The sequence below is a fragment of the Lupinus angustifolius genome, chromosome LG06, assembly GCF_001865875.1.
Source record: "Lupinus angustifolius cultivar Tanjil chromosome LG06, LupAngTanjil_v1.0, whole genome shotgun sequence".
Taxonomy (NCBI): domain Eukaryota; kingdom Viridiplantae; phylum Streptophyta; class Magnoliopsida; order Fabales; family Fabaceae; genus Lupinus; species Lupinus angustifolius.
The window spans coordinates 9639716-9760860 of NC_032014.1; the positions used below are offsets into that span (position 1 = coordinate 9639716).

Genomic DNA, 121145 nt, shown 5'->3' on the forward strand with positions numbered 1-121145 from the left:
AATGGAATTAGAACATCTTTCTAATAAGATTAGAGGCTAAACATCTTTCTATATCACTTAGTCTAGTGATGACGATAACCTAAAATGATATACTTGATCTAATTTTAAAAATATTTAGAGAATCTACTAACTTGGGTAATATAACATGTTCATCTTGGGAAACATACAACTTTTTTTAGCCATATAATCAATCATCTCATATGCTAGTAGTAATACTATTTTCATATAAGATAATTGTACCTATAAATAAGTAAAAGCTCGTGTAAATTTCTCTATATGGCACTGATAATAATATAATATCTTGGAGCAACTTCTTGATTTGATGAACTGGAAATCTTTCACAATTTGTGCCTTGAGTAATAACATAAAATCAGCTCTTGTAGAATCTCATGCTGAAAAATAATTAAAGTGAATACAAGATATGGTTAAGTTTCTCAAAATAGCAAATATGCATATTATAATACTATTAATCAAAGGTAGAACATATGCAAACATAGTATACCTCATCCTATGATGATATCTTACATGCAGCCTTCACTTAAAAGTGAGTGTGATGCTGAAATGAATATAATGTGAGACTAACAATATTTTTTTTATGAATGCCTAGTAACCATAAACTTATAGATCCAAGAAAACTTACTCTATATTAATTCAAATAGTGTAATTGATAGATATGACTAAGATGTATAATAGTTCAAATAATTCAGAAGTTGTACGCAAAATTATTGAAAAATTGCTTAATTTATCCAATAAGCTTGATGAGATAATGACATACTAAACATGCATGGAAAAATAAGTTTCATTGAGTAAACTACACATTATAAGGGCTCATAGAAATGCAGTAAATAAAGTGCAATGGCTTAGAGAGTGAAAATATATGCTTAACTAAAATTATATACTTTTCATGTTAGGTTTAAGTTAGGCATACATTGTTGAATCATCCAATTTATTTGTCCTAGTTAAATCAGTAACTTTAGTTTGATAATTTGCAAGAGCATATTAGCATGTGTCTTTCTTGGTGAATGAGGATCTTCCTCGAGTCCCATTGTTCCCCCCAAATTAACCTTCTCATGCACTTTCTTATCATGCTTTGACCAAATCTAGCTAGTTGTTGTATGCTTGGATTGTGATGAGGTTATTCAGCCATAACTATTGCTCCTCCAAAATTTGCTTCATGCCTCCCTAAATTTTTAATTTGCCCAAAAAAATGTGAACTTTTTCCATGAAAATGTTACCTTTTAAGTAAACATTGAACTTAAAAAGCAACAAATAAGTTTTATCGACTAAGACTGTTATCAATAACACCAAAATAGATGCATACCTAAGATAACACCAAAAATGTTATCTTGAACTAAAAAACAGTAAATAAGCTTCATGGAGTAAAAACACCCAAAAAATGTTAACTTTTTTCATAAAAATATTATCTTTTTTGTAAATAGTAAACTAAAAAAGAATAAATAAATTTGATCCACTAAAAATGTTATCAATAACACCAAAATTGTTATCTTCAACTAAAAAAGAGTAAATAAACTTCATAAAAACAACTTTACCAAGTCACTTTCAAATTTTGAATTTGAAAATGAATGAAACTACTTTATTTTGTAGGAGGACAACTTTACCCCCTCAAAAAATAAAAAACCAACTATATGCTCAAACTCATTAACGTAATAACGTAGAGGTATAATAAATGACAAAAAAAAGAGTGTAATGACAAATTTAACCCTTAAAAAATCAAATGTCAATTATATAAAATGTCTATTTTGGTAATACTATAAGCCCATTACATTCTTATATAGATAGTAGACTTGCCAGTAGAACAAAACATTTTTATTTATAATACAACCTTGAAGGTTATAAATCCATGGAGTTCAATCATATTTCTCTCATAATAATTATATAAAATCATTTTAAAGTTTTTAGCCGCAAGAGTGAAAGTGATCGTGTAATGAATTATATTATACTTAATATGTTTTGCGTAGTTATTTTGTTGAGCTGATTTTGCCTTACTTCCACTTGCATGATATGCTATTTTGGCAACTAGAAAGATGTTATAGCTCTCAATGTGATTCTGATTTTTTTAAAAAGATTTCGTAAGAAATGCTTTACTTTAAAAGTGGATTTTGAAGAAAAAAACTATGACCATGTTAATCGCATCTTCATGCATTACACATGCTACAAAGATTTGTATTTTCTAAAAAGGGAGAAAGCTAGATTGCTGTGTCTTAAAGGTAGCTTGCCTATATTGGTTAGTGGAAGCCCAACAAATAAGGTTGATATTTAGAGAGGTCTTAATTATCTAGATCTCCTCAAAACATGCTTATTTCTTATAGATGTGAAAGACCTTAATGGTTTGTTATAAATGACTGTATAATTGGAAATATTTAAACTTTAATGGACAAATTTCAAAGCTACAATTTTAACAAAAGTTAGATTTTCTTTCTTAAATTTTATATTGCCCTTCCATACGTATAGTATTAGGCTAGTAGCCTTGGTACAATAGTTCAATGTTAGCTAGTAGTTATTAGTTTTATGTGTTCTTAGGTTGGTTATTAATAAGATATATATATATTTATATAAGCTTAGGTTATGAGACTCACTAGGTTTAAGGCAAACTTCAAAATTTTATTAGCATTTATAAGGATATTTACATATTATCTATCAATAAAATTCTCACATCGAGAACTACATTTGATTTGACTAAATTAAACTCTATTAATTCAACTAATCATAGTCTTTTCTAATGTGTTGCAACTCAATGTTATATATGTTCAAATTTGTATATACTAGAAATTATTTTGAAATTGATTAACTATACTGCATATATATACTAATTAGAATACAATAGTTATGCAACTTTGTATTAAAAAGACATCAAAAGGTAATTTAATATAATATAAAATATAGAACAAAAGGGGATATGAAGATATGTCTGTTATAGAATTGCATCAATTTCAATGATCTACTATTCATGTTCTTCATATTTGTTATAGCATGACCATCCATAACTTGATAAGTGATTTGAAGTTTTATGGGAAAATATGCCTTGAATCAGATTCCGTAAACAACATAGAGGAAGGATGAAAGAAATATCCTATCGAGGTAATCATATTTGCTTTGGACAATATGCTCTTCAGGCACTTGAGCCCGCGTGGATCACATCTAGACAAATAGAAGCGGGTCGTCGAGCAATGTCACGAAATGTCCGCCGTGGTGGACAAATATGGGTTCGCATATTTCCAGACAAACCGCTTACAGTAAGACTTACCGAAATGCGTATGGGTTCGGGAAAATGATCGACCTAGAATAAATTATGTTTTGGATTTAATGTCAAGGAATAGAATTAGATTTGATAGTCAACTAATCATCTTCATTTAACTCAAACTTTTTTGTGATTCATCATATGAATGACTAGAGTTTAAGAGAGATATAATTTACATCTCATTTCATTAAGGAATTAATGATGTATCATCATCTAACCATGATGATATTGATGTATAAATAAATATGTATGTTTGATCAATTGGGAGTGACAAACGATGGAGTCTAATCCCAATATTTATACCTCACTACAAATTCCCTGATGTCTTGTTTAACATCAATATAATAATCTCATTTTACGAACTTTTCAACTTCATACTATAAACCTTGTTGAAAGACATAATATCACTCAACCTAAAACTAAAGATCGGATGAATATGCTGATACTTTAATCTACTAGTTTGGGACAAATGAATTGGTATTTCATTACTAATTTAACAAATACAACTTATCTATAATTATGCTTCACATGAAAACTCTTGCTTATTTTTCATATCTAGAGAGCTATATTAGCAACTCTAGCTTTTAACATTGCGCTTTAGCCTTTCACTACCACAAAACGATAGCACTACCACTAAGACATCATTAACTCAGATGATATAGATTTAACAACAATTTATGTTAGATATTTACTGTCTAAGAGAACCTTACTGAGTCTGTGTGTCTTTCCACAAAAAATATGATTAATTTTGTAATAGGCTGTAGGGGTAGCTAGAAACAAAAAACTAGATATGACATGTAACATACGAACACAATTTCATGCATGATGGCCATGGGAGCATTTTGTTTTTACTTAGATTTGTATCAAGAAAAAAAGTCACCCTACTTCTCTAGTTCTCTATAATCTATATTCATATATATTCATCACCTAACCATGGAATCTTGACCGATTCATTGTTCTATTTTTCAAATTAAACAACAAGGTGCATTTCAAAAGAAAATTTTCATAGATGAAACACCAAAGTATAAAAATGAAAAATAAAAACTATAATTAAAAAAGCTTGGCACAAAACTCCTTTTATAATGGATCATAATACTTTATGTGTATAATCATATATGAGAATTTCGTTTGATCCTAGGTTCTCTCAAACCTATCCAACAGGTTAAGTTGCAAGCAGAAAAAACTGAGAAAGTAAAGAAAGGAAACCCTAAATACTAATACACTTCACACAAGCACGTAGTCACATGAAATAGTAGCACAGAAAAAAACTACTAGATAGAAATAAAACAAAATGGAAGAGGCATAGGGTATATTGAATAAAAGTTTTGAAAGGCACCAACATAAACATTAATAATGTATCTTAAGTAATTAAGCTTCAAAAGGTCAAATAAATAAACCAGAATAAAAAGGTAAAATAATTAAGCTTTTGTGATAGGATTATGCATGTGGCACGAAAATGCTCTGCATCTGTGTAGGGAATCGTAGCAGCTGAGGACGATACGGTTCTTCATAGGTAATTTCCTCTAGTGGCAAATCGATGTTCAAATTTGCAAGATTTTCAAGGTCACGAAGTGCTGCACGTGCTGTTATAGGACTCTCCCCGTTAAAATAAGTACCTAATACTGAAACAGATTCTCCAACTTTTGATTGCTGCAAATTACAAAATGGAGAGATATTATAACATATTTGAAATACTCATAAACACTTTAACATTCAAATCAAATATTGCTTCTACTTACAAAATATTGAATCCTCCTTTTTAGAATGTCATTTTCGGCCTTTTTCGCCACTTCAACATCAGCAGTTGATCCCTGCTGTCCCATAAAAAGTATGCAAAGGAATATATATGCAAATATTCAAATAAGAACAATAAAAAAGTATATATCGAGTATGTTCGGATGAACAAAAAAATGCAAATAGAACGAAAACATTGATATAGAACTTGTACATATGTTCTATAATCCATAAATTTTCTTAATCAAACTGCATATTCCTTTCATCTTAAATCATAGGGTATATTTCTCTGGTGCAAACAATTGAAACTTTAGCACCAATAGTATGTTATAAGCCACGCATAAAATTCAGAAGTTTTCAACCGACATTATCCTAAAATATTTTCATTTACTATCACCTCCACACAAAACCCCATCCAAGAAAAATGAATATTAATGTACAATGTTTTCTTCAAATTATCACAGCTAGTAATGTTTTATTCAAATGTAAACAAAGAAGTACAAGAATTCCAAAATAAAAACAGGTTATTATTATTTTCCATCTGCTTATAGTTAATACTATAAAACAGATGACTTTTTTCCCTCTCTCTTTGCTTGCTTAGTACAAAAACCATGTAAACCAAAAAAACTTATCACAAAAAGAGTATAATGTTTAGTATATTTAACTTTGGCAATAAAATCTAGCGCGAACTTTCCCGAATCCACCAAAAAAAAACATTAAAACCAATAGTTTACAACAAATGAGCACATCAATGATGAATCTAATAGAAAATAAATGCAACAATGCTGCTTATCTGATTAAGAGAAGCAAAACAAAAAGCAATAAAAGAAGTTAGGAAGTATCACCTCTGGACGGCCCACGGGCTTTCCACTAGATTTCTTCTTTGACTTCTTCCCCGCCACAGCAAGCTTCTTATCAGCACCACCACCTGCTGCAGCAGTAGCAGCACCAGCAGACGAGGCTATAACAGCATTCTTCCTGGGCCTCCCTCTGGGCTTGGGTTTCACTGCAGGCACAAGTGCTAGGGCATCAGCGGGCTTCGCTTGGGCCTTGAGACTGCTTGCCCTAGGTGGACGACCACGGCCCCTTTTCTTCACTTCAGTCACACCACCACCACCACCACTGGTGTTAGCATTCTGGGCTGGTTCAGGCTTAGCAATTTGCGCTGGTTGAGCAACTTGCTGAGCCTGTTCTGGCTCAGAATGCGGTTGGATAGATCCAGATGGGAGGTGGTAGGATCTTTTGACTAAGACTAGATGGCCGTTCTTCTTCAATGTCTTCAGGTTCTTAGTCAATAAGGCATCGTGATTGGCTGGAAGCTGGTCCTTATACACTTGTTCCATGTACTTGCATATCGCTCTCCTGCTCGAACCGTTCTTCTCTTTCAATGCCCCAATTGCTGTATAAATCATCTGAGCCACACAAACAAACAAATTCAAATTAGGTCATAGAAAACACTAGTAACTAACGGAAGAGATAGGTTTCAAAGCCATAAAATACATATATAACTCTAAAACCTTTCACATCGGTTCAAAACTCAACTCGTAAACAGAACTCGATAAAATTACCTCAGCATAAGAAGGGTTGTTGGCATTGCGTGGTTGAGAAGGAATAGCAGGAGGGTTGTTGGGTAATGGGTTATCGTTGAAGTTGGCAGAGGCAGGGTCATATATGTAATTATTGGCGTCGAAGGGAAAAGCAACGTTGGTGGGAGGAGGAGGAGGAGGAGAAGCCATGATAGGTTAAAGAGAGAAAAAGAGAATGAGAATGAATAAAACAAAGGAATGAGAAAAGGGTAGATTGGATAAATTGTATATATAGCGAAGAAAACTGAAGTGAAGTGTGCAATGCGTGATTCTAAAACACTGTGTGCTGCAGCTGGAAAATGGTAAGCAGGGCAAAAATAAGTCAAGGAAAAGAGTAAAGTGGTTTTAAATGATTTTGTTTATTACTTAAAAATATATTTATTTAATTAATTAAAAATAATTTTTATATTCCTACTTTTATTTCCTTACCTTATAAATTTAAATACATCATATTATCTATACTACTTATAAAGGGAAATCCAAAATAACCACCATCGTGTAATTTGTGGTTCTTTCTATTTCGTCCTCATTATATTTTAATTTTTACAAAAAAATTATATATAACTTAATGTTCCTCTCCACCTGATATATGCTCATATTATTTGGTTAATTATTTTTTATTCTTACATTATGACTATTAGTCTTTAATGTAGAATATTACACCAATCAAATAAATTCAACTGTATATTACAAATATTTAACACAAAATATTATGTTTGAAATTTATGACATACAAAATATACATTATAAATGATAAGAAAGCGGGTTAACAGACACGATACAAGCTAGTCTAGATAATTTATTTTTCTTAAATTGAAATGGACCTTTCCTTATTTAAATGATATGAAAAAATTAAAATATAATTTTATTCTAAAGTAAATTAAATAATATTAATTTTCATACTTCTTTGTTTCTTCAGTGGACAATATTTACTTTATTACTTTGAAGTGAAATTTTTACTTAAAATAATAAATATTTTATTCCTTAATTAATCATTAATAATAAAGAATTTTAACTTACTTACCTTAACGTTAATATATATTTCGTTAATAAGTGAATTTTTATTTTAAAACTTCAATTTAGTTTTTTGAGTAACAAAATAATATATATCTCCATTATAAATATTGTCAAATGAATTTTTTTATTTTCTTACCTTGAAATAAATACAAAATTATTTAATGACTAAATTTTTATTTCATCACATTTAAATTAATTTTGACTGAAAAATATCTATATATCACATTAATAAATGATTTATAATATTTTGATTTCCTTACCTTCAAACAAAATACACAATTATATAATAACTTAATTGTTATTTGATCACATTCAAATTACATTTTGACTAGCAAAATAAATATATATCACCTCAATAAATAACTTAAAATATTTTTTATTTCCTTAATATCAGCATAAAATTATTTAGTGACTAAATGGTACCTTATCATCTTGAAATAATTTTTTGATTAGAAAAATAAATAATTTATTTTTTATTTTCTATTTTTAAAAAGAAATATACAACTTTTTAACGATAAATTGTTTTAAAACATTTTTAGCCGAATTACACGTACCAATCAAAAAGATTTAATTTTCTTGATTTTTTTTAAATTAGTTCACATCAATATGATAAAACTTTTAATTTATCCTATTGCATACTGATTAATCGGTATCAGACTAATTTTTCGTGAGAAAAAAGTCTTATAACCTTTGCATACTCTTAAATATACTAAAGGTCATTTAATTAGGGTAAACACTAAACAGGAGAAACAAGTAAATATTTTATAGAATTTATAAGGTAGCTTATAAGAAAACTATCGAAACTTTCTAAATGATAATTTATATAAAGAAAAGTGAGATTGATAAATTTAAGAATACAATGTCTTTATTTATTAAAATTTAATAATAAAATTTATATATTCCAAATGTTCTTTGTGTTTTTTTGGAAAATATTTCTATTTATTAATTTTGAAATTCAAGAAAATATTAGCAACTAATATTTAATCATGCTCTTATTAATTAATTACTTTATGGGTGAAGAATATATAATTAAGTTATTAATCATGGTTAATAAGAAGATAAGAAGTAAATATGAAAAACAAAAAGAAACATTTAATTACATCAATCATGTTAGTAACATGAGAGAAACAACTCTGAAAGTGAATAATTATATATTCATAATAAGGTGGGAGATCCATTTTGTTATAAAAAATACTCCTCAATTACAGTATAAATGTCCATCTTATAAAAAAAATAGAAGTAATAATAGGGAACGGAGGAGTATCTATAATATAAAGTGATATTATTGTTAAAACTTAATACTAATAGTCATTAATAAGTAAATAGTTTAACGCTTATGATACCAATTCAAAATAATTTCATATTGCCTTTAATAGTTTAACATTAAAATTTGAAATTCAATACTTCTTTCATTAACATGCTAAAACTTTAAAAAGTAAAAAAGAGTTAATAGCAAATAATTCACTTATTGATGCCAGCTGAATATTACACATATTTTTTTATGATTCTTATCATTCATAGATCAAATATTATTGTTCTTACTAATTTAACGGTCTTTCTTTAATTAAATAATACAAATTTTAATTTATGACATACAAAATATACATTATAAATGATAAGAAAGCGGGTTAACAGACACGATACAAGCTAGTCTAGATAATTTATTTTTCTTAAATTGAAATGGACCTTTCCTTATTTAAATGATATGAAAAAATTAAAATATAATTTTATTCTAAAGTAAATTAAATAATATTAATTTTCATACTTCTTTGTTTCTTCAGTGGACAATATTTACTTTATTACTTTGAAGTGAAATTTTTACTTAAAATAATAAATATTTTATTCCTTAATTAATCATTAATAATAAAGAATTTTAACTTACTTACCTTAACGTTAATATATATTTCGTTAATAAGTGAATTTTTATTTTAAAACTTCAATTTAGTTTTTTGAGTAACAAAATAATATATATCTCCATTATAAATATTGTCAAATGAATTTTTTTATTTTCTTACCTTGAAATAAATACAAAATTATTTAATGACTAAATTTTTATTTCATCACATTTAAATTAATTTTGACTGAAAAATATCTATATATCACATTAATAAATGATTTATAATATTTTGATTTCCTTACCTTCAAACAAAATACACAATTATATAATAACTTAATTGTTATTTGATCACATTCAAATTACATTTTGACTAGCAAAATAAATATATATCACCTCAATAAATAACTTAAAATATTTTTTATTTCCTTAATATCAGCATAAAATTATTTAGTGACTAAATGGTACCTTATCATCTTGAAATAATTTTTTGATTAGAAAAATAAATAATTTATTTTTTATTTTCTATTTTTAAAAAGAAATATACAACTTTTTAACGATAAATTGTTTTAAAACATTTTTAGCCGAATTACACGTACCAATCAAAAAGATTTAATTTTCTTGATTTTTTTTAAATTAGTTCACATCAATATGATAAAACTTTTAATTTATCCTATTGCATACTGATTAATCGGTATCAGACTAATTTTTCGTGAGAAAAAAGTCTTATAACCTTTGCATACTCTTAAATATACTAAAGGTCATTTAATTAGGGTAAACACTAAACAGGAGAAACAAGTAAATATTTTATAGAATTTATAAGGTAGCTTATAAGAAAACTATCGAAACTTTCTAAATGATAATTTATATAAAGAAAAGTGAGATTGATAAATTTAAGAATACAATGTCTTTATTTATTAAAATTTAATAATAAAATTTATATATTCCAAATGTTCTTTGTGTTTTTTTGGAAAATATTTCTATTTATTAATTTTGAAATTCAAGAAAATATTAGCAACTAATATTTAATCATGCTCTTATTAATTAATTACTTTATGGGTGAAGAATATATAATTAAGTTATTAATCATGGTTAATAAGAAGATAAGAAGTAAATATGAAAAACAAAAAGAAACATTTAATTACATCAATCATGTTAGTAACATGAGAGAAACAACTCTGAAAGTGAATAATTATATATTCATAATAAGGTGGGAGATCCATTTTGTTATAAAAAATACTCCTCAATTACAGTATAAATGTCCATCTTATAAAAAAAATAGAAGTAATAATAGGGAACGGAGGAGTATCTATAATATAAAGTGATATTATTGTTAAAACTTAATACTAATAGTCATTAATAAGTAAATAGTTTAACGCTTATGATACCAATTCAAAATAATTTCATATTGCCTTTAATAGTTTAACATTAAAATTTGAAATTCAATACTTCTTTCATTAACATGCTAAAACTTTAAAAAGTAAAAAAGAGTTAATAGCAAATAATTCACTTATTGATGCCAGCTGAATATTACACATATTTTTTTATGATTCTTATCATTCATAGATCAAATATTATTGTTCTTACTAATTTAACGGTCTTTCTTTAATTAAATAATACAAATTTTCAACATATTTAATTTATTGTTTTAACTTACATTTGGACAAGATTTTTTATTTTTGTATCATTCCTATGTAGTCGTATTATATTATTATTAATAATTTAATTTACTCTATCGTCACACTTTAATTATCTCTTTACTAACCTTATTTTTCATATTATTTGTTACTCTAGGAAATAAAAAATTCATATTTTTCTTTGTTCATTATTTTGTCTTATATTATCCTATATTAATGGCTCAACATTTTATTTGAAATTTAAAATAATTTGGATAATCTTAATGTATATTATAAGGGATATTTTAGTTAAAACTGCATTATTTTGTATTGCAGTTAACATGTTATGATTATCTTATTTTGTGTGTATTACATTATTGTTACAATTAAATGGAAAGGAGAGGATAATTAACTATATGCAAAATCAAATTGAATAAGATTTAATATTAATTTCTATGATAATAGTTTATTATATAAGACCACTAATAGCTGGAATTGAGTAATAATGTTACAATATCTGATGATATGAAAATTCATTAATTTCACTAATAATTTGAATTAAGTTTTTATATCAATAAATATGTGTTCACCAATTCTCAATACAAAGATATTATTTCTTTTGTAAAAGTTAAAATTCATCATCAAATATACAAAAAAAAACATTAACTTTGTCTAGTATATTGTCACTAATTTTCCTTCAGTAATTTTAAAAGGAAATTCATTTTATAAGTAATTATAATTCATTATTAAGGATATTTATATGTGTGATACTAATATAAACTCTTATTAATTCTTGAAATTTAATAATAGAATGTCATCAGTATGTGTAATCTAGTGATGATATTTTAAAGAAAATTAATAATATTTTTAATTTGATATTTTAAAAATCGACTACGAATAAAAGTTTATTTGAAGAACTCATTCCATTACATCTAAATTAATCATATAGATGATTTGAGATCATGTTTCACTAGTTGTGAACAAAAGGCATAATATCATAAAGAAGAATCTCAATAAGTGTCTATGGGATATTATTTAAGAAAGTTAATACAGTGGCTTTGTATTTAAAAGAAATACATAAACTATTTTAAGAAGTATTGGACTTGGATTTCCAATATTAATTTACTCAATTTATACATTTTAAATAATGTTTTTATAACACTTATCAACATAGTTCTGATTAATTGGTTGTTGATATTAATAATTCTAGTTGAATATAATGATATTTATATGCGTGATACTAATATAACTTGTTATTATTTTTGAAATTTAATAATATAATGTCATTAGGATGCGTAATCTAGCAATAATATTTTAAAGAAAAATAATCTTTAAATAACTTATTTGATATTTTAAATATTGACTACAAAGAAAAGTTTATTTGAAGAACTCGTTGCATAGAATCTAAATTGACCATATACATAATTTGACATCATGTTAACATTTGATATGTAAAGCATCATAATAAAGAAAAATGATAAGTATTATACTTATATAAATTACACAATTTATATGTTTCAAAAACAATGTCCTTTATGACCATAGTTATTAAAACTATATCATCCAGTTGAAGAAGAGGAAAATCTGCGAATGAGTCCTCATAACACTATTGTATGATAATTATAATGGATATACAATTAAATTGATCAAATCATATCATATCTCTCAAAATTAGTTTAAGTTGATTTCTTATTGTATTATCTTCTTTTTTTATTATTCACGAAAAATAGTATAATATTAATGAAATTACGGTACAAAGTTAAAAAATGGAATTTGATTAGGATTCCTTGTCCGTCTTATCCATATGGTTTTCCACAAAGTGGTGATGAAGGGTATAACTTATATAAATCTTTCTATTTTTCAATTTGATCCAACCCATTCATTCATAGAGTTATTTACTCTATCGTCGACATTTATATAACATCTCAAACATAGGGACAAGTTGTCAATTTTAACAGAAAATCTATAACAATTTTCGCATTCAACACAGAAATGCTTGTATTTTTTAGTTGATTGAGATCATTAGAACTTTCTCTTATACTTAAATCACTATCATTTGTATCATTTATGCTAGTTATTATTGTTAGGTATTAGTAGCCTATGAACACCTAGAAGGGGGGTTGAATAGGTATGGCAGTTAAAGTTTACCGCTTTTTATCAACAACCCAATTGCTGGAAAAATGGTTCAGTTAATCGATTAACAGAACTGTTTAATCATTAACCTGATGCACATAACAGATTCAGTTTAAACAGGCAAATTGCACAACAATTAAGATACACTTGAACATATATATTTCAGATATTTTTGCGCACAAGTATTGTCTATATAGCAGTAAACAAATATCCAATTTCTTAAGTATAGATTCAATGTATTATGGCAAGAAAACAGTTAAAGAACAATGAAAGAAAGAACAGTGCAAAAAGGATGGATTTTTATCCTGGTTCGTTTGCGGTCCACTGCAAACTACATCCAGGCCTCCCTTTCTGGATCAGGGAGATTTTCTTTCTTCACAATATTAAATTAAGAATACAATTACCAATTCAATTTACAAGCACAATAGATACTCCCTTCTTGATATCTAGGATATCTAAAACCTGGTTTGACTCTACCCTTTTGCCTCTTGAGAAAACCTTTCTCGCGAACTAGCCCTAACCAAGAATCTTATCCTCAAATCAAGACCTCCCTACATTGGTGGAGAACTTCAATCTCTATGGTGATCTTACACCACGAGACAGATCCAGACTACACAAAACACACGTTAAATTCAAGGTACACTAAGCACAAAATGCTTAAGATATTACAATATAAAGGCTCTAAGATTAACCCTTATTCTAATCAGTTAAGTCATCAATGTAAGAATGACTTAATCAATTATCATTATACAAATGGTTTCTTTCTATCAAAATCTAATGCATGATCATGTGAACAATATTAAAATGAACATGAAACTATGTAGAAACAGAAAGCATCTTAATGCAGAAACAGCATAATCTCTCTTCTCACACATGCAACTCTCGTGCAGAAAAATAGATAAAAACACGTATGCAAATGCTCTCTAAAACATCCATAAACAAATAGAATGAATGCTTATGAGTTCTAAGTGAAGCCTCGTATTTATAGCATGAAGAATAAGTGGTTTAAGCCGTTGCAAAATCAGTTAACAGTTAAGCAGTTACAACAGCAGAAACATATTTCAGTTATAACATAAAACAGACTCGTTAATCGACTAAGACTACATATTTAATCGATTAACGAACTTATAGAATGACACACAAGTCAGTTAAAACAGAAAACACATATTCAACAGAAAATCAGTTATGTTTATCGATTAAGCTACCACTTTAATCGATTAACTGGAGCAATTATGCATATTTTTCAAAAGGCAAATTTCTCATATGTTATGTACAATATATATACATGCTCTACCAATTATATTATGCCTGATATGCATATATGACATGTATGGTATATGCATAAACATACGATTAACTAGATGATGTTTCTCATGAATATGATAGTTCAATTAAGATGGCTTAAGAGACTAGCATCTAGGTTCACCTAACCTATCCTCACTTACTACGGCACACATCCCAGACTACTTAGATTATAGACTCAATTTATATCCTAGTCTAGATATGACCAAATGAGCATACATGTTGATTGTTGAGTCATCTTCAAGCTTTGTCAGAACCTTGTCTTCATCAAAACATAGGCTAAGATATGCTAGTGTTATTCTTGACACTTTGCACTTTCAATTATAGTAGAACTATGGTTTTCACTCCAACTTATACCCTTACCACAAATGCAACTATAAAGGGAATTGTCATTGTTTTTATCATTATCACCTAAAACTCAACTATCAGTACATATTCGAAAATGAAGATAACCTTAATGCACAAATGATACAAATTCTTGATTTATCTTAATATATCTCTTTGTTCGAAAATCTATATCTTGAATTGATGTCCTTTCATCAAATCCTCCTAAATTGCGTTGATTTAGCGGAAAGATTTCACTTCATAACCATGTCACATCCTGAATTTGATAAAATATGATGGATTAATACGATATTTTTAAATACATAATTATCTTGAATATTATAATTAACTATTTCTTTATTTTTCTATCGCAAAAGAACAAAAGAAACATCTTATTCTTTCTTCAACAATTTCTAATCCCTAGTGGACATCTCACTAGGATTTGAATCCATATGAAGTTTTATAAGCCCAAAAGTTATTTCACAAAATAATCCATTTTTTCAGGCTTATTGGTTTTGTAATGAAAAGTATAGGGTTTTGTTACCTCCCCAACTATCTTTCCATTAGATACAATCTTTTTGCCTAATAACTTATTTGTTATGGAGAAACTAATCCAATTTGGAGTTATCAATGTTGTTTTTTATACGATATCTGCGATTTCTCGCGATTTGTAATCCAATACACAAATTAATAGGTTCTGTTAATTAGTTATATATTTTGTATTATCAACGATTTCCACGGAAGGTGGAAAAAAATGTCTTAGGCAATTACAAATCCAAGACCTTTGACAAAAATAGATGGGTCCTGAGTTCCATACAAATTATTTTTTATACAATTTCTTTCAAATTCGTTAAAATTTTATGGACTGATTCTTGAATACCTACTAATATCGAATATTCATATGGTATTTTCTCATATTTTACACGTATGATACATGTTCGCTTAACAAACAAATATTTTTTTATTCACCACTCTATTAGTATAACTTGTTGTTTTGTCTACTCGTTCCATTCTAGATCAGTTGTGGTCTTACAAACTCTACTCATGGCATAGACGAACCAATTGCTTCGTAAAAAATTGTAAAAAAAATATGTTCATTCACTAATAATTGTTACCTTGTTAAATAAAAAGTATTTTTTGAAATTTTATATTACCTTTACGAACTTAATTTCAATTTCAATAAGCAAATATATTATGGTTACAAAAGTTCTATCTATCACATATAGGCTTAAGGACATCATGGCATAACTAGAGGTAAAGTTATCTACAAAGGAACATCTTATCATCGAGCAATGAGTAAACAAGCCTCATATTAATGATTAATAATATATAATGATTACTACTGGGAAAAAACAAAATTAAATTTAAAAATACAAAAGTATTTTTTATTTAGTTGACATAGACTCATTGATATATATATTTAAGTAATCTCTACATTATTTCACCAATTAATAATCCAAGATTCCAAAATTTTATTAAATAGTAAAAAATGCATGAAGGTAAAAAATGATAGATGTAAGATACAGAAGGGGAATGAATGCTTTCTTTCTTTTTGCCAATTTTTGTTTTATTTATTGAACTCAGCATCACCTCGTCCATCAAACTCTATATGATAATAATATTTCTATCAAGCGAAAGTTTTATTACAATGGACAATAGAGATGACATAGTCGTTAGTTGGTAGATGAAGATGAAATTATTAGAGCTGATGTTCCTTTTTGAAGGGCATAATCGAAGTATAGTGTCGAACAAGTAGGTGAAATTATTGAGTTCTTTGGTCGCGAACTCAAAGAATTTAGTTATAATGATCTTGCTACTATATTAAAATATGCTAGACATGCTCAATTGGGTAAAACATTTGAATTAAATTGCGCTACTTAGAAATGGGGTAACATTTTTCATAGCGGTCAAGCTCCCTTCTATCCTTGCAATCGAGGGTCAATTTTCGTCTGGATCAAAGAAACCTTTGCACGTCTCTGTTGTCTTTTGGGAGGCCTATGCCCAATAAAAACTGTCTACCTAGAATTGTACCTCAACGCATAGGTCCTAACACAAGGTTAGAATCTAGCTCTTCCATAGTGGTATATACATAGAAGTACATTTTAAGAAACAACTCTTTCTATCTAATAGAAAAGGATCCCATGATCCTGAGCTGTTCTTAACTGAGATCTAAATCTCAAGTTTGTCTATAAAGAGCATATCTAATTATATTAACGTCTATAATAGATTTTTTTTTTTTTGGATAATACTAATCAATAAGGCCACAAAATAGAAGTTTGATTAAATATGAATAAAGATATACAAACAAGAACCATCCTCAACGAAAAAGTAGAAAAAATGGGGTTGCTAAGTAATACGACTCCTTGAATCTAATCTTCTGCAAAAAGTAAGAAATTCTGCATATTTTGGCGAGTTCAATATGAAGAAAGGGTTGCTGCCTCGGGGAATTTGGGATAAATTCATGAGGTAACAAGAGGATTCAGTGCAAAGACAAGTTTAGCTTAGTGTTTCTAGGATAATGGTCTAATTCTTCATATCTATCGTGTAGTACATGTAATTATCAATAGACATTAATTGTTACTCGAATCGCAAACAACCAATTAGAGATGGTCATAATAAGGTTTACAAATTATTTTCAAGTTTAATTGAAGGCAAAACAGACGATTTTTCAGAATCTACTTGGCAACCAATTGCAGTACAATAAAGTTAGAATTCACTAGTTATTGCATATGCTTGCCAAATCTAAAAAACCATAGGTTATTTGTATTATTCTAAAACACCCACCTACAATACCATTCAATATTTCTTGGCCCATTATTGGCTAAACCACCTAGGCATTAGAAAATAAAAGAATTAATGTTTTTTCCAAATGACACAAACCCAAACATTATATTTAATAGTTATTTATAATATAGTTAGTCATTGAATCATTTTAATGATTGAGTTATATATTAAAAATAATATTTGAGTTAAATTTTAATAAATACATTTTAATAAATGCAATAGAAATATAATGAGAAAATTCATTTCTCATATTGTTCTGGTCAGTAGTAATATGATACCTGAAGTTCGTCCCTCTCTCACCACTTTAGTTTCATGTTTTTATTACCTAGAAACTAGAATCATACAAACATATTCATAAACGATTCACATACATATAAACATATAGATAGATGTGTGCATGAAATATATTTTGTAAAACGTTCTTTTATAAAAAATAATATATCTTATTGTGTAAAATTCATGTAAAAGAAGCAAAAGTATATAGAAAAGTATGTAGATAGTAGTAATATGAAGGGAGTGGTGATATGGATGTCAATGAAGACTTTGTGCATGTTTGGGATGTCAGTGGAGTTTCTTTATTTTCTCTATTTTTATCTTAAATTATCAATGTTTAGATCTTTAAGCTATGTTTGGTTGGGATGAAAAAAGAAAGAAAGTGAGATAAATGAAAAATGAAGGAAAATAACATTTTCCACTATTTGGTTGCATTGAAAAGAAGGGATGAAAGAAATAAAATGGTGGAACTCATGCCATTATCTTCTTCTCTCCAATATTGGGAGAAAAAAAGTAGAGAAAATTGGACCAATATTGACTATCCCAAAGTATGTCACAAACTAATGACAATTAAGAAAAAATAGAAAAAATAATGAATATTTAATTTCTTTAATTAACATGATATGTTTTCATTGGTTTATGACATAGTTTGATGCATAGTTTGGGATATTAGATCCTTGTATGCGAAAATTAGTGATAGATTTTCTCGTCGCTAACTCCCTATACATTTAAAAAATTTGTATTTTGTGTTAATCACATTTATAAATATCGATAATTTCTTAAAATTCTAGATAAAACAAACTAACACATGCATATCAATATCGTTATTAATAAACAATAAAACATTAGTTTAGTGATAGTCCCAGTAGATCCACAGAAAGATCAAAATCTCAAGGATTTGATTTATGAGATAAACATTTATTGAAAGGGATAATCGCACACCATGTAAATGTTTAATTCATTACTCATACGGTGATATAATATTCTTAGTAATACAAAAGAATGTCATTATTTATAATAATTATATTATTTTCTCTTCAATTTTTTCATTTTCTATCCTACCAAACAATTAAAAAATCACATTATTTTCAACTACTTTCCTTTCCTTAACTTTTCCTTCTATAAACCAAAGACTCTTTTGATTCTCAAATGTTCTATAGTAGGTATTAAAGTAAAACCCTTCCCCACTATTAGTTGATGTTTAAAATTTTTATGTATAATGTCACATCGTCTAGTTGAGAGGGACAACCTGTATTGCCCCATCCTAGTTTTTATGCCTTGGGACGAGTGTGTCGAGTAGATGATAAGGCTACACATGAATTGGTTTAGGTAGGTATTCGTGTAAAATTAGAAAAAGAGAAACAAAAAAAATTATATACTAATAGTGTATGAATTTGATAGATTATTACTATATTATTTATCATTCAAATTTCTATTAATATAATAAATAGTAATAATGTATTAGTTGTATATAAATTTTTCTTCTACTTTCCTTTCACTCAAAAACACCCATTAAAATTGGTCGGGTGGGATAAATGTCATTCTGATATTAAGAATTTAGTTTGGACATTTCTATTGGTTTTAACTTTTAACACGCAAATATATATGAAAAAACTATAAAAGTAATAGACAATAAAAATCAATGTTAGTGTTCCAAAATCAAATCCAGAAGTTCCTATTATTCTAACATTATCAAAATGAATAATATACTATTATGATTTGAATGAAGTACAACCTTAATCTTTACAACATTTTAGTATTGAATTTCTTTTGTTTGTTATGAGATGATTTTTTTGTTGGTGCAGCGGAAGCGAATCAAATAAAGTACATAAGAGTAAATAGAAGAGAAGAAACAAGAGAATTTGTTAACGAGGTTCAGTCACTTGTGCCTACATCCCGGGAGCGCTGAGCGGCTACCAATATATTATTAGAAAATATGAATTACAAACCCTAACACATCCATGGGCCCACCTGCCCATGAGGTGTTTCTATTGTGTCTATTGCACATTATAACAAGGAATCTAAGTCCAATATATAACATTAATTACTATATTCTAGTCTAATGCTAGACAATATAAAACTAATACAATAACATATTTCAAGCATTCTCAACAGTTTGCTTATAAGTGAAACATATAGCAACTTAGTATTTGTAAACTAAGGGAGGTATTTGTATTCTTTTGGTTAATTCTTTTGGTTCAATGGATTGATTTGGTTTCAACTTTCAAAACCAAACCAAACCAATTTCTAAAAAAACATATGTTTCCACGTGTAATGGGTTATGTGACCAGCCATCTGGGCCTATTCCTTAACATTCTTAAAAATACATTTCTATTAAAAATATATATAGCCAAAACAAGAAATAACTTCCTCTTATTATTTTCATTGCTTTCATTTTTATATTAATATATTATTATCTTCCACACATTCTTTTATTTATATTTTTACTCTCTATTGAGCTCGTATATTTCCCTTTTTATATTTAAATAGTTTTTTCTTAAATAGTATAACATAGAGATGATACATTCTATATCAGAAAAAAATAAAAATGCGAGTCAATCGGCATGGAATATTGGTCGACACACTAATTATATATAAATAAGCTTCCACGTTAGGATATCTTGCCCATATTTCCCATTTTTGTATTTTTGTGATACGTTTCCAAAATTATTTTGGAGCCATAGAAAGAGACCCCAATGATTGTATGCTATAGATGGCAAAAATATCTTTAATTCTTGATCACATCATACAAGCAATTTGAAAGCATACTCATACATACTTGTCATCCATGTTAGATGAAACTTAGAATATAAACAAATTCTAAATCTCACAGGTTTCAAACTAAAAAAGCAATCATTATGGTTAAAAAAAGCGGCCTACATACTTGTACCAATATTCTCTCATATAATTGTTTTATAATGTTATTTTTTTAAAATTAAAGTTGAATCAATTGAATTTCTTAAATTATAGTTCTGATTAAATTTAGGACTCTGTTCGTTACTTGTTCGAGCATCATTGAATTTAGGAATTTTGTAATATGTGATTTGATTCTTGTGGTTTCTTAATCTTTAGAATAGTTAAGTGATTCAAAAGTAATATTTTTCCAATCATGAAATTGAATGTATCACATTTTTTTCATTTCAATTTTACCAGTTTAGTAGAACGCATCCAATATGTGTTGGTTCAAATAGTACATGTTTAATTCCCTTAAGCAAGTTCTTGGGTTCGAGTCTTGTGGATGAAAAAATAATTATTGGGAAAGTTAGCTCAATACATCTGTAGATATTCCGACTCAGATATGATTACCTACGGTATGAGGATACTGAAGCAAAAAAGTTAGTTAAGATAAAATGATACATATTATCTTAGCATCCCAATTATATTTTTTAATTTCCCACATGATCTGAACCGGGAACATCCACATATATGTGAGACTAATTCTCCCAACAGACATTTTTCATCCACAAAACTCGAACTCAAGACCTTGTTTAAAAGAAATTAAGCATATACCACTTGAACCAAGTCCTTAGTAGCATTCCAATTATATATTAATAACTTATGCCACCTTTGTTACTTAAATATTCAGGACTTACTCATTCTCTCTCTCTATAACATTCTGCCTCTATACTCCCAACCGTCCGGGCTAAGACACATTGATTGAAACAAACAATTCTTAAAACATGCCCCATTTCATTAATGTATATTTAACTAATGTTCTACTTTAAAAAATAATTGGTACATGGTATCATAGTATCATACACATTCTCAAAAACAACATTTTACTAAAAAATATTTAGATAATAAAAACAACATTTTATTTATAAATATATATTTATATATTTAATTATATTGAAGTAATACTTTTCTATTTTTTAACGAGGTTAAAACAAACTATTAGAATAGTGTTTTGAACTTTTAAATTTGAAGTAAATCATCCCATTTACTTCCCAAATTATTATGGTTTAATCGAGTTTAATAGAATCATATTAGAATTTCATCAGTACAAAGCAGATCAACTCTCATTCAATTAAGACTACAAGCCATAACCATTTTTCAGTTTGGTAATCGATCAGATTGGCCATGCCACTCCATCATTTTCGAATATATTTTAACTTATCATTCTTTTGGTACTACTAAGGATTTTCCCTCACTTTTTTAGATAAAGAATACATCTCTTTTAAAATTTGTATATATCTCTTCCAACCAATTTACTTCTAAAAGTCAAACCCTTTACTATAGGAATCGTTAACTTATCATTTATTATTGTATAAAATATAAATTAATTAAATATATATTAACACTATGTATAATGGAAAATGGTGCATTGGAGTGGCGTAGAGTCAAAGGCGAAGAAAGTGGTGTTGTGTTCGCATAACTGAACTACATTTTTCATCTAAATACTTATATGGGCGGTGGGGGAACACTCGTTGAATGGATTCGTCGCTTCTTTAATCGACAACAACGTTCTTCTTCTTCTTCTTCTTCGGCTACTACTACTACTAACTCTCGTTCCGATGAATACGTTTCCAACAAAAACAACAATGCCATTTTAGTCAAAGATTTGCGTTCTCAATTAGCCTCTATTCCTAATCACGATACTGATCTTACCCCTGAGGAAGACTCTGATCACTCTGCTTTGAAACATATCAAAGTACCTACGGCTACCCTCTTTGTTCCTCATGCTTCTTCCATGGATTCTCACAAAAAGGTTCCTTTTTTCTTAATTCTGAATATCGAGATCAAGCTTTTTGATTGTGGGGTTATCTGGTTTTTGTGTTTTAATGTGATCTGGTTCTGTTTTCTTGTGTATTTTATTGTTTAGCTTTCTGGGTACTGCTCAAGTTTTTTCTTCTCTTGTTTTTTATGCTCGTTTGATGTTGTTTTGTTTAATTGTATAATGAATTAATTGACTCATATCGTTGTTTTTGCTTAAGAAACGATGTTGAATAGAGTGATTAGGATTAGTTCACTCATGAGGTTTCAGGATTGAGTTTTGTTAATGGAAAAATATGCGCTGACAAAGCTTTCTCGACTCAGATTAATCAGAGTCCAAACTAATTTTTGAACATCGAGAGTTTCAGACAAAAATATTGTTGTTTTTGTGTGTCTGCATCTAAAAATAATGGTTAAGCTATATTGGTGTTGTGCCCCATGAAGGATGGAGTTTTGTTTGGGAATATGTGAAAGGATAGGGATAGGATGTAAAGTGTTGTTTGATGCTGATGGTGGAGATTGTAATTGCTTTCGTTACTGGTAAGAGGTAGCAATGACGAAAAGAGTAACGATATTGATGTTGATTAATTACCGTGTAGTTATCTTAAACAATAGTTTGATGGTGTGTTCTATAGAGTTAGGTAATGTTTGACCTGCTATCATACATGGCCTTTTGTTTAACCTCAATTTCATGGCATTGTCAGTATTTGTGGATTTGGTAGAATGTCTCTTCTCCTAGTGGATTTTCTGTGGCTTCCTGCATCTCTGTGCTTACATGTTACCATAGATTTTGCATTTGGCCATAAGAAGAGAGCCCATACTTTTGATGTCTTCGCTCTTCAGATTATGTTTCCAGCACATATGCTTCACCAATATTACATAATGGTTTTCGGTTATCAAACAGGGTGCACCAGAAGCAGAGTTTTTTACTGAGTATGGAGAGGCAAGTCAATATGAGATCCTAGAAGTCGTTGGAAAAGGAAGTTATGGTGTTGTGGGTTCTGCCGTTGACATTCATACTGGTGAAAAGGTTGCAATCAAGAAAATTAATGATGTTTTTGAACATGTATCAGATGCCACACGGATCCTAAGAGAAATTAAACTCCTTCGGTTGCTCAGACATCCGGATATTGTAGAAATTAAGCATATCATGCTTCCTCCTTCACGGAGAGAGTTCAGGGATATCTATGTTGTGTTTGAGTTGATGGAATCTGACCTTCATCAAGTAATTAAGGCAAATGATGATCTTACTCCTGAGCACCACCAATTTTTCTTGTACCAACTTCTTCGGGGCTTGAAATATATACATACAGGTATCCTTCTAATTAGGTCCTTCACCTTTCAAATACATATACTAAACTAACATATTATTACCAACAAGACGATAGTCTAGTGGTGTAAGGTCTCACTGGATCCTCAAATAGATCAAAAAGGTCAAAGTTCGACTCCTAGGAGCAACACTTGTTGGGAGGGACATCCACGTATCCCAAAAGGGATTAGTTCATTACCCATAGAGTGAGAGAATGCCCTTGATTATACCTAAAAAACTAACATAGTTTTTATCTTGCAGCAAATGTGTTTCATCGTGATTTGAAGCCAAAAAATATTCTTGTTAATGCTGATTGCAAACTAAAGATATGTGATTTTGGGCTTGCTCGGGTTTCATTTAATGATGCTCCGTCAGCTATATTCTGGACTGTAAGCACTCTTATTGCGCATATCATGTCAATTATGTTTGGCCTTTTAAGATGTTAGGTAGGGAATTCATATTGCAATCTTGATATCTCTAACTGACTAAACTTGTGTACTTTTACAAAGGACTATGTCGCAACTCGGTGGTACCGTGCGCCCGAACTATGTGGTTCTTTTTTCTCAAAAGTAAGATTCTTTTCTTCTTTGACAATACCTTTATTTGGGTTGTGTATGATATCGTATAAGGAGTTAAATACACTTAAAGCTGTGTATGATATAAGAAGTTAAATACATTTGAAGTTGATTGTTATAAGAAGTTAAATACACTTCAAGTTGTCTGCAATATAAGAAGGTAAATTCGCTTAAAAGTACTGAAATATGTACTATTTCAAAATCCTTGTCTTTTGCAGTATACCCCCGCAGTTGATATTTGGAGCATTGGATGCATATTTGCAGAAATGCTCATTGGAAAGCCATTGTTTCGTGGGAAAAATGTGGTGCATCAGTTGGATCTCATGACTGATTTGCTTGGCACTCCTCCTGCTGAGTCCATTGCAAGGGTTAGTTTATCAAAATCTGCTTTCCAGTTTTCTAAATCTATAGGCAAGTTTGTGACATGGTGGAATGATATTAATTTTCAACTTCTACTAGTCCTTCTTCATAATTCTTCCTGTAGTATGTTTTAAATATATACCTTCTTATGGTTTGTTTAAATAAATACCTTTCAGGCTTAATTTTACTTCCTCATCCCAGTTTTCTACTCTTGCATATAATTCTTCTTCTTAATTTTTACAGATTCGAAATGAGAAAGCTAAAAGGTATCTTAGTAACATGCGAAAAAAGCAACCAGTTCCATTATCTCAAAAATTTCCAAAAGCAGATCCGCTGGCTCTTTCTTTGCTGGAGCGCCTACTTGCGTTTAATCCCAAAGATCGTCCAACAGCTGAGGAGGTTGATCTTCTATCACCCTAATAATTACCGAGAGGGATATTTCTTTGATAGTTACCAAGGTGGAAATTTCATTATTTTATGTTATGCTTGTCATTGCAGGCATTAGCTGATCCTTACTTCAATGGTCTATCGAACATTGATTGTGAACCATCCACTCAACCAATTTCAAAACTTGAGTTTGAGTTTGAGAGAAGGAGATTGACCAAAGATGATGTTAGAGAGTTGATTTATCGAGAGGTATGACCATACATTTTGGTCACTCCTGCTTCAAACTATTGTCTTCTCTTTGCTATGGTAATAATAATTTGTTATACATTTGGAGCAAACAGATTTTGGAGTACCATCCCCAGATGCTTCAGGAATATCTTAATGGTGGAGATTTAACCAGCTTTATGTATCCAAGGTAGATGTGCTAATATATGCTTGACATTTTATCTGTCCCGTCACAAGGTGTGGTCTTTCATTATTGAAATTAGATATTAAACCAATTTATACTAAATGATTTTCACTGTACGTATTTTTTTTAATCTATTATAATTATTATTAGAGCCCCTGTGTAATTCTTGTTGTTGTACTAAAATTCTGTTGGAGAAACCCCCAACCCACACACACAACTTTCTGTGCAGAACTAGTGCTTCGTTAGCAAGACTCTGACATGCTTGTTTAATTTGGCATACTATTAGAACTTTAATTCCTCCTGAATATCAATTTTTGTTAATGCTCATCCTTTGCAGATGGTTAATTTCCTGTGTTTTGCATGTCATCTAAGAATTATTATACCGCGTTCTTTGAAATTGAAGTTTTGGATGTTTTAGTTATCACTTATCAGTTGGTAATTATATATTATCTTATTGCATAGTGGGGTTGATCTGTTCAAGCGACAGTTTGCACATCTTGAAGAGCATTATGGCAAAGGTCAGCGAAGCTCCCCGTTGCAGAGACAGCATGCCTCCTTACCTAGGTAAGTGTTGGTCAAAGACATCTTGGTCTCTTGGCAGTTCTAGCCTTGGATCTGTAGTATTTTCTAGGTCTAGGCTAGGTGAACTTTTTCAAATGCTGGATTGCCGACTTGCACAATCAAAAAATTAACAAGAGTCTTTGTCTTTTTCTTTTAGAGATTTAATTTGTTTTATTATTCTCATGCTTTATTGCATTAAAATGTTCGGGAGTTAAGTGTCAATATGAGCATAAGAAAAGTGTGGCAGGGATGAGAATGCTGTGTTAAATTAGTGGACCCAAGAAAAGATAAGATCGTTAATGAATGTATTAGAGGGGAAGTCATAGTGGCCCCTATTGAGAAAAAAGTTGAATCATGCATGATATGGTTTGAACTTTGAAGACATATGAGAAGACCAATAGAAGCCGAGGTAGGAGAGGTAGATCAATGAAAACTCGAGGTGAAACCATTAGACCTAAATGGTCATTCGACAGTTTTGGTTTTTAGTGGAACATTGTCATGACTTATGATCCATGTAGCCAATCCCAGCAAGAAGGCTTTTATGGTTCTTGTTGTTGCTATTACCTCTTGTGTTTTAAATCGTAGTCCTTTATGTCTGTTCAAACGAGGTTGTTGGATAAGCCTATGAACCTTTTCTCTGGTTTTCTTCATATGCATTGATTATTTTAATTTCACTTATCCCAGAGAGCGAGTTGTTTCTTCCAAAGTTGAAAATAATCAGAACAATTGTGAAAAGCCAAGTGGATCAAATCTTCAGAGTTCCCCAGAGTCTGATGTGACGGATTCTGGAAATGCACAAAATGGATCCTCCAAGACAAACAACAGCACACATAGCCTGTTGAAGAGTTCCAGCATTAGTGGTTCAAAGTGTATAGATGTAAAGCAAAGTAAAGATTCGAAGGTAGGTAACTATATCTTTATATCTTTTCAAATGCATGGCTCTTTGATTATTTTTTCAATTGTTATGTTGGATTGAAAAGGAAATAGCTAATGTTTTGAAAATGAGATCTGGCAGTATGTTCTTGAGATTTTCAACATCCATCTTACATACCTTGATATTGGAGTTTGTGTATATAGCAACAGCCAAACATTCAAATTTACACTTTCCATCTTATGTTTTTTTTGCTTTGTTTTTGTTTTTAAAACTGATAGGTAAGATTGCAATTCAATCATTAAACTACATTTCTGTCATTTATTTTCATCGTATTCTTTTTGCATTAGACGGCGCCAATTACGGAGGTCAACGAAGCAGTACATGAATTGACAAAGAATCTTGCTTCTCTTCATGCTTAGTTCGAGCCTTATTAGTAATTTTGATCTAATTTTCCATACTCTGGTCCTCTCCACAAAGAGAAAAAAAAGGTGGCAAGGTCATGGTGTTTTGAAGCACAGCATAGAAACCCTCCTAGTTGTTTCTGCTAGAACCTGACTTTGATACTCTATTGTCATGAACTGCCCACTTTGTATTAATACTGTATTCTTTGTAATTAAGTATTTATTTGTGTGTGGAAACCCGATATGTATTAAAAGGGGTGACTCAGTGCACTAGACTCTCAGTTAGTATGTATTACTCATTATTTATCATGAAACAACAAAGATGGGCTGTCCTACTTACATTAGTTTTTTTCCTTCTCATACTAGATTACATGAAACTGTTAGCATGTTGGCAATTGATAATGTCCAACGCTGTGTTTGGTTTGAGGGGATTGATAATGTCCAAATTATGCACCCATTTATAAATGAGGATAAAGTATCTCCTGTTGTGAGGATAAAGCTGTCAAAATGGGTGGGCCCAATCGGGCTGGCCTGTCAAAGCCCGATAATTTATAGGGCTTGAGTATTATATTAAGTACTTTTTATAGAATCCGGATTTTTTAGCCCGGCCCGATCGGACTATATTAAATATGGGCTCGGACCGGGCTTACCTAGGCGGGTTCGGGCTACCCGTTTACTTATTTGTTTTAACTTATTTTGGGACCTTTGGCTTGGTAATAAGTGAAAATTTACAAAATAACTTATAATAAAAATAGATAATAAATATTGTGTTATTGTGTGTTAGTTAGATTTAACTTTTAAACAAAAACATAATAAAGAAAATAACGTTTACAACAAAACTAAAATTAACATAATTGTTTACTATAGAGAACTTTACACAACTAAATTTAATATAATAGTTCACAATAAAAGTGTTGATAAAGAATGTACAAAATATAATATTTTTGATAGTATCCAAATATTTATATATTAAAGTGAAGTTACAAACTATATTGTGTTAGAAAGTGAAATTCCAATAGAAATGAGAGATTTGATAAAAGAGTTGTGTTAAATATCATACACGTGGACTTAACATCATGTCTTGACTCGAACACAATGCATTAGATCTATAATTTTGGTTGCATTTTTTGGCATAACAAATGCGTTAAAATAGTTATATGTTAAATCAAATAATATATATATTTTAAAATAGATTAAATATATTAAAATTAAAAAAAAAACTAGTTTATGTGGGTCGGCCCGCCACAACCCGCAACTCGCAACTCGCTTAGAACGGATTTGAGCTATAATTTGATATGTATAAATTATATCCGGGCTTTTTAGCCCGATCTGGTTTAGCCCAAACCCGTCCGGGTAGTCCGTTTTGACACATCTATGTGAGGAGATAACTTCTCTCCTGACACTAGTTATGCAATGACATGTGACTACTTTTTACCTATTTTTAAAATAAATAAGAAAACAAAAAATAAAATATCACAAATATTTAATAATGAATTGGTGCGAGGAGATAATTTCTTTCCTTACACCAGCACATACTTTATTTCCTTTTATAAATATGTCGTTCATAAATAAAAGGAGGGAATACCTACTAAGTTTCCGAAGTCACATTTTCTTTCCAAAATTTTATATCACTCCATGTATTTTTTTATTCTCATTAGTTAAAAAATATAAAGTTAATATATATTTAATTTTATATTATTTTTATGACCAATGAAAAATGATGAGTATATGAAATGGTACATAGATGGAGACAAAAGACATTGCTAGTAAATTCCTCCTACTTTGTCTAATTACAACTCAACCATTAAGCTGGTTCTTGGTTTTTGAAGAAGCTAATGATTTGGTTTACCTTCCACATCAGCATGCGTTGGTATGAATTGAATTTACTTTGTCTAGCGAAAAAGAGACACGTTTTAAATTTAGATTTAATATTCAATTTTACCCTTCAAACATTGCAACCAAATGGTGACTTGGAATATGGTCTTTGTTTGGCTTGGAACAAGAGTTATAATGGTAATTCTAGAAAGTGGTTGTCTAGAGCCCATCCATATGGTGACTAAGAATTTGCAGATTCGCCTTAATCATTTGAGTCAAGTTCTTCAAAATATATTTGAACTGCTGAATAAGAATTGGGAAGTGCGTGTACAATATACTTTCAGAGAGACAAACATGTTGGCTGACTTCTTAGCTAAGATTAGATTGAACCATAATGATTCTCATATTTCTTGGGACTCGCCATCCACAGGAGCATTCTACGTCCTGCAAATGGACTTATACCGTATCTTGTAGTTTTTTTCTTCTCTGTTTTCTTTTCCGATGTACCAAAAAAATATTGCAACCAAATTAGCTCTTTTAAAGATTAAATTTGTCCCTAATTTAGTCCGGTAGAAAATATTTGCCCTCACATACAATATCAAGATTAAGATTAAATACAAGAACTACTTTTGTAGTAATTTAATGTTTTAGGAACTAAAGTGGTCGTTGAGTTAGTATTTCATTTATATTATATAAATGAAGTTCGTAAGTAAAATAAAGTGAATTTTGATTCAGTTATATTTCATTAATCTTATAACTCGGTTATATGCATAATAAATAAATTTACACTATACTCATGTTAACCAATTGTTTTGATCCTATTCCATACTACACATTATTAGAATTGTTAAGCAAAATAGACTATAATGATTTGTATCCTGAACGAGATTGATCTTCCACTACCAATTGGTGATAAAAATTAAGATTGAGTCGAGTTAAATTAATTTGAAAACAAAATAATATTATTAAAATCTCGACTTATCATATGTAGAGTTGACAAAGTAAATCCACTCAATAAATGAGTAAGTCTAGATAAAATAAATCACTTCAAACAAAGCTCAAGTTATCTTATCCCATTTTGATCAGGTCCAAGTTTGGTTAGGCCATAAACCATCCGACATGAGTTTATCTTAATGAAACCCTTAATCAGTGTAAATAATGTTTGGGTTTTTTGGATAAATCCGTTTAGGCCCATATGAAATATAATCCTATTCGACCTGATAAAATTGTCATCTCCGATCCATGAGCATCTAAGATATAGATGACAATGAGACTAATACAAATAGTGTTTATCTATGCTCAAACTCACAACTATTTGGAGTAGGAGTATCCACATTTACCCAACAAATTTTAAAAGTTTAACAATATACAACTAATTGTTACATAAATAAGATATGTATATTACAAATTTGTTATTACATTTGTAATATGATACACATCTCCACACACAAGCTAGTATACTCATTAATGATATTTGCGATACCAAAGCAAGTATTTATTTGTTATGTCTACCACCCGTCCATCATTCAAATTCCAAGATAATAATTTAAACAACCATAGCTCCATACATGTTATTGAGTTGAACAACATTAAAGTTTTAGCGCTCGAATTCAGTGGGCCATAGTCATTTGAAAATTGAACCCAACAAAGAACAAAATCAAATTCAACACAAAAAGTATCCCCAATTTTAATTACTAATCCCATTAATCAATCATCAACACCCATTCTTCTTCTCTTTCTATCTCTCTCTTCTTCTCTCTTCAAATTTGAAACTCACCAAAGTTTGAAACTTTAGCCCAATGGGTTGCGTTTCTTCCAACTTGCTCAACCATGAAGACGAGTTCACTCAACTTGGTAGCACCGCACTTAGTCACCACATTGTTTCTCTCACTTCCACCACTTATGGTCTTCTCACCCTCGACCCACCACCGTCCTCCGCCGCCGGAACCACCACCGTCTCCACCCCTTCAACCCCACCATCCCGTTTAAGCTTCCCTTCCTCACTCTCCGAACCAAAGTCCCTCTGGTCCGAACCTAAACCTCTCCGCTCCGAACCTGATGAGGTCATTAACTCTTGGGAGCTCATGGCTGGGCTTGACAACATAGAAAGTTTCCGTTTTTCTCCACTCCCTACTCCAAAACCGTTCAAAGATTCGAACTTTAACAAAGAGAATTCAAACCCGAATCGTTTCACTAATGGGTCTAGAATATACCCAAAAAAACCCGTTTCAACAGTGGCGAAACGTTTTGAGAGGATTTGTCCACCCAACGGTGAGAACAGGGTGGTGATCTACACAACAACGTTGAGGGGTGTGAGGAGAACTTTTGAGGCATGCAATGCTGTGAGGTCAGGTTTTGAAGCATTTGGTGTGTTGATTTGTGAACGTGATGTTTCAATGGATAATGGGTTTAAAGAGGAGTTGAGGGAGTTACTAAAGGGAAAAGAGAAAGAGGCAATGGTTCCTCCAAGGGTTTTTGTAAAGGGTTTCTATATTGGTGGAGCTGAGGAAATGTTGAAGGTGGTTGAAGAGGGTTTGTTGGGTGAGCTTCTTGAAGGGTTACCAAGGAAGAAAATTGGTGATATTTGTGATGGTTGTGGAGATATGAGGTTTTTGCCTTGTTTTCAATGTAATGGGAGTTGCAAAGTTGTGAAGGAAGAAGATATGGGTCAAAAACAAAGGAGGAGGAGTGTTATGGTGAAGTGTAGTGATTGTAATGAGAATGGATTAGTTGTATGTCCACTTTGTGGCTGATAAATAAGATTAGGTAATGTTTTGGAGACATGTCAAAATAGGACAGAATTGAATCTATTTTGTGTGTTTTATAAGCATAATAGAATAGGATGGGAGAATGGAAAGTAAAACATTTTGGTTTTGTTTTGTATCATCATCTTATGGTTGTGCACCAAATGCTATGTAAGGAAGAATAATATGTTTATATACGCTTTCCTTGTTTAGTTATATTCCTTATGATAGCCATGGCTATGCCTATGTGCTTCAATTCACCAATTTTAATGAATCTATAAACAGATCTTTCTCCTTCATTTGATGTGCATTGTTATATTTATTATTGTTAGTGAAATTAGTTGATTTTTGGTTTCTGGGTTATCAGATGGAAGGCTATAAAAGGAAAGCAAAAGAAGTATGGGTAGTATTTCAATTAACTAATTGCAGGCTTTGTCGTTTGTTACTAGTATTTTTCTTAAAATTATTAGACTTACAATTTTACAATTGCAAACAAAAGTTACGAGAGGCACATACTTGTGGGTTTCAGTATTATTGTCTCCACAGGAGCATTCTACGTCCTGCAAATGGACTTATACCGTATCTTGTAGTTTTTTTCTTCTCTGTTTTCTTTTCCGATGTACCAAAAAAATATTGCAACCAAATTAGCTCTTTTAAAGATTAAATTTGTCCCTAATTTAGTCCGGTAGAAAATATTTGCCCTCACATACAATATCAAGATTAAGATTAAATACAAGAACTACTTTTGTAGTAATTTAATGTTTTAGGAACTAAAGTGGTCGTTGAGTTAGTATTTCATTTATATTATATAAATGAAGTTCGTAAGTAAAATAAAGTGAATTTTGATTCAGTTATATTTCATTAATCTTATAACTCGGTTATATGCATAATAAATAAATTTACACTATACTCATGTTAACCAATTGTTTTGATCCTATTCCATACTACACATTATTAGAATTGTTAAGCAAAATAGACTATAATGATTTGTATCCTGAACGAGATTGATCTTCCACTACCAATTGGTGATAAAAATTAAGATTGAGTCGAGTTAAATTAATTTGAAAACAAAATAATATTATTAAAATCTCGACTTATCATATGTAGAGTTGACAAAGTAAATCCACTCAATAAATGAGTAAGTCTAGATAAAATAAATCACTTCAAACAAAGCTCAAGTTATCTTATCCCATTTTGATCAGGTCCAAGTTTGGTTAGGCCATAAACCATCCGACATGAGTTTATCTTAATGAAACCCTTAATCAGTGTAAATAATGTTTGGGTTTTTTGGATAAATCCGTTTAGGCCCATATGAAATATAATCCTATTCGACCTGATAAAATTGTCATCTCCGATCCATGAGCATCTAAGATATAGATGACAATGAGACTAATACAAATAGTGTTTATCTATGCTCAAACTCACAACTATTTGGAGTAGGAGTATCCACATTTACCCAACAAATTTTAAAAGTTTAACAATATACAACTAATTGTTACATAAATAAGATATGTATATTACAAATTTGTTATTACATTTGTAATATGATACACATCTCCACACACAAGCTAGTATACTCATTAATGATATTTGCGATACCAAAGCAAGTATTTATTTGTTATGTCTACCACCCGTCCATCATTCAAATTCCAAGATAATAATTTAAACAACCATAGCTCCATACATGTTATTGAGTTGAACAACATTAAAGTTTTAGCGCTCGAATTCAGTGGGCCATAGTCATTTGAAAATTGAACCCAACAAAGAACAAAATCAAATTCAACACAAAAAGTATCCCCAATTTTAATTACTAATCCCATTAATCAATCATCAACACCCATTCTTCTTCTCTTTCTATCTCTCTCTTCTTCTCTCTTCAAATTTGAAACTCACCAAAGTTTGAAACTTTAGCCCAATGGGTTGCGTTTCTTCCAACTTGCTCAACCATGAAGACGAGTTCACTCAACTTGGTAGCACCGCACTTAGTCACCACATTGTTTCTCTCACTTCCACCACTTATGGTCTTCTCACCCTCGACCCACCACCGTCCTCCGCCGCCGGAACCACCACCGTCTCCACCCCTTCAACCCCACCATCCCGTTTAAGCTTCCCTTCCTCACTCTCCGAACCAAAGTCCCTCTGGTCCGAACCTAAACCTCTCCGCTCCGAACCTGATGAGGTCATTAACTCTTGGGAGCTCATGGCTGGGCTTGACAACATAGAAAGTTTCCGTTTTTCTCCACTCCCTACTCCAAAACCGTTCAAAGATTCGAACTTTAACAAAGAGAATTCAAACCCGAATCGTTTCACTAATGGGTCTAGAATATACCCAAAAAAACCCGTTTCAACAGTGGCGAAACGTTTTGAGAGGATTTGTCCACCCAACGGTGAGAACAGGGTGGTGATCTACACAACAACGTTGAGGGGTGTGAGGAGAACTTTTGAGGCATGCAATGCTGTGAGGTCAGGTTTTGAAGCATTTGGTGTGTTGATTTGTGAACGTGATGTTTCAATGGATAATGGGTTTAAAGAGGAGTTGAGGGAGTTACTAAAGGGAAAAGAGAAAGAGGCAATGGTTCCTCCAAGGGTTTTTGTAAAGGGTTTCTATATTGGTGGAGCTGAGGAAATGTTGAAGGTGGTTGAAGAGGGTTTGTTGGGTGAGCTTCTTGAAGGGTTACCAAGGAAGAAAATTGGTGATATTTGTGATGGTTGTGGAGATATGAGGTTTTTGCCTTGTTTTCAATGTAATGGGAGTTGCAAAGTTGTGAAGGAAGAAGATATGGGTCAAAAACAAAGGAGGAGGAGTGTTATGGTGAAGTGTAGTGATTGTAATGAGAATGGATTAGTTGTATGTCCACTTTGTGGCTGATAAATAAGATTAGGTAATGTTTTGGAGACATGTCAAAATAGGACAGAATTGAATCTATTTTGTGTGTTTTATAAGCATAATAGAATAGGATGGGAGAATGGAAAGTAAAACATTTTGGTTTTGTTTTGTATCATCATCTTATGGTTGTGCACCAAATGCTATGTAAGGAAGAATAATATGTTTATATACGCTTTCCTTGTTTAGTTATATTCCTTATGATAGCCATGGCTATGCCTATGTGCTTCAATTCACCAATTTTAATGAATCTATAAACAGATCTTTCTCCTTCATTTGATGTGCATTGTTATATTTATTATTGTTAGTGAAATTAGTTGATTTTTGGTTTCTGGGTTATCAGATGGAAGGCTATAAAAGGAAAGCAAAAGAAGTATGGGTAGTATTTCAATTAACTAATTGCAGGCTTTGTCGTTTGTTACTAGTATTTTTCTTAAAATTATTAGACTTACAATTTTACAATTGCAAACAAAAGTTACGAGAGGCACATACTTGTGGGTTTCAGTATTATTGTCTTCACTAAGGATATATTTTGGGTCTGGTTGATTAACATCATCATGGACTAGAATGTGACAATCCCAAAATTATGAACAGTTCAGGTTGAGAAAATTTTGTGGAATTGAACTTTGTATAATCAATCACGTTAACTCGCATGCCTTCTAACTAACATTTTCCTTTATCCCTTGCCCCTCTTTACTTGGGATCACATCTCTCTAGCGGTGTCTCATTCCTTGTCCTAAGCCAATTATATATTAATATATAAATAAAATATAAAAAATTTAAAAGCAAAAAGTAATAAAATGGAACACTCTGATTGACTTGGAACATAAAGTGAGACACTATTTGGGACATCTAATCTTCATCCCTTTACCAACCCCTCTAGCTATAGAAAATTGGGAGTGTTGTCCCGATATGTATATCATTTCATGTGTCAGTGATTATAATTGATTGAAAAAATGTATTTAAATTAAAATTTTAATAATTAATTATTTTTCTGATCAATTATAAACAATGACACATTGAGTGATACATTGTTTTTGGATAGCAAAATGTCTACCATTTATAACATATGGTACCCAAAAATTAATAGTAAATTTTTTATTTATTTTTAATTAAATAAATTAAAAACCTATAAAAATATTTATCTCAGTAATGAGTCCTAATTTCAACTATAAACTAAACATATATTGACATATCATAAAAAATGTATGGCTTAATAATAATAACCATCATTTGAGTCATACATACACTGATGTGTGATTGATTAATAGCCGAGAAATTTAGGAATTTAATAGCTGAGAAATTTAGGAATTAATTTATAATGAAATAATCAATCATAAAATTAATTATTTTGAAATCAAACATTATGAAATTCACAAATATAAAGACTGAATAGCCCAATGCAGATGACATCAAAGGAAGACCCACAATAGAATCCCAGATAAATAGAGTCCATTTGTCAACATATAACCTGAAAACGATAATAATAAGGAGGGATGGCAAAAAAACCCGATCCGTGGGTACCCGTGGAAATACTCGTAATGAGTACCCACAATAGCTTATGGGCGGGAATGGGCTTTGTGATATCTGTTCCATGAGTATCCGCAAATTTATATATTTAGTTTTTAGTTAAATTATATATATATTTTTATTATTTTAAGATTATATATCATATACTTTATTATTATTTCATAATAAATTACACATATTGAATATAATAATAAACTTATTATATAAATATCATATTATTCATGTAACAATTATTTTTACATATTGATTATTACAAATTATATAAATATATAATTAAAATTAAAAACTCGTTAGGTACCCGTAAATACCTGCTACTCGTACGGGTACCCACAAATATTACGGTTTAGGCATGGAAAAACACTATCCATACTCCTCCGCGCCCGTTGCCATCCCTAATAATAACTGATGGTTACTTCAAAAATATGCCAATCACCAAATCACATCAAACATAGTACAGTAGTAAATATAAAAATAAGAATTATTTAAAAATTACCTTAAAATGAGATATAGTATTCAAAATGAATATGTGAAAATTCACCACTGGATTTTCCTTGTTACATTTTGGGTATTTATAAAGGGCAAACAGGACAGCCTTGACTATTTCTCATTTAAAGAAATTGCTGACATTTATTGAGAAATGCGTGACAAATATAATTCAAGAATAAAATAAATATGTCATTTCTCAAATTAAAATAATGAAAAAGCCTATTGTTTCGGCTTTTAAGTTGGGTATTGGTGCCCGTGCCCTCTTCATGAAGCCCTTTTATGTCAACAACTTTGACTAATTGTCTTTATGACCCCCTAACCACAATTCATAGAGTATCCATCGGCGTAAAGAGTTCTTCGTTTATTCTTCCAATGAATTAATCTTTCAGGTCATATTTATGGAATTTATCATCCTATCCCAGCAGAATATAATTTAATGAATAAATTACACTAAATTTTATGTGTTTTAGGAAAATCGTACAAATCATCCATCAATTTTTTACACCTGCATAAATCCCTAATTTTTATGTTTTCATGACATTAGCCATCGTGTTTAAGAAATAAATATAATATTTTAAACTAAAAATGTGATAAGTGAAATTAAGTTAAACAAAATATGGTATATTGTGGAAACAAGTCCAAATAATATACAAATCAATGTATTTTTATTATTTTTTGTTACAAAATGCATGAACAATTCTAAAGAGATGTTGTTTAAATTGATCTTATATTATATCCTAATAAACAAAATAATAATAAAAAGATATTGACTCATATTATTTGGACTTGTCTCCACAATATATCTTTTGTTTAACTAAATTGCATGATTATATTTTTTGTTTACAAGATTACATTTATTTTATGTGCAGATGTTATCAGTGTAATGAAAATATATAAAAATTGGGGGTTTGTGTAGGTGTACAAATGTGAAGGGTAGTTTGTATAATTTTACTAAAACTCAATGAATTGAATGTCAATATAATTTACTCTAATTTAATTTAGCAAATGTTCAATCATGTAATAATCCATATTAATTTATCTAAAAAAGTGAGAGTTACTAAAAAAATTCATCTCTTATATTTTAAGTCAACCAAATTAGAACAAATAATGCAAAACAATATTTTCTGTTTTTATAATATATTTTTAATTGGATTAAGACAAAAAAATAAATGCGATTTTCCATTCTGTATTGTATAGCATGTCCAATAATTAGTCCAAGGAGAAAGAAGTTTTATCAAAAAGCCCTCAAAATAGAACACTGCTGTACACAATTCTTTCTTCAAAGTTTACCCAGCACTAGATACCAAGGAAGATGTAATAAGGCTTAGTTAAAATAACTTTATTTTTTAAAATGAAAAAGCGATTTATAATTATCATTAAACTTTAATGAGCTACGATCCTAATGCATTCATCTTTACAAGGCCGTACAACATCCTATGACATGCCCCTTTTGCCAGATGATTCAAAAACATGTGTTAGTGAATAGTGACTTAGGAAAGGCTTTGAAAGTGAGAGCAATTGTGCTTATGCAACCAAATGAGACTTGTGATGTTGTGCATTGCTACTGTGGCATCATGCTTCACTCTTTGAGTTGCCTTGAATCATTTTCTGTTACCACAAGTGGGTACCTTGTTGGTGATGAAAGTGTGAGAAGATTGAAGAGGAATTTCTTGAGTAACAACGCCAATGTCAATGGTATTCCATGTTTAGCATAACAAGGATATCTTATTCTGAAATATGTCCTAAATCATGTCTCACACTAATAAGCGTTGAAGTAAAAAATGACATATTTATTATCATGACATGTTCCTATTGGTAGTGCCAAACAGAATTTGACACATGATTGAAGATAACAGATACTTATTCGGTCTAGGAGGGTGCTCTAAGTGCTTACATAGCCTCTATCTTGTAAGTTTTAAAAGCAACAAAAGTTCTACTTTTTCTAAATATGTGTTGTTTTTATGTTCTTTTCTTTAACTTTGCTTCGGCTTAGCACTTTTTCATTGGGAATTTGATGGATCTCGTTCAAATTTGAAGAAGGTCAAGCTGATTCTCTAGTTTTTTATTTTATTTTTAAGTACATGTTTATAGTTCAGTAATTCTTATTTTTTTAAATGAATTCTTATATTTTACATAAGCTATCAATTAGATTTTCTCTAACCGGAAAATTTTATTACAGATACAAACAAAGGCCTGCTCAGTTTGTGGTAAAATAAATTAATTAAGAAATTGTAATTTATCATATATTGAATATGAGTTGGATGATGATTGCTATTGTTAAGTGTCACATTGATCATATTTTTATGTCATTTTAACTACTTAATCAACTCAAATGAATAAAATTATACTAATACATGATTAAAATTTATTTAAATGGCCAAGTCACACGTATGGAGTATTTTATATGCTTAATTTGGAGGAATTATTGAAAGAAGATAAGTTTCAGACAAAAGCAAGGATTCAACCATGAGTAGTCTATGTAAAATTATGATAATGCATTCTTCACTGTTGGATTAAGCTGCATTTTGGATACATTGTTGCTAACTGATGGATTTTCAATGTGAACAGTCAAATCGTCGAAATATGGAAAACTTCGTGCACTAAGCGCAGGTTTTTGCGCTCAACACACTGAGGAAAATTTCTGAAAATTTAGCTATTGGTTCATCTGCGCTCAGAGCACCTATTTGAGCTTAGCGCAATGGGTGGTGTGCCAAGGGTACCGAGGTGCGCCAACTGCAAGTTGGTACGCTGAAAGGTCAAAAATCGCCAGCCGGAGGCTGCGTCCAATGTATAAGTGGTGCACTAAGTGCATGAACCACCATGTAGGTACTATTTCAGGACTTCCAACTCAAGTCAAAAGACACACATTTTGTAATATTGATTTGTAATACTTCTTTTCTAGGTTTCTCAGATAGCTTAGCTCATTTTAGTCTTTGGATCAAGGTGTAAGTATTAGAGAAGCTAATCTATGCTCATTTGTGTGTGGTTCTACCACTCAATGAGTTGTGTTTTATCTCTATCTTATTTACACCTTGTGAACATGAGCAACTAAAACCCTTGTTGAGATTGAATGTAGCACGAGTTTGACTTATACACACTGATTTACCATTTATCCATAAATTTTTTGTTATATTTGAATTGTGTACTTACTTTAAGCATGTTTTGAGTTTTTTCAACTTTTTGCATGATTATTAAAAAAGGTGCTTAGTTTTCGAACTTGCATAACTCAACAAATAGTATATTTTCTAGACATATACTTATATTATTTGTCATCTCATGTGTATTACTTATTAGTATATAGACAAAGTGATAATTTTGTGATATTATAATTCCCAAACTGAGTGACATAAACTTCTAAAATAGAGGTATGCCTAAAAGTTCATAAAACTTAATTTTATCATTGTAATTACTAGACATAGAACTATTCTTGGTAAAGTGTTAATGTAATACATTGATGACTAATACAATTGAGATGTATCATTTTAATTCAACTTGCATACATAGATTATTAGACATAGAGACATGATTTTGTAAGTCATATTTCTTAATCTTATGAACTGAAGTTGCTAGACATAGAGCTTTATTGTATAAGTTGCTAACAAAAAAAGCCTTTAGTGTTTGAAGGTTATTCTATGGATTAATCGTTATTGAATAGATGTAAATTAAGAATCAGATATGTATGGATAGTAATTGTGAAATTCAATCACAACTCTCCTTCTCATTATATTACAAGTTCAATTAATTGTGTCACCAATGTTGATGATTTGATTCTTGAAAGCGACACTTATTGGGAGGGACAACCCCGAACCTCGAAAGAGATTAGTTCCTTACCCAAAAGATGAGGGGATACCCTTGATAGTACCAAAAAACAACTCTTTGAATCATAATTTAAAATAAAATTTTTTAGATGAAAGCTTAATATCTAATAAGTCATTATAGATATGTCGATATAGTTTTATACTCATGACTCTCTTTTTAATAAAAGTTATACTAAATGACATTCATTGATATTATAACATTTGTAATAAATGGCATAGCTTAAAATGTTTAGTAAATTAAATTTTTAAATAAATTAAATTTGAAGTTTAACTTGAAAATAAGTAATATTAAATAAGGAATAAGCACTTTTTATACTATATAAAATATTAAATCGGAAAATACCCATTCATAACACAACCATTTTCAATTTAATAATAGCTTTCTTTACATTTTTAGACAACCCTTTATTGACAAAGAAAGTATTAAATAAGGAATTAAATGTACCAACATCCAACATACAATTTTTTTTTACTAAGAGGGAATAGGAGACATTATCCAATTAGTGGGATTTTAACTCGGGTTCTCACACTTATGTCATACAATTCTATTAAGTGAGTTGATTCTTGGTGACCATAGTGTAAATTTTAGTCCCCATAAATTTTCGAGATTTATTGGGTGGCCTTTTCTTTGAGGACTAGCTTGGTAGGTAGTATATCTTTTGATGACTAAATTAAATTTTTACTCAAAATTTAATTATGCATTTCACAGATTATTAAAAATTAGTTATTTGATGAATTTTTTAATGTATAATTAGAGTGGAAATTATTAGTTTTCTTAAAGGAAAATGTAGGAGGACTTTTCTAGTGTGTCATAGGCTACATGTTTAGGATTTAAATAAAACAGACATTTAATTAGGAAATGATGCAATTATCCTACTTAAAAGTGAGACATTTAATTTTCCTATTAAAACTTGTATTTATAAAATCATGTGACTTAGAGCACATACCAAAAAAATCCGATGTGATGACATAGTAGAATCCATGTCAAATCTCAGTTTCTCATATTCTCCAATACTTGTTATTATAAGATATAAGATGTGGAAAAATGTATGCAATTATTAGAGATTTATACATTGTTACTCTATTATTTATTATTCATATTTAATTATTATTGAGTTTTCAAAAAATTAATTTAAATAAATGATAAATTATATGATGATTGTGTATAAATTTTTACATAAACAATACATAAATATTACACTCATAAGATATTGGTGTTTTTCTAAGAAATTTATACATTTTTGCATCATTTATTGTCTCTATTATCATCTGCTAATTGTTCATAAAGGATAAACATTAAATTTATAATTTAAATCGAATTATAATACTATAATATAAATAAATATATATACACATATATATTCTTAAAATAGAGAAAATTAACTAAATATATTCCAATAATCCTAGTTGACGTACAAGTATTCTATAGAGAGGGAGATGTTAATTTCTTTTAATATTTTTAAAGATAAATATATAAATTTATAATAAATATAAATAATTATATATTATTTTTTATTTATTATTGTATCACATTTATCTATTCGGTAATAGAGAGAATCATGATTTAAAATTTGTCACAAAAAATAAAATAATTGGCATTGGTACTGTGGGGCACCACACACGTGTCACTCATCCCCTGTTCTTGTTTTTGTGATAGCTCTAATTCATGAATTCGGTTTCTTTTATGTACTTACATTATCAAGGAACTATTAAGGCTTTTGATGAAGGAATATGATTCTGAGTTAGGATTCTCTTTATAATTAAGAGATGAATACTTCAAAAAATAAAGGGAATTATAATTTTTATTAACATATTTATCCGTTTTATTATAATGAAGTTATAGTTTTATCATTTAAAATAAGTGCAAAAATATGTACTTATCTTGTTCGATTCTCTAGTGGGGTAAGTACTTGTTTTTCTTTATATTTTCTATAATAAAAGTAGAATTTTATTATAATTAGAAGGATAAATGTGTATTAAAAGTTATATTTCCTTTTATTTTTGAAATATTTACTTCTCCATTAATGAAAATTGATCTTAACTCTTAATCAAATAGCGTAAGTCTTTATTAAATTTCCATTTTGGTTAACATGAATCACATGTCCCAAAGTCTCTCATAATTTCTTGTCCTACCAATTAAAAATTTATACATAAATAGAAAAAATTTAAATACAAAATGCTACATTTTTATATTAATTGTTCAAAGGAGATTGGACTAAAACAAGATTTGAGGACATGAGTTGGGACAAAGGATATGAATCCTTGTATGTTAAAAGTTTATATGAAATTTATTTATTGGGAGGGAATATATAACTTCAGGGTATATTTGTAATTAGGATTTTGTAAGTGAAATGGAGGGCTTTGAAGCCACACCACCAATGTATTTCATCACTTTCAAATTTTCACTTTTTTCATTCCTCTATAAAACTCAACTCAGAGATATACCCGAAAATAAATTACTTTCTTACCTATAAATGAATATACATTGGTTATAAAAAATATTAAAGGCATCCTCAAATTTTTAGATTTAGTGCATGTTTGGTAGGAGTTAAATTTTGAAAAAGTAAATTATGCATGGTTAACAATCAAATGAAATTATAAACTTTGTTTCTTTTTTGTTGAAAAAATAAGCTAAAACTATAAACTCTAAAATTATGGGTTGATTTATTTTTGCTTAGCTTATTTTTCTTCAATTTTTTCACTTCTCATTTTTACCTCATCATAAAACTTGATATTTGTGTACCACTTATTTTATGAATTTTGCTATTCAAGTTTGACAACTTCTTTTTATTTGTGTCATATTGTTTTTTAGTATTAATAATAATTTTTATATTGTATTTTATTTTAATATTTTTTAACATTTGTTATGCAATAATAGAAATTAGAAAAATTATAGTAAAAATATATAATGGTAAATATTTAAAAAATGTACATTAAAAATAATGTAAAAAACAACTAAAATAATTATAACATAAACAAATAATATCATACTCTTTTTTATAATTTACTATATAAAAAATCTTTTTAATATTCAATTTTGAACTAAACTACCCAAACATAAACACATAAACACTTTAATCTCAACTTTTAAACTGAAACTAAAAACACAATTCTTTTATACACTTCCTATATAATCCTTGCTCCCTGCACTATAGAAATCACCACCCTCTGATATCTAATAAGCGCTTATGCCTTCTTTGCCTCCTTGCAACTCCATTTTCTTGTTAACCATTTCCTTCCTAATCATGGCCACCTCCGTTGATCCCCTCATAATTGGTCGCGTCATAGGTGACGTAGTTGACATGTTTGTTCCTTCTGTGAACATGTCTGTGTACTTTGGTACCAAGCATGTCACTAATGGTTGTCACATCAAACCTTCCATGGCTGTCGACCCACCCAGAATTACACTCACTGGTAACATTGATAACCTCTACACTCTGGTAAGTTATAGGATAAAGGTTAAGTCATTGGTCAATTAAACAAAATTAACGATCTTGCATGCACTTTCTTGATTATTTTTTGGTCTCTACTTTCTATATTCTTGCATGCTATCACTGAACAAGTTTGTGGACTATGTTCATGCAGGTCATGACGGACCCAGATGCACCAAGCCCGAGTGAACCAATTCACCGCGAGTTGATACATTGGTTGGTGAACTTTATTCTTTTGAAACTCAACTCTTCTTTTAATTCCTTGTTTTTCTTTCAAAATAAATCTTACGTTATATCAAAACTGATCTTGTTCTTTTCTTTATCCAGGATCGTGACTAACATTCCTGGAGGGACAAACCCAAATCAAGGCAAATTAATGAGACCTTTGAATCTTCTTTCACAGAATTTTGTTTATTTTGTTTTATATTATATTCTATGAATGATCATTTTTTCATAACGCTTTTATATACATGAAAAAGAATTTCACCTTAACAAGCCCCCAAGAGTTAGAACAATTGGTAAAGATACATAACACAGTAGTATAGATATATATATATGGACTGGTTTACCATACTCTATTTCCAACGGTTCTCAGTTTACTGTGTCATAGACTCATAGAGATCTTAAACTGGCAAAAATTAACATGCATGGTTTCTTTAGCTTCTCCCATGTTTCAGATTTTTCTCTAATAAACGTATACAATTTCCAGTTCAGGTTATATTACATCATGGCGTGCCTTTGTTTCAAATTATCAAATAGTCCTCTTACAAATCGCTTTGTTTTTATACTTACGTAATTTGTATCCCTCTAATTATAATTGTTTTCAATTTTGTTTAGTGTAGTTACTGTGATTGATTGAGATTATTGTAACCATTGTGATATGAATTTTGTTCATATCGTGGTATGATTTTTTTGCTATTAAATGAAATATTTTTGAATTCCATGTCATTATGTGGTTGTGTAGGGATTGGATGTGATCATGTCATTATAATTATACTACTGCTGTGAACAACCACAATATTGTAACCGCAAACTCTCTGTAATTTAAAAAATGATTAAGACAACTCAAATATATTAATTTATCGTCTCATTTTTTGAAATCAAAACATGCGGATAGTGCACACAGGCCCGAATATCTCTTTTGCTATATAGAGCAGAACCATGATTTTAAGCTGTGGCAAATTGTTGGCTGCAATATTGTAGTTGGCGGTATTCACAATAACAACTAAGACTGCATTTGTCCGTATTAAGTCAATCTCTGTTATTTTTTTGTATCCGAACCTAATTGTAATAAATGCAACATAATAATCACAACAATCACAATTTAAAATCATAATTGAAAGAATTTATTTCCAATTATTAATTACTTAACCTTGTTGCAGGAAATGAGATCCTTCCATATGGTGGACCAAGGCCACCATTGGGGATACACCGCTACATCCTGGTGCTTTTTGAGCAGAAAGGACCACTGGATCTGGTGGAGCAGCCACCCTCTCGTGCAAGCTTCAACACTCGTTACTTTGCTAGACAATTGAACTTGGGACTCCCTGTTGCAACTGTCTACTTCAACTCTCAGAAGGAACCTGCATATAGGAGGCGCACATGATCAACAATGTGGGCATTATATTAAGCAATTAAGACTTATAGTTTCTCTGGCTTTGTTACTTTACTTTTTTATATGCTTCGCCTTTGGTTTAAAACAAAAATAATATAGTTACATTTTATATATTTTGGTGTGCTTTACACATGTGACTATGTGATCTCATTAAAAGGTGAAAGTTTAATTCCTGGGAGTGACACTTATTGAGAGGGACAATTACGTAATTTAATTCATAATCTTAGAAATTAGATTAAACTGAATTTCTTAATAGGTTAAATCTCTTAATAAAGTCGATAAATTTCTTCCATAGTCTATGATTATCATATTTAATTTATAAAGGTAAATAAAATAAATGCTGATAAAAGAGGGAGAAAACATTTATGATATGGAGAATTGGAGGATCAAGGTACAATGTGTAATAATCTAAAGATTATGGTGTTCACATGTCCTCCATTTCATGTCAAAGGTTAATTGAGTCCTTGAACCTGCTCAGATCAGACAATGTGTGTTAGTTGTTGTGGATATCACCTGAAAGTTATATGGTTCACGCTAAATCTGTACTTGGTTCATTTACTCATACCACCGTCGGAAAATTTATGTGGGTAGTGTAATTTGATTACACTATCCCACGTTTGGGGTAGATATTGAATTAATTACGGGAATGATGTAGTTTTTATGGATATCGTGGATGAGGTCCACGATTTTACCAAAGTCGTGGATGGGAAATGCGATTTCCCACAAATCTCGTGGACCTAAGCCATGACTTTCTTACACCGTATCAGCCTTCATATAAGTCGTGCACCTGGGACACGACTTTCATGCCAATGTCGTGGACCAGGTACAAGAGTTTCATGCAATTCTCGTGGACCTAAGACACGAGATCCAAGTCGTGTCTTGGATCCATGATATCCAAACAACATATATACATCCCCGTCCCAACTTAAACCACACCGAATGAAGAAAACGTATGAGAAATATTTAGGATAATTCATAATTGAAGAAGTGTGATTATTATAGGTAATTAAAAATACTTTATACTTTTCAGTTCATTTAATTGTGTTAATTTTATTTAATGTTACTGTATGTTTAAATGTAAATATTGTATGTTTATATGTATATGTCAATTATTTGAGATATTGTTAGTGATGATGAGGACATTGAGCTATGTGATAATGATGATAATGTTCAGATTACCACTAGTGAACCAGTTAGCATAACATATGACACTTCTTCATCTTTTTTCGTTAGCATTGATTATCAGTTTAGACAAGATTTTCCATATAGAAGTACTCACGTAAGCATTGATATGGATAATGATCTTTTTGTTGGTATGCAATTTGAATCAAAGGAAACAACAATAAATGATGTAAAACAAGGCAAAACTAAGTTATATAATGTTACAATTCATGTAATATCAACTTGTGTAATATATTGAAATTCTAATTTATGTAACATTAATTTGTGTAATATATTAAAATAATTACACCCATAAATACACACATATTAATTACATTTTAAAAATTTATGTTTACCAAAACGGAACTTCAATGAAACTTGTGGACTGCACCCATGAGATTCACCACAATTTAAGGTATGTCGTGGACTGCACCCACGATATTGGTGCAGGGTTAGGGTTTTAATGAAACCCGTGGACCTGAATCACGAGATTGGAGTAGGGTCTTAAATGCAAATCGTGGATCACGTCCACGACTTTAATGAAGGTCGTAGATGATAGCCATGACATTGGCCCATGCTAGGGTTTAGAGCTAGAAAACCATGTACGACTAGGGCACAACTTCCACAACCAGGTAGAAAGTTGTGGACCCTATACATGAGTTCCTCGAAGTCGTGGCCCCCATCCACGACTTCCAACCTCTATAAATTGGGAACATCTCCCCTCCATTCTCACACCAAATCAAAATCCTTCATCCCTTCCGAATTACTTCCAAATATTTCTCGATTTCCCGATATCTTTAGTCCAAAAAATGGAACATATTGGTACATGTCCTATTAACCCTTCCCTTCTCAACCTTCAAAAAGATCATGTCTCCACCAACATATGGAATGGTGGAGAGGTTACGTTTCGAGCAAGATACAATTTTTGGCAACGATTACCATCTGTACCGGTGTTAGAAGTTATTTGTAACACCATGTTAATGGAGCTGTTGTTACTGGAATTACGAGCGCAAATTGGGAAATTATTTGTCACAACTTGTTGAGTGTAATCCCAACGGATAAACAAATTATGGGCCAAAGAATCCAAATGAATTGGCTAGACTCAACCTTTGTCGTGCTCCTAAAAGGTGTTGATGATGTCGTTATTGAACAACATGCAAGAGCCTTCATATTACGCATGATTAGAGGCTTCCTCATGCCAGATACATCAGGGTCACAAGTCCACCTGATGTATCTCCCATTGCGGGAGGACTTATCACAGACATTCCAATATAGTTGGGGTTTAGCTGCATTGGCATGTCTATATCGCGGATTATATCGTGCGATGCTGATTGGTCGCCAGATTGAAATTGGAGGATGCTTACATATACTACAGTCATGGGCATATGACCACATCCCAATGCTAATTCCAAGATTACACAATGATGATTTACAAATATTTCGTTTTGTCCAAAGGTAAATAATTTTTCCAATTTTTTTCAAATTATAATAGTTTATATGTCAAACTATTTATATAATACTAACTTCATATAACATTACATTTTAGGTGGTCACAACATCTAATCACTACCAATATTCCTAGTCATACAACCAACATAATACGATCAATGTTGGATCGCTTGCGCATTGATTAGGTAATTTCTGTAATTTGTTAATATTAATTTATTTATTACTATTTCTATTTTTTTGTTACTAATTTTTTTTATATATTAGTTTGTCTGGCCCCATATAGGAACATTACCTATGTGGGCACCATACCTGATATAGCCCGAGCACGTGTGTCACTCATCTGCTTTGCACTTGCTGAGTGGCATGCTGCTGATCAGATTATGAGGCAGTTTGGTTTACAACAACTCATCCCAGAAGATCCAATTAATATGGAGAAACAACACAAGATGGATCTACGTGGAAAAATGATTACAATTGGCCACAAAAGCATAACTAGTGGATTCAAATTTGGAATAGTCGGGAAAGCTATGTGGTAAATGGTTTTCTCGATGACCACCCTTTGTATTAGTACTCGCAGTATATGCAGTGGTACTTACAAAGGAGAAGGAAATACATATATCTAGACAGCACATATTCGACTAGATCGGTAAGAATATGAAATTTTCTATTTCTAATTTATTTTGAATTGTATTGACATATTCTAACCTTATAATTTTTTCCACTTTTTTCAGTACAATTTTATTAAAATGATTCGGGATAGGTGTGCTCCTACAAATGTGTTTCCAAATTCGTTGCAGTCACTGAATGACGTCTACCTAAACTGCAATGAGATGATGAAAGTGTTTGCTCAACTACTTCCAACTGCCTTCTCCTCAGGTACTTCGCAAACTCCTCCTACACAACAGTTTCAAATGCATGTTGCACCTGAGTTTCAGCAACATTATGATAGTCAAACTCAGACGAATACTTATCCGCAAACATACACTCAAACTCCTGCTCCTCAACAACAACAACAACAACCCTTTGGGTTTGAAGGTTTCTGAGCAATGTGTGACTACTCATTTTCTCACTTAACATCTTCTTCGCAATTTCAAGGAATGTCATCAATGTTTGGCACAACTTCAAATACTTCATTATCGGCATTCCACTCTCAACAATATTATCAACCGACAATGTGTCCAACCACCTCGAAGGAGGAAGACACCTGGATGTGGAACATCATCTCATAGACACCATTAAGAATTTCTATTCTCGTTCTGTTTTTTTAATGTAATCATTTTTGAATTCCTAATACAATTATCGATCTCATTTCTAAGAAATTGTCTTATTATTTTAATTTATGCATTTTATTTTTAAATAACTACTACAATAAATGTTAAAAAATATCAAAAACTTTAACCAAATTTCATAAAACTAACACTTTAGTAAAATTATCATATTCAATTAAATTTTACGATTTTAATTTAACATATTTTTATACACTAAAAATCATAAATCTTAACTTTTTTTAAAATACTCACACTACAGTTAATAAAACTAATCCCTAAAACAATAAATAAACCTACCATATTCGTGTAAAGGGGAAATTCAAAAATCATTATATCTCATCCAATCTTGTGCATAGTGTACACGACTATGGAAGTCGTGCATATCATCCACGACTTCGCTTGAGGAGAGAGAGTGTGTAAGAAAGTCATGGCTCAAGTCCACGAGATTGGTGGGAAACTGCATTTCTCATCCACGACTTTGGTAAAATCGTGTACCTCATCCACGAGATCCATAAAAACTACACTATTTTCGTAATTAATTCAAAACTTATCCCAAACGTGGGATAGTATAGTCAAACTACACTACCCACATAAATTTTCCTACCACCGTATATATATATATATATATATATATATATATATATAAAGTATGATCTGTTTACACTCAAGTTAAGTTATACTAGTTACACTTATTTTCATATATTGATTTTCTTAAATTCAACGGACCAAATAATTGAAAATTAAAAGTCATCTAAGATTCTTCTTTTTACTCTCGTCACTTTTTCACTCACTCATTTAGTTTGTTGGATTTAAGAAAATTCATGGATATAATTAAGTATAATTAATATAACTTAACTTAACTATAATTAAAAGTTAGTCATCACATGATTAATTAAAAATGGCATGTACATGTATATTTTAATCTTGACTTTTTAAATAATATCTACGTGTTCATATTAACTATTTTCATTTTCCACATATACACCTATGCTTTTAATTATATAATGGGGGAGGACTTGACAATACTATAAGAGAGACTTGGATATCATGACGATCTGGATCCTCTCCTGTAATGGAGAGGCCAGTACTAACCTAAGATTATGACACGTGGCAATTCAATTTTTAATGGTTAGGATTTTAAAATGCAAAAATATATTTTTAATTAAATTAATTCAAAAAATAAATTCTATCTTCCTCCTCTTCAACATCCGTTACTTCCTCCATTGCTACACAAGGAGAGAGAAAACACAAACACAGAAGAGATAAACAAGATATGACTATTGGCTCATCCTTTTTCTTCTTCTTCTTCGACGGTGGCATTATAGGCGGTAGCCTGGAGAGCACAGAGTTAAAAAACAAGAGATGACTATTGACTTTCTAGACTTTGGGGTTATGTGCTTGCCATGGATTTTAGAGGGAAGAAACATAAGTTTTGATGATGTTACTTTTCTATCTGTGTTTTCTCCCTCATAAGTTTTGGATTACCAGGAATGTTGCTAAAAAAATATGAAACCCTACATGGATGGCCTAAATTTTCACCATGGAAAAGGTTTCCCATTTTTCTATCTGTGTCAACAAGGACAACAAATATCTCAAAATATTTGGTCCTTCCAATTGAAAAAAAACTGGGTTTCATTCAGTATTTTTTTTCTCTCCTAGTGTAGTAAAGGAGTAGATGCAGTTGGATAGGAAGATAGAATTTATTTTTTGAATTAATTTAATTAAAAATATATTTTTGCATTTTAAAATCCTAACCATTAAAAACTGAATTGCCACGTGTCATAATCTTATGTTAGTACTTGCCTCTCAATTATAGGAGAGGATCCAGACTCATTTAGGAGGAAGAGTGACACAAAATTGCAGTTGTTGAAGAAAGAACTCATGTTCGTCAAACAAGGCAAAATGAGTATGAGTCAATATTTTACCAAAGTAAAATATAATCCCAATGAAATTGCAAAATTTGAGAATAGTTGAGATAGAGAATGCAATCAGGGAGGCGAGAAAGCAGAGGATAATTATTCATAATTGAATTCTAAATATCATGAGATACTTACACCTACTCAAGGATGGGGCAAAGAACAAACTTTAACTTAGTTGGAAAATATATTGACCAAGGAAGATTTTTAGACAAACATGTATCTAAAGTTTCAATAAATGAAGAGGATATACACACCCGATATAGAGATGACAAAGCATAGAAGAAGTATCACCTTGAGGATGATCGATGTTAGAAATGTGATAAAGAAGAATATGACCTCCAAGCACCATTTTCTACATGAGAGTTTGGCTCTAGTGAAAAACTAGATGATGAAGGACAGCCATAGTCGAATAGAACTAGGATCATCTATCCCAAAATTTCTTGTTCTAATCTCTTAAACCAATTATATTATATCAAATAGTATAAAAATATTTTTTTATTTTTTTATTTTTCTTTTCAAGTAGGTGTCAATTTTCAATTGGTTCAAACACGATAGGATGTAAAAAAATAAGACAACTAATCTCCATTCTCTTAAATGACACTAAGGAGATTTCCACATCATGCATGGATAGATTGGGAGAGTAGGTAGAGTTTGTCACAGTGAATGACAAATTAATCAATCATGATTATGAGTGGATTATTGATTCTGATTTTTCCAAATCTGAACTCTACCAAATGGCAGTCATAAACTCATAATCAATGACTGGATTATTGAAAGGCTTACCAAATCTGAAAGTTTTAGAAATGGGCATGCGCCTATTGTACATCAAATGAAAATGATAATATGGAAATAATAATTATAATAAAGGTTATGTTATGTTTTTAGATTGTTCCATTTATAATAAATAAGTACTTAATTCATTATGCACTATGCATAAAAGATTCATTCTTACTTTATAGACACCCACTTTAAAAAAAACTAATTACATGCATTTAAATAATAGTAAAGATTTATCAACAACTTGTTGGTTCATTCGCAAGCAAACTAGTTCACAAAATATTACTTATTAAAGCGAGTAGATACTTTTGATTGGGTGAACCGTGAACGTCCATTTACCTGCTCATATAAATTAGAAAATTGATACACAAATCAGAAATAACATACATATATAATACATAGACTCTTATAATTTTTTTTATCCTATCAAGGTATCTCATGACCTTATAAATAAGGAATTAATTCTTTCTGGGTATATGACTATATCTCTTAATTAATGTACTCCTAAAAATTGAACAATTAATCTTTTGATCATCCCAAAGATCTAACAAAACTTAACATAACTAGCTAGACTAACGTCTAGTTGGTATAGACCAATTAAAGTGGGATTTAAACATTGGCTCAATAAGTTGGGCTAAATATATAATTGATTAGTTAATATATCAAAATGATACTTTTCTAGCTAGTTAAGCATAGTTGAGAGAGTTTCCACGTACCAAAATGTCGATAACGGTGCAACTCATTGCATATATGATGATGAGAATAATAGATTTTCATGCTAAACCTTGTGAAGCAAACAACTCTTGCAAGAAACTCAATTTCGTTGCCTGTACGACCTTGAAAAAAATAGATCTATGTCTCTATGTGCGTTATATGTGAGAGAAAAGGTGCAACAATAATTTCAAAGATATCTGGGACAGATAATTTTGAGAACTTTGTACGGTCTAGCTTTCTGCACCTGGCACATGTTTAAACTATAAAAACTTGGACCAGTTTATTAACTTGTTTTACAATCTGGCTATTTTTACAACATCAAAAATGAGAATCGTTTTATAAACTTACACATGTTAATTATTATTATTATTTTCCAATCCTCACGTCAATTTAAGTTTAACAAAAAAACACGCTTTTTATATGGGTGCCAAGGAGTTTGTGAGCAAAGGTGGTTAATTATCTTGTTTTAATCATTCTTACTAAATATATATATATATATAAATATATATATATATATTGTCCAATAATTACCTATAATAGCTAAAATACATTAATCAAGAGATAATTGCCTTATTTTTTCTGGAACAAGCATGAAAAACATATATTAAGAAACTAGATTTAGCTTGAAATCGTAGTAAAAAAATAATGTATAACGTTATTATAAAATATAAATATGGAGTTTCAAGGTCGAACAGACAACGAGATAAAGATTAATCCAGCAAGAGATTGTTTACTTAACAAAGGAAAGCATGGAAATCACTCACCCTTATTCTTTTTCCACTGCTTTGTTGATCAAAATGCTTATCATCAAAAATAGAGGAAATAATGATCTTTAAATGACTCACATAAAAAGAGTGAATGTTTATTGAAGAGAAGGTGCATTGAGAATATATAGGTGCATAAAGTGCAAAGAAGGGTACATTATCTTTTGTAGTGAAGAAAAGATTATGTGGTGGACATTAATATATAGTAGAGGCTGAGAGTAACTACATCTACCATAGACTAACAAGTGACATTGACTTTCTAGTATCTGCCCTTGTGTAACAATGAGATCAACTCAACAGATATTTAGAGAGAAGGGGTAGATGCAAGAACTGTTGGTTTATCAACCACCAACCATCCTACTACTACATATATAATTTTCGATTTAGTATCCTCTCTGTTAATAAAAAGATAATTACTTCGAAAAATTAAATAAATAGAAATACAATTTTTAAGACATATCAATTACTTTAACTACAATAAAATTACATTTTTATCATTTAAAATAAGGGGAGAAATATGTATGTATTTCTCTAATATGGAGAATATCCTTGTTTATAGTTTTCTTTTGTCAATTTTACCAAGTTAGTAGAAATTATAATAAAATTAAAACAAATTTTAGCTGAGTTGATAATATTTGATTAGTGTTTACCTTTTCTGAAATATATTTTGCTTAAAGCGTATAAAATTTAAATGTTTAAATAAAATAAATAGTTGAGATTATTGTCTATAATTAATGAACTTACATTAAAATTTTGTCTGAATTCATATGTGTTAATTTTTTTAAGACAATAGGGGATAATATTAGAATTTTAAGCTAACTCCTCACTTCTAAAATAATGATAGCTATTAGCTGTGTGGGTTGGTACGGTATATGACGTTTGTCTACCTAACCTCTAAAATAAAAGTCACAAAAAAATAAAATAAAAACCCAAGTCTCATTCTTCACCGCTAAATCTACCTAACCTATATCTGAAATTTTTGGTCTCTACAAAAACCTATTTTTGTTTAGAAATAATAAATTGTATATTTATATTATAAGATGATTTATCTCCTTAAATCTATTTAGTATATAACATATATCTTATTTTACTTTTATAATATATTTTAAAATGAAAACTTCTCGAATGAAGGAAAATAAGACATATGAAAAAAATAAGTGAATTTATGGTGATAAATTATATGTTAATATCAGAATATATTTTATTCTAATATACAATAAATTATTTGTGCTTGATGATATCTCCTTTTCCCTCTTAAAGTTGTTTTCCATAACTTTTCCTTCTGAGCATTTAGAAATTCAGCCCATGCACTTGCTCTAGGTGCGAATTCATACTCTCTTTCTTCACGTGCTTATTCGAGTTTTGGTTGGTACATATGTTTTAAGCTTTAAAGCTTATTTTCCAAATATATAATATAAACTTATTTAATCGACAATTTTATTCGCACTATACCTTTATTAAATTAAGAATAAATCTCCTTTCACCTTTTTAGGAGACTCATACTAAAATATACATGGAAGAAGGAAATGAGAAAGGTGGAATTGTTATTGGTATAATTGCATTGTCATTTAATTTAATTGGCCAATTAAAATAACTATTTTTCTTTTGTTACAAGAGTTTAAAATAAAGTAATTTAAACTGTATTTATGTTGATCAATCACAAGAAATGATAAATGAAGTCATACATTTTATAATACAATAAATGTATATTGTGAAAATGATTGGTGGTTGGTTCTCTATTAGATGTCTCCTCTAATTGACAAAAATAAAAATGAGAAAACAAAAAAGGAATATAAATTGGTGGAATAAATTATGAGATTTAAGCTCTTACACCTGCTTTCTGAAGTATAAGTAACTTACAATTGCAATCAATTGTACAATTCTCTTTTCGTTTTTGAATAAGAGTATTTGGAAAAGCTATTTTCAATAATGATAATGTGTTTAGGAAATAAGATTAAAGAGGTGTTTGGAAGATGTTACTTTAGCTCATGAGATCGAATACCTTATTTCATGATTAAGCTCATAAAATTAGTTTATAATATTCACATAAGTTTTTTTTAAATTATTTCAAAAGTGTTTATTAAATAAGTATAATAATTAAACAATATTTAAAAGTGTCTGATAATAATTAAAGTAGGTTATATCCATAAAAAACATGTAAGGTTAATGTCCTGTTTGGCTAAGCAGGAAAGGAGTAAAAGTGAGTGATATAAAAGGGAAAAATAAATTTTCCATTGTTTGATTGTACCAAGTACCAACAATGTTAACGTGGATTCTTTAGCTCCTAAGGAACGTTGCAACACAAGTTGCACCAATGTAGCACATAGTGCGTGTTATTTCCTAAGGACGAAAAGCACCGTCCATTAGCATTGAAAAATTATATTAAATAAGGGAATGGAGAGTGAAAAAATTATATTAAATAAGGGAATGGAGAGTGAAAAAGGCATGTAGGATAAATATGGATTAAATCGTGAGGTCTATTTATGGGCACTTTTTTTAGGGTTACACAACTTTTGACTTGCTTAATTTACATGAAAGGATGCAAAAAATGTTGCACGCAGAATCTTGTTTATGCAACTTTGGTGAGCTTATCATCCTCTATTTTCGTGCATAGGAGTCATATTAGTCGTTACAGCTATAAGATATTAAAAGGTTGTTTGCGAATTGAGTTTTAGTTGAGAAGAAATGAAAAATAAAAGACTTAATAACCATAAAATACATTAATGAGAAGACTTTGAAGTCTTCATTTTCTCTTCATTCATCTTCAAAACTCAATTCACAAATATATCATAAGGATATATCTGATGGTATGATGGTATAAATAAAATATAAGATAGATACTAGGATAAGAAAGTGGTAAGATATGAGCAAGATAAACTTTTATCATGAATAGTGGTTTGATGAAAAGAATGATGATATCATGACGACTAGTAGTGGTAGTACTAATGTTTAAGTATGAGAGGAAATGCATTAACATATGACACTCATTTTTTCTAACCTGGCTCCCCATGATAAAAAATGCAATAGACTAACATAATAAGATAGTTCCTATCATATAGATTCTTCAAACTCTAGATTGCAATAAGATGAAGTGACATATCTTGTCTCGCTTATCTTTTCTACCAAAAATCCTAAGCGTGGGTACCTAAATTCAAGTTGCAATACTACACTTTACCTATTAAAAGTGGTTATAAATATACTTCCAAAAGGGTAAAAATAAATAGTGGTATGGTTAAAAAAACTTTTAAGCCGGATATTGGAACTTGGAAGGGAAGTGTGCGAATGGTTGTTTGTTTAGAAAAGGACTACCTTACCCTTTCATTGTACTTTTCCTTCTGACATTGCCTCAAGTACAAACGTCTATTAGAAAGCTACATTTGAAGTTTAGCATGTGAAATGACACCATGTGAACTATGAAATACCACAAATCTATTAATTACATAAGAAAAAAAAAAGTCTTCACCACTATTCTTTTTTGGATACATGTCATCTTCTTATTTACTTTTTTCCCTCCAAAATATCTCTATACTCTTATGATGAGCTCACACACACTATTATTTTCATATACATTTTGTATCATTAATTTTTCTTCCTCACATATAACATCACGTGTCGACATGTCATCAACTCACCATTTGCTTTCTAAACACATATTTCATTTGCTTTCTAACAACACATTTCATTATCTCCAAATCCAATTTTAGCATTTTAATTCTTTCTCAATATCAAATACATTTTTATCATCGTTAAATTCTTCCTTCTCTAACTCTTCATTTCACCTACCCTTCATTCCCTCAACTTTTCGTTTCTCTTTGTTGTTTTTTGTCCATCAAATACACATGTAAATATGAATATCTCTTGACATTTATCATCTTTGCAAAACTAATTTATCACTTCATTGCTATTATCGATTAAAAAATTCTAAATTTTAAGAATATCAAGAGTTCCAACATACTTTTCAACTTTTTTAACCTTCAAAATAAAAGATTTATTACTATGATCATAACCCAAAAAATGTTAGACTCAATGAAATGAATTTGATAGAAGAAATCACAAGTGTAATGTAAATGTCAATAAGCTAACAATAACAATACGTGTAGCTGATTCATCAATAACTCAATCAGATCAAGCACATTCATTTCTACAATTTCTCACCTTACTAATTATTAATTCAAGTGTAGACACATAACCAATTTCAAATCACTAATAATATATCATCATCCAACTAACTAACTATTAATTAATAATTTATTATCCAATATTATGATTTCATTGTTAGTAACAAAACCTTAATATAATCCCTCCACCTTCCCTTATGTAATCGTATAATTTAAATTGAAAAAATTGTATTGTTTCAACATCATTCAATATTTACATTAATCTATCTATTCTATTTAAGATTTGCTATTACTCTAAGAATTAGAGTACTTTTTCAGCTCATCAAAGCTTTATGATTTTTCCACTCAATTTTAGTCATCACATTTCATATTATTTGGATTTTAATTTTTCTCTATTAAATATTTATTTTTAATAAAAAAACCATATAGTATCACAATTTGAATTTTCTATTCTCATTAAAAAATTCATTTGAAATTGAAAAAAACATTTCATTTTTTATAACTTTTTAAATATTTATTTTAGTCACATAATATTATGTTTTGATTTCCCTATTTTCATTATTAAATTCAAATTTGAAATTGTTATTTATTTTCCTTTTTTGTTTGAAGATGATAGATCATTATTCATTTGTAGGGTAATATGTGTATTCTTAATGCTGTGAATATATGAGTAACATGCACGTTTTTAACAATACAAATGCACGAGTAACATATGTGTTCTTAACAATATAAATGTATGAGTAGCATGTGTATTTTTAAACATACGAATGCACGAGTAATATTTGTGTTCTAAACCATGCAACAAAAAATTATCATCATGTGCGAATGCACGGGTAACTTGTTAGTTTGCCGATAAAAATAAGTTAGTAAATATAAATTTGTTAATAATAATAAGGGGGGCATCCAAGTGTAAATAACTCATTCTATATGGTATTCATTTATTAGATTAATTACAAATAAATGATGAATAATAACGTACTAACTATGTATAGATCTTTATACCAACAATACATAAATATTGAAAACAATTATTCTGTCGTTTCTTTAAAAATACCACAATTATGCACTTGCACACAAAAATCGACTTTCACTCAGTGATACACACCTGTTATTGATACAAACTGTGTGGATCCAGGTAAATCCTAATCGAATCTGAGTATACTTTCCATTTTTTAAAAATTGCAGACCTACTTTCGACCACACGCATAAGAATGATGGTCATGGATGCCACTGTGCATAATGATAACCATGATGGAGGTTACAAGCCTGGATGACGACTAACCAAGTGAAGGCCAAAGAAGATAATTTCGGAGTTTGTGGCTACCCCTCCTAACGAGTGTCGCTATCAAGAATCAAACTTTTCCTATGATGTAGCAGAAATCTTACACCACTAGAGCAATATGTTATTGGTTACTAGACTTATTTGAAACAAACAAAAGTTAGATTGAATACTAAGTTTAAAATAAATTAAGGAATGGGGTTTGGATTTTGGCAGAAGATAATTGAAGACTACACCATACTCAGTCTTATAAATTTAGGCAAATTTATAGAGATGGTGTACTTCGACTGTAAAATCACAATCTTAGTGTATCTTTTATAATAATTATAAAAATAGTGTAACTTTTATAAATCGGCTATATGATCACCTTTTTTTATATTTTTTCTCTTGGACCCACCTAGATTGACACCTGTGTAAGAGTTTTTTTTAAACATTTTCCTTGGGAAATAATCTCCTCCAGGGAGTTTCATATTTGTTTTTTTCGGACTCTCTCTCCTAAATCGGCAGGGTTGGAGTTTTTTTAATTTCATCTCCCTTAAATCGGCTCTAGAGTATGAGTTTTTTGTGCTTTTTTTGTGCCAAAATAATCGGCTACTTTCTCACCAATTTTGTTTAAAATATTAACACAATGATTTTCTTAAAAACAAAACAAAACAATCGGTATTGTTGTGACGGATTTTGTCATTGCTGCAAAGGATTTAACCATTTCATTCAAGGATTTTTAATGAACTAGAGAGAAATTTGAGGCTGAAGGAAAGAATCACAGGAAATGATGAATACTCTACGATTACACATGGGTCATTTGACTTCAGAATTATTCCTTGAACACATACAAGTACATTAAATTAATATGTGGAAACATTATTTATTGGGAAAATTTCAGAGTCACGATCAAACATTATTTTTTCTCAACACTTGATGAATATCTTTCGTGAACTACAATCATTGCGTTTGTCTGCTGCATCATTTGGAGATACTTGAAATACTACACTTCTACCCATTTCTTGAAGCAAATCATGGATTTCCAAAATCCCTCCATGACAACATGTTGTTAGTGAATTTTACAATAAGAATATTTATTACAATTGTTAGATTAAGGCCACAGTCTTCCAATATTTGTATCACTTCAACTTTCAACATCAATTGAAGAGAAACCTTAATTATAATCCTTATCAAATGCTCCTAACGGACATTTAAATAGTAATTATAAGTCTTATCAAAATCGGCCACAACAGGGCTGATTGTTTTGTTTTTAAGAAAATCGTTGTGTCAATATTTTTAAACAAAATTGGTGAGGAAGTAGCCGATTATTTTGGCAAAAAAAAAACTAAACTCTCCTTCATTGTAGCCGATTTATGTGTGACATATAAAAAAATAAAAGCACAAAAAACTCGTACTCTAAAAAAAACTCCATTCACCCCTGCCAATTTAGGAGAGAGCCTGAAAAAAACAAATATGAAACTCATTTGAGGAGACGATTTTCAAAGGAAAAAGTTATAAAAGAACTCTTATATAGGTGTCGATTTAAGTGGGTCCAAGAGAAAAAAATATAGAAAACAACTATCATGTAGCCAATTTATAAAAAGTTACGTTACTTTTATAATTAATATAAAATGTGTACTAGGACTGTAATTTTACAGTCAAAAGTACACAATTTGAGTAAATTTGCCAACAAATTTAACCATGCATTAAATCTTCAACATAGTTTTCTACTTCTTCAGTACACCATTACTTCTACCTTTGTTAGTGTGTTTTCCACAAGTTGTAAGATGACCAGGGATTCATAAATAACTAAGTCTTAATCTCTTGAAAATGAAATGGAAAATAGGAAAAATCTAAGAGGATGTGGCATCTTAGAGCATAATGTCTCAGTCTGATGAGATGACCATCCACATGTGATGGAATCAACAATTTTCCATATCAAACTAACGGTCAATTATAGAAAGAGATGCAATTATAAATTTCAAAAGTTCAAGACTCTATTTAAAAATTCTCAAATAACTTAGGATCTATTGATTAATTAAACAAAAAAGTAACTTTTTTTTCCTTTTATTTTCTTATATATCAAGCAACTAAAATAAAAACAACTTTATTTTCCTTTTAATTTTTTTAACATAAATTCGAGTCCAAGCCTCCTAAAATCACAACTTTGGTGTGATTTTTTAACTACCACCCTGACTTATTCTCAACACTCAAGAGTCTCAACTATGTTTAGTATATGAAAATAGAATGACCTATCTGTTTAACACGTGCTTATATAATGCACATAAAAAAGTAACACTTAATTAAAAAGAAAAAATGTAAAAACATAAAATAACATATTTATATTATTTGGAGAAAGTTTATTAGTTAGGAGCATGAGAACATATTTATTTTGGGACAGATGATCTCAACTCACAAAACAACACATGTAGGTGCCGGTTGATTTGTTTTTGTCTAATGGGCTTATTTTAATGCATGGCCTTATTGTTGAAAACGGTGAGTAAAACATGCAAAGTTGGTGTGTTACATATTTAATGTGCCACAAATACTATGTGTGTGCTTTCACTACTATTTGGATATCCTGGTCATTATGATCGTGCTTCACTATTGCTAGGGAATGACGTTGTCTTTGTTTTCATGGTTGAATTGTTGGTGTCATCTTCTCGTCTTTGTGGTTCATTCATTAACATTTACGGAATACCATACAATTTTAATTCATTTGTCTATTTTGTTTGACAGTTATCATAGGGTGGATATCTGCTGTCCCAAAACAGTGTGTTACTGTTTGTGATTGGTCAGAAGAATAATTAATTATTAAAATTTTAATTTAAATATATTTTTTCAACCAATTACAAGCAATGACATATAAAATGACACACTTTGTGACATAACAAATGTGTTCCCGTTATCCTATGGGCATTTCCATTTGGACAATGCAATTTCAACCTTTTAAGCATGTGGGCAACCCATTTGCCCATATAATAAAGCTTACATGATAACTACAGTATAATGGCATATGGGCCTAATGCCTGGGCATGCAGATAGTCATCACATATAACATGAGTAAAATGACGTACTCTCTACCCGCCCAAATTAATGGGCTAAGTAGATGAACCATAGATCAAACATTTTTTTGCCATGACACCCATGTTGATTGCAAACACGCATAATTTTTTATTTAATCTAAAATTTAGTGTCAAATAAATAATAATTTAAAAATAAATATTGAATATAAAATTTTATACACAATCAATTTATTATTTATTTTTTAATTATCATCAACTTTTTAAAAAATTGTATAAATAATTCGGAGATGATTTAGTGAATTTGTATAAATATATTTAATAGTGTAAAGATAATACATTGTTGGGTAACCATAACGAGAAAGATATCTCTCTCGAATCTGAAGTCCAAGCCACGTCGTGCAGCAAGTCAAATCACTTAGAAAAACAAAAACCCCATTCAAAATTCAGTGTTTCCCATTCTCCAAAAAAATCAAAGCAAGATGAGTCATGAGCTGGCAGAGACGTATGCCTGCATGCCCACCACCGAGCGCGGCCGTGGGATTCTCATCTCCGGCGACTCCAAATCAAACTCCATTCTCTACACCAACTCCAGATCCGTCGTCATCATGAATCTCCAAAACCCGCTCCAAGTTTCCGTTTACGGGGATCACGCTTACCCCGTCACCGTTGCAAGATTCTCCCCTAACGGCGAGTGGATTGCATCTGCTGACGTGTCAGGTACCGTCAGGATCTGGGGGACTCGCAACGACTTCGTTTTGAAGAAGGAGTTTCGGGTACTATCGGGTCGGATCGATGATTTGCAATGGTCCCCTGATGGACTCAGAATCGTGGCTTGCGGTGATGGCAAAGGAAAATCCCTTGTTCGTGCTTTCATGTCAGTTACTTATGCTTTCTTTTCATGCAATTTTCATTTCTTTAATTGTGATCTATGTAATTTTAAGAGAATAAAAATATATGAATGAACAGTGTATGAATGTTATACACTGTCACTGCATCATTCATCATTGAATAACGAGCATAAATCTTTATGTTTACGATGCATAGATATTATACTCTAATTTTTTTAACTTGTGTTTCATTTGAATCTATTTTGACTATATGTATTTGTCTACTCACCCCTGAATAACCTTGGTTTGCTCAAATTTTTATTTCAGCAATGGTTTTTATTATTTATTATTTATCAATGATGTATTCAGTGTCAAGTCTGATGAACTATACAATGTATAGGTGGGATTCAGGAACTAATGTTGGTGAATTTGATGGCCATTCGAGGCGAGTTTTAAGTTGCGCATTTAAACCAACGAGACCTTTTCGTATTGTGACATGTGGAGAAGATTTTCTGGTGAACTTTTATGAAGGACCACCATTTAGATTCAAGTTATCTCACAGGTATACTATTTAAAAGTTAATGATGCTGTAATCATTTAATCCGAGTGTATGACTATATCTGTTGTATTCAAGCATTGATTATATTTTGCTCTTTGTATTGATCAATATCACATATCTTTCGCTCCATGCATTTTACTAGATTTTTGTGGGGCGGGGGATGATCTTTTGAGATAACTGAGAGCAATCATAATTTGTCTGTATGATTCTTTCTTTAAAAAAAAAAGAAATATATGGAATATGGTTTACATTATTACAATGTACACTTCTACTTAAAAGTACTTCTTAAGTAGTACCAAAACAGTTTCATATTGGTATAGGTTTTTATATCTTACAATTTCAATGTAAAAAATGTTAATTGGTAGATCTTCAAAACAGTTGTTTTCTTCTTCTTTAAATGTGTGAAAATGTTTCACCTAAGTATTTCTATGATTTTTTTGGGTCAAATTCATGTGTTTTAGTTTGTTCTTATTTTTTCTTTGGTCCTTTCTACCTATTGCACAAGTCATGATAAATAACTGATTTCACAATAATTTGGTTATGTACAGGGATCATTCAAATTTTGTCAATTGTGTAAGATATTCTCCAGATGGGAGTAAATTTATTAGTGTAAGTTCTGACAAAAAGGGTATCATATTCGACGGAAAAACTGCGGAGAAGATCGGTGAATTGTCCTCTGAAGGTGCCCATACTGGCAGTATTTATGCTGTTAGCTGGAGTCCAGATGGAAAACAAGTGAGCTAATTTGAGTATTTTTTATTGATTATTATGGCAATGACCCACATCCCCTGTTAAACTGACTCCCTTTTAGGCTTTTACGTCCATTGCCTTCCTCTCTCTCTCTCTAATACATGATTTGATCACTTTGTTACCCTTAGAAGTTATAGCTACATTTTGTACTTGTTACTTTCATATAACATTTTGGAATATTTGCCTTGTGTTTTTTGTATTCTCAATAGAGTAAGGAACATAAGATAAATAAATATGTGAAGTAACAACTTGTTTCCTATAAATTCTTTGCCATGGTAGCATTTTGAAAACAATTTATGATACATACAAGTTAAACATGACATACATTAAAGCTAAGGAAATGGGAATTTATTTATTTACTTCTTTTGCTAGCTTGTCATAAACTTGAAATTTGCATTATTTTGTTCTAAACGTTATGCCATTCATTCATGTATTTTAACTTTTGAGTTTTGGATTGGCTTGTTGTCTTCTTGCCTTTGTGAAAATTTTCTTTAGGTGAGTTTTTATAAGTTCTGTTGATGAATTTATATCAAGTTTAGATTAACTTTTATAACTAAACATTGAATTGAGACCTATATTTGAATTTTTAAAGCAGTAGATATTTGTGTACTTGTTAATGTTGGCATGCATATTTCAATTGTTTGTTTTTGGAGATGTTAGACGTGGAGTGCAGTCTGCACACTCTACATGTTAAATAAAGTTTGTATTGTTCAGTCAGTAAAATTCTTGTGCTAGTTAACTTTTGAGTTTGTAGTTAAACTCTTGGATTAGCATTATGTTAATCCCCACCCCCCCCCTTTGTTTTCCTACTTGCCTTTTTTTGCACAATTTTATTAATGACATTCTGATCTTCGGTTGTAATGTTTATTTAGATTCTGACTGTATCTGCTGATAAGTCTGCAAAAGTATGGGACATATCTGAGGACAATAATGGAAAAGTGAAGAAAACATTGACTTCTCCTGCCTCTGGTGGAGTTGAAGACATGTTAGTGGGGTGCCTGTGGTTGAATGATTATCTTGTCACTGTTTCTCTTGGTGGGACAATATCTATATTTTTAGCAAGTGATCTTGATAAAGCCCCGACAACGTTTTCTGGACATATGAAAAACGTTTCCTCCTTAACTATTCTGAGAAGTAACCCTAGAGTGCTCTTGTCTAGTAGTTATGATGGCTTAATAGTTAAGTGGATTCAAGGGATTGGATATAGTGGTAAATTACAAAGGAAGGACAATTCACAAATCAAATGCTTAACAGCTGCAGAAGAAGAGATTGTTACATCTGGATTTGATAATAAGGTGAGTTTTGTTTACATTCTTTGTGGCTAATATGAAAATGATAATCATTACATTATGTTTTACTATTTTCATTTCTCCTAATATAATTTTGATGAAGAAAAAAACAAAAGACCGCTGGTGCTAGTCTGGTGCATTTAAATAATACACTATTTTTTATGGGGTGAAAATAAAAATTACTCCATAGATGGCATTTTCCATGTGAAGTATATTTCTAGTGAAGTTTAGAGAAATCTCCATAACGCATGTGATTAAATCTCTTGATTTTTAGACTGAAGAGTATTCTTAAAACAACCCTTATATTCTTACCACTTTTTGCCCTACACCCTCATTTACACCTTACCTTTTTAGATCTTTTTTCCTTTCACATCACCTATCACTTCTCTTCTCTTTCTATATATCTCGCCCCTACACCTCAAAAAGAGGTGTGTGAGTATCATTTTTATTTTTCAACAGTGATATTCCTACACCTTTTTATCTTGCACCTCCATTTATACTTCATCTTTTTCTATCACATCTTACTCATCTCTTTCTATCTCTCTCTTCCTTGCACAGTTGCACCAACTACTCCTAAAAAGGTGGTGCAGGTTTAACATTTTCCTTATTTTTATGATGTTTTTAAAGTATGAGCAAATTAATCGTGGGCCAAATTTCAAGGCATCTGCAATATTTGAAAATCATGAAACTAGTTGATTTCTTCCTGTCATACATCCGTTACCTTTATCTCCTAACAAGCAGATATGGCGAGTTTCTTTACATGGGGATCAGTGTGGTGATGCTGAAGCTATTGATATAGGAAATCAACCAAAGGACCTGAGTGTTTCACTTCTATCTCCTGAACTTGCTATTGTTTCAATTGATTCGGGAGTTGTTGTGCTGCGTGGTACAAAAGTTGTGTCTACCATTAATCTTGGGTTTACGGTGTCAGCATCTGCTGTCTCTCCTGATGGAAGTGAAGCCATTATTGGTGGACAGGATGGTAAATTGCACATATATTCTATTTCCGGTGATACATTCGTAGATGAGGCAGTTCTTGAGAAACACCGTGGTGCTATTACTGCCATACATTATTCTCCAGATGTTTCAATGTTTGCATCAGGGGACGCCAATCGAGAAGTTATAGTGTGGGATCGTGCCTCCCGGGAGGTAAGTGCAACTAAGTTACAATAGCTAAAGTATTATGTTTAATACTTTTGCTCTAATGTGGTTACTGTGCTTTTAGATTTGTGTGATTGCAAGGAAAGTAAATTCCAGCATGATTACTCGTGTAACCTTTTTGGCACATCTGTTTGCAGGTGAAGCTTAAGAACATGTTGTACCATACTGCTCGGGTAAACAGCCTTGCTTGGTCTCCTGATAGCCGTAGGATTTCTACTGGATCACTTGACACATGTGTCATCATATATGAAATTGACCAGCCTGTATCTAGTAGAATTACCATAAAGGGTGCTCACCTCGGTGGGGTTTATGGTTTAACATTCACCGATGAGTATACTTTGGTTAGCTCTGGTGAAGATGCTTTTATCCGTGTTTGGAAGATAACCCCTCCATGATGGATCAAGGTCAGATTGGAAGACGTGAATGTGGGAAATACTTGTTGGATTTCAAATTTATTCCTTTAAAACGTTTCTAAAACTGAGACGGACAAGGATGTGCTTATCACTACAAGTTGAGGCTTACCTAATAGACAAATAAGCTTTTTCTGATTGTTTGGTCATATAGCAAAAGGACATGTTGCAAATTGCAAGCATCGGTTTGCTAGTCACTATTGACTTTGCAGTATGAAGTTGGGGCCATTTTCTTGTCCAGCTTTATAAAGTTGGTGCTTTATCTAGGCAATAATGCTGCCTGTGCACATCTTTCTATTTATCTTGGCTTGCTTTGGATAAAACCAATTTATCTTGGCTTGCTTTGGTTCCTCTCTTAAACTCCATGGGCTCATGTTGTCGAAAGCCAGATTGATTGTGCTGTTTTGTTTGTAGTTGGTATGCATTGTGTATGTTTATTAGTTCATTGAATGTGAAATTAGAAGAAAACTGTTGTTTGTGATCTGTGTGCATTTTCAGAATTAAATTGCATTTCATCCAAATTTATAGAAGTGTTTGATAGATATGTCACGAGATAGAATATATAGTCGTGTTATATGTTTGTTTTTCTATAAACAGGACAGAATATGACCATATTAAAAAGTAGAATATTTTAGTTCCACAGAAGTGGAATAAAAAAGAACATATTGTACTGTTCAAACACCATACATTACTTATATTTAATGTCTTCACACACCACACATCTATAACGATTGTAACAAAATTTGCACAATATACAGAGTAAAAAGGGAACAGTGAAACAGCATTAACTATACATATGATAACTGGGTTTGGAACCGAAATAGAATCCCAAAGGGAGAATGCACTTCAACTCCTCATCTAATGGTAAAAAGAGCCTACAAAGAAATCGTGTTCAACAAAAAAAGTTGATTCAGCAATACACATCACATTAAGACATGAAACAGTTTTTGTTTCAATATAGCATGTCTGTTATCGGTAAAATTATTGCTACAGTATTTCAATGAGGACAATTCAAAGGGGCCAAAATAACAAAATAAGATAGGCACTTTCGCAATGAAGATTTATCATGGGTTATAGTCTATTCGGGAGCTATGAAATATACTTAAAGAATGGGTCATCTCGTATTGTTAATTGAGGGTAAAACTTGAATTAATGTGTTAAAATTATTGGATATTGGGTGGTGTTGTACTATTTTTTTTTTTATGTTTTACCTCTACATATATCTTAAAAAATCATACAAAAATCTAAGGACTGCTAAAAGTTGCCAAATATTGATTAACAAAATAACATTTTTGTAATATGAAAATGCATACTTTAATTTAATCCCATTGTTGAGATGAATTAATTAGCCCGAAAAAAGGAATCACTTTATATAATATATTTATTTAATACATATAAAATAAACTAAATTAAATATTATACATTGACTATTATATGTGCTAAATTTTGAAATAACAATACAGTGTTGTATTTGAAAAATATATGTATCGACATTATAAAAGTTTTTTATATTGTCATTATATCATCCAGGTGAATAAAATTTTATATTAAACTTTGCCTAAATATTACAGGTTATATTAGTGTATGAATTATTGATTTAAGTTTAGAACAAACTCCTATAACCAAAATAAATTGTTTCTGACACCAAAATTGACTCTAGTAGGTATATGGATGAGAGTAGCAATGCTGTGAGATCATGACAAAATCGTTCCTTTCTCAAACTACAGCTACCATTGAGAACATATAATAAAAAAACTTAGCAAAACTACAAAGGTAACAATCAATTCACTATAACCTCCATATTCAACAAACCAAAACCAAAGACAAGCTATGGAACAATTTAATTTAAAAGCATTCAAGGCCCAATTACTTTCATAACTTGTAGATTATGACACATATTCCATCCAAAGAACCCAAAAAAATGTTATTGCGTTACACATATAAACTCAAGAGGAACGATAACTTTAAAAAAAAATCATATACTAATTAGAGAATGATGAGTTATATATATATATATATAGTGACTACTAACAAGACGTTGGTTTAGTTGTGTAAAGCGCCATTAGATCCCCAAGATTGAGAGTTTAATTCATAAGAACGACACTTATTGGAAGAGACAGACACGAACCCCGAAAGGGAATAATTCCTTACAAGTAGAGTGATGAAATACTTTTGATAATACCAAAAAATATATATATATATAGTGACTCAAATAAAAATAATTATAATATAAAAATTATGATAACTATACAATCACACAGTAATAATTAGAATTAATACTTGATTAATAGTCATACAATCACTTATAAAAAAAAAGTCACATACATCTATCATTCATCTTAATCCATCAAAAGAGATAAACTAAAACTAATGACCATAAGATAAAAACATGAAAGCATATATGTAAAACTGAAACAGTAATACTTGTAATTGAACAACTCAATATGATGAACCTTGAAATAAATGTTAAAATCAACCTTCAAATCCGCAACAATACCCTCACTATGCTGATGGTTCCAATGAACGGCACTGATTTCAACATTTGTTACAAACAAACAAAATGATTGCTATTACTTCTGTGGGACACCACACACGTGTCACTCATCCCCTGTTGTTGATTTTGTGGTGGCTTTCATGCATGAACCACCTTTCTTTTATACACTTAAGTTACCAAACACCCTGATATTTTCACATTGAGTACTTCCATGGAAAAAGATATCTAGAATTATTGGAATATACATAAATTTCAAAAGAAAAAACTGCTGGACCTCTTTGCAACATACAACTATTAAGTCATCAAAAGAGTGAAAAGAAATACTTAACATCATGTCTTGAACTAAAACTGTACAATTTTAATAGAGTTTTTTTAACTTATAACTTCTTTATTTCTTCCTCCTCTCATATCTAACTTAGACTTCAAACCTTAATATGTCTAACAATTTTCTTTCGGGTATGATTATTACACACTTATTAGTCAGTAACTTCTGTAGTAATGAAGTAATAATATTCATGTTTTCTATACTAATTTAATTTTTTTTTAATGTAAAGATTGGTGCTCCTAGAATTCCGCATTTGGCGTCTTCCTTAGTACATTTCCTATATAAACTGCCTTGCTTCCAAACACTCCATGTTCTCGATTTTGCATCCTTGCAACTAAGTTTTCTTTCTTATCATTTCCTTCCAAATCATGGCCACTTCGGTTGATCCTCTCATAGTTGGTCGTGTCATTGGTGATGTGGTTGACATGTTTGTTCCTTCTGTGAACATGTCTGTGTACTTTGGTACTAAGCATGTTACTAATGGTTGTGACATCAAACCTTCCATTGCTCTTGATCCACCAAGAGTTACACTTACTGGTAACATGGACAACCTCTACACCCTTGTAAGTTATTTCTATCTTTCATTTCTTAACAAAATTTGTTTGCTAATCAAAAACAAAGAAAAGGTTTTAATCAATAGTTATTATAAAATAAGTGTGAGAAATGGTGTTGGCAACTTCAGTATGAAATCAACATTTTTTTTCTTAAATGTATGAAATCAACATTTTCAGAAGTTAATTATTCAATTAATCTTGCATGCATGTGGTCTTGCTTGAATTTTATTTATTTATTATCATTTTTTACTTTCTCCTTTGTTGCATGTTATTATCAATTTCAGATCAATGGTTAATGAGTTAGTTTGTGGATGCATGCAGGTTATGACAGACCCAGATGCACCAAGCCCCAGTGAACCAAGTCATCGCGAGTGGATACATTGGTTGCTCAACCTATTTCCTTTTCTTGTTCTATTTTCTTTCTCATCACTTTACTACTTTACTCTTCTTTCAATTCTTTGTCTTTGTTCTTCAAAATAAATATATAATTTTATAAAAAAATTGATGTTGTTTTCACTTTCTAGGATTGTGACTGACATACCTGGAGGAACAAACCCACACCGCGGTAAATAGATGAGACATTTTGATCTTTCTTTTTCAGCATTTTGTTTTTTCTTTTATATTCTATGTACTAGCTTTTTTTGGTAATGCATGCACACCCTTCTTTTACATGGAAAATGGATTTCATTTTCATGTAAACATATTTGTTATATATCATAAGGTCCGGTAAGAGTTCTCTTACTCGATCCTAAATATTCATTTTTTGATACTGGACACTGGATTATAGACTTGAAGTTAAATTGATTATAAATGTCGACCGATCAAACTTTAAACTCGACCCTAGATCCGATTAAATGTAATGTATATCTCTTTTACAAAAAGAATTTTCAATATTATTTATTATTATCTTTAATTTGAATAAAAAATAAAAGAATCGTGATGTCATTACTCTATGTATAATTAAATTAAGACACATATAGATAGAACGATTCCCAGTCATATTTATTCATTTATTGATCCTAAATATTAACCGGATCTAATTTTTAGTGAGTGGATAGGTTGAGACTTGCGAGAACCTGCTAACACTTTTGGCACATAGATGTCACAAAGTCTATGACAATAGATTTTCTCTCTTCACGTTTCTATCATTTCACAGAAATGACTGTGTCACAGAATCTTAAGATGGCAAAAATCAACATCCTTGCTCTCTTTAGCTTCTCCCATGTTTCAATTTTTTTCTGAAAAAAATACAGAACTTTGAGTTCAGGTTAATCACATTATAGTGTGCCTTGTTTCGATTTATCAAATGGTCCTCTTTAACTTCTATACTTTGTCTATATCAGAGCTCAATGTCCTTCATCCTCCACGTGTCAAGCATGTGGCTAATGTAGACACGTGTCACAACATTATATTATTCACTAAGCTCACAAATAGCCTGGTTTTTCTATTTATTTAACTTCTATGCCTATACTTTTATTTTATATAACTAGCATTATGACAACATATATGCACATTTGTGATAATAATAATAGTGTAATATCTATATTTTTTGATAATATAAAAATTTATATATAGTCAGTAGATAATGTAGTGATAATGTAAAATAGTTTTAATTGCAAGTACATACATACTTTTCTTTAATAATAAGAGTGTAATATCTATATTTTGATAATATAAAAATTTATATATAGGCAGTAGATAATGTAGTGATAATGTAAAATAGTTTTAATTGCAAGTTGATACATACTTTTCTTTAATAATAACTTGATTTTGTGTATAAAACAAATATTTTATTATTATTTATTGTCTCATTCTTCAATTGAACAATTAAACCATTCTAATTTTGTACGCACAAAAAAATTGTTGTTAATTGTAACATCTCTTTTTATAAATATGCCTTTTCTTTTCAATTTTCAATGCATGCACCAAATTTTTGATAGAAGGAGATAGCTTTGAGATCATGACACGTAGTCGCAAAGCTTGCATGTCACCGAGGTGGCTGCTTGTGTTTCACAAAAGTCCATCACTAATGTGGCAGACATGAAGCATTCCACTTCCACTTGCTCCAAAGATAACTATTTTAAAACTCACGTTTTTTATAACTTCATAAATAAACTTTGAACTAGGCTTTATTCACTCCTCTTGCATGCTCCACAACTACATGGTTTTATAATTGGAATTGTCGCTGACTCAGAGTTAAAGTGTATAATCTGCCAAACAAAATATAATCACAATCATAATGTATTGTATTTATCACTATTGTGGATTTTTACAAAAAATAATGTTAGTGTCACCATAATTGTAATGCATGCATTTTATGAAAATTATTATCATAACATGTTACCTCAATTACAGTTATGCATCAGATTTACAACCTTGCCTTAATTCAGTAACCTTCATTTCAGGAAAGGAGATCCTTCCTTATGTTGGACCAAGGCCACCAGTGGGGATACACCGCTACATCCTGGTGCTTTTTCAGCAGAAGGGGCCACTGGGTCTGGTGGAGCAGCCACCGTCTCGTGCAAGCTTCAACACTCGCTACTTTGCTAGACAATTGAACTTGGGACTCCCTGTTGCAACTGTCTACTTCAACTCTCAGAAGGAACCTGCATCTAGGAGGCGCACATGATCAACAACTACATTCATGAAGCATGCATGGAAATGGAAAATGTTAGTTATATATATGTATAATATATATATTGCTAGTAAGAATAAATTATGGGGGAAGGTATATGTTATAAAGCAATCTATGGCTACTAAGATTCTATGGCTTTGTTACACTTTCTTCTATATCTATATGCTGCTCCTTTGGTTTTTCAATATATATATATATAAATTAAAGTTAAGGTTTGTTTAGTGTGCTAATAGATATTTTATGGTCTTCTGATTTTATTTATGAGTCTATGTATTCAATATATAAAAAGGGATGAATAAAAAGATAGTGAACGTGAAAAGGGAAATATAGAGATCAACAAATCATATATCCCACATTATACCAACAATTTTTTGCATGCAAAGGCCATAGACTATTTATTTAACATAGTTGAGATTCTTAGATATAAGATTTAAATAAATTTATTGATGAGTAAAACATCTTTAAAAATGATAGATTTCTTCCATAGTATATATAGTGCTATTAAAATGGCACGGTCATTAAGTTGGTTGGAGGAGTAAGTTGGTGGTTTAATACTTCAATGGATAGATGTTAATCATATCATTTATATAATAAATATTAGATGGAAAACAATAAAACATAATAATTTGAGCATAAAGACAAATAGATTAATTGTTAGTGTTCTTAGCCACTATGAGGAACTGTGTTCAATCGCATGTAGCTTCGAAACTCCTCCAATTCATGGGTATCAACACTTGTTTTTGTTGGCTAAGGTTAGTTTATTAAAGATAACCGAGTCCAAAACTGGCTGTGGATCACATATGTCATCGTCTGTCCCAAGATGTATTTATTTTGTTGGCTCTAAACTAGGACATGCCACTTATCATTCATATCAGTTGTGAGCTCGACAGTGAATATATTATTATCTGCACTATTATAAGTACTCCTTTTCACCTTGAGAATAAAATATCTTCTTATATCAAAATTTTAAAGGTTGAAAGAGATAACTTAACTCCTTATACCAGGAAATTCTTTATTCTCTTTCACCTTATAACTAATGTAAAATGACCTTTATTGCATGTTCACGTCAAAGACCAACTGGGCCCAACAATAAAAGCTTCGAAACAAAAGGTTCAAGTCAAAGACCAACTGTAAGAGGAATAAGGCACACTTCTACAATCTTAACAATATCCCAGTAGAGATAAGTTTGGTAGAAGAGATGACCCAAAACAAGATGAAATGAAATATCCAAATAACAAGTAATAATCAAAGTGAACGACATAAAAAAGGCCACAAAGCCTTTGTCGGCAACCTTAAATTAGAGAAGCATTAAACAACCTAAAAAACCTTCTAAAGTTCTACATCATTTTGTCTCAAAAATCAAACAAAACAGATTCGTATCATAAATTACTGAGAAAGCACTTAACTAATAACGACCAATTCCCCACACTCTGACCACACCATCAGTGTAGCCACTAAACAAAGTGCTTCCATCTACACTCCAGGCCAAGCTTGTACAGTAGATAACCTATAAGTAGAAACAAAAACATAAATCAATAGATCATAGATGGATTCAGAACAATATATTTGGCCATGCAAAACAAACGAATAAAAACATTCAAATCATGAACACTGCTTAGAAGACAAAACTATGGAACATCCAAGTAGGATAAATGGAATATGATAATTATCATCAATGAGTACAGGATACTAACATGAAATAGTTTGTTCCAATATATCATTCCTACAATAAGGAAAATTAAAGCTACAATATTTCAACAAGGGTAACTCCATGAGGAATAAAACAAAACTAGTGTATGTTTCCACTGCAAAATGCATATGACATAAGACTTAATTCGGGCCGAATTACATTGACAACTTGCATACAATTAAAGATAGATATTCACATTAAAAGATCAAAATGACTGTTATTGAGATGCACGAATCAAATCGAATTAAAACAATGTATCACTACAAAAGTTGATAAGAATGAAACAGCAATCGGGAAACATCAACATACAATGGCATAACGATATAGAGTATGCTACACCAAACCATAAACAAGAACAAATGACAATATAAGATAAACATGAAAGCATGTGTATAAAAGTGATGCAGACATGCCATTGACTTGTAATTGAACTAGTTTAAACATCTTACTAGTTACTTAATGGGATACACAACCATGAAATCAAATCTTACATTATCAATACAAATTTAACAATGAACCCATTTAATCAATAACAACATCAAACCCAAATGGATCAAACAACATGTCAATGCAAGGCAGTAATCCATTAAAGATTAATAAATCAAAATTATTTTAAAAAAATAACAATTCATCAAAATTTACCTTATTGTGGTTGCGGTTACCAGTGCCAGTGGCTGCATCAGCCTCAGACTTAGCATCAACCTTCAAATCCTCAACAATGCTCTTACTCTCCAAATCCCAAATCTTAATACCCTGCTCTGTAGCAGCACAGAGCCAATACCTATTGGGACTAAAACACAAAGAATGAATTATCGAATTCGCATCGAGCGAATAAAGCTTCTTCCCTTCAGCCAAATCCCATAGCAAAACAACTCCATCTTTCCCACCACTAGCGCAAAGCGAACCATCGGGCGAAACCGCAACAGTGTTCACATAACCACCGTGACCAGAAAGAGTGTTCTTCAGCTTACAATTGGTTAAATTCCAAACCTTCACACTCCGGTCCCACGAGGCCGAAACTATCGTTGGTTGAAGCGTGTTAGGGCTAAACCTAACGCATGAAACCCAATCGGAGTGAGCCTCGGAATCTTGAATCGTGTATTTACATTCTCCGAGAGTGTTCCATAGCTTGATGGTGCGGTCGCGGGAGGCAGATACGATCTGGCGGTTATCGATGGAGAAAGCGACGGAGAGAACGTCTTTGGTGTGGCCGACGAAGCGGCGGGAAGGGGTGCCGGCGGCGAGATCCCATAGGCGAAGTTCGGAGTCCCAGGAGCCGGAGAGGGCGAATTGGCCGTCTGAGGAGAGGACGACGTCCTGGACGAAGTGGGAGTGGCCGGTGAGGCGGCGGCGGGGGACGCCGTAGGTCTTGTCCTCCTTGGTGAGGTGCCAGACGATAAGGGACTTGTCGCGAGATGCGGTTACGATCATGTCGGAGTTGTCAATTGGGGTTGCGATGGCGGTGACGGCGTCGGTGTGGGCCCGCATGGTGCCGCGGAGAACTAAGGTTTCTGCCATTGTGATGAGATCGAGTGTTCAAACTCTCTCTTGGTTGCTAGGGTTTGTAGTGAGAGAGAGGTGGAAAGATTGAATATATAGTATAGTACTCAAATTAGGGTTTTGGGACAATAAACCATTTTTTTGTTGCTTTTTTTTGGGTTAGGTGTCATTTGTTGGGCCTACCCTGGGCCAATTATTACTTTTGTTTGTACTACTACGATATTTTTTACAATAAAAAACTAATCATTTTCGATTTATGATTGTTCTTCCCAATAAGTATCGTTCTAAAGAATCGAACTTTTGATCTTAAGATTTCGGTGAGACCTTACACCACTAGACCATATATCGTTGTTACCTATTTAAGAAATTTTTTTAAGAGAAAAATTGTATACTTTATTAAGAAAAATAATTAAAATTCTAAAAAAATGCTTGGAAAATAATAAATAAATATGATACAGTTTCATAAAATACATTATTTTATGTAAATAATGTTGGTTTTGTGATCCTTGCAAATCCAAATGTGGAGAGCCTTTTATCCATCACGTCTAGAATGGAAGAATTGGAACTAAACTTATTTTTAATAGAGTGATTGGATTGCAGTCCAATCTTATTTTTGTAAAATGATATGCTTTATAAAATTGTTCATCTCATCATCAACTAATCCTCAATTTAACATCTTGAATTTTTAACTTGGTCTTACGAATTTCTCAATTTCACTTGATTATTCTTTCACTAAGTTGGAGATGGAATTGTGAAAAAATACACATAAAAAACAGATAAACAAAAGTAAAGAAACAAGAAATGGTTTTTGAAGGAAAAGTTAAAATAACTTTTAAATTGTTATTAACAATATAAAGATTTATAAATAATTAGTATTGAATTTATTTGTTAGAGGTAAAGAAAAACTCTTACAGTGTTGTAATGATTGAGTCATGGAAATTTAGTTATGAATTTAGGTCTTGAATCGGAACAAGCCATCGATTCTAGGTTCGGGTACCTAGGATCCTTGCCTAAGTCATATTCATGGGAGTTATCTTTCCTTCTCAAAAAGTTAAAGTTCTTCAACTTTGAATCAATGCCCAAACCCCACGTGTGCTATTCTGCATTTCTTATCCTTGGGGCGGGTATTCTTATGCTTCATTATTCCCCCTTAATACTTTTTTCCTTTATTCTATAATAACTATTGCTCTCTCTCTCTCTGAACCCGTAAAAGAGGTTTTATTTAAAGCACAAGGTATAGTGAATTAGTGATGAGTTTTTGGTTTTCCTCCTAGTATCATCAAAATGTTTTTTGTCAGGTAAAGTTTCAAACTTTCATGCAATCCTCTATCTGGGTCTCTTTTTAATTCCTTTTTTTCAACTTCATTTCTTCACAACTTCTTCTTAGACATTGCAATTTCATTGTTGGTAGAAAAAATGCAAACTCTTGTCCATTTTATAACATGGGTGTGTTATGTTGTTCACTTTGTGATTAATTTCATCAGGGTTTAATTGTTACTTTTTTGATTACTGTGTATTAGTGATTTGTGGAGGCAGCATAAGAGGAAAGTTCTCGCTAGTGTTGGTATTTTAGGAAGCGGATATTGTTTGTATAAGCTCTATGGTGCTCACAGGATTAGGCTCGATGCACTCGAGAGAAAACTCACAGTTCAGAGGGAAAATGAAGAGCTTATGAAAACTCAGTTAAGAGAAAATTTCCAGCTTCAATGCTTCCCCTTGTTGTATATGTTTATAGATATTTTTTTGAGTAAACACTCAATTCAGTCCTAGGAAGTTCAATGCTTCAGCTTAACAGTTTTTGTCACTTATTAAGTCCTTGGAAGATTAAAAAATTGTGTTAAATTGGAGAACTTCATTTGTCAATATAGCCCTTAAAAGGACCAATGTGGTAACATTTTAAATTTTTCAAGGACTTCATTGGTGATGAAAAATTTTCAATGACCTATCTAGCAACATTGTAACATTTCAAGGGCTGACTTGAGGGTTTACTTATGTTTTCTATGTTCGTAGTTTCAATCCTCCCTTCTAAAACAAGAAATGCTGACTGCGTGCCTTTTACCTTTTGAATTGAAAATTATAGGATGCAAGCTCACTTTGAGAAAATTCAGAGAATTTCTGATACAATAACATTGCCTCATGCTATGGACAACTTAAGTTGTCGGATAGAAGAAGAGTTGGATCTTTCTCTGCTTCTTGAGAGACTAATACAAGGAAAGGGTCAGCCAAACACTTTAACACAAGCTGAAAAACTAGAATTGTGGGATACACTCAAAATTCGAAGTATGAATCTGGTCTTGGTTTTTACATTTATTATACTTCTAGCTTTCTGTTTATGTTAATTTGTCTGGTTGTAATAACCAGTAAGGGAGTAAAAATAAACATGAATTCTGCTCAATTTCTTTTTCTCTAGGTTTTACAAGAGTGGCATTGTCAGTATGGGCAACAACAATGATTAGCTTATATACTAAAGTTCAAGTCAATATACTAGGAAGGCATCTATATATTGATACTGCACGAAGCCTTGGAAGCTCTGATTCAATGGTAAGAACAAATATTTTTCTTTCTTTTTTCTCTCTTGTGTCTGTGTGATGGTTTTTTAGTTTCTCTTACCCAAGCCTCGTGTTGATTATTACTGGAATGCTTTGGATATATATGTAGTATGACTATGAAGGAACCCACACTGTACCTTGTCCAAGGATCCATGATGTCTTGTCACGTATAAAATCTCAATGCACTCCCATGTCTTTATGGAAGTAGTGGTCTTCTTTCAAAACTAGTTGATGTGGATATGCCGCGCATCACCACCATGTTCCGTTTCTTGCAATTCATTTCCTATATTATTTGTGTGTTTGAGCTCTTGCATATATCTCTGCTCATCAACCAATGAGTGTCCCTGGAGAAATCATGCACTGTCCTTTCCAAAGGCACGACCTTAAACAAAGCTAAGCATTTAGAGTCTGAGCATTTGAATCCAACTTAAGACACTAATGGACAGCAGACAAAGATTCTGCATCCTAATTCTCTGTTGTTACCGGTTGTTTATTGTTTTTGTATTGTGGGTCTTCTTTTGTTATCCTGAGATTGTATTTAGGCGATGAAATTATGTCCAAGGTGAGGGGGTTTTGGATGTTGGAACTAGGTGCTGCTGTGCTGTAGTTAAATTAAGGCATCTACTACTCTTTTGGTTGAGTCAACACTCAGCTCAAATCTCAAAGCCGGCCAGAATTTTAAAGCTTTCCAATAAATTCTTTAGGAAGTGTATTTATTTCTTCCTATCGTTAACTTTATTCTTAATTCAAACAGCATATGAACCTAGCTTATTCAACTTCAATGTGAATGTTTTTTCACCAAATTCACACATGGCATGCCAACCTAAAAGGATTCTCCTCTTCTGCTTCTCTATGTGCAGGAAACTGGAGATATCGTTGACCGGGAAGATCAGCAGAAATTCCTAGGAAGTGTTGATTTTCTTTCTGAATATGGTCTGCCTGCCTTGATTCGTGATATGGAGGCGACAACAAAAGAAATTCTCATTGGGTGATGTCTCATCTTATATTACTTTGAAGGTTATGAATTTCTGAATTAAATTTATGAATCTGTAAAAATCAGCCTTAGATATAGAAAAATCAATTTTTTTAAGGGTTGAGGATAAAGAGCCAAAGTGGGTAACTTTTCTTGGGAAACAAAAGACATAACTTGTAATTCTTTAAATACATCATTTAATAAAAAAAACATGTATAGTTACGGGTCCTTTAAGAAAATCCTTTTTTTTTAATTCCAGAAGATATAGCACAATTTTATCTGTGTACAGTTGAGACTGGCTTTAATCTTTCTTGACTAATTTCTTAATTGAGACACCCATAGTTTTTCCATTTTTATCCAGTTTAACCATATATATTGTTATTAAACACTTAGCTAAATCATTAATACGTAATAATCTCGATGGTAATCAAATTTCAGCAACTTAACACATTGATGTAACCCTTGAGCATCCTACTTAATGTTCGCTATTAATTTACAAATCGCCAAAAGATGTGCCTCGATTGGGCTATGTGTATGTGTGAATAGAGATAGAAGTTAACCATAGGTTATGATAGGTTTTGATCATAAAGTTGGAACTGGGAAGTATTGTTTTCATTTATAGAATCTAGAAATACCTTATAGACTAATGATAAGGACTCATTTTAAATGCTCTATTGATAATTTCGATGTGCAGAAAGCAGTTAAGTGGTTTGTTCAACAGTGTAGCACTTCATGAAACTATCATGCAGATACTTAACAAATTTATCAGTATGGGTGGGAGTCCACATTCCTGGCTAAAGTATATGTTGCCTGAGGATGTCATATCACATTCCACAACCTCCAGCAGTAATGACTTGGTTCCTTTTCGTGTGGCTGACTTTGAACAACTTATGTTGGAAGCACGGACAGTGTTATTGAGGTATATATCTTTTATTTTTGAGTAAATACTCATTTCAGTTCCTCATGTTTTTCGACTTTACCAGTTTGGTCCTCGTAAATTGAAAAACCCAAAATTGTCCCCAAAAATTTCAAATGTTTGTCAAATTAGTCATTTTGACATGTTTTAGAACACTTGGTAGGGACTATTTGACCCACATTTGAAATTTTTGGGGACTATGTTGGATGTTTCCAATTTTTGAGGGGCCAAACTGGTAAGGTCAAAAAACATGAGAGACGAAAATGAGTATTTACTTTTCAATGTGTTGGTTAGTAAGACTCCTAGAAACTCAACAAACCTGACAACTGTGTGCATGAATTGTATGCTTAACAATGCTTCTAATGTGAGGAATGACTTATGCACATAGTATTCCTTATTTGAGATTAAGCATGTTGGCATCATAGGATAGTTGATACTACTCCTTTATTGAGTTCAATAAAGGATAAACTATGCTTTTGGTCTTACATGTGATGCTCGTTTTCAACTTTGTTCCTATACATAAAAACAAACAATTTGGTCCCTATATGACCAGTTATTTTCATTTAGGTAGTTGTTTTGTTGTTGTAAGTTATAACACTCTTTGTTGGAGTTAAAAGTATAAGAACCAATTTGAAAATGATTGTAGCATGCAAGGACCAAACATATACATATTTTGTCCCTTTACATCATAGCCATTTTCACTTTGGTCCTTCATTTTCAATTTGGTTCATCTACATTAAACTCCAATAGACTGTAATATAACAACAATAAACGGTGTGGGCCAAATAAAAAATAGTCGTTCATATAGGGACTAAATTGAGAAAAGAAAATTAGGACCAAGTTTAAAATGATCCCCATGTATCAGGGACCAAAAATATTTTTTAACCTTTCATAAATATCTCAAACTAGTTCCCTCCTTTCTTTTGCAGTGCCGAATTTGGGAGCATTGTAGAGATATCGCTGAAAGCCGTGGTGGATGAACTTGTGGAGCTCATGGTGACCAAGTTCAGTGGAGAAAGTATAACTACAGGCATGCCACTGGCAAGAGTGTTGCCTCAAGTTGCACAGATGTGTCCTTTGCTACTTGAAGAACCCCTTAAAAATCAGTTCATCCAAATCATTAGATGTATACTAGAGGTTGAACTTTTTTTCACTCTCCTCTATGCAAATATGCCAAGTGCATAGTGATTAAGATTTATGTTTCAAAATTAAAGAAGCATGAGGCATCAATGCACAAAAAATTAAATGAGGTTCAAAAGGATTATATTATAGGATCATAGAAATGGTTAGCATTGTTTCATCTTTTTAGAATATCACATGTCCCTTTTGGGGTAATTAGTGTTGTATGATGCTCCACCTTTTGCTCTAACTTGGCATTTGGAGGAACCAAGTCTTTTATTTAGGATTATAGTTTCATTTGTTTACCATTTCTTTTATTCATGTAGTGCTTGTTTTAAATTGACCATAGGGATGTTTTATTCTTACAATGTCATTGTTTGGTCTTGTAAACTTTACATCATAGTTCTCCATATACTAGAGTTGCTCTATCAAATCCAATATTTTCAATGCTCTTTTGTTTGGGAGCAATTTGAGTGTGCCATCTCTGAAACTACTAATGTATTACTGCAAAAATTATACTAGCATACATGGTTGTATTTTTACTGCATTCTAGTTTGACTTTGAAAAAACAAAAGTAAACGGTATTTTTTTAAGCTGAAGAGGTAAGTGAAATGTTACAAATAAATACAAACATTATGCCACCAAACTTTTTTAATAATGTAATATCTATGCCCCATAGTTTTTTCAATAATGTAATATCAATTTACCGTTAATATAAGTATTTATAGGAAAAGTTATGTGTATAATGTAGTTTGATTACACTATTACACATTTAGTATATGTTTCAAAATATTTACAGAAATAGTGTAGTTTTTAGAGAACTTGTGGATGGGATCCACGACTTTGGGGAAGTCGTTGACTGCGACTTCCCTGACACGTTCTCTCTCCTCCATGTAAGTCGTGTTTCTTATTCATGACTTCTTATTTTTATTTTTTTATAACTTTGACATATATTATTTGTACAAGGACTCTAATACATTATGTTAGATTGCATTATATTCACTACCGAATTTTATACATTTTTATCCATTACCTAATTGTTTAAACCTCTAGGTTCCCATGAAAACCAAGAACCACGCTACACAATATTTTTATTATTAATATACAATGGAAATCGTGTTTAGGATACACGACTTCTAAAAAAATGAAAGTCGTAGATGAAAAACACGACTTCCATGGAGGAGAGAGAATGTGTCCGGGAAGTCGTATTCCTGATCCACGAGTTTTCTAAAAACTATACTACTTCCTAATTTTTTTATAAAAACTCATTCCGTATTGAGAATGGTGCTCTTATTTTTTTATCCATTTCAAATTCCATCCATGGCCTCATTCTATAATTGGTATTATTTTTAAAGTTTATTAACCGGGAGTGATTATTTTGTAGCCAGGAAATGTTTTCTATCCCATATAGTAGTCCTAATAATTAAATCCAATGAGATCGAAGGTTGGAAAATCTTTTTTATTTTGTTTGGATTCTATTCAAAATCTTGAGGTAATAGAAACTTCTGGATCAGAATTGTTGAGTGGATAAAATTGTCAACATCCTTAACATCTCTAAAATGCTCGATATAGACTGATTTAATGTGAACAAGGATAAATTCATAAAAAATTAAGGTTTTTGAAAGGGTTATAGGGTTGAAATTAAAATTCTGATATAAAAATTATGAGAATAATAGATTTGGATCTTACAAACAATCATACATAGTTATGATTAAAAGTCAGTTATTAGTAACATGATAATTATGTGCATATATATTTTAATCTTAACCATTCAATCAAAATGTAGTGATACAAGTATTCTCATTTCTTATAATAACTTTATGATATCACTATATATGTATTCAGAATTCTGGATCCAAAAAATAAAATGCAATAGCCCAATTTTGAAGTATTTTAAAGAATTTGTTTTAAGTCATATTTGTACCTACAATGTAATTAGGAATTAAGTACAAATCTCTAGGTCATTTTATATTCCAGTTTTCCCGATCATATCATCGCAATCATCTTCCTTCTTTTATATTGTCTCATCACAAGATTATTACAAAAACATAAGTCACGGATAATGAATTTTTTTACGTTGCCCATTATTTATATGTATCTTTTATAAATTAAAAAATATCAATCATTATTAACTTGCGAGTGACTAATGATATGCTGATATTGTTGTAAACAACTTTACAATCATAATCCACGGTTGAGATCCAACAATTGACTGGATGAAAGGTTGAGATCCAAGACAGATGAAATGTAAGGTTGAGTGTGACTAAATTCAATATTATAGTACGACTAAGATGAAGAGAAAAATATCCAACGTTTTCATTCCAAAATACCATAATTTTTTAACTATTTATTTATGCAAATGTGAGTACCCATGATTACCAACAATGTAAAACATACGTATCCAAGCCTCGGTTAGTGCATGAAGTGAAATCTGAAAATGGTAACTATGTGCTATATCAAGTGATATCTGAAAATGGTAGTTATGTGCTAATTTACTCTTGTAAGCAAGAAAACTATTTACAAAAACTCCCTTGTTATTATCTTAGTTATGAGATCCACGGGACATAAATGGAAATGAACTAACTATATCCTAAAGTTAGTAATAATTAATAATCTAATAAATTTAGACCAACACAACAGAAATAGAAATGATCTCTTCCAACACTGTAAAAGAAAATTTGTTATTTCTTAAATTTAAAAAAGGTACAAAATACACAGCCAACGACATTTACAAACACTGTCAAGGCCAAATTGAAATTACATTAGCTAGGAGATTCATATCAACGTAAGAGAAAGATCCAAGTTCCTTAGATCTGGTCACACCATAGCATCAGAGAACGAGATCCTGGTAAGAAAAAGAGATAAATAGAAACTTATTTGCATAAATGAAAGTTAGAAGCAAGTAATAAACAACTTAATTAAAGCATAAAAGGAGAAAAGGGTAGAGCTCCCTTCAATCCAAATAAGGATCCAACAATAGGTAATAAAGCTCCCAAGATATGGAAGCCGTAGAACTACCACAAAAGTATAGTATGGGTAGAACTATGGGATCCATAGTTTAGCAGCTTAATCAACCTAGCAAGAACCTCCATTGGACTTCAAGGAGCTCTACTTCATAACCCTTTTAAGGATCAAAAACCCAGACCCTAAAACTAGATTTCATGCACCCTCAAACTATAACCACTTCATGTATTTTAATAACTTACCCATCATTTATGATTAATCAACAAAGATAGATACAAAAGCTGTGGAGAGTAAGCAAAAATAATAGTAAATATTTTTTCTTAAACAAACTTGTCACAAGATGATCATACTTCATAGGAACATATGAACATGCGCAAAAGACACAAAAAGCTTCTGAACCTTAAAGTTGGTTGAAGATACAAGACCAGAAATGGGAAAATAACAGAATAAAGCTCAAGTCATAAACAAAAAACAAAACAGAATCTAAACATAAACCAAGATCTATCTCAGATCTACAAAAAAAATATAAGATATAGTGACAAGTAAAACTAAAAAAAAAACCAAAGAAAAACACTATAACTCTCCTTGAGCTCTAACCACACCTAAAAGCAAAAACAAAGAGTCAAGGACCTTAGGTCACTTGGAAAACCCTATTTCTTGAATGATGTATACCAAGGTTATTGATTCAGTTATATATAGCAGTTTGAAAAGTAAAGCGTGGAGTTTTCACTATCACACAGCTAAGATTTTTTTATGTCCTTCGAGGCCAACTACTACTACTACTATACATTATTTAAAATTATTCATATATATTACTGTTAAATATTAAAGAGTAGTGGTGTGTGTGATGAATGGTGATAATAACGTGGTGGACCAGGCCATGGAGGCCAGGCTATAGCTACCTCTTTTGGATTGCATGTCACGATATGTCTTGGGAACCGGTTTCTATATATTCCATCGTGTAATGCTCATCACGTGTCCTGCTGTAAAGTTTGTATTTTGAATTCAAGCTCAATATTTTGGTTGAAGATTGAAAATTTAAGGGAAGGTTACATATATTTTTTTGGTATGAGAGGTTAGAATGTTAGTTAAAGACTATAAAATGAGGAGCCAAAATATTATGGTTGATTAATCAACCTATGGTCGCCAGGTTTGTAACTTTAGGGTGTATTTTAATTCACCTGAAAAGTATTTCTTGGTGAAAAATTGAGGGAGGAATTTCCAAAAAAAGAAATGAGCTTACATTTATAGTCTCATGCATATAAATGTAGATAAAAATATAATATGTGTGATTGAATTTCAATTGATTTATTATATACTTTTAGAAAAAATTGAGAGCTATATAAATTGAAGAGTGTAATATCTATACAAAATTAGAATATCATACATTATTCATTTGTATTATTTTATAAAAAGTTGACGATAATTAAATATAAATGATGAATTATGTAATGATAATATATAAAATCTTTTATAGTTAATGTAGGTATCTTTTGCTCATATAAGTTACCCTGTTTTTGTATAGTCCTTCTATTCCTGGTGAAATTTTTGGATTTATTTATTTGAATTTTCATAAGTTATTTTGATATTATTACATTGTTTTTTAAGATACATGTAGTAATAAAGAACAGAAAGAGCCAATGATAATTTAGTCTGTTATAAAAATTGCCAAATATTATATTTACTAATAACAATCATCCTTAAATTTAGTTTATAAAAAATAAATAAATTTATAATTTTCAATAAGAAACTTAATATTACATTTAATGATTTTTTTGGGAACGTTTCTGATTATTTTAAATAATTGTTTTTAACATAATAATACGTGATAACTGATGAGATTGTATAGATAAATATGAAAATTTGAAATTAAAATGAATTGTCATGATGAAAAAAGAAAAATTAGACAAAAGGGACGTTGATGGAGACCTACCAACGCAGCTGGTGGAGCCCAACATGAATGGTTTCGTTTTCTCGATAATGGCATCTTCATGTACCATTACATTTTTTATAGATAAGGGACCCACACGCATTTATTGTTAATTTAGATTGTACTGTTGACTGAAAATAAATCTAGACCTAGATCTCAAACCTCGGAGATGATGATATACTTACCCTTCAGGGTGGTCATTAGGTGTACAACATTCGATGAGGATAGCATGTCTTTAACGATATTTCATTCTATGCTGCAAGTCAATATACATTATTATATAGATAAAATGAAAATTTTAAAAACAAAAAGTAATAAAATTGAACAATTTGATTATCTTGAAACGTAAAGTAGGATATTGTGTGGGACGTGTAATTTTCATTCGTACAACATTGGTGTGAGAGAGAAAAAGTTACCGACACATTTGGATTTTGGCCCAATCGATGTCCCTTATGAAAGCCAAATTATGGGCTTTCGGATTAATCCAATGGCTAAGGGAGAACGAGTCTCCTAATAATTTCACGATAATAATTATTAATAGTCTAGAAGGATATGCTTTGGCCGGGTGAACTTTTACTTTTTTATATGCACTGACATTTTAAATGTTTTCTATATTATCAGTAATTCTTTATTATTTATATGTTAATTAGTATTGACTTTTAAATAAAAGTATTATATATTAATAGTGAATGATGAGCTGACAGTCTAAAAATATTTACACAGTATATAAATTTCAAGCCCTATTTTTATTATAGTATCAACAACATTATTCTCTTATTATATGGATAAGAAATTAATTTTTTAAAGAGAGTTATGGGTCTTCCAATAAGTGTATTCATATGATCGAATCATTTATTTTTTCTTTTTCTAATAATCTATCAAATTCTTATACTACTAAATAAATATTCTATATATAAAATATATTATTCTATAAAATTCTTTATCCAACGTTAATCTTGTATTATAAAGCTTCTCACCTTTTAGGGTAAGAAACTAATTTTTTTGGGTACGTGACTACCCTCCAAATAAGTATCACTTTCAGAAATCAAACGCTCAACCTTATAGATTTCAATGAGGTCATATACTACTTGATCAACGTCTTCTTAGTCTAATTTATGGTGAAAGAGAATCATTTGAAAAAAATGAATGAATCACTTCTTTAATAGTAAATTTTTTAAATTTACTCCTAATCTTGACCATCAAATATAGGAAAATCCAATTGCTTAATTTAGTAAGTAGATATAAATCATTAAATATCTATAAAATTGATGATGAGGATAGAGAGTAAGTTTAAAAAACTTACTATTTCGTAGTAAGTGGATCATTTTGGAAAAAAACATCATTTATTATATAAAAAATCAATGTCAGCCGAGAGCGTTGGTCATGGTCAAAAACAAAAGAATCTGTTTTTTTTTTCGGTGAAAAAAAAAAGGGATCTGTTTATACATCACCAAGGATCGCCGTGGCAAATTATAAGCCTTAGATGTGCTATGTTAAAGGGTACATACTACATAGATTGACAATCCAAACCCGACATTGAATCGAAAATCAAGTTATATAGGATCTAGTTTAATTAGGTAAAATATGATCTAATCCATTAAAATGCATCACAAATTGAAACAAGTTCATGGATTATTAACAAGCTAAAAGTAAATTTGATTGAAGAGAATTTGATCTCGGCCCATTAAAGTGCTTAGAAGAGCACAATAATCAATTAAAATCAAAATTAGAATAACCTGATTCAGACAAATTGTGGATATAAGATTATTTAACGGCTTAAAATGATGAAAATGCATTAAAACTAACTTATATGTGAAAATCACCTCTCCAATGTAAAGGTCATGTCATGCTGACTCCTTTCTGCATAATCTTTCCATTAAGCAGAGATAAAAAAACAAATATCTAATTCTTTATGAATTACTTTTAATGTAATACATTATTACTTTCAAAGAATCGTTATATATTAGAAGCTTTTGGATATGGGGCGAAATATAGTGTATGTGCTTTGCATGAACTTAGAATGTTAGTTTTTTTTAAAATTGGGATGCATAATGGCAAAAAGGCCTACATAACTAATGGACATTGGTTCAAGTGCTACATGTTTGATTTCCCTTAAGTAAGATATTGGGTTCGAATCTTGTGGATGAAAAATGTCTGCTGGAAGAGTTAGTCTCACATATCTGTGGATGTTTCTGGCTCGGACATGATTATCTCCAGTACGAGGATACCCGTGGGAAACAAAAAAAAACCTAGATAATTTGTTTTATAACTTTTTCTTTACAAGAAGACCCGGGATTATGGATCTGAAATTATTTTTTGGAGTGAAAATAAAATATTTTCCGGTATAAGTATGTACTTTTCTTAAATAGATTGCTAAAACAACCGAAAAATATGAACGACGTATATTTTGAAAATAACGGTAATTTATGCATTTTCCAAAAAGAATTTTTATTTAAGGGACTTTCATCAAAACTTATATTCTTCACATGACAGAGCAAATATTTCTGACAAATTTCATCACAAATCTACATGATTTAAATTTTAAGGAAAATGACCAAAAAAAAACAATATATTTTTTAAATGAATGATTTTTTATAACTAAATTGTACTTTTATATTCTAGGATGGGACAAAATTTAGTATCGACACTCTTTATCAACATGGAACCTCATGCATGACAGACATCACACCTTTGAACCTTTGTAAATTCCACAACAACAAAGGTACATGATGCTACACATACCTTGATAATCATGAGTGTTTTATATGATAGACTATCTATCTCTCTCCTATAGTATCTTGAGAATTAGAATGAAGAGAAAATGATTTTTTTTTCACTTTGGTTATAAAAAGAGAACGAAGATAATAAAAAGTGAGTGAGTCTCACTGTAAATTTCTTAAATAAGGATGATGAGTTGTTTCACTTTTTATATTTTATAGAATAACATTTTTATGTTATTTGGTGGGATATGATTAATTTGAGACATATAGATAAAGATTTTTGGGATATAGAATCCTGACTCAAATTCTTTATCTCTTACTTTGGTGAGAAAGTGAAGAGAGTGAAAATTTTGTATTAGATATAAAAAATATCTTCCTTTTGTCCCTCTACTTTTTGGTTTTAAATACTTCTTTTCAATATAAAAAATATTAATTAAAAAAGTTAATCGAAATTATAATAAGAGAAAAGATCAGCTTACACTCAACTTAAGCTCTCATATATTTCATGAGTAGATTAAACATGCCATTTTTAATTCAACTTTGATCTTATTATCAACAATAAAATGATTAAGATAAAAATGTGAAAATAATTTTAAATATCACAAAAATATTGAAATTTTAATACCTCAACTTTCAACTTCCTACATCACAAAGATTTCACTTATGGAAAAATATTATGTATCTTTAATCTGCATTTATTTATTACTTATACTAATATTTAAAGTCGAAACAATTTTTGGTAAGTTGTTAACAATCTCAAAATCTTTCATTTCAACTCCTCATAATTACTTTAAAAAAAAGTTATGTGTATTCATCTTTTAATTTATTTAATAACACATATTATATGTTCTCATTTTCAATATGAAAAGTTGTCCTTGAGTCACTTTCTATACCTATATATACATATATGTATGTGGGCAATATTTAATACATAAATTTTAATTATTAGTTATATTTATTATTAACATTCTTCATCTTTTTCTACTTTATATATAATCCATCAATATTTTGTAGGCCTATTAAATTTATGTTGATGAATAACATAAATTTGAGCTGGTTATCTCGCTCATAAACTCATAAACCTTAATTCAATTGAAGTTGAATTGAAAAAATAACTTAATATTAAAATTAGTTTGAAACTTGAATCAAACCAATTCTTAATGACTTCAACTCATAAATTCACAATTTCAACTCATCACTTAGTGAACACTTGATTTAATATCTTGAGACTCTTACAAATTAGTAAGTTATCCGTGCATTCGCACGGGGCAGTTCACTCTTACATATGTTTAAGATCAATTATGTCTAAAGCAAATTTAAAAAATATATGTATCAATTAAAGTATATAAGAAGATATGCATTAATAGATTTGTATATTTGAAACAAAGATATTATGTATGTATATCAAAATGGACTTGATAGAAATGACGTGTAGTTTAATTGTATGACGATCAGACCATGTTTCAAACATGCAGAGGAAAATATATATCATGTTAAAAATATGCAAGTTAGTCGTGGGATTGAACGATATTTTTTGCCAGAAAATTAAAAATACACACCTTCCCCATACATTGGCACGAGGCTGATAAATTTTGAAGTATGTTAAAAAGCAAGCATGAAGGAAATGATATTGCCCACAGACTTATTAATACACATATATAAGTTAATATTTAATCATGTAAGATCTCAATAGGTAATACTGTTACAACATATGCAGTTCATATTTCTTAAAACACATAAAGACAAATGTAACTATCAAATGTGAAAAATTCATACTATAACACAATGACATGCTGACAATACATTTCTATACATGTATGGGGATCATAGTAGCAAAATATGCGATCAAGATAATGTAGCATCAAAAAACATACAGCAAAAAGATAATTACAGAAATATTGAACCATACATTGTATTTTGTTTGGTCACAGGATAACCTCCTGCCAAATTTGGCGGCACTGATTAGTAAGAATAGATTCTAAGGATGGTTACAGCATTGATATGGTCCTCATTGAGAACGACATCAAAGTTTTCAGCAATATAACTGAACCCCTCTTTAAGTTGAGACTCCCATTGTGATATATCAATATTCTTTACAATAACTTGAATTTTATCGCCATGTTATATAAACATGTTATCGTCCAAAGTATAAATAAAAAGGGAAGTAAAAGTTAAAAGACCTTGGGATCAATGAAAATCATTTATAGTGAAGGAGTTGTAGGTCTTTCAACACACCAAAGACTCGCGATCCTCACCTTCATCTTCCAAGTTTCCTTTGATAAATTGATGTCTTCAATAAGATTTGTACAATACGCCATGTTTACTTGTAGATAACGAACATGGAAAAATAAAAACAAAACAAAAGCCGACAATTCAACACAAGTATATTCATATATGTTATATGAAAAATAAAACTAATCATGACTAATAACTAAAACAAAATACTTATAGTATACAAAAACCATCAAGTAAAAAATATACCAAAACAAATACCCAATAAACATGTACTGAGCTAAGCACAACATGATATGAATGTTATAACTAAAGAGGATATGAAGAAAAAATGTTGACATGTTATAATTTTGTAACAAACAATGAAGGTTATGACATAGTAAACATTATTGGAATTCGGAAAACATTAAGAGGTCAAAACCAACAATGTAAGAAAATGTAAGAAAATGGCATAGGGTGAAGAGACAACCCACATTCATTGAATCCACACATGAAATTAATAGAAGAGAAAAACAAAATTGTAATAAGAGAACTCTATAATATTTGGTAACATCTCCATCAAAGTAAAATAGTTAGAGGATATAGAACAACAAAAAAGATACAAACATGAAAATCACGAGGCAAGAATACAAAAGATGGCAGGGGGTGAAGAGACAATCCACATTCATTGAATACACACAAGAAATAAACACAAGGGAACACTAAAATAACAAAACAGAAACAAAAGTCACATAATAATAATAATCTTATGAGAATATGAAACCCAGAGACACAACAAAAACAAAAGTAATAAAAGTTAAAAAAACACAAGAGGATATGAAGCTTATCACTAAATAATAATAGTAAAGCCACAAAAGTAAACATTACCTTCGAAATTGACATACCAACAAAAGTGAAAAATATGGTACTTATTAAACCCATTGAATAACATACTCATACTGACATAATATCAAGGATAATAAGTAATAGTAAACATAATATCAAAGATAATAAGTAATAGTAAACATAATATCGAAGATAATAAGTAATAGTAACAAAATAAAATTGTTAAATTTTGGTACTTGTTAAAGTCATTGACCATCAAACTCATAGCGTAACATAACATCAAATTCAATATTAATAGTAAGGCAATAGTAAGAGAACAAAAGAAACTTTCTAGTACTTGTTAAACTTTACCTTAGAAACCCAGAGAATCACAAAAGTAAAAAAAAGAATTAGTACTTATTAAAGTCATTGACCATCAAACTCAGAGAGTAACATAACATCAAAGATCGTAATTAATAGTAAAGCAAGATTAAGAGAATAGACGAAAAGTTTTTACCTTCTAACATATGAAATGCATTATTGAAAACAAAAAAGTGGCCATGAAAGAACAACATTAAACTGAAATTAAGGATGACTAAACACAAATGAAAGCAAGAGTAAAAGTAAAATAAGGTATTATTGGAAGTTATTTCACCAAATAACCAAACACCAAAATGTGTTTCTAAAACAACAAATGTAACACTGAAAACAACAAAAATATCATAGCAATAGTAAAAGAACAAAATAGATAGAGTAAAATAGTTACAAAATCCAACGAAAGGAAAGGAGAAAAATTACTTTCGAAACTCTGTAAGAACAAATGCAAATAAAACAAAGTCAGAGGTAAAAATGACATCAAATAAAATGTTATGGTAAAGTGGAAGTATAATAGTTACACAAACCAACAAAAGGAAAAAGTTATACCTTCCAAACTCAGAATGAAGAAATGAAGGTGAAAAAACACTCTACCCAATATACTTACCCCAATATATTTTTACCCAATAAAACGACTTCTCCTAGTATTGATAAATGTAGTATGCACATCACAAAACAATGCTTCATTGATAAAGATGTACAACCATAATACAATCTTTTGAGAGTGGAAAAATATGGTGTAATAATGATGAAAAAAGAAGAGATGAAAGTAAAATCCATGAGATAAACATTAAACAAATGCTACCACGTTTAAGGGTTGGTAATGAGAAATTTAAATCGGCGAAAGAAAAGTTGGGAAATGAAGGGACAAGCGATCGAAACAACAATTGGGAAGAAGAAATGCACACCGCATAAGTTTCACTGAATCGAATTTGAAATAAAAATGAAGTAGAGTTTATTGGGGTGATTGATGGATTGATAGGAATTATTAGAGGTGGACCATGAGTCATAATAAATTATTAAATGCTAAATATTATATATGTGAGTAAATAGCAAGAGGATAAGAAGGGTCAATTGTATGAGTTGACTTTGATCATGTGTTATAGAGTGTATGTTAGGAAGTGTAACTTTTTTGGAAGAAAATTTTTGGCTGAGCAATTGACATGTGGCATGGAGAATCTTCTTTTGTTATATAGTAAAATAGATACATAGATACATATCAAAATATTAACGCGTGTTAATTAAGTGTGTTAATAGGGATAAAAGTTAACTAGTAAAGAAGATATAACACATTACCTATAAAAAAGAGAAAAAGATGTATACACTGACTCTGTGTATGAGCTTTTACACTGTTACTCTGTCATATACCATTTATTCTCAATTATGTTTGATTTTTCAGAAAAAATAATCTATATTAATGGTGGATAATAAACTGATTGTGCATAATTCTTTATACAGTGAGTACATCAATATTACATTCCTATAAAAATGTGTTACTTTATATACTGCTTATTATAATCGATTAAAAATATATATTTAAATTAAATTTTTAATATTTAAGTATTTTTCATAAATTATTAGCCGTAGTGACACATGATGGCAAGAGAAGATATGCACAACTAAGGCTGGAAACGAACCGAACTGAGTCAAATCAGAGTTCAGCTTGGTTCAGCTTGATAAAGATTGGTTCGACTCGAAACTTGACTTGAGTTCGATACGAGTTATTTGTTGAGCTCGAGTTCGGCTCGGTTAAAGTTCGCGAACTGTTCAGTTCAGTTCGAATTGGTTCATTTGGACAACTTAAATAGTTAATTAATTTTTAAAAAATAGTACAAAAAGTTGTGTACATATAAATATAACATTGTTTATATATAATAAAAATAAATATAAAAAATAATGTATGAGTATGAAAATTAATTTATATAATATATATATCGAGTTAGCTCATGAATATAACTAGTCAAACTGTACCCAACTTAAGTTCGGTTCATTTATTTAATGAACTCAATTTTTAGCTCAAATTTGACTCATTTGATTAATGAACTAAGTTTATTGAGTTGAATAACGAATCGAATTTCCAACTAATAAAAAAGTTGGTTCAGTTCATCCCACACGAATTGAAGACTATTGGGACTAAAAAATCTCACGCACATAGTTTCTGTTATTCTTCAGTGCTCCCTCGCCGAAACCAAACCCTTCTTCTTCTCTCCACACACCACAATCGTATTCTCCTTTTCACACCATGGGTACGTTCTCCTAATCTCTTCTTTTATCTTCCATTTTCCTTTATCGATTCGTTTTTCTCTTTCCACTTAACTGCATGTTCAATTCCCTTCACTGTTTCAATCGATTTTAGATCTGCATGTTCCGCGTTTTTGTTAGATTTTTTTATGATCTGTGACGCATTTTTGTCAATGCTATTAATTGGTGTAATATCTGAGAAACTATGTTTTTTATTTTGGGTTTGTTACTACTGAAATTGTAGTGATTGAGATTCTTTGAGTGTGTAAATTGATGCGTTTTTAGTGAATTTATCGAGCTCGTGATTTTGATGCTACAATTTCCACTTCCCAATCATAAAAAGAAGCTGAAATTAAGTTTTTTTATAAGCTATATTTTTCTGCTTCCAGAAGATCACTTTTTGTCAAAATAACTTTTGTAGTTCTTTTTTAACCCTAAAAAATGGGCTCTTAATATGTGTTGTGTTTTGTTGTATTGCATCCATTGCACTTCAATTTATTAACATCTTGTGGTATACTTTGAGGTTTTAAGAAACTATTGGAATTGGAGGAAATCTTTATATCTGTTTTGTTTGAATGGTAGATATTGAGGAGGAGATCCGTTCTTTACAGCTTGACTCAGCAGGTAAACCAAAGGCCTGTTTTTTTTAGTTGGTATTTTTTTCACCATGTATCAGTGGTTTTGTACTTTTCTTCCATGTTTTCTTTTAATTTTTCTTTCTATCCAATCTTGCTTGTGATATAAAGCAGAAGAAAATAATGGCATTGTAAACCTGGAGGATGGAAAGCCAGAAGTTGGTAAATCTGATAAGAAGGATGAAGGTGATAAGATTGACGAAGGTCGGTATAAGGAATTAGCATTCTGCTTTTTAATGCCCATTCTTTTTTTGTTTTTATTTCATCTGAAAGTAAATCTAATTGATTACTAACATCAAAAGATGTACCATAATCATACTTCATTACTCTTTGCCATGTTGATGTTCTTATTTTCTTGTTACTTTTTGCTCTCATTTGCTTAACTGTACTTTTGTCTGAAGTATTTTTTCAGAGAACAATCTTCTGCTTCTAAAATAAGTGAGTAAATGCTCCATATAGTCGCACCTTTTGTTCCCCACATAGCACAATCAATTGTGAACTTTCATTTATTCTGAAAGATTGTTTTGAGGTAGAAAGTTATTTTCGAATGTTCCGGATAGAATCCTGTACTTTTGATGAGAGTATTAGGATATTTGGTTACATGAGCTCATCCAATATATGACTTGCTTTATCATGCCTACATGATTTGTTGCCATAAGAGATATTGGTTGCCTATTATCGACTTTGTTAGGAAGTTTGTGCATGTAACTACTCGCCTTTTACATAGTTACATGGTTCGAGGTACTCGGTGCTATGTGATATGTCACTTTTTACATTATTGTTACAAGTCTTCTTTTATAAGGAACTCGGTACATGGTATGCGATACGCCAAAGCCGGTACTCAATAATAGGTTAAATTAGGGAACCATGTAACTATGGTCTTTTATCTCGTTTGGAACCCAATGCAATCTTTTCTCCTTGGACTTTTCTAATCCACTTTGTCCTCACCTTTCAAAAGTGATGAAGTAAATTTGCATCTTCTAGCGACTAGCAATTAGTTCTTAATAACTTCCTTGAATTTGGGGAAATGAAGATGCATAAGCTCCATGTTCTTTGGTGATTGTTTTATTGGTTGCTTGCTGTCTCTTTTTTTTACTTCATGTCATGTTAATAGAATAATAGTATGAAACAATGATGGGGTTTGGAGAGCATCATATAAAGATTTCACTTTGGTGGTTTCAGTTCCAAAGCAGGAGGTTCAACCACAACCTGTTCAGGCTGAAGAGCCAAAAGGTACTGAGATATGTATTTTGTTTTCAAGCATGTTGTTATCAATATATTGTTCATTTAAATTCCTTTCTAAAATCAGACAGGTCATTACCAATAAAGATATTAACATCCTTTTTCTTTTGGCCACTTTCTTGATTTTGATTTAAAGCGAAAGATAAGGAAATTCCTGCTGTGCAAGATGAAAAAGATGATCTGCAGATGAAGAAAAGACACGTAAATGTTGTATTCATTGGTCATGTTGGTAAGTTGATGAAATCAACTTGGTTCCTTTTTGGTATAAGGGATGCTGGGGTTCCCTTTTGCCTTTTGTTCAATTTTGATGACCGTTCAATTGGTTAAGATTATGGTTGTTCATGTATATCATGTGCATCATATGATCAGGGGGGCATTCAGCTACTTATTGTTCTTCAATGTCCTGAACTTTAGGTATTGATCATGGACTAGGACTACTAAAGGAGTTACATGTGTTGCTTCTGCTTGTTGTCTCCTAATTTTTTGTGCTTTTCAAGACAGAACATAAACGAATTTTCCTTGGAATTTGATGATGCTTTTTCCTTACTTACTGTTCGTGTGGTGATTGACATATATTCTGTAAATGTCTAAATTGGCCTTCCTATGTATATGGTGGCGCACTTGATTGAGGATTAATCTACAGTCCATTAGTTATTCTACTAGTGTAGTAGTATGGGGTTTAAAAGTGGCCTTCTAATTGTTTATATGTTGGGTTCCCATGTTCATTCAGTATATTCAGTTGAATCCTCATCTTTTTGTTGTAAAATTAATGTCATTTTAGTATTAATTTGATAGTGTTTCTTGTTCCAGATGCTGGTAAGTCTACAACTGGAGGTCAGATACTTTTCCTCAGTGGTCAGGTTGATGAACGGACTATCCAAAAATATGAGAAAGAAGCCAAGGACAAAAGTCGAGAAAGTTGGTTAGCTCATTTCCCTCAATTCTTGATTGAAGATGTTATCTGTGTTCCAATGCTCTGCTTTGCTGCCTCATCATTTGGTTACTGAAAACATATGGTGTTAACATCTTATGGTTTTCTTCAGTCTATCTACTGACATAATGTGAATTAGCCTGGCTATAAAAGGTGTAGACCTTGTGTTGGTAATTGCTGAATATGTTACTATATAGTGTAACAGAGCATGAGATTGCCTTCATTTTTAGCATCATGATATGTTTTTAAGTTGCCCTTTTGTCATTCTGTATTAAGTGGGATAGTATCTACCGATCAGAATGTCCAAGAGTTTTAGCCTATTATTATTTGAAGTTACACAGTCCCAGGGCAAAAACATAAAAACTGTTGTATGTCAGAATGATGGTGTTCCTCAATTTGTCACGATGAGCTTTATGTATTATCCAGTTAGCATATTTGGTTTGATTTGGATGTGATTTCTCATTTCTGCTCATGATTATGTTACTTCAAGATTTACTTTCACGTGAATTAAAACAAGGAGCATGGACTGGAGGAAATGAATAAGTAAATATACATCATAACTAATAATTGATATAACTGAGAATTAAATAAGTAACCTAAATAAATGACTGAGTAGTTTGTTCTGCATTTGCTTTGCTCACAATGATTTTGTATGATGGGTAAAGTCATGCAAAACATTCACCACAAATTACTCTCTTGTGCATTTTTGAATGTGTGGGTTTTATATCTGACTTTTCTGATAATTTTTTGGTCCTTTTTGTCGGTCATTGTCACTTTTATATTCTTTTTGTATTAATGTGCACCCTGCGGCTTGTTATTCTGTTCAACCCATTGTTGATTTTTCATTCAGAATATATTATTTGCATAACTAGAAATATTTATTCATGTGCAATCTTATGTTTTTTTGCTAATGAAGTGTGACATGCTAATTTCTCAAGATTTTGTTGTGTGCTTTTACACTCAGTAATTGTCCATTACAGGTTTCTTATGCATCATAAATCTCGGCATATGAACTTATTCAATGTTTATTTTGATTTTTCTTGCATTGGATTATAAACTTAGACTAGCAGAATGGTTAATTCCAACTTCAGATATTTTTATTGTTATTAACTGTTGTCAGAGTGAATGTGATATTTCAGATTTTGTAGTGCTATGTCTGTTTAAATGCTTAATAGGTTGTATATTTTACGTACTTTGTATATTTTATTTAACTTCGTAGGGTTAAGGTGCTCAAACTTTGAAATTTTGGGGTGTCTGATTAGGTCTTGAATTTATTATATATGTTTGAAGAGTTTTTATTTTGAAGGTGGGGGTGGCATTTCTTAGTTAGTTCATGATCTATATCAAGTTAATAATTTGAAATTTATACGCTAGGTATATGGCTTATATAATGGACACAAACGAAGAGGAGAGGGTAAAGGTATGCATGAATTTTCTGATAAAATATAACTGGTTAATCCCATCCTATTTTATGTACTCTTCCCTTTTTCCTTCTTGATCATATGAATTTACTTAGAACTCATAATTTGGATAAAAATGTGTTAATTGCAGGGGAAAACAGTTGAAGTTGGAAGAGCACATTTTGAGACAGAGAAAACAAGGTTCACAATTTTGGATGCCCCTGTGAGTATTTGTCTTGCATGATTCTTCTCAGATGTTTTCAATTCCATGGACATGCATATTAATTGTTTAGTAGTCTTATTATGTTTTGAGCTACATAGTGTAATTTCTATGACAACTATTCTTCCCTTGTTTCAATTGTTGTATAACATCTTTTAAAATAACTCAAATCATTTTATGATTTAGTGAGGAAATATTTGGTGTTGAATTATAATGCTTATGCAGGGTCACAAAAGCTATGTTCCTAACATGATCAGCGGTGCATCACAAGCTGATATCGGAGTGTTGGTTAGTTAATCTGTGACATTTCACTCTTTGTTTCTAGACCATCAATAAACACATCTTGACAAGTATTTGATGATTTAACTGTCATGTTATTTGCATGTTTGTCTTTTGTACTCAATCAATCAGGTAATTTCTGCTCGGAAGGGAGAATTTGAAACTGGATATGAGAAAGGCGGACAAACTCGTGAACATGTCCAGCTTGCAAAAACGTTGGGTGTGGCCAAGCTGCTTGTTGTTGTTAATAAAATGGACGAGCCTACAGTGCAGTGGTCAAAAGAAAGGTGTGCATACACATTCACACACACCAACTGATGTCTCTTCTCTTTCTTCGCTTATCTTTGATTTTAATGAGGTTCCTGCTGTTTGTGTCTCACCAGGTATGATGAAATTGAGTCAAAGATGCTTCCATTTCTGAAGCAATCAGGATACAATGTGAAGAAAGGTATCTATCTGACTTTATTTTGTTTGAAAATATGTTGGAGTTTCTTTGTTTGTGCCTTTTTAGTTTATTTTTATTTAAACTTTGGGCTGCTGGTGTAAATTTATGATTTTTAGTGTGTGGATCACATTTTCACATAGAGAATGGCCTTTATATAGTTGTGAACATGATGAGGGAGAGAGACTTTATAGTTCACCGTTCATAGTTTCTTGTTCTCATTTAGAGCTAAGCAGGTTAGGGATCTGGATATCATGTTTTAATGAGATTCGGAGGATGAGTTGAACCTAGAGTATGGAATAAACAGCATCCTGTTTGTTTTAGGAAAGTAAGGATTGAGATTTGGATGTGTTCAGGATGTGCAAACATTATTCTCCTCATGCTCTACATACTATCTCTATGGTTTAGGCTTTGAAAAGATTATGAAAATGGACATGGGAAAGCTCTATTTTTTAAATAATCTCATAACAATAATTTCATATTTTATAGATAGGTCTCCCACGTTTGATGGATTGGGGAGGTGAAGTAATTTTACTAATTATTTCATTTACCAGATGTCATATTTTTACCAATATCTGGATTGAATGGTGCAAACCTACAAACGAGAATGGATAAAAGCATTTGCCCATGGTGGGGTGGTCCTTGCTTATTTGAAGCCCTCGATTCTGTTGAACTTCCAACACGAGATCCCAAAGCTGCTTTCAGGTACTGTGTTTCTGAATTTGTCTCTCCCATACTCTTCCAGAGGTCCTCTGTACTTTCTAGTTTCTATATTTTTTTAATTATTTTTAGACTTCCACACTTAGTGGGGAAAGGCTTTGTTGTATTATTTTTAAGCTTCAACTGTGCTAAGATTGAAGTTCTGACTTTATGTAGGATGCCTATAATGGACAAGTTCAAAGACATGGGAACTGTTGTTATGGGCAAAGTGGAATCGGGTACTGTACGTGAAGGGGATTCTCTGTTGGTGATGCCAAATAAGGTAATTGATTTTCTAAGTTGTTGTGAGTTTTGACTTGTCCTCTTCTTTTGTCTTGCTTCCTCAGTGTGAAATGGGTGACAACTACACATTGATTTGCAGCATCACGTAAAAGTTGTTGCTATATTTATTGACGAAGATCGGGTTAAATGTGCTGGACCTGGAGAAAACTTAAGGATTAGATTATCTGGTGTTGAAGAAGAAGACATATTGTCTGGGTTTGTCCTGTCTTCTGTTGGTATGGACTTTTTTTAATTTAAAATTTTGGTGTACTTTAAAAGACGTATTGAAGCAATTGTGCTTTGTACAAAATATTATTTTGAGATTCAATATTTATTAGCAAGGAATTCCAGAAAATAATTACACAGACAATTTAAGTGCAATGTTTGAAACTTGGTTTTTGTCCCTAGGTTCATTTCTTATTTCTGCCTCTGGGATCAAAAGGTTAGCCCTAGTATAGCATGAAATGTTGGCTCAACTAATTTTACCCTGCAGTTTTAATTCCAATCAAATTAATTTTTTTAGTTGGAATGGGAACCTATGCTTAGATTAAGGTGGGTTTTAAAAGAACTGTCTGAATCATAGAGGGTATTAAAGATTGGTGAGATAAGGACCTTTTCCCATCACAAATGTTCTAATCCTAGTCAATTAAATATTGAGATTGTCTTGTCCTCATACATGCACATGTTGGTGTTTTAGTGTGGTTTTTGTATTTGTCCCTTTTGCAGAAAGCCCAATACCAGCTGTTACCGAGTTTGTTGCCCAGCTGCAGATCCTTGAATTGGTAGACAATGTATGTATCATTTATTTTTATGTCTGCATTGTATCTTCAGTTTCTGTGTTAATAAAGGGTATTAACGTCTTCGTATTAAAATTTGTAGGCTATTTTTACTGCTGGGTACAAGGCTATTCTGCACATCCACTCTGTAGTTGAAGAATGTGAGATTGTTGAGCTTTTACATCAAATTGATCCAAGGACAAGGAAACCTATAAAAAAGAAAGTTCTCTTTGTGAAGAGTGGTGCTGGTGTCGTGTGCCGTGTTCAGGTGTGTTTTATTGCTTTGTAAATTTGGAAGCTGAAAATTTTATATTGCTGTTCACAAGCTTCCCTGTGCCATGAAAAAGGTTTTACTTCATGGTTGTATGATAATTATTGTGTCCTATATAGAAAGGACTTCCTTGTTGATGGTAGCCTGGGTTTTATATTTATTTAATATTATTTATTGGAGTTAAACTTCATCTGGTTTTAAAAATATACTTTCAGGTTAGCAACACAATATGCATTGAGACGTTCTCTAGTTTTCCACAACTCGGGAGGTTTACTCTTCGCACTGAAGGTATGAATTAAGAAATGTTTTCTGTCTTGCAAATGTGTTTCTGTTATACACATGTGTCAAAGCCATATGGTTTATTCTGTTCTGCAGGGAAAACTATTGCAGTGGGAATAGTTACTGGTCTGTGAGTTTGTAACATTTTTGACTTGAGGTAAAGAATATTTCAAGTGCATTGGTAGGCTGCTCTTTGTTTTCATGGTCAACTTTGTTATACTGTTCAACTTTTCATAGTCTCTGATATTTCATGCTTCTCTTGCATATATGGCTTGAATATCCTGAAATGTCTATTCATTTTTCTTTAACTGATCATTTGATTAACTTCCATGGAGTACCTTTGTGCTGTCTTTTGTATGTAAGTAAATGTGAATATGTGGAAATTTGGCATTGTTTTTCAATCTACATCGTCTTTAGATTTTTGTGGTTTTATGTATTTTATTGGACAAATGAAGTGATTTTTAGAGAATAGCAAACTAATGGCCTGTTTGGATTAAGAAAAGTTTCTGTTTTCGTCTTATGTTATTATTGATGTTTACATGTATTTATTGTTTTTTTTCTTCTTCATAATTTTAAAGATTGTATGCATAGCATGTTAACCTTGAAGGAAAAAAACATTTTACAGTTTTCACTGTTTCCTGTACAAAACTTGGAAAACAAGAAACAAAACTAAGACAAGGTGACATGATTATTAATGAAAACAGAACGTTTTTACGGAACCAAGCAGACCCTAAAATTTCAGTTTTCGGTGCTGGTTCTTACCTTTGTTTTTGCAAATTAACCATGATTTTTATTCCAACAGTTTTTTTTTGTTTGTACAGGAGGGGATTCCTGCACAACAAATGGAGTTTGCAGTATTGAGGCATATAATTGACAGCATGGAAGTTTGTAACATATTCATTTTGGTGTCTAATTTTGCTTTTACTTGGGGTAGTTTATTCAGTGAAGATCTATTTTCACTGTCACCCATTTCAACCGTGCTCTTGAGATTTATATTAAAATAGATGGATTTGAATCAATCCACTTGATTAGCTGTGGAATCTGCTGTCTTCTCATATTTTAGCATAATAGCAATTAAACAAATCTAGTTACATTTGACTGCCACATTTACTTTGATATTACTGTGATTCTCTTTACTGTTTATGTAATTTTAGAGAATTGGTAATTTACAAATTGCATTTATCTTCCTATGATTTTGTTTGAGTTGTGACTAGTGGAAATTAGCATATTCATAATTCTCTGGGAAGCTTATTATTGTTTCCATGATATTAGATCATTTATTTGTCAAAAAATATAAATAATTGAATGTTGGGCAATACCAACAAAGTTAGAACTCAGAAATGCTGTGAGTGAAAATACAAAAATTAAGATCATTAATGAATGCATTAGAGGGAAAAGTAGGAGTGAAACCCAGAGGAAAAGACGTGGGGTTGAAACTTATATGGTTTACATGAGAAAAAGAACTAATAAAAGCCCTATAATTAGAGGGAGAATGGATGAAATGGAACCCTTGAGGGAGGATTTAGACCTAAATGAACCTATAATGGAAAATTCTTTGACTTTTGTTGTGAGGATTTGGGATGAAATGTAACTGTTGCTCAGTATTTACAAAGTCGTTTATATTAAGTCAGGGAAATATGACCTCGCCTGTTATCTGTAAAGACCCTTGCTATATCATGCATATCAATTTCATTCAGGAAAACCCTTTGCGTCTGAGTTATTAAGCCATCCAAAATAAGCTATCAAAGCCATTTTTTGGTGTCAGTGCAGTATTGTCATTTGTCAATAACTCAATACTTAATTCCTTTGAGTTTATTATTTCCTTCTTCCTCATTCTAGTTCCGAGATTCTGATTTTGAGTGAAAAAAATCATGTAGATAATTGATTGTAAGCAGTTGAAATTGTGGTCTAGTTAAGCTTATTTTATATTTGTATCTGGTTTCATTACAAAAGAAATTTTTTAGGGGTGTGTATTATGATATTATCAACTCCAAAGGTTAAGAAGTGCTTTAGAAATCCACATTTATATCGTTTTGCAGTAGTGGATATGTGGTGTTAGTTTTATTTTGGATATATGTTTACATATTTGTTAATTTAAATAATTTGCAGTTGCAATTAATATATTTTTGTAAACTGAACTTATAATTATCCAATTCAACCCAAAAGTGGGTGATAAAAGTAGAAGTGAATTGTGACCCCAAATGTCAAGGTTCAAATTTTGGAGTTGTCATTGGAAAAGAGTTTTACATTGGAGTTGTCATTTCAAAAGAATTTAGACACATTCACTATATTCCAGATATAAAAAACCTACCGTGTAATTTCTAAGTACTATCATCGTAAAAATTTATAGACAATTAGTGTATTAACTACAATTTATTTGTATTTATTTTAAAGATTCAACAATTATAAAATATGAATGGTAGATGATATAATGACAATATATAAAACTTATGAAATTCTATAATTTTTTTCTCTCAAAGAGCTATTACTCACATGTGTAACTTCAAATGTCCACATTTGCTTCCATGTATAGATAAAGTAAAAATGCATGCTCTGGACTAACGTCTAATCCAATCAAATGAACAAATATAATGTGTCAGGCCGAAAAGAAAAAAAAACATAAAGAGGTAAAAGGAAGAAAACAAAAGAACAAAAAATGGGAAAAGAGTAAAAAGAAAATGGGTAACTTGAATCAATCAATATCTCACGTGTCCTATATATGACAAAAGAAAAAAATTCACTTTTACAAAAACAACTAATCATACATTATTGTATTCATAAGATCATAACAATTCACAAATGGTATACGTAGCTGCAATGGTTCAACTGTGTAGACAAGAATTTCTCACTTGAACTACATAAAAGCAAAGAATATAAAAGTATTATAACTTTGTATTTACCAAAGACTATGATTGTGAAGAAACTTAAACTTAAATTATAATCTACTAAATACTTATTCGAATTTGATTTTCTTCACTAATCACAGTCTTTGACAATAGAATAGACTTACTAATTACATTACAATTTTGACATTTGGATTTCTTATGGTTTTAAGCCACATTTCAGCAACAATTCTTGATGAAATGCTCCATAACAAGTCTTGTCCCTTAACCAAAGTTTGCTTCCTTTTCTTCTCTGCTTTTCCTAAACCATATGCAACCAACCATTGCATTGCAGTTAATCTCTGCTTCTCATTATCCCATGCATGCTTCTTTGTGCCATTCCTCACTTTAAAACCTCCCACATGCATGCTTATTACTTTGAACCTTGTCTCCTCATTTGTGTCAACACTTGTTGCATGAATAAGCACCATTACAGGTCCTCCAACAGCTTCATAGCGCCTCACTGGATCCCTTAGTTGGACAACCAATATCATTCTCACTTGTTCTGCTTCATCATAACAACTTGCATTAGGGTGCTTTTGTTTGAAATTATTTCTCAAAAAAATGCTTTTTTTCTTTTGTTGAAAAACATCATTTATAAGATACTGATGTATGTTTGGTTAAGATTTTTTCAATAATCAGAATCTCAAAATAATTAGATTTCTGGTTATAATAAGAAGCTAGTTTTTTTTGTATAAACAAGGGTATCCCTTAATCCTATAGGTAAGGAACTAATCATTTTTGCGGTGCATGACTGCCCCTTGTAATAAGTGATGTTCACCAAAATTGAACCTTTGACATTTGGTCTAGTATGATGCATGAAGATCTAGTGGAGCCTTATATCACTAGACTAATGACTCGCTGGTAATAAGAAGCTAGTTTGAGTAGCTTATGATTAACATGAATATCTTCTCAAGTAAAAAAGGATTATTTTGATTTTAGACAAACATAAAATAGCTTCTGCTTTACTCCAAAATGACAAAATCTATAAAAGGTTAATCATTTTTTACACAATCTAAAAATCAATTTTTATAAGTTTAAACAAATGGGTCTTACTGTTGTTGTGGCTGTGATCTTTGATCCAATCCTCAAGTGAAATAGCAGAAGCCAAAAGATCTTTCACATTGTCTCCATTCTTTGAGTTGAGTGCTGATACATCAAAAGGTGCTTCTTCCTCAGCCATATCAACTTGAACTTTCAATGCTTCAACAGTCATTGACTCAATCTTCTGCATTGTAAAAGCTAGAAGGTTCTCTGCAGTAAGAGGGTCTTCATCAACATTCCAAAGACCTGTTGATATTCTTTCTTTCCTTCCTGAACTCATCACATTTGCCATGCTTTTCAAGGTAGAAACTATCCGAGCCGCGCTAGAACTAGCTCCTTCCTTGTTCCTACCTTGTATGATGGCAGAAGCAATGCCTTCAAATGCAACCTGTTCTGCAGTTTTACCTATAATCTCATCTATAGGCATCAATGAGGAAACTTGAGAGCTAAGTTCATCAAGACCAATGCTAGCCAATTTCTGAAACAACTCGAAACCACTCAAGGGTTGATTTAATGCCAACACAAAAGGCTTTGATATCTGCATTGCTAGCTTTGGAGTTTCATTTCTATCCACAGCAATATCTAAGGGATTCATTGAAGCCAAGTAGCCACCATCCTTTGTTTGAACTACACAACCTAACCCTTTTCCAAGGTCAGCAAGATATACTTTTGATCCTTTATCTTCAGAGGAATAATCACTTTTTCCTTCAAGTTGTAAAGGTGGAATTTCAGTTTGGTTGAATAAGTATTCTGTGCTTTCTTGACCCTCAAGCAACTGAAGAAACTCCATTGTCACAGTTTCTTCATCAGCATCTAGCCTTTGTGAATCTGTATCCTCATCTTCTAGTCTCATAGAATCTTCTCCCATCATAGTTTCAAGAGCTTTTATCTGCTGTGCAATTGAATCAAGCTCAGATAATCTATTAAGGTGCAAATGATCATGCACTATTTCCTTTACAACCTCGCTTGAAGCTGATTTTACTTCCTCAGATTTCTCAGATTCAGCTTCATCTTCTTCTTTTTCTTCTTTCTTCTCTAGAACCTCAACTCCTTTATCAACAACCTCAAAATCAGGAAGATCAAAATCCTCCACCTGTTCTTTTGTTTCATCAAGTTTATTGGTAGAGGAAGAAGGATCCTGAACTGGATTTGGATCATCAAGATTCAAATCATCCATTCCTTGAATATCATCACCTCCTATTCCTGATTTTGAAGGAGACCATGCATCATTTCTGCTTGTGATTCGAGGACTAGCCATGCTGAATGATGACTTGGATTGTTTTCTAGCTAAAGAAGATGCCAAATTCTTCAACCTGCTAGACTTTGAATTCTCCACTTCACTATTATATATATCAACTTTTCCATCTTTCTCCATAATCTGAAAACCAAGCTTCAGAACAAGTTCTCCTCCTTTTGCCTTACCAAACAAGCTATAGCTTGTATCCCATTGCCGAACCCGCGTGCCTTGTTGATTTTTCTCAATGGACTCACTAATCAACTCACTCAAATCCACAGAGTTTCTTCCAAATTCAAGCTCTTTAGCATCAACTGCAAAAAGGTATATCCAAAATGGCCTTGGCTCAAACTTAACATATTTTCCACCACTATTGCTAGTATAAACATGGCACCTTACGAAAAGGGTCTCTTCAAAATCTGCAGCACCTTGTGCAACCCTTGATGGCATTGTCTTAACAGCACCATCTTTTGTTTCCTTCTTTCTAACACACACTGAAAGCCTAAGTCCATTCATTGAAGAAGGAAGACCTTGAGCAGTGACAACTTCAACAGAAAACAAGCAACTAAGTTTCTGCATGCCAATATGAGAAAGTGCCCTTATAGGCTTCCAGTTCCAAACACCTTTCTTATCACCTGAACTTGTTGATTTCTCATCAATCTTTTTGTTCTGTGATTGTGTTGTAAGTGGTGCTTTAACATCTTCAACTTCAAGCTTTGGTCTTGGTTTCCATGGTGACAAGGACATGCGACGTGGCCTTGGTTTGTTGAAGGTTGAATCATCAACTGTTTTAACTGTTTCAGTTTCATCTTCAGGAAATGGTATAGAGGGTATTGAAGTTCTTGGTAAGACAAGTGATGCTGTTCTTCTAGCAGAGGTATGTGTTTTGTAAAGGGTTTCACTTAGAGCTTCTAGTTCTTGAAGAATTTGAGCATTGGGATTGGTTTTGGTAGAGTTATCAGTTGCCATCAAAAGTGAACTTAGAAGGTGTGTTCTTGCAAGAAATGGAAATGTTGAGGAAAATGGTCACAAAAGTGAGTTGTTGTTTTGGGATGTGTAGGAAGACAGGGCTATGTATGTTTTGTTCCACACTTTCTATTATTCCCTATGCAAAATTTATCTTGTGATTGGTGAAAACTCAATAAATTAATTTAAAATTTAATAGATAATAATTTTTTGATCTTTGGAAAGGTTGTTTGGGTTAGTGAAGGTCAGAAGTTTAAAACTATGAAACAGTGTCTTTAATTGTGCAACAGTGCAAGTATGGCTATATTTTTTTTATAATCTTAGACACAAAGTGGCACTGTGAGGCATATAATTTGATCTCATTCTTTTCAATTTTCATTTTGTAAGTGACATTCTTGTAATCTTAAATGAAAATAAGAAATAATACATGGATTGTTGCCTACATTGTTCTCACAAATATTACTTTTTGCGATTTTAGAAGTTAGAGAAATGAAATTAAATACTTGCAAGCTATAAAATACTCTTGTATAAAACTGAAATATTTTATTTTTTCTTCATTTTCCTCCAAAACTTACTCACAAATGTATCTCGACATACAAATTGATCCTAATATATGAGTTGATTTTGGAGAGAAAGAGAAGGATTAAGAATCATCTTATAAATGTATTTCATGCTTTAAAGCCTTTCCATTTTTTTTTTTTGCCATCAGAAAACCAAGTCAAGGTATTTCTAAAGCCTTAGGTTGTGTGCTCATTAACCTTAGTGCACAAAAAATAAAGAAAAGATAAGATGGTAACTTGGAAGGTTGATTAAGCTGAGGTGGAGAACTAAGCTGTATGGATATTGCTGGTTCTTTCTAGACCAATAAAACATGAATAGGATTTGTGGAAGATAGAACATGAACGGTGGCATTGTGGTGTGTCGTGAGTAAGACAAATATGAAAACAAATATTGGTTGATTAGGCAAACTGGTCCCACCGAATTTAATGCTTGGTCTATCCACAGTTGTTTGTATGTGGTATATGGTTAGGTACCCTTTGTTTCTTTGTCTCATAGCACAGGTGAGTATGAGATGGAGACTAACTGTTCCTAACGGTATCTCATTTTCTGTCTAAGTTAATCATATATTAACATGTAGATAAAATAACAATTTTAAAAGTAAAAATTAATAAATTGGAATATTCTAATTGACTTAAAATATAGAATGAAATACTATTTAAGACATATAATATCCATAGGTATTTTCCATAACTTCAATTTTTGATATGTTTGGATAAACCCAATGCTTATTGTTACTGTGCTATGTTTCTTTTGTTTTTCACAATTCTATTACCCATATCTTCACAATTTATGTTTAATGTACTTTCATGCTGAATCCTATTTGTCCTTGTGTACTTACATGCTTAGATTGCCATATTTATTTGAGTCTAAAATCTCACAGTATAAAGTTTTTTATATTGTCGGCATATCATCCAACATTAATTTGTAATATTTTTGTTGAAAGTAAAAGCTAGCTAACATATGAATGGTGGAGATTTATTGACGGTGTAAACCTGAAAAATGATTAAGGAACCCCTTCATTTTCTAGGAAAAATTTTCAACCATTTATTTTTTTCAACCAAAGGGTGGCTGAAAAAATAAAGCAGACAATTGAAGAATGCAAACAAAAAATGGTATAAAATTAGGTTGTTTTGGTTGGCCTTCATTGCAACTTAACACAAAGTCATGAACATTATTAGGTCCAGCTCAAAAACTTTCATTGATGGAACCACTTATGAGTAATGATGTTTCCTAGCTGATAGTTTATGCCTTTGACTCTGATATCAAGGTTCCTAGTTCTTGTTGTTTGAGGGCACAAAACAATGTTTAATATTCCCATCATATATCCTGTACATAAGGAACTAAAATTTTATTTGTTTATTTATCTTTATACATAGCCATGTATTGAATAAATGTTACTGTATGTGGGTTTTCTCTTTTTTGTATGAAGTAACAGCCAATGCATCCATCATCAGTTAATTGCTTGTAAATTTTCATTCCTTACTTATCTTGAGTAATAGACAGATGAAACATTACTCAATAGCATTGTGTATAGTAGAATATAACATGGTTGATTGATATTAGAGTGTTGAAGTTGAAGGTCTATCCCATTCTATCCATGGTTGACATGTCACATGTGTTAGAGTGTTCAAGACCTATCCCAATATAATGACATTCTCTCTCTTCTTAATTATTGTTATGTCCCATTATTGATAATACAGTGTATTACATATCAAATTGCGGACAATATCACCTAATACAGTCATAATATTATAGTTGTAGTACCGTTTGAACTATAATAAAAAAAAATCATACAAAAATTAACATTGCAATCCTAATAACTGCAACAGCTGTGACCGTAATTTAAAATAGGAGTATACAGGACCTCATCTCACTAACTCATCTTGTGTTCGAATTCATGGAGAAAGACCCTAAAGCTGTCACTAAAGACCATAATATCTTTCTTTCACTTGCTGATAAAAAACCTTACCTTCAAATGATGCTAAAGGTCTTGCTTATTGCCACAAGAAATGGGTTTTGCACAGGTAGAATATGTTGCTGATTTGTTCGTTACAAAGTTGTTACTTTCTTGTAGTGTTTACCTCAAAAGTCTGCTTATATATTTTTCAGGGATATGAAGCCAAATAATTTGTTTATTTTAGTAGTGCGCTGCTTCAATACAATTTCTTATTTTGTTGCATTGTTATTTGTATCTAACTATCCATCATAACTGAGCAAACATTAAATGAAATTGTAGATTAAATTACATCAACTAGATAATGAAGTTGTTACAACCTCATACACTGTATAACTGAATATCATGTTTATCAAATAGACAAATTGTTACAAAAACATAACTAGTGATGAGAGACAATTTCAAACTAAATCCCTTAGTAAGGTTTTGCTCTATCAATTTGTACTGAACTTGTACAACTAAAAGAGAGTGCAGCTTCATGAGACTATGCTATCTGGTTTTACTGAATTGTAGACTCTGTCTGTAGTCTTTTTTGCCTGCATAAAAAACAAAATTTCAGAACAAAGGTGTGGGCAAGTTAGCAACCCAGCATCACAAAACCAAAAAGACATTGGTCTAGTGGTGTAAGGCTCCCGCTAGATCTCCAGGATGACCAAAAGGTCAAGGGTTCAATTACTGGGAGCGACACTTGTTGATAGGTGCAGCCACACCCCGAAAGGGATTAGTTTCTTACCCTTAAGGTGAGGGGATACCATTGGTAGTAGTACACATAAAAAACCAGCATCCGAAATTGTAAGGATGAATGATAAAAGGAAAAGGCAAAACTTTCACCTCTCGGTCCCAATCAGTGCGTATTGTAACAATGATTAGAGTTAACATTTGAACAGCCACTGCACATATGATTCCTAGCCAAAGCCCCTATACAAGTATTTCAGTAGTTATGGGAGAAAACAAATTGATTGAAATCTGAGAAAAAGAGTTTACTTGCTTTACAAGGCCATGACACAAAGAATAGACCTGTTATACCTTCCCATCAAGATGAAATACAAAAGCTAATACGATAGCTACTGGAATCCCAACCAGATAATAAGACCCGAGATTGATAGTCGCGCCGATTATCTGCCGACCGCATCCTCTAATAGTGCCTGCATGAGATTATATACTTAAGTTCTAATTAACTAAAGTACCTAATATTCATCACTGTACTTGCAGTTTTAATTGTATGCCCAATATAACTTTTCTCATCTGAAAATTAAAACAAAATGTTTCTGATCATGCTTTCATGTGATGTGCAGGAATGCAACGCAGGTCTAAGAAAATGGCTACAACACAAACTTGACTGTTTTGAGTCTCAATTGTAAGTATGTTCATCCAAATTGTTAGATATTGGAGTAACGGAAATAGCAGAATAAGATAACAGTTAGTAACTGTTATATTATGTAGTTGAGATACCTGTAAGTAAGTTATACTATAGAAATAGAGTTTCACAGAAACTAATCTAACACAAGACAGAAATTTATGCTACATGCTTGGTTAACCACAATTTACAATATTGTTCTTTTGGCATCCACCTGCACTATTACTGAGAACCTTCATAGGGTAATGGAAGAGGCTATAGAGTATGACATAATGGAATTTCATATATGTCCTTATTACTTATTAGTGTTTCTGAGTTATGCAGACAAGAAATGAAAGAAATAGGGACGGAAAACCTGAAAGAACACACTGGATTCCGTCCAGGCTGTTGGATGCTGCAAGAAGTGGCAACATGGTTGCCACATATTTAACAACTTCTAGTTCATTACTATAAGCATAGCCCCAAACATTGTGTAATAGTATCATCGCCGTTCCAACTAAGATTCCCTCAATAATGACCATTACTAGGACAACATACACTGCTAAACGCGAACCCCAAGCATTACCGGCTCCAAGTTCATTTGATACACGAATGCTGCGAAGAATCATGCAAACATTACTCAAAATGCATATATGCTAGATCAGGGAAGAAATATTAACAGGCAAATTAAGAGGAGGACAAAACATTTGACAGATGTGTACTTAAGAATAACAATGAAGTTGCCACAAAATTCTATTACTTCATAAGCACAGCTTACCTTGCAGCTTCACTGAAACCAAGAGGGATCATAACAACAGTTGTCGCCGTATTCATGCTGAGGAAACCAAAATTAGTTTTATGAAATAATAATAATAATGTCAAGTGTGTGTAGGACCTCCTATGGAACTAACCAGATTGAAAGCACTGATGTTTGTAACTTTGGATTTGGAAGAAGACCAGATAGGAGAACCAACAATTCAAATGCCCACATTTCCAAACTGTTCAGCATAATTGAAAACAAGATTGGGATCTCAAACAGAATTGGAATTGGAATGAATGGAAAGAGAGTAAACTATTAGAGAATGTAATTACCAAACCATAGCAGCTGAAGGAATGGCAATACTTAGAAAAAAAGGGATGTTATTCAGTGCCTCTTTTGAAAAGCCTGTCCATGTTTTTGCAAAGGAAGGAGAACACTTGACATAGAGTATCAATATCAAAACATTCAGCCAATAAGATATACTATTTGATATTGCAGCTCCTACATTCCCTAGCCCAGTTTTAAATACCAAAATCCAACATAGAAAAAAATGAAGGAAAGTAGTAACTCCAGTGCTGAACATCATTGGAAATACAACATTTTGTGTTTGCAAAAATCTGATCATGCATTGAAGAAGACCAAATGCAAAAAGGCTTGGAATTGTTGCCTGAGCATATCTTCCAGCTTGTGCAGATATTTCAGGATCTTGACCAAGGAAAACCAGAATGGATCCTGTGTTTGCCCATATAATTGCAAGGGGTATGCTCACAATCATAAGAACAAGCATGGCTCTCTGTGTGTGTATGCCTAACATGCTGTGCTGGTTTGCTCCATATGACTGCCCACATAAGGTATCCAATGCAGTTGACATTCCCAACTGTCCCAATAAACAACCAAGATTAGTTGAGGCTAAATACATTGCTTGTTTCCTTAATAACTAGTTACTAGAAAATATGTTTGTAGTGTTAACCATTGGCACTTGAAGCTCACAAGTTAGGTACTAGTTCATCTTCAATACCAACTCAAGTATAGATTGCATTGGTGGTGATTAAAAAAACTATGTTCAACTAGTTATATTAACTTGCCAGTTTAGCGCAGCGGTAAGGTTGTTACTTAATGACAATGAGTTTACAAGTTCAAATCTTGAAAACAAACTTCTCCATTTCTTATGGGTAAGACTACTATATTTATCCTTCACGGACCTGGCACTAGCCCCAAGTTATATTAACTTGGGCATGAAATTAAAAACAAGGATAGGCACTCAGTAATTAAATTATATTACATTAAATTCTTTAAAGTTAAACTAAGAAAGATACCACACTAAATTGATAAATTGATATAGAAAAAACTCATAAAAGGGAAAAGTAATGACTACTAAATTATCATAACCATAAGAAAGTCACATATGAGAATATGTGAAACATATATCAATGAAAATATATTAGATATGTTGAAATATATTTTGGTAGTTTGAGTTAATATTGTATTAGACTAGGAATAATTAGTTTAAACTCATTTCATTTTATAGTTAGAGTTAGTTGATTAATTAGTTTTAGTTGTTAGGTTAGTTAGTTTCCCTTCCCTTTATATTAGTCTTTCATTACAACTTTTCTATTCATTCATTGTATGTAATTAGTTCAATGATTCATTCAATCAATGAAATACACATTCTTTCTTCCTACATGATTTATAATAAACATTCTTTCTTCCTCATTGATTTCTAACAAGGTATAATACATGTGGTAGAAAACTCAGATTCCAGATTGTAAAAAGAGTATCTAAATATATATGCAGTATGCAGATAAGGAAAATTGAACTGACCAATATGCTAATACCAGTGACAGTACAAAAAGATGTAGCCATTGAAGCACCAGCTAGAGGCAACTCTCCAAGGTGGCCAACAAACATTACAGATATAACTTGTAAGCAATAATTTAGTAGTGTCACAAATATCAAAGGTCCTGCTAGCCATAACTGCTTCTTAACTTCTTCAATAATTTCTGTTCTTGCTCCTACCCATTTCTTATTCTGCTCTATATCATCAACATTGGGTCCATCTTGGCCTGAGTATTGAATCAATGGAGACTGAAGAGATGCATTTTGATCTGTAATCTCCATTTGTGACCTTGCTTACACTTCAGAGATTGGAGGGTGAGTTTTCTCACGTCCAATAATAGAATAATTCTAGTACATATTTTTGAAAAATACTTGCATGGAAATGTATTCAAGAACTAAATTGTAATTAGAAATAATTTTTTAATGTATTAAAATTTGATTAGTTGTGATATCTATCCATCCACAAAAACACTTTTAACACCATTATTTTTATCACTTTTAACGCTATAAACATGAGCAGAATAGAAAGTATTTTAAACTTTACGCATGAAACACGAGGTTGGTGTACTGATGAAGTGATAGCTCCTTATATTGGAGTAGGATCAACTGTTTTAAATGTGTTAGATGTCTCTTATTATTATGCCTTAAAAGAATTTTATGACTATTTTATAGCTCTCTTTTAAGGGCATTTTATGTCACTGGTTTTGTTTCCAAACATCCAATGCTTGGAATCCAAGATACCAAGACTTCGTTGCCTATAAAAGGACACATATAGAGAGCTTCAAAATCATCTTCACAACACACAACATCTCTTTCATTTACACACATATATTGTGAGTGCATTCTTGGTGAGAATTCTTGTTCCATTTGACAGAGTATTTGTGAGAAAAAATATTGTCATTTGTTCCTCATCATTATAAGAGGATTTCTTGTACTCTTCTTTTTTACATAGTAGAATTTTGCTCTTGATACCCGTGGTTTTTTTCCTCTCACACCGAGAGGTTTTTCCACGTTAAATCTTGTGTGTTATTTTCTTTATCCTTTACTTGCTTCTCTTTTGTTCTCAATTGATTCAATCCTGTGCTTCCGCATTGTGCTTTATCCTTAACAAAATGTTGTCACATTTTATGTCTTAAACCAATCAAAATATGATAGGCTTGAGACAGAGAATGAGACACGGTCAGGGGTACTCCTTATACTTTATTGAAATATATTTTATGTGTTAGTAATTAATTTAAAGTCAGATATCTTTTAATTGATTAGTTAGATTTAATTGTTACTTTAATTACTTTTCCTTCCTCTTATATAAACTATTGTAACTTTGTAATTTAATTTAATATAATTTTATTCAATTCATTCAATTAAATATGCATTATTTTTTTGTTCCTTAATTTCTAATCTTTCATTAGTCAAACTCCTCTTCTAACAAAGGTTACTTGATTCAGAAAATCATATCTCCATATTCTTCGTCAATCAAATTCCAAAAAGTAGTTCTTTATATTTTAAGTGCTATTTTTTAATTGAATTAAGACACATATAAATACACAAAATAAAATATGTGATCTCCATTCCTCCTGGTTTTATAAATTTAAAAAAATTATTTTATTAAATATATAGTTAAAATTATTACCATTAATTATTTATTTCTAGCATATATCACAATCTCAATATAGTAGTGAACCTGAAATAGTAGAGAGGATACAAATTCTTCTTTAAATAGCTAAAGTTGTCTAGCACAGAGTAAAAATGAAAAATAAAATAAAAATAGGAAGTCTAATTTTATTTTCTCTCATTTCTTTTCTAATGGTTCTTAGAATCTTTTATTGGCAATATCACTTTCTTTTAGTAGTAGTAGTCCTCTATTTTAGTTGTAGTAGCTCTATCGTTTTGTTTGGTTGATAAGAGAAAATGAGAAGAGATAAATAGGCGAGAAAGAAAAGGGTGAGAAAGAGAAAGAGGATAAATAAAATAGAATTTTGTGATGTTTGATATAAGAGAAGAATGAAAGAAAATGAATAGAAAGAAATATTTTCTTCTCTTTCTCTTTTGTTTGTTTGAATAGAAAATGAGAAGAAAATGATGATGTTGTGCTTCAAATTACAACAAAAAAAAATGTAGAAAAATGTTATTTTATTATTAATTAAAATAAATGTTATAATTTTAAATTATAAATTTTATTATAATTTTAATTAACATTTTTAATTGATATAGTTTGTGACATAGTTTATGACACAATTTGAGACAGTAGATCATTGTCCAGCTGAAGTCTCTCTTTCTCTTCTCACTTTCTCCTCATAAGTGGTGGGAAAGAAACTTTGTGGGCCCACCTACTTTTTTCTTCTTTCCCCTCTCAACCAAAGGGGAGAAACTCCCCATTTCTCTTCTAGTTCTCTCTCATTTTTTTTTTCTCTTCTCTAACTCTATTCAACCAAACTCAACCTTAGTGTAGTGGTTTGAGAGACAACAATTCCATCTTTTAGTAGCAGTGACGGTAACTTTAAGGGACAATAACCTTATTTTTAAAGGGTGGATGTCTTATATTTAAGGGTTAATAACCTTTTGTTTGAGTTATATTAGTCATTTTGTTGAGTGACGGTAATCATCAAGTAACAATAGCTACCATATTGTTGAGTGATAATAGGCACCATATTCTTGAGTGGGTGTATATTTGATGGGCATGAACCATATCTTTCTTGGACAACATTAAGCTTAAGTTGAAATTTCCATATGAGTAAAGATTGAGAAGGGCCAACATCAAGCTTAAGTTTATAATAATGTATAGAACTCAATGCAAGGTTGTAACAACACATGAAACAGATTAACATGGATTCAAGTTGTGGGTTGCCAATTGCAGAATATCTAACACTTTTTAGAGGAAGAATATGCTTAGAAACTAAGATATATATTTGAGTTTTCGTTCTCAAGTGGACCTTAGTGTTTTTCTTCTTCTATAATAATAAAGTATCTCCTGGTATAATGAGGTAATTATCTCCTTCAGCCAACAAAATCATCCATATGTCATAGTTAACCATTTTCTATAAAAATATTTCTAAAACTAAAAAATCAATACACATGTCATACATTTACTAGCTGGAGAAAATAAGTTATCTTCTGATAAGGGTGAGCATGAGATGGGTTAAGCATGTCCCTCACTCGTCCCTAAATATTGATCGGGTCAATTTTTGAACCCGGGCCCGTCCCTAATTAGGCTGGGACGCGTGAGGGACGAGTCCAAAATAAGACGGGTCAAGATAAAGACGGATCGATGTTGAAAAGTGACAATAATAGATTTTTTTCTCAAATCTTTACAATCAAAATTATTACCATATGTATATAAACCCTGCATCTTACATACATAAATATATAAACTGCAAACCATAAATTGTATCCTTAAAACTAAAAACTATAACAATTACGTGATTAAAAATTATAGAAGACATTGAAAAATTCAGAACAATTTAAACTGTCAAGTGTCAACATAAATTGAAGTGTTCTTGTAAATGATAAATAATACATGAGAACTGAAATGACAAAATGTCAATACTCAAAAGTTCACACAAAAGTGAATATAATAATTATCTATAAACTGAAAAATGAAACTTAAATTAGAGTCCACACAAAGTATACAAAAGCTAAAAATTAACTATTTTCTATCAATTAAGATTTATGGTTGCATGCTTTGTCACCACTCTCCAAGAAAAATAGTCAAAATTACATAATACATATTTTTAGTTGAATTAACCAAATAGTAAAAAAGAAGTGAACTCACCAACAACAACTTTCTCATTAATGTCAAATTGATCAAAATCATTATCATTAAACTTGAAGCCGGCAGGGTTTAACTATTTGAGAACATATGAACATTATGGGTATTGGTTGTACTTATTCAACTATTTTTGATATATAACTATAAAGGATGAGTCGGGTGACCCGTATATATACTCGAACCCGTCCATTTTTGACGACGAGTCTGTCCTTTTTAATCAGGTCTGTCCTTTTTTTATTTATTTAGATAGGTCAGACCCGTCCCTAAATCATCGAGTTAAGACATGTCTATGGATCGATCGAGTCTTGCTCACCCATATCTCCTAGTATGAGAAGATTTTTATTTCTTATTTTATACTCGAATTTGTTTTGAAAAAGCCTCTTCCATTATAAATGGTCCACCTTGTCATTATGTAATTGTGATTCAATTTTGTTTTTATCACCTAATAGCTTAGGCGGATTCTTTTATCATCACCCGATTTTTATTTAACATTATTAGATTTCTCATCTGTTACCATCACATTCTACATGTCTCAAAACTATGTTTCCACAACTGTAAAAACTTTTCAGAAACACATTTCCACAAATGCAAGAAAAACACTTCTAAATACACGCTTTTAAAAGGATGGCTTAAAATGAAAAAATGGGTGGTAATAAAAGAATTCAACACAATTTATTAGCGATTTCTGTCTAAACAATTTAAATAGATTATTTAACTATTAGTACTAACAGTAATATGGCTTATTCAATATTATTCCATCATAGCCAAAAATTGCTGACAGCGAAAGTAGATTACTAGATTGTATCACAGCTAACACAAATATATGCAAATAAGGCAAAATCTCATATAGCTTAATTAGCTAGAACCTATTTTTGTTCTTGAAAAAATCAGAACCTATTTTCATATCAAAACAGAATTATCCTGGTTAGCTATAATGAGTGCACAGAAACTGTCCAACATGCGTGTTACTCACGGTACATTCTTAGTTACATATTATCTTATCCTGGTCCTAAAATTTGGTACCTAACGTTGACTTCAATAGTTCAAGATTGGCATATGTAGAAAAGTATAAAGTCAAGGATTTGTTAGATATGTGTTTAGATTATTCTCCTACGTTTTTACTAGATAATTTGAATTAGTACATGCATTCATGCGCGTTAATGTAAGAATATTGGTCTAGTGTTTTGGATACTCTCATCTAATTGAGTATGGAGAAGATAGATATACACAATATTACTATTGCAAACAAAAGAAATATGTTTGGAGGATTTAAACCCATGAACATCAAATCACAAAATAAACAATTTTACCATTAACACATCTATAATGTGAGAAAACTAATTTATGATGATCATTACCTGTGGTTAAGTGTTAAAATGTCTCAACTTGCTAGGTAATAGGGCCTATAGAGTGGTTGCAATGGTAGATAATCAAACTATCAACGATTCTATAAATTTAAAAACTACCTAAAGTCTAAAATCACATTAATAAATTGAAGGTACGCACGTATTATTCAAGAAGAGATTGAACGTATAATATCAATTATGCCTCCAAAGTCCTTACTATTCCTACCTCATCATGCTCCCCACCAAAAACTATAAAAATATTAAGATTGTTAATACGTCTTACTCTCTAATACCAACCAAATTGTTTGATTATATGACTCAAATTCAGCCCCTGCCGACAATCTCATTGCTATTTGGGGTTATACTTCGTCAAAATAACTTATAAGATATTGGTGTATGTCTGAATAAGCTTTTTCAAAAACCAGAGTCTAAAAATTATTAAAGTTCTGATTTAATTAGAAGCTACTTTGAGTACCTTCTAAATAACATGGGTAACTTTTGGAAAAATTCATTATTTCTACGCACTATCATCAGTGTAAAGATTTATACATAATTAATGTATCATTTAATATTTAGTTGGATGACAAATAATGCATTGATTGTGTTAATCTAAGAGTGTCTAGATCAAATGTTAAATGTTCATTCCTCTTAGGAATACTTCATCCTAACTGTTTGTGAGAGCATACCATCAATTTACATCACATATGCATAATAAAATTAATCACTTCTAGCTTAGATAAATATACAATTTATCTT

The 121145-nt window shown here is 31.1% G+C and overlaps 12 protein-coding genes and 3 long non-coding RNA genes across 27 annotated transcripts; 10 read left to right on the forward strand and 5 right to left on the reverse strand.

Annotated features, from left to right (window-relative positions):
- On the reverse strand, window positions 5397-6779 carry LOC109350909 (HMG-Y-related protein A-like). The gene is made up of 2 exons (XM_019592219.1): window positions 6562-6779; window positions 5397-6405 (listed from the first exon to the last, which is right to left on the reverse strand). The coding sequence occupies exons 1-2, from the start codon at window positions 6727-6729 to the stop codon at window positions 5791-5793; spliced, it is 783 nt and encodes a 260-aa protein (XP_019447764.1). The 5' UTR covers window positions 6730-6779; the 3' UTR covers window positions 5397-5790.
- LOC109349694 (mitogen-activated protein kinase 9-like) lies at window positions 22188-27758 on the forward strand. Of its 2 annotated transcripts, none has more exons than XM_019590607.1 (11): window positions 22188-22570; window positions 23480-23888; window positions 24146-24273; window positions 24394-24453; window positions 24678-24827; window positions 25063-25218; window positions 25318-25455; window positions 25548-25621; window positions 26078-26179; window positions 26861-27077; window positions 27398-27758. In XM_019590607.1, exons 1-11 carry the CDS (start codon window positions 22268-22270, stop codon window positions 27467-27469), a joined length of 1809 nt encoding a protein of 602 aa, XP_019446152.1. In that variant the 5' UTR covers window positions 22188-22267; the 3' UTR covers window positions 27470-27758. The 2 variants fall into 2 exon arrangements, with proteins under 2 accessions (XP_019446152.1, XP_019446153.1); XM_019590608.1 differs by having other exon boundaries at window positions 22188-22513.
- Window positions 30949-32309, forward strand: LOC109349697 (uncharacterized protein At3g28850-like). Of its 2 annotated transcripts, XM_019590611.1 has the most exons (2): window positions 30950-31349; window positions 31569-32309. In XM_019590611.1, the coding sequence occupies exons 1-2, from the start codon at window positions 31066-31068 to the stop codon at window positions 32017-32019; spliced, it is 735 nt and encodes a 244-aa protein (XP_019446156.1). In that variant the 5' UTR covers window positions 30950-31065; the 3' UTR covers window positions 32020-32309. The 2 variants fall into 2 exon arrangements, with proteins under 2 accessions (XP_019446155.1, XP_019446156.1); XM_019590610.1 differs by having other exon boundaries at window positions 30949-32309.
- Window positions 33810-35169, forward strand: LOC109349696 (uncharacterized protein At5g39865-like). Its single transcript, XM_019590609.1, has one exon. The coding sequence runs from the start codon at window positions 33926-33928 to the stop codon at window positions 34877-34879; it is 954 nt and encodes a 317-aa protein (XP_019446154.1). The 5' UTR covers window positions 33810-33925; the 3' UTR covers window positions 34880-35169.
- LOC109349700 (protein MOTHER of FT and TFL1-like) lies at window positions 43915-45800 on the forward strand. The gene is made up of 4 exons (XM_019590615.1): window positions 43915-44168; window positions 44314-44375; window positions 44487-44527; window positions 45542-45800. The coding sequence occupies exons 1-4, from the start codon at window positions 43917-43919 to the stop codon at window positions 45763-45765; spliced, it is 579 nt and encodes a 192-aa protein (XP_019446160.1). The 5' UTR covers window positions 43915-43916; the 3' UTR covers window positions 45766-45800.
- On the forward strand, window positions 60916-74628 carry LOC109349702. The gene is made up of 3 exons (XR_002108019.1): window positions 60916-60927; window positions 61561-61571; window positions 74539-74628. It is a non-coding gene; the product is annotated as an uncharacterized LOC109349702 (long non-coding RNA).
- Window positions 62600-67464, forward strand: LOC109349698 (actin-interacting protein 1-2-like). Its single transcript, XM_019590612.1, has 6 exons — window positions 62600-63105; window positions 63459-63620; window positions 64166-64352; window positions 65240-65662; window positions 66398-66805; window positions 66955-67464. Exons 1-6 carry the CDS (start codon window positions 62711-62713, stop codon window positions 67210-67212), a joined length of 1833 nt encoding a protein of 610 aa, XP_019446157.1. The 5' UTR covers window positions 62600-62710; the 3' UTR covers window positions 67213-67464.
- On the forward strand, window positions 70357-73450 carry LOC109349701 (protein MOTHER of FT and TFL1). Its single transcript, XM_019590616.1, has 4 exons — window positions 70357-70609; window positions 70922-70983; window positions 71125-71165; window positions 73006-73450. The coding sequence occupies exons 1-4, from the start codon at window positions 70415-70417 to the stop codon at window positions 73227-73229; spliced, it is 522 nt and encodes a 173-aa protein (XP_019446161.1). The 5' UTR covers window positions 70357-70414; the 3' UTR covers window positions 73230-73450.
- On the reverse strand, window positions 74446-76506 carry LOC109349699 (guanine nucleotide-binding protein subunit beta-like protein). The gene is made up of 2 exons (XM_019590614.1): window positions 75568-76506; window positions 74446-74742 (listed from the first exon to the last, which is right to left on the reverse strand). Exons 1-2 carry the CDS (start codon window positions 76441-76443, stop codon window positions 74641-74643), a joined length of 978 nt encoding a protein of 325 aa, XP_019446159.1. The 5' UTR covers window positions 76444-76506; the 3' UTR covers window positions 74446-74640.
- On the forward strand, window positions 77365-82281 carry LOC109349703 (peroxisome biogenesis protein 3-2-like). Of its 3 annotated transcripts, none has more exons than XM_019590618.1 (7): window positions 77365-77549; window positions 77946-78107; window positions 78506-78705; window positions 78836-78966; window positions 79835-79962; window positions 80642-80866; window positions 81793-82281. In XM_019590618.1, the coding sequence occupies exons 2-7, from the start codon at window positions 78097-78099 to the stop codon at window positions 82046-82048; spliced, it is 951 nt and encodes a 316-aa protein (XP_019446163.1). In that variant the 5' UTR covers window positions 77365-77549; window positions 77946-78096; the 3' UTR covers window positions 82049-82281. The 3 variants fall into 3 exon arrangements, with proteins under 3 accessions (XP_019446163.1, XP_019446162.1, XP_019446164.1); XM_019590617.1 differs by lacking the exon at window positions 77365-77549 and adding an exon at window positions 77582-77723; XM_019590619.1 differs by lacking the exon at window positions 77365-77549 and adding an exon at window positions 77604-77659.
- On the forward strand, window positions 84403-92253 carry LOC109349705. Its single transcript, XR_002108022.1, has 3 exons — window positions 84403-84527; window positions 90985-90991; window positions 92242-92253. It is a non-coding gene; the product is annotated as an uncharacterized LOC109349705 (long non-coding RNA).
- On the reverse strand, window positions 84437-85690 carry LOC109349704. Of its 2 annotated transcripts, none has more exons than XR_002108021.1 (2): window positions 85577-85690; window positions 84437-84827 (listed from the first exon to the last, which is right to left on the reverse strand). It is a non-coding gene; the product is annotated as an uncharacterized LOC109349704 (long non-coding RNA). The 2 variants fall into 2 exon arrangements; XR_002108020.1 differs by having other exon boundaries at window positions 85549-85618.
- LOC109349707 (eukaryotic peptide chain release factor GTP-binding subunit ERF3A-like) lies at window positions 95118-107366 on the forward strand. 7 transcript variants are annotated; one of them, XM_019590623.1, is made up of 19 exons: window positions 95118-95253; window positions 95831-95872; window positions 95995-96087; window positions 97066-97116; window positions 97262-97354; window positions 97936-98047; window positions 99431-99476; window positions 99608-99679; window positions 99902-99964; window positions 100088-100242; window positions 100339-100403; window positions 100952-101102; window positions 101274-101379; window positions 101479-101614; window positions 102105-102169; window positions 102258-102422; window positions 102641-102713; window positions 102801-102861; window positions 107351-107366. In XM_019590623.1, exons 1-18 carry the CDS (start codon window positions 95250-95252, stop codon window positions 102836-102838), a joined length of 1530 nt encoding a protein of 509 aa, XP_019446168.1. In that variant the 5' UTR covers window positions 95118-95249; the 3' UTR covers window positions 102839-102861; window positions 107351-107366. The 7 variants fall into 7 exon arrangements, with proteins under 7 accessions (XP_019446168.1, XP_019446171.1, XP_019446170.1 ...); XM_019590626.1 differs by having other exon boundaries at window positions 95995-96069; XM_019590625.1 differs by having other exon boundaries at window positions 95998-96087.
- On the reverse strand, window positions 105425-108970 carry LOC109349706 (protein PLASTID MOVEMENT IMPAIRED 1). Of its 2 annotated transcripts, none has more exons than XM_019590621.1 (2): window positions 106643-108970; window positions 105425-106091 (listed from the first exon to the last, which is right to left on the reverse strand). In XM_019590621.1, the coding sequence occupies exons 1-2, from the start codon at window positions 108831-108833 to the stop codon at window positions 105718-105720; spliced, it is 2565 nt and encodes an 854-aa protein (XP_019446166.1). In that variant the 5' UTR covers window positions 108834-108970; the 3' UTR covers window positions 105425-105717. The 2 variants fall into 2 exon arrangements, with proteins under 2 accessions (XP_019446166.1, XP_019446167.1); XM_019590622.1 differs by having other exon boundaries at window positions 105425-106094; window positions 106643-108888.
- LOC109349708 (protein DETOXIFICATION 16-like) lies at window positions 111612-115633 on the reverse strand. The gene is made up of 8 exons (XM_019590631.1): window positions 115263-115633; window positions 113774-114318; window positions 113593-113679; window positions 113460-113516; window positions 113058-113296; window positions 112372-112490; window positions 112177-112263; window positions 111612-111881 (listed from the first exon to the last, which is right to left on the reverse strand). Exons 1-8 carry the CDS (start codon window positions 115557-115559, stop codon window positions 111822-111824), a joined length of 1491 nt encoding a protein of 496 aa, XP_019446176.1. The 5' UTR covers window positions 115560-115633; the 3' UTR covers window positions 111612-111821.

What these genes read in the sequence shown, in the direction of transcription:
- LOC109349708 (XM_019590631.1), bottom strand. Translation starts at nt 115,559, where the DNA reads ATGGAGATTACAGATCAAAATGCATCTCTTCAGTCTCCATTGATTCAA. An exon ending in TCACTGGTATTAGCATATTG is followed by an intron (nt 114,319 to 115,262) that starts GTCAGTTCAATT and finishes TTATTGGGACAG; the next exon opens with TTGGGAATGTCAACTGCATT. An exon ending in TATTTCATCTTGATGGGAAG is followed by an intron (nt 112,264 to 112,371) that starts GTATAACAGGTC and finishes ATACTTGTATAG; the next exon opens with GGGCTTTGGCTAGGAATCAT.
- LOC109349696 (XM_019590609.1), top strand. Translation starts at nt 33,926, where the DNA reads ATGGGTTGCGTTTCTTCCAACTTGCTCAACCATGAAGACGAGTTCACT.
- LOC109349707 (XM_019590623.1), top strand. An exon ending in GACAAAAGTCGAGAAAGTTG is followed by an intron (nt 98,048 to 99,430) that starts GTTAGCTCATTT and finishes TTTATACGCTAG; the next exon opens with GTATATGGCTTATATAATGG. An exon ending in GTGCAGTGGTCAAAAGAAAG is followed by an intron (nt 100,243 to 100,338) that starts GTGTGCATACAC and finishes GTGTCTCACCAG; the next exon opens with GTATGATGAAATTGAGTCAA.
- LOC109349697 (XM_019590610.1), top strand. Translation starts at nt 31,066, where the DNA reads ATGGGTTGCGTTTCTTCCAACTTGCTCAACCATGAAGACGAGTTCACT.
- LOC109349698 (XM_019590612.1), top strand. Translation starts at nt 62,711, where the DNA reads ATGAGTCATGAGCTGGCAGAGACGTATGCCTGCATGCCCACCACCGAG. An exon ending in GGAGTCCAGATGGAAAACAA is followed by an intron (nt 64,353 to 65,239) that starts GTGAGCTAATTT and finishes ATGTTTATTTAG; the next exon opens with ATTCTGACTGTATCTGCTGA. An exon ending in CATCTGGATTTGATAATAAG is followed by an intron (nt 65,663 to 66,397) that starts GTGAGTTTTGTT and finishes CCTAACAAGCAG; the next exon opens with ATATGGCGAGTTTCTTTACA.
- LOC109349694 (XM_019590607.1), top strand. Translation starts at nt 22,268, where the DNA reads ATGGGCGGTGGGGGAACACTCGTTGAATGGATTCGTCGCTTCTTTAAT. An exon ending in CGTCAGCTATATTCTGGACT is followed by an intron (nt 24,274 to 24,393) that starts GTAAGCACTCTT and finishes ACTTTTACAAAG; the next exon opens with GACTATGTCGCAACTCGGTG. An exon ending in GTGGTTCTTTTTTCTCAAAA is followed by an intron (nt 24,454 to 24,677) that starts GTAAGATTCTTT and finishes TGTCTTTTGCAG; the next exon opens with TATACCCCCGCAGTTGATAT.
- LOC109349706 (XM_019590622.1), bottom strand. Translation starts at nt 108,833, where the DNA reads ATGGCAACTGATAACTCTACCAAAACCAATCCCAATGCTCAAATTCTT. An exon ending in AGATCACAGCCACAACAACA is followed by an intron (nt 106,095 to 106,642) that starts GTAAGACCCATT and finishes GTTATGATGAAG; the next exon opens with CAGAACAAGTGAGAATGATA.
- LOC109349700 (XM_019590615.1), top strand. Translation starts at nt 43,917, where the DNA reads ATGCCTTCTTTGCCTCCTTGCAACTCCATTTTCTTGTTAACCATTTCC. An exon ending in TTGATAACCTCTACACTCTG is followed by an intron (nt 44,169 to 44,313) that starts GTAAGTTATAGG and finishes ATGTTCATGCAG; the next exon opens with GTCATGACGGACCCAGATGC. An exon ending in CACCGCGAGTTGATACATTG is followed by an intron (nt 44,376 to 44,486) that starts GTTGGTGAACTT and finishes TTCTTTATCCAG; the next exon opens with GATCGTGACTAACATTCCTG.
- LOC109350909 (XM_019592219.1), bottom strand. Translation starts at nt 6,729, where the DNA reads ATGGCTTCTCCTCCTCCTCCTCCTCCCACCAACGTTGCTTTTCCCTTC. An exon ending in ACAACCCTTCTTATGCTGAG is followed by an intron (nt 6,406 to 6,561) that starts GTAATTTTATCG and finishes TGTGTGGCTCAG; the next exon opens with ATGATTTATACAGCAATTGG.
- LOC109349701 (XM_019590616.1), top strand. Translation starts at nt 70,415, where the DNA reads ATGGCCACTTCGGTTGATCCTCTCATAGTTGGTCGTGTCATTGGTGAT. An exon ending in TGGACAACCTCTACACCCTT is followed by an intron (nt 70,610 to 70,921) that starts GTAAGTTATTTC and finishes GGATGCATGCAG; the next exon opens with GTTATGACAGACCCAGATGC. An exon ending in CATCGCGAGTGGATACATTG is followed by an intron (nt 70,984 to 71,124) that starts GTTGCTCAACCT and finishes TTCACTTTCTAG; the next exon opens with GATTGTGACTGACATACCTG.
- LOC109349703 (XM_019590617.1), top strand. An exon ending in ACAAAAGAAATTCTCATTGG is followed by an intron (nt 79,963 to 80,641) that starts GTGATGTCTCAT and finishes TTCGATGTGCAG; the next exon opens with AAAGCAGTTAAGTGGTTTGT. An exon ending in GCACGGACAGTGTTATTGAG is followed by an intron (nt 80,867 to 81,792) that starts GTATATATCTTT and finishes TTTCTTTTGCAG; the next exon opens with TGCCGAATTTGGGAGCATTG.
- LOC109349699 (XM_019590614.1), bottom strand. Translation starts at nt 76,443, where the DNA reads ATGGCAGAAACCTTAGTTCTCCGCGGCACCATGCGGGCCCACACCGAC. An exon ending in GTAACCGCAACCACAATAAG is followed by an intron (nt 74,743 to 75,567) that starts GTAAATTTTGAT and finishes TTCTACTTATAG; the next exon opens with GTTATCTACTGTACAAGCTT.